The sequence below is a fragment of the Pristiophorus japonicus genome, chromosome 16 (genome assembly GCF_044704955.1).
Source record: "Pristiophorus japonicus isolate sPriJap1 chromosome 16, sPriJap1.hap1, whole genome shotgun sequence".
NCBI lineage: Eukaryota > Metazoa > Chordata > Chondrichthyes > Pristiophoridae > Pristiophorus > Pristiophorus japonicus.
In genome coordinates, this window is record NC_091992.1 from 4,165,085 (window position 1) to 4,309,263 (window position 144,179).

A 144,179-nucleotide genomic window follows, 5' to 3' on the forward strand; every position below is an offset into this window, starting at 1 on the left:
CTATCTTCATAATTCAACCCCTTTATCTCCAGAATCAACCGAGTGAACCTTCTCTGAACTATCTCCAATGCAAGTATATCCTTCCTTAAATACGGAGACCAAAACTGCACGCAGTACTCCAGGTGTGGTCTCACCAATACCCTGTACAGTTGTAGCAGGACTTCTCTGCTTTTATACTCCATCCCCCTTGCAATAAAGGCCAACATTCCATTTGCCTTCCTGATTACTTGCTGTACCTGCATACTAACTTGTGTTTTATGCACAAGGCCCCCCAGGTCCCTCTGTACTGCAGCACTTTGCAATTTTTCTCTATTTAAATTATAATTTGTCTTTCTATTTTTTCTGCCAAAGTGGATAACCTCACATTTTCCCATATTATACTCCATCTGCCAAATTTTTGCCCACTCACTTAGCCTGTCTATATTCCTTTGCAGATTTTTTGTGTCCTCACAATTTGCTTTCTCACCCATCTTTGTATCATCAGTAAACTTGGCTACATTACACTCGGTCCCTTCATCCAAGTCATTAATATAGATTGTAAATAGTTAAATAGGCCCCAGCACTGATCCCTGTGGCACCCCACTAGTTACTGTTTGCCAACCAAAAAAAATGACCCATTTATCCTGACTCTCTGTTTTCTGTTTGCTATCTGTGCTAATATATTACCCCCAACCCCATGAACTTTTATCTTGTGCAGTAACTTTTTATGTGGCACCTTATCGAATGCCTTCTGGAAATCCAAATACACCACATCCACTGGTTCCCCCTTATCCACCCTGCTCGTTACATCCTCCAAGAACTCCAGCAAATTTGTCAAACATGATTTCCCTTTCATAAAACCACGCTGACTCTGCTTGATTGAATTATGCTTTTCCAAATGTCTCGCTACTGCTTCCTTAATAATGGACTCCAGCATTGTCCCAATGGCAGATGTTAGGCTAACTGGTCGATAGTTTCCTGCTTTTTGTCTGCATCCTTTTTTAAATAGGGGTGTTACATTTGTGGTTTTCCAATCTGCTGGGACCTCCCCAGACTCCAGGGAATTTTGGTAGATTACAACCAATGCACCCACTATCTTTGCAGTCACTTCTTTTAAGACCCTAGGATGCAGGCCATCAGGTCCAGGGGACTTGTCCGCCTTTAGTCCCATTATTTTACCGAGTACTACTTCATTAGTGATAATGATTATATTAAGTTCCTCCCTCAGACCCTATAGCCCCTTGATTATCCACTATTGGGATGTTTTTAATGTTTTCTACCGTGAAGACCGATAGAAAATATTTGTTCAACGTCTCTGCCATTTCCCTGTTCCCCATTATTAATTTCCCATCCTCGAAGGGACCAACATTTACTTTAGCCACTCTTTCTTTTTATGTACCTGTAGAAACTCTTACTATCTGTTTTTATATTTCATGCTAGTTTACTTTCAAAATCTATCTTCCCTGTCAGGTTTACTTCCCTAAAAGAAGTCAATGAACCAGTTGGGTTTTTACGACAATCTGACGGATTCTGCTCACTTTTAATGATTTATTTTTTTTAGACTGAAATCAAATTTTCAAACGACCACAGTGGAATCTGAACTCACGTTCTCTGGATTTTTTGTCTACTAACAGAACCACAACAATCCCGTGCCCCAGAATATATTGGTCAACCCAAAGGTTTAGGAATCCTACTCAGCCAAGGCAACGCTCCCCATCAACAGGGCCCTCGTTACAGTCCCAGCAGGCCTCAGATAGGAATAGCACAATCGGGGCAATAGCACCATGACCCCCCACACCATTCCCCCCAAACGCACCCTGCCCTCTCCCCCACTCCCCCAACCCCACACTCTCCCTCCCCTCACCCCCCCCCACACTCACCCTCCCTCTCATCCCCTCCACTGCCCTGCCCATACCCTCCTTAGCCCGCTTGTCCCCAGGATTAAACACCAGCTCAGACTCTTCCCCGGGGTCAGACCCTCTCCTTCCCCCCCCCCCCCTCAGGGTCAGACCCTCTCTCCACCCTTCCCCCAGGGTCAGACCCTCTCCTTCCCCCCCCCCTCCCCCCTCAGGGTCAGACCCTCTCTCCACCCTTTCCCCGGGGTCAGACCCTCTCTTCCCCCCCCCCCCCTTTCTCTTGGGGTCAGACCCTCTCTTTCCCCTCCCTTCCCCCAGGGTCAGACCCTCTCTTTCCCCTCCCTCGGGGTCAGACCCTCTCTTTCCCCGCCCCCCTTTCCCTTGGGGTCAGACCCTCTCTCCCCCACCCCTTCCCTCAGGGTCAGACCCTCTCTTTCCCCTCCCTTCCCCAGGGGTCAGACCCTCTCTTTCCCCTCCCTTCCCCCAGGGTCAGACCCTCTCTTTCCCCCCCCCCCTTTCTCTTGGGGTCAGACCCTCTCTTTCCCCTCCCTTCTCCCAGGGTCAGACCCTCTCTTTCCCCTCCCTTCCCCCAGGGTCAGACCCTCTCTTTCCCCTCCCTTCCCCCAGGGTCAGACCGAGTGGATCCTCCTGGGGACCGGCTCCAGCTGCCCGCCTGCCCCAATCCCCCTGGTAACCTCCGGACCCCTTCTCTCAGTTTTCCTGGTGTTCCCCGCTGTCTCACACATCTGGTAAGCACTCTGTGGACAATCTCTCTTCCTCACATGTCTTGTAAACACTGCAGCCATGATCTCTGTCCATCCCCCTCCCATTACTTTTTCTCTGTCACTATCTCTCGCTCACCCTCTCCCCCCCATCTCCATCTCTCTTCCTTTCTCTCTCCCTCCTGCTCACTCCCCACTATATATCCATCCATCGCTCTCCCTCTATCCCCCTCCATCCATCTCTATCTCCCTCTCCCCCCTCCATCCTTGTCTCAGTCTCTGTAAACCGCACCCCCCCTCTCTCTCTCTCTCTCTCTCCCTCCTCCCCTGTCTCTCTCTCTCTCTCCCTCCCTCCTCCCCTGTCTCTCTCTCTCTCTCCCTCCCTCCCTCCCTCCTCTCCTCTCTCTCCCTCTCCCTCCCCCCCTGTGTGTCTCTCTCTCTCCCTCCCTCCTCCCCTGTCTCTCTCTCTCTCTCTCTCTCTCCCTCCCTCCTCCCCTGTCTCCCTGTCTCTCTCTCTCTCTCTCTCTCTCTCTCCCTCCCTCCTCCCCTGTCTCTCTCTCTCTCTCTCTCTCTCTCTCTCCCTCCCTCCCTCCTCCCCTGTCTCTCTCTCTCTCTCTCTCTCTGTCTGTCTCTCAGTCTCTCTATCCCTCCCTCTATCCCCCCATCCCTCTATCCCCGCAGTGCCGGACCCAGCCCCGGACCATGTCCCGTTCCGCACACACTCACCTGCGCCGCTCTCTCTCTCTCTCTCTCTCTCTCTCTCCGCGCTCTCTCCTTCCTTCTCTCTTTATTTTTTCTCTCCGTCCTTCTCGCTCTCCTTTTTCTGTTTTTCTCTTTCCCCCTATCCCCTGCTTTTTATTTATTTTCCTCTACAATTCTCCCCCCCTCCCATTGGCTGCCCCGCGCCTCGCCGGCCAATGGGAGGGACGTTAGCGACAAACCACAACCAATCAGGGAGCGAGCTTTGAGAGAGAACTGGAAAACAAGCAAAGGGGCGGGGCCTGGGGGAGAGGGGGAATGGGGGAATGGAGAGAGAGAGAGAGTGGGAATGGAGAAGGAGAATGGGGCATGGAGAGAGAGAAGGGGAAATGGAGAGAGAGAATGGGGAATGGAGAGAGAGAAGGGGGGATGGAGAGAGAGAGTGGGGCATGGAGAGAGGGAATGGGGGAATGGAGAGAGAAAATGGGGGAATGGGGAATGGAGAGAGAGAATGGGGGAATGGAGAGAGAAAATGGGGCATGGAGAGAGAGAATGGGGAATAGAGAGAGAGAATGGTGCATGGAGAGAGAGAATGCGCATTGGAGAGAGAGAGTGGGGCATGGAGAGAGGGAATGGGGAATGGAGCGAGAGAATGGGGCATGGAGAGAGGGAATGGGGAATGGAGTGAGAGAATGGGGCATGGAGAGAGGGAATGGGGAATGGAGAAAGGGAATGGGGGAATGGAGAGAGAGAATGGGTAATGTAGAGAGAGAATGGAGAATGGAGAGAGAGAATCGGGCATGGAGAGAGGGAATGGGGCATGGAGAGAGGGAATGGGGAACGGAGAGAGAGAATGGGGAACGGAGAGAGAGAGTGGGGCATGGAGAGAGGGAATGGGGAATGGAAAGAGAGAATGGGGAATGGAGAGAGAAAATGGGGGAATGGAGCGAGGGAATGGGGAATGGAGAGAGAGAATGGGGAACGGAGAGAGGGAATGGGGAACGGAGAGCAAATGGGGCATCGAGAGAGGGAATGGGGAATGGAGCGAGGGAATGGGGAATGGAGAGAGGGAATGGGGAATGGGGAATGGAACGAGGGAATGGGGAATGGAGAGAGAGAATGGGGAATGGAGCGAGGGAATGGGGAATGGAGAGAGAGAATGGGGAATGGAGAGAGGGAATAATAAACGATCTCCTAGTAAAAGATCCTCTCGGAATGAGTGATCACAGTATGGTTGAATTTGTAATACAGATTGAGGGTGAGGAAATAGTGTCTCAAATGAGCGTACTATGCTTAAACAAAGGGGACTACAGTGGGATGAGGGCAGAGTTGGCTAAAGTAGACTGGAAACACAGACTAAACGGTGGCACAATTGAGGAACAGTGGAGGACTTTTAAGGAGCTCTTTCATAGTGCTCAACAAAAATATATTCCAGTGAAAAAGAAGGGCGGTAAGAGAAGGGATAACCAGCCGTGGATAACCAAGGAAATAAAGGAGAGTATCAAATTAAAAACCAATGCGAATAAGGTGGCCAAGGTTAGTGGGAAACTAGAAGATTGGGAGAATTTTACACGACAGCAAAGAATGACTAAGAAAGCAATAAAGAAAGGAAAGATAGATTACGAAAGTAAACTTGCGCAAATCATAAAAACAGATAGTAAAAGCTTTTGCAGATATATAAAACGGAAAAGAGTGACTAAAGTAAATGTTGGTCCCTTAAAAGATGAGAAGGGGGATTTAATAATGGGAAATGTAGAAATGACTGAGACCTTAAACAATTATTTTGCTTCGGTCTTCACAGTGGAAGACACAAAAATCATGCCAAAAATTGCTGGTCACAGGAATGTGGGAAGGGAGGACCTTGAGACAATCACTATCGCTAGGGGGGTAGTGCTGGACAGGCTAATGGGACTCAAGGTAGACAAGTCCCCTGGTCCTGATGAAATGCATCCCAGGGTATTAAAAGAGATGGCGGAAGTTATAGCAGATGCATTCGTTATAATCTACCAAAATTCTCTGGACTCTGGGGAGGTACCAGCGGATTAGAAAGCAGCTAATGTAACGCCTCTGTTTAAAAAAGGGGGCAGACAAAAGGCAGGTAACTATAGGCCGGTTAGTTTAACATCTGTAGTGGGGAAAATGCTTGAAGCTATCATTAAGGAAGAAATAGCGGGACATCTAGATAGGAATAGTGCAATCAAGCAGACACAACATGGATTCATGAAGGGGAAATCATGTTTAACTAATTTACTGGAATTCTTTGAGGATATAACGAGCATGGTGGATAGAGGTGTACCGATGGATGTGGTGTATTTAGATTTCCAAAAGGCATTCGATAAGGTGCCACACAAAAGGTTACTGCAGAAGATAAAGGTACGCGGAGTCAGAGGAAATGTATTAGCATGGATCGAGAATTGGCTGGCTAACAGAAAGCAGGGAGTCGGGATAAATGGGTCCTTTTCGGGTTGGAAATCGGTGGTTAGTGGTGTGCCACAGGGATTGGTGCTGGGACCACAACTGTTTACAATATACATAGATGACCTGGAAGAGGGGACAGAGTGTAGTGTAACAAAATTTGCAGATGACACAAAGATTAGTGGGAAAGCGGGTTGTGTAGAGGACACAGAGAGGCTGCAAAGAGATTTAGATAGGTTAAGCGAATGGGCTAAGGTTTGGCAGATGGAATACAATGTCGGAAAGTGTGAGGTCATCCACCTTGGAAAAAAAAACAGTAAAAGGGAATATTATTTGAATGGGGAGAAATTACAACATGCTGCGGTGCAGAGGGACCTGGGGGTCCTTGTGCATGAATCCCAAAAAGTTAGTTTGCAGGTGCAGCAGGTAATCAGGAAGGTGAATGGAATGTTGGCCTTCATTGCGAGAGGGATGGAGTACAAAAGCAGTGAGGTTCTGTTGCAACTGTATAGGGTATTGGTGAGGCCGCACCTGGAGTACTGCGTGCAGTTTTGGTCACCTTACTTAAGGAAGGATATACTAGCTTTGGAGGGGGTACAGAGACAATTCACTAGGCTGATTCCAGAGATGAGGGGATTATCTTATGATGATACATTGAGTAGACTGGGTCTTTACTCATTGGAGTTCAGAAGGATGAGGGGTGATCTTATAGAAACATTTAAAATCATGAAAGGGATAGACAAGATAGAGGCAGAGAGGTTGTTTCCACTGGTAGGGGAGACTAGAACTAGGGGGCACAGCCTCAAAATACGGGGGAGCCAATTTAAAACCGAGTTGAGAAGGAATTTCTTCTCCCAGAGGGTTGTGAATCTGTGGAATTCTCTGCCCAAGGAAGCAGTTGAGGCTAGCTCATTGAATGTATTCAAATCACAGATAGATAAATTTTTAACCAATAAGGGAATTAAGGGTTATGGGGAGCGGGCGGGTAAGTGGAGCTGAGTCCACGGCCAGATCAGCCATGATCTTGTTGAATGGCGGAGCAGGCTCGAGGGGCTAGATGGCCTACTCCTGTTCCTAATTCTTATGTTCTTATGTTCTTATGAATGGGGAATGGAGAGAGGGAATGGGGCATGGAGAGAGGGAATGGGGCATGGAGAGAGAGAATGGGGAATGGAGCGAGGGAATGGGGCATGGAGAGAGAGAATGGGGGAATGGAGAGAGAGAATGGGGCATGGAGAGAGGGAATGGGGAATGGAGAGAGAGAGTGGGGCATGGAGAGAGAGAATGGGGGAATGGAGAGAGAGAATGGGGCATGGAGAGAGGGAATGGGGAATGGAGAGAGAGAGTGGGGCATGGAGAGAGGGAATGGGGGAATGGAGAAAGAGACTGTGGTGAAGGTACTCCCACGGTGCTGTTGGGTAGGATAGATGTGAGCTGTGGCTCAGCACTCATGCCTCTGAGTCAGAAGGCCATGGGTTCAAGTCCCACTCCACAGACTCAAACACATCACTGAGGGAGCGCCGCACCGTCGGAGGTGCTGTCTTTTAGATGAGAAGTTAAACCGAGGCCCCGTCTGCTCTCTGAGGTGGATGTAAAAGAGGGAATGGGTAATATTGGCCAGGACACCTAGAGGATATTTTGAAGAAGAGCAGGGGGTTTATCCCCCGGGTGTCCTGGCCAATATTTATCCCTCAATTAACATTGCTAGATTTCTACATTACAACAATGAATACTTCATTGGCTGTAAGCACTTTGGGATTCCCCGAGGTCATGAAATGTGCTATAGAAATGCAAGTCTTTCTACAGAACAGAAAATCTGGTTATTTTCCCATTGCTGCCTGTGGGAGCTTGCTGTGCACAAATTGGCTGCTGCATTTCCCACATTACAGCAGTGACTACGCTTCAAAAATACGTGCTGTGAAGCACTTTGGGACGACCTGAGGATGTGAAAGGCGCTATAGAAATCCAAGTTCTTTCTCTTTTTCTTTCTGGTGACCTTAGAGCAGCAGATCACAGAGTCTAAGCAAACCTTCAAAACTAATCACCGCGGCACTATCTCTGTGTTCTGTTTCTCTAGGCCATGATGGGGATGTGTTATTTTTAACAAGGACTGAAGATGTCATGGGAAGGTTCCAACTGGTTTGCCGTCCAGTTTCCAGCCTTCCTGTTATCTCAGGGCCTCTCCCAGAGACAGTGACCAGCCCTGGGCACCGTTCGATGGCCTTAGGCACCCTCCAGCCTCACGCCTCGTGTCCATGTTTCGTCATCCACAGGTGGCTATACAAGATGTACACAGACTCTCCCCATCAGGGCTCCCCAGATAGCATAAGTAGCAGGAACTCTGAAAGGCTTCACCCCCAGCCCCCAACTAACGTCCATTGACCTAATGGAGCTGTGGCTCAGGGGGCAGCACTCTGAGTCAGAAGATCGTGGGTTCCAGTCCCACTCCAGAGACTTGAGCACAAAATCCAGGCTGACCCCTCCCAGTGCCAGTACTGAGGGAGCGCCGCACTGTCGGAGGGGCAGTACTGAGGGAGCACCGCACTGTCGGAGGGGCGGTACTGAGGGAGCGCCGCACTGTCGGAGGGGCAGTACTGAGGGAGCGCCGCACTGTCGGAGGGGCGGTACTGAGGGAGCGCCGCACTGTCGGAGGGGCGGCACTGAGGGAGCGCCGCACTGTCGGAGGGGTGGTACTGAGGGAGCGCCGCACTGTCGGAGGGGTGGTACTGAGGGAGCGCCGCACTGTCGGAGGGGCGGTACTGAGGGAGCGCCGCACTGTCGGAGGGGCGGCACTGAGGGAGCGCCGCACTGTCGGAGGGGTGGTACTGAGGGAGCGCCGCACTGTCGGAGCTGCATGTTTCAGATGAGACGTTAAACCAAGGCCCCATCTGCCCTCTCAGGTGGATCTAAAAGATCCCATGGCAATATGGCAAAGAAGAGCAGGGGGGTTCTCCCCAGTGTCCTGGGGACAATATTTATTCCTCAAACAACATCACAAAAAAAACTGTTTATCCGGCCATTATCACATTGCTGCGTGTGGGAGCTTGCTGTGCACAAATTGGCTGCCGCGTTCCCCACATTACAACAGTGACTACACTTCACGAAATACTTCATTAGTTGTAAAGTGCTTTGGTTGTGAAAGGCGCTATAGTAATACAAGTAGAGGACATCGCCCGTCTCCACCCCTGCCTCAGTTCATCCGCTGCTGGAACCCTCATCCGTGCCTTTGTTACCTCCAGACTTGACTATTCCAACGCACTCCTGGCTGGCCTCCCGCATTCTACCCCACGTAAACTATAGAGGTGATCCAAAACTCGGCTGCCCTGTGTCCTAACTCGCACCGAGTCCCGCTCACCCATCACCCCCTGTGCTCGCTGACCTACATTGGTTCCCGGTTAAGCAACGCCTTGATTTCCGAATTCTCATCCTTATTTTCAAATCCCTCCATGGCCCTCGCCCCTCCCTATCTCTGTAATCTCCTCCAGCCCCACAACCCCCGAGATCTCTGCGCTCCTCTAATTCTACCCTCTTGAGCATCCTGATTATAATCACTCAATTATTGGTGGCCGTGCCTTCTGTTGCCTGGGCCCTAAGCTCTGAACTCCCTCCCTAAACCTCTCCCCCTCTCTATCTCTCTTTTCTCCTTCAAGACACTCCTTAAAACCTACCTCTTTGACCAAGATTTTGATCACCTGCCCTAATTTCTCCTTATGTGGCTCAGAGTCAAATTTCCTTGTGTTATAACACTCCTTTGGAGCGCCTGGGGGCGTTTCACAATGTTGAAGGCGCTATAGAAAAACAAGTTGTTGTTGAGAGAATGGAGAGAGGGGGTGGACAATGGACGAGAGAGAGACGAGAAAGGTTTGACAGAGAGAGCCAGGTTGGAGGTGAATGAGGGATCCCTTTCACAGGACAAGTCCTTTCTGTGTTCATTCCAGGAACCCAGCCAAGTATCAGAAGAGAAACATGAGATCAGGATTCAAATCTTAAAAAGATTTGGGATTTCTACAGCGTTAAAGGGAATTACAGCTGGAACCCGGCTTGTTTATGTGAACCTTCAGCAATTTGAATGATGATTAAACAGAACGTTCTGTATCATTAAGATTGAATCAGAGTGGGCTGTAAATACCTCGATAAGAGGAACCAAACACCCCTTAACACAAGACTTGTTACGCAATGGTGCTGTGTACCATCACGAGCACTGGATAAAATTACAGTGTGAACCTGTCACACCTTCAAACTCTGTGCTCACTCAAAAGGGCAGCTACCTCTTAATCCACACAGCTCGTCAATAATATACACAGGGCGCTATTCTCTATAATATACACAGGGGGCACTATTCTCTATAATATACACAGAGGCTGCTATTCTCTATAACATACACAGGGGGCGCTATTCTCTATAATATACACAGGGAGCTATTCTCTATAATATACACAGGGCTGCTATTCTCTATAATATACACAGGGGCTGCTATTCTCTATAATATACACAGGGGCTGCTATTCTCTATAATATACACAGGGGCTGCTATTCTCTATAAAATACACAGGGATTGCTATTCTCTATAATATACACATGGGCTGCTATTCTCTATAATATACACAGGAGCTGCTATTCTCTATAATATACACAGGAGCTGCTATTCTCTATAATATACACAGGGACTGCTATTCTCTATAATATACACAGGGACTGCTATTCTCTATAATATACACAGGGGACAGCTATTCTCTATAATATACACAGGGGACAGCTATTCTCTATAATATACACAGGGACTGCTATTCTCTATAATATACACAGGGACTGCTATTCTCTATAATATACACAGGGACTGCTATTCTCTATAATATACACAGGGGCTGCTATTCACTATAATATACACAGGGACTGCTATTCTCTATAATATACACAGGGACTTTGCTATTCTCTATAATATACACAGGGACTGCTATTCTCTATAATATACACAGAGACTGCTATTCTCTGTAATATACACAAGGACTACTATTCTCTATAATATACACAGGGGCTGCTATTCACTATAATATACACAGGGACTGCTATTCTCTATAATATACACAGGGACTTTGCTATTCTCTATAATATACACAGGGACTGCTATTCTCTATAATATACACAGAGACTGCTATTCTCTGTAATATACACAAGGACTACTATTCTCTATAATATACACAGGGGCTGCTATTCTCTATAATATACACAGGGACTTTGCTATTCTCTATAATATACACAGGGACTACTATTCTCTATAATATACACAGGGACTGCTATTCTCTATAATATACACAGGGGCTGCTATTCTCTATAATATACACAGGGGCTGCTATTCTCTATAATATACACATGGACTTTGCTATTCTCTATAATATACACAGGGACTGCTATTCTCTATAATATACACAGGGACTGCTATTCTCTATAATATACACAGGGACTGCTATTCTCTATAATATACAGCTATTCTCTATAACATGCACAAGGGCTGCTATTCTCTATAATATACACAGGGACTGCTATTCTCTATAATATACACAGGGGCTGCTGTTCTCTATAATATACACAGGGGCTGCTATTCTCTATAATTTCCAGCTATTTTCTATAATATACACAGGGGCTGCTGTTCTCTATAATATACACAGAGACTGCTATTCCCTATAATATACACAGGGGCTGCTGTTCTCTATAATATACACAGGACTGCTATTCTCTATAATATACACAGGGACTGCTATTCTCTATAATATACACAGGGACTGCTATTCTCTATAATATACACAGGGGCTGCTATTCACTATAATATACACAGGGACTGCTATTCTCTATAATATACACAGGGACTTTGCTATTCTCTATAATATACACAGGGACTGCTATTCTCTATAATATACACAGAGACTGCTATTCTCTGTAATATACACAAGGACTACTATTCTCTATAATATACACATGGGCTGCTATTCTCTATAATATACACAGGAGCTGCTATTCTCTATAATATACACAGGAGCTGCTATTCTCTATAATATACACAGGGACTGCTATTCTCTATAATATACACAGGGGCTGCTATTCACTATAATATACACAGGGACTGCTATTCTCTATAATATACACAGGGACTTTGCTATTCTCTATAATATACACAGGGACTGCTATTCTCTATAATATACACAGAGACTGCTATTCTCTGTAATATACACAAGGACTACTATTCTCTATAATATACACATGGGCTGCTATTCTCTATAATATACACAGGAGCTGCTATTCTCTATAATATACACAGGAGCTGCTATTCTCTATAATATACACAGGGACTGCTATTCTCTATAATATACACAGGGACTGCTATTCTCTATAATATACACAGGGGACAGCTATTCTCTATAATATACACAGGGGACAGCTATTCTCTATAATATACACAGGGACTTTGCTATTCTCTATAATATACACAGGGACTGCTATTCTCTATAATATACACAGAGACTGCTATTCTCTGTAATATACACAAGGACTACTATTCTCTATAATATACACAGGGGCTGCTATTCTCTATAATATACACAGGGACTTTGCTATTCTCTATAATATACACAGGGACTACTATTCTCTATAATATACACAGGGACTGCTATTCTCTATAATATACACAGGGGCTGCTATTCTCTATAATATACACAGGGGCTGCTATTCTCTATAATATACACATGGACTTTGCTATTCTCTATAATATACACAGGGACTGCTATTCTCTATAATATACACAGGGACTGCTATTCTCTATAATATACACAGGGACTGCTATTCTCTATAATATACAGCTATTCTCTATAACATGCACAAGGGCTGCTATTCTCTATAATATACACAGGGACTGCTATTCTCTATAATATACACAGGGGCTGCTGTTCTCTATAATATACACAGGGGCTGCTATTCTCTATAATTTCCAGCTATTTTCTATAATATACACAGGGGCTGCTGTTCTCTATAATATACACAGAGACTGCTATTCCCTATAATATACACAGGGGCTGATGTTCTCTATAATATACACAGGACTGCTATTCTCTATAATATACACAGGGACTGCTATTCTCTATAATATACACAGGGGCAGCTATTCACTATAATATACACAGGGACTGCTATTCTCTATAATATGCACAGGGGCTGCTGTTCTCTATAATATACACAGGGGCTGCTGTTCTCTATAATATACACAGGGACAGCTATTCTCTATAATATACACAGGGACTGCTATTCTCTATAATATACAGCTATTCCCTATAATATACACAGGGACTACTGTTGTCTATAATATACACAGGGACTGCTATTCTCTATAATATACACAGGGACTGCTATTCTCAATAATATACACAGGGGCTGCTATTCTCTATAATATACACAGGGACTGCTATTCTCTATAATATACACAGGGACTTCTATTCTCTATAATATACACAGGAGCTGCTATTCTCAATAATATACACAGGGGCTGCTATTCTCTATAATATACACAGGGACTGCTATTCTCTATAATATACACAGGGGCTGCTATTCTCTATAATATACACAGGGACTGCTATTCTCTATAATATACAGCTATTCTCTATAACATACACAGGGACTGCTATTCTCTATAATATACAGCTATTCTCTATAACATACACAGGGGCTGCTATTCTCTATAATATACACAGGGACTGCTATTCTCTATAATATACACAGGGACAGCTATTCTCTATAATATACACAGGGACTGCTATTCACTATAATATACACAGGGACTGCTATTCACTATAATATACACAGGGACTGCTATTCTCTATAATATACACAGGGACTGCTATTCTCTATAATATACACAGGGACTGCTATTCACTATAATATACACAGGGGTTGCTGTTCTCTATAATATACAGCTATTTTCTATAATATACACAAGGACTGCTGTTCTCTATAATATACACAGGGACTGCTATTCTCTATAATATACACAAGGACTGCTATTCTCTATAATATACACAGGCGCTGCTATTCTCTATAATGTACAGCTATTCTCTATAATATACACAGGGGCTGCTATTCTCTATAATATACACAGGGACTGCTATTTATAATATACACAGGGACTGCTATTTATAATATACACAGGGACTGCTATTCTCTATAATATACACAGGGACTGCTATTCTCTATAATATACACAGGGGCTGCTATTCTCTATAATATACACAGGGACTGCTATTCTCTATAATATACACAGGGACTGTTATTCTCTATAATATACACAAGGACTGCTATTCTCTGTAACATACACAGGGGCTGCTATTCTCTATAATATACACAGTGACTTTGCTATTCTCTATAATATACACAGGGACTGCTATTCTCTATAATATACACAGGGACTGCTATTCTCTATAATATACACAAGCACTGCTATTCTCTATAATATACACAGGGACTGCTATTCTCTATAATATACACAGGGGCTGCTATTCTCTATAATATACACAGGGACTGCTATTCACTATAATATACACAGGGGTTGCTGTTCTCTATAATATACAGCTATTTTCTATAATATACACAAGGACTGCTGTTCTCTATAATATACACAGGGACTGCTATTCTCTATAATATACACAAGGACTGCTATTCTCTATAATATACACAGGCGCTGCTATTCTCTATAATGTACAGCTATTCTCTATAATATACACAGGGGCTGCTATTCTCTATAATATACACAGGGACTGCTATTTATAATATACACAGGGACTGCTATTCTCTATAATATACACAGGGACTGCTATTCTCTATAATATACACAGGGGCTGCTATTCTCTATAATATACACAGGGGCTGCTATTCTCTATAATATACACAGGAGCTGCTATTCTCTATTACATACACAGGGACTTTGCTATTCTCTATAATATACACAGGGACTGCTATTCTCTATAATATACACAGGGACTGTTATTCTCTATAATATACACAAGGACTGCTATTCTCTGTAACATACACAGGGGCTGCTATTCTCTATAATATACACAGTGACTTTGCTATTCTCTATAATATACACAGGGACTGCTATTCTCTATAATATACACAGGGACTGCTATTCTCTATAATATACACAAGCACTGCTATTCTCTATAATATACACAAGGACTGCTATTCTCTATAATATACACAGGGGCTGCTATTCTCTATAATATACACAGGGACTTTGCTATTCTCTATAATATACACAGGGGCTGCTATTCTCTATAATATACACAGGGACTGCTATTTTCTATAATATACACTGGGACTGCTATTCTCTATAATATACACAGGGACTGCTATTCTCTATAATATACACAGGGACTGCTATTCTCTATAATATACACAGGGACTGCTATTCTCTATAATATACACAGGGGCTGCTATTCTCTATAATATACACAGGGACTGCTATTCTCTATAATATTCACAGGGACTGCTATTCTCTATAATATACACAGGGCTTATATTCTCTATAATATACACATTAGTTGCTATTCTCTATAATATACACAATAGCTTCTATTCTCTATAATATACACATGGCTACTATTCTCTATAATATACAAAGATTTTGCTATCCTCTATAATATACACAGTAGCTTCTATTCTCTATAATATACACAGGGGCTTCTATTCTCTATAATATACACAGGGCTACTATTCGCTATAATATACACAGGGGCTGCTATTCTCTATAATATACACAGGGGCTTCTATTCTCTATAATATACACAGGGGCTGCTATTCTCTATAATATACACAGGGGCTTCTATTCTCTATAATATACACAGGGCTACTATTCTCTATAATATACACAGGGGCTGCTATTCGATATAATATACACAGGGGCTTCTATTCTCTATAATATACACAGGGGCTTCTATTCTCTATAATATACACAGGGCTACTATTCGCTATAATATACACAGGGGTTGCTATTCTCTATAATATACACAGGGGCTTCTATTCTCTATAATATACACAGTGGCTGCTATTCTCTATGATATACACAGGGGCTGCTATTCTCTATAATATACAGCTATTCTCTATAACATACACAGGGGCTGCTATTCTCTATAATATACACAGGGGCTGCTATTCTCTATAACATACACAGGGGCTTCTATTCTCTATAATATACACAGGGACTGCTATTCTCTATAATATACACAAGGACTGCTATTCTCTATAATATACACAGGGACTGCTATTCTCTATAATATACACAGGGCTACTATTCTCTATAATATACACAGGGGCTGCTATTCTCTATAATATACACAAGGACTGCTATTCTCTATAATATACACAGGGCTACTATTCTCTATAATATACACAGGGGCTGCTATTCGATATAATATACACAAGGACTGCTATTCTCTATAATATACACAGGGACTGCTATTCTCTATAATATACACAGGGCTGCTATTCTCTCTAATATACACAGGGGCTTCTATTCTCTATAATATACACAGAGGCTGCTATTCTCTATAATATACACAGGGGCTACTATTCTCTATAATATACACAAGGACTGCTATTCTCTATAATATACACAGGTGCTACTATTCTCTATAATATACACAGAGGCTGCTATTCTCTATAATATACACAGGGCTACTATTCTCTATAATATACACAGGGGCTTCTATTCTCTATAACATACACAGGGGCTACTATTCTCTATAATATACACAGGGACTGCTATTCGATATAATATACACAGGGGCTGCTATTCGATATAATATACACAGGGGCTGCTATTCGATATAATATGCTACTTGTATAATATGAGGAGGCACAAGATGCCAGAATTGGACGAATGCAGCGGTCTCGGAGGGTTGTGGGGCTGGAGGAGGTTACAGAGATAGGGAGGGATGTAGGGGCGGGAGGAGGTTACAGAGATAGGGAGGGGTGTAGGGGCGGGAGGAGGTTACAGAGATAGGGAGGGATGTAGGGCGGGAGGAGGTTACAGAGATAGGGAGGGGTGTAGGGGCGGGAGGAGGTTACAGAGATAGGGAGGGGTGTAGGGGCGGGAGGAGTTTACAGAGATAGGGAGGGGTGTAGGGGCGGGAGGAGGTTACAGAGATAGGGAGGGATGTAGGGGCTGGAGGAGGTTACAGAGATAGGGAGGGATGAGGCCATGGAAGGATTGGAACGCAAGGACAAGAATTTTAACTGCAAGGCATTGATAGACTCTATGTCAGTGAGCACAGGGGTGGTGGGTGAACAGACTTGGTGAGGGTTCAGACGCAGGGCTGCAGGAGATTTGCGTCAGTTGAAGTGGATGGTGTGTGGTGGTGTGTCGATGATGCAGAGTGTTTGTGGGGCTGCAGGGTGCAGTGTTGCTTATTGTCTAATAAGCGGCAGTGAGGCACCTCACTGATTCAGTGTGTAAATGTACCGTCGCATATATTACTGAACCAGGGCTCACTTTGTGCTTGGTCAGATAGTGTCACTCGGGGTGCCAATACGGTATCTGCAGCTGGGTTCAGGATTTCTGGGCATGGAGGAGAGAAAGAATGACAACATCACCCTGCGTTTATATAGTGCCTTTAACGTAGTAAAACGCCCGCGGGCGCCTCACAGGACCGTAATCGGACAAAATTCAACACCAAGCCACAGAAAGAGATATTTGGACCGGTGACCAAAAGCTGGGTTGTAGGGGTAGGTTTTAAGGAGCGTCTTAAAGGAGCAGGGAGAGGCTGAGAGGTTTAGGGAGGGAGCTCCAGAGCTTGGGGCCCAGGCAACTGAAGGCACGGCCACCAATGGTGGAGCGATGGAAATCGGGGGATGGACAAGAGGCCAGAATTGGAGGAGCGCAGAGATCGCAACAACAACAACAACAACTACAACGTATATTTATATAGCGCCTTTAACATTGTAAAATGTCCCAAGGTGCTTCACAGGTGTGCTTTAAGACAAATCTCGGGGGGCTGTGGGACTGGAGGAGGTTACAGAGATAGGGAGGGGCGAGGGCCTGGAGGGATTTGAACAGGAGGATGAGGATTACATGTAATCTGAAGCGGTGACACAGGCCATTGGGCACAGCGGGCCTGTGCTGGGGTCTGTGTTCCACACCTGCCTCCTTCCATGGTGGGGCTCCAGCAGACCCTGTGCCCACCTGGGGGCCCCGGGGTGTGGGTCGCTACAGTCGAATGGATACGCTGCCTGGGGGGGGGTGTCTCGATAGGTGGGTCTGGCGGGTCTGAATGGGGCCGGGAACTTGATCGACCCCCAACAATCACCTCAAAATAAAACCCACTGCAAGCTCCACATGTGTGGATGTTGGGGAGGGAATTATTGGGAGTGGCCTCCCATGGCCCAATAGCCCACGGACATTCCTGGCCTGGGCTCACACTCAGAGAACGTTACCAGATCCAATGGGAGAGAGCATCTTTGATGGGGGAGGGGAAATTGGAAATAGAAAGCGCTTGTAAAGATGTCAGTGGCATAGCAACACAGTTATGAGCAGTAACCCATCAGAACTCAAACTAACTCACCCCTATCCACCAAACAATCACCGCCCCGAACGGCCTCTCTCCATCCGTCTGTCACCGAATGCCATCCAACGAGATAAGATAGGAATCCACTCGAACCCAAGGGTCAGACTCAGTGATCACCCTGCCACTTTGAATTTTGATGATGTCGTTATGTTCGTCTCCATGTCTGATAAGACCCACATCAGCCCATCAGTTCCAGGCCTCAGTGAATCATTGCAAAGTCAGTCTCGTAGATTATCATCCAAGGGGGCCTTCACAAAATGCAGCGCTCCCGGCGTGGCCCAGTCCACCATAAAGGGGATGGAATCAGCATCAAGTGAATGGCACAGTTACAGACTCACCATCATGGGCAGCTTTTCTGTAGTTCCTCAGTATCACCCCTCCGACAGTGCAGCACTCCCTCAGTATCACCCCTCCGACAGTGCGGCGCTCCCTCAGTACTGCCCCTCCGACAGTGCAGCACTCCCTCAGTATCACCCCTCCGACAGTGCGGCACTCCCTCAGTACTGCCCCTCCGACAGTTCAGCACTCCCTCAGTACTGCCCCTCCGACAGTGCAGCACTCCCTCAGTACTGCCCCTCCGACAGTGCGGCGCTCCCTCAGTACCGCCCCTCCGACAGTGCAGCACTCCCTCAGTACCGCCCCTCCGACAGTGCAGCGCTCCCTCAGTACCGCCCCTCCGACAGTGCGGCACTCCCTCAGTACTGCCCCTCCGACAGTGCGGCGCTCCCTCAGCACCGCCCCTCCGACAGTGCGGCGCTCCCTCAGTACCGCCCCTCCGACAGTGTGGCACTCCCTCAGTACTGCCCCTCCGACAGTGCGGCGCTCCCTCAGTACTGCCCCTCCGACAGTGCAGCACTCCCTCAGTACCGCCCCTCCGACAGTGCAGCGCTCCCTCAGTACTGCCCCTCCGTCAGTGCGGCGCTCCCTCAGCACCGCCCCTCCGACAGTGCGGCGCTCCCTCAGTACCGCCCCTCCGACAGTGCAGCGCTCCCTCAGTACTGCCCCTCCGTCAGTGCGGCGCTCCCTCAGTACTGCCCCTCCGACAGTACGGAGCTCTCTCAGTACTGCACTGGGAGTGTCAGCCTGGATTTGTGCTCAAACCTCTGGAGTATGACTTGCACCCATGACCTTCCGACTCCCAGACAGAGAGAGGGCTGGTCACTGATATATTCCAGGCCAGTGTGTTTGTGAAGTGAGACATTAAGGTGAGAGTTCTGGGCCATAACCCAAGAGGGGAGGCAGGAGGGAAGACAAGGTGACTCCAGAAGGAGTAAGAGGGTGGGACGGACCTCGGCCATTTGAAGTCAACTGACGGAGAGGACGAACAGGTCCCAGGACATCCTGGAAAAGTCCATCAGCCATCTACAAGATGCACTGCAGCAACTCGCCAAGGCTTCTTCGGCAGCACCTCCCAAACCCACGACCTCTACCACCTAGAAGGACAAGGGCAGCAGGTCCATGGGAACACCACCACCTCCACGTTCCCCTCCCAGTCACACACCATCCCGACTTGGGAATATATCGGCCGTTCCTTCATCGTCGCTGGGTCACAATCCTGGAACTCCCTCCCTAACAGCACGGTGGGAGCACCTTCACCACACGGACTGCAGCGGCTCAAGAAGGCGGCTCACCACCACCTTCTCAAGGGGCAATTAGGGACGGGCAATAAATGCTGGGCTTGTTAGCGACGCCCACATCCCAGGAATGAATAAAAGGGAGAGAGGAAGGGAGGGAGGATGGAAGGTCGCCCTCTCAGATGAACGTAGGAGATCCCAGGGCACTAATTTGAAGAAGAGCAGGGGAGTTCTCCCCGGTGTCCTGGGGCCAATATTTATCCCTCAGCCAACATCACTAAAACACATTATCTGGTCATTATCACATTGCTGTGTGTGGGAGCTTGCTGTGCGCAAATTGGCTGTCGCATTTCCCACATTACACCAGTGAGTACACTTCAAAAATACTTCATTGGCTGTAAAGCATTTGGGACATCTGGTGATGAAAGGCGCTATATAAATGCAAGTCTTTCTGTGCACAAATGCTGGGTGAGCAGCGGGCCGTGTGGGTGAAATGTTGTGGATGGAGCCCGAGTGATCCTCTCTCCTCACAGACTGTCGACTTTGGACACCATTTAAAGCGTCACTGGACAACGAGCCAATAGGGAACCAGTGTCTCATTCACCCCCTCCCCCTCCCCACTCCCCCTCCCCTCCCCACTCCCCCGCCCTCTCCCCCTTCCCCACTCCCCAGCCCCTCCCTCTCCCCCGGCCCTCCCCCGGCCCTCCCCCTCCCCCACCCCCTTCCCGAGGGGGAGGGGGAAGGGAGCGAGTGGGGGGGACTCGCTGAGGTGGTCCAGCAGAGAGCTGGCACGGACTCGATGGGCCGAATGGCCGTCTGTGCTGTAACCGTTCTCGGAGTCTATGGCTGTGAAATTGCGTTGCGCCCCGTTTGGGTGGGGCGGTAATGTCCGTGAGCGGGAGTTCCTGCGCCGGGCACACTATCGGGGTTACCGCCCGCGAGGGGAAGTGGGAGCGGACTGCTGCACCCCACGCTGGGCCGTGTAACGCTGCCTCATTAAAGGGGCGGGCCAAGCTGCCGACTGCGGGTCCCGCCCTGGCCCACCGGGGAGCGGGGTGCCAGGCTGCAATATCGCGGCTCGGACCCCGCCATCCACCGTGCCACAGGTGGAAGTCGGCCGATTGATTTATTTACGCGCCGCCTGCCCGTTAGCGAGCGCCCCGCGAGCGATCGACAGCCACGGTCCGTGCCCCCTCGATCTGTCGCTGCGTCGCCTCGCGCAGCTCGGGGCAGAAACGGCTCGGTGCGCACGGTGATGGCGATACCCGTTACCGCCGGGAGTCGTTAGCGACGCTGCACCCGGGCAAAATATCCTTTGCTTCCTGGAGCCGCTAACGGCCCCAATTTCTCAACCCCCCCCCCCCGTGATTCTTTACCCAGAGAGGGGTGAGAATGTGGAGCTCGCTGCCACAGGGAGGGGTTGAGGCGAATAGTATCGATGTATTTAAGGGGAGGCTGGATAAACACATGGGGGAGAAAGGAATAGAAGGATATGGTGATGGGGGGAGATGGAGAGGGTGGGAGGGGGCTGGTATGGAGCATAAACCCCGGCACGGAGCGGGGGGGGGGCCCGGACACTCGGCACGGAGCGGGGGGGGGCCGGACACTCGGCACGGAGCGGGGGGGCCCGGACACTCGGCACGGAGCGGGGGGGGGCCGGACACTCGGCACGGAGCGGGGGGGGCCGGACACTCGGCACGGAGCGGGGGGGTCCGGACACTCGGCACGGAGCGGGGGGGGCCGGACACTCGGCACGGAGCGGGGGGGCCGGACACTCGGCACGGAGCGGGGGGGGGGCCGGACACTCGGCACGGAGCGGGGGGGGGCCGGACACTCGGCACGGAGCGGGGGGGGCCAGACACTCAGCACGGAGCGAGGGGGGGCCGGACTCTCGGCACGGAGCGGGGGGGCCGGACTCTCGGCACGGAGCGGGGGGGCCGGACACTCGGCACGGAGCGGGGGGGGGGGGGCCGGACACTCGGCACGGAGCGGGGGGGCCGGACACTCGGCACGGAGCGGGGGGGCCGGACACTCGGCACGGAGCGGGGGGGGCCGGACACTCGGCACGGAGCGGGGGGGGGGCCGGACACTCGGCACGGAGCGGGGGGGGGCCGGACACTCGGCACGGAGCGGGGGGGGCCAGACACTCAGCACGGAGCGAGGGGGGGCCGGACTCTCGGCACGGAGCGGGGGGGCCGGACACTCAGCACGGAGCGAGGGGGGGCCGGACTCTCGGCACGGAGCGGGGGGGCCGGACTCTCGGCACGGAGCGGGGGGGCCCAATGGCCTGTGTCTGGGCTGTGATTCTGTGTGACTCTGTAATGTGGAGCCCAGGCTGGGCAGGGAGCTGCTGGCCACAGTCAGCGTGCACTGGGCTGCAACGGCCCAAGCATTGCTCGCACAGCCTCACAGCCCATTATAAACTCTGACTGGCGATGTTGTTTAATCCAGTGGCCATTTGCTGCCTGCTGCCCCGGGAACCAGGAGCACCATCGCCCCCCTGTGGTGAAGCAGAGCTGCTGCCAGCGTTACAGTCACTCACACTCACAGCTGACCGAGCTCGAGGAGCTGGGTTGTCTCCAGTGTGAAGCCATTGCAATACTACCTCAGCCCACCTCCTGCTCAAGCCCTCAGCCCTGCCTTTGTTACCTCCAGACCCGACTATCCCAACGCTCTCCTGGCCGGCATCCCACCATGCACCTTCCATAAGCTCATCCAAGACTCGTCTGCCCCGTGTCCTAACTCACACCAAGTCCCATTGTATTTATATAGCGCCTTTAATGTAGTGAAACAATCCAGGGCGCTTCACAGGAGTGTTATGAAATAAAAAATTTGACACTGAGCCGCATAAGGAGAAATTAGATAGGTTCTAAGGAGCGTCTTGAACGAGGAGAGATAGGTGGAGAGGTTTAGGGAGGGAGTTCCAGTGCTTGGGGCCCAGGCAACAGAAGGCACAGCCATCGATGGTGGAGCAATTTTAACCAGGGATGCTCAGGAGGGCAGAATTAGAGGAGCGCAGACATCTCAGGAGGGGGGCGGGTTGGGGGGGGAAGCTGGGAGGGGTGAGGGCCGTGGAGGGATTTGGAAACAGGGTGGAGAATTTTGCTTTGCTTGACCAGAAGCCAAAGTAGATCAGCGAGCACAGGGAAAGAGAGAAAGAGAGAGAGAAGGAGAGAGAGAGAGAGAGAGAGAGCAAGAGAAAGGGAAGAACAAAAGAAAGAAAGAGAGAGAGAGAGAAAGAGAGGAAGAAAAAGAGAGAGAGATAAAGAAAGGTAAAAAGAGAGAATGAAAGAGTGAGGGAGAGAGAGAAAAAGAATGAGAGAAAAAACGAAAGATAGAGAGAGAATGAGAGAAAGAGAGAGAGAGAAACAGAGAAAGACAAAGGGAGAGAAAGAGAATGAGAGAAAGGTGAGCGGTCTACAAAAAGATCCAAATCCATCTATAACTGCCCTTTGCCTGCGTCCTGCCAGCCAGTTCTGTGTCCAGCTCGATATATTTCACTAATACCAGAGGCTCCGATCTTATACAGCACATGTCCCATCTCCCGGAGGACCCTCACACAGCACATGTCTCATCTCCCGGAGGACCCTCACACAGCACATGTCCCATCTCCCGGAGGGGCTCACACAGCACATGTCCCATCTCCCGGAGGGGCTCACACAGCACATGTCCCATCTCCCGGAGGACCCTCACACAGCACATGTCCCATCTCCCGGAGGGGCTCACACAGCACATGTCCCATCTCCCGGAGGGGCTCACACAGCACATGTCCCATCTCCCGGAGGACCCTCACACAGCACATGTCCCATCTCCCGGAGGACCCTCACACAGCACATGTCTCATCTCCCGGAGGACCCTCACACAGCACATGTCCCATCTCCCGGAGGGGCTCACACAGCACATGTCCCATCTCCCGGAGGGGCTCACACAACACATGTCCCATCTCCCGGAGGACCCTCACACAGCACATGTCCCATCTCCCGGACCCTCACACAGCACATGTCCCACCTCCCGGAGGGGCTCACACAGCACATGTCCCATCTCCCGGAGGGGCTCACACAGCACATGTCCCATCTCCCGGAGGGGCTCACACAGCACATGTCCCATCTCCCGGAGGACCCTCACACAGCACATGTCCCATCTCCCGGAGGGGCTCACACAGCACATGTCCCATCTCCCGGAGGGGCTCACACAGCACATGTCCCATCTCCCGGAGGACCCTCACACAGCACATGTTCCATCTCCCGGAGGGGCTCACACAGCACATGTCCCATCTCCCGGAGGACCCTCACACAGCACATGTCCCATCTCCCAGAGGGGCTCACACAGCACATGTCCCATTTCCTGGAGGGGCTCACACAGCACATGTCCCATCTCCCAGAGGACCCTCACACAGCACATGTCCCATTTCCTGGAGGGGCTCACACAGCACATGTCCCATCTCCCGGAGGGGCTCACACAGCACATGTCCCATCTCCCAGAGGACCCTCACACAGCACATGTTCCATCTCCCGGAGGGGCTCACACAGCACATGTTCCATCTCCCGGAGGGGCTCACACAGCACATGTCCCATCTCCCGGAGGACCCTCACACAGCACATGTCCCATCTCCCAGAGGGGCTCACACAGCACATGTCCCATTTCCTGGAGGACCCTCACAGCACATGTCCCATCTCCCGGAGGTCCCTCACACAGCACATATCCCATCTCCCGGAGGACCCTCGGGTGGCTATTATCTGGCCCGGCTGCTCTGTCGATATTTAAGTTCTTAATTCTTTCTAAAACAATAACTTTATCTATATTAATGTTACTAGTAGTAAAACTAGTATTATTAAATTCTAATATTTGAGCATCATCGTCGAGGGTGAATACTGATGCAGAGTACTCGTTTAATATTTCCCGCATACTCAGTGAGTCCTGTGTAACCTGACCTTGATTCCCTTCAGTGGCCCAATACAGTCTTTGATCGTTCTCTGACTCTTCACATAACTGAAAGAAAGGGAGAAAAAGAGAGAGAAATGTCATGTATCTCACACTACTGTATATAACTGTATTTTACCATGCTACACATGACTGTAACTCGATATGACCTGTAACCACAAGCTTACCTTACCACCAGGGGTGCACTTGCAGGAGACACTGGATACCTGTTCCACACAGGTATATAAAGGCAGGTCTCAGGCAAGTGTGGCATTCGAGAGCTGTGTAATAAAGGTGCAGGTCCAGAGTGACCTTGACTTCAGCATGTGCCTCGTGTGAGTTTGTACTGCAGGGTCAGGACTTTACAGTGGCGACGAGTTACGGGATTACAGAATCCACAGAATGGCGACCAACGGCTCAGATGAAAAATACAATGCTGGAGATAATTGGGAGGACTTTATAGAAAGGCTCCAGCAAAGCTTTGTAACCAAAGACTGGTTGGGCGACGATAAGGCAGACAAGAGAAGAGCCCATCGCTTGACCAGCTGTGGCTCGTAAACATACGCCTTAATGAAGGACCTGCTGGCACCCGAGAAACCAGCAAGCAAGTCGTTTGAAGAGTTGAGCACACTGGTGAGAGACCACCTGAAGCCAGCGAGCACATGGCCAGATACAGGTTCTACAACTACAGACGCTGTGTGGGCCAGAGCATACCCGACTTCGTGGCGGCACTTTGGAGGTTGGCTAGTTTATATGAGTTCTCCAATGAACTGAGGAGAGAAGTACTGAGAGACTTTTTTATTGAAGGAATAGGCTACGCAGACATATTCCGAAAGATCATTGAGACCAAGAACTTGACCCTAGAGGCAGCAGCCCTGATCGCACAGACATTCTTGGCAGGAGAAGAAGAAACGAGGTTGATCTACACTGCGGGTACGACAACTAACGAAACATCGGAACACGGGTTCACAGCGTGAAACAAGCCGCTACCCCCACACACAGACAAACAGGAGAGCAGGCCCTCAACAGCAGGCAGTTGTGCCAGAAGCCATCAAGGGCCACATGAACGGCCGTTCACACCTCATCAACCCACAATGCGAGCAATCAATTACAAACTGAGAGAAGCTCAAGAGAGATCAGCCAGACGCAGCTCATTCTTTGGGAACAATGGAAGCGGTCTGTGCTGGAGATGTGGAGGAAGGCACTCATCAAGGGGGTGTCGATTTCAGCATGTTGTTTGCAGAAACTGCAACTATACAGGGCATCTGGTCCGCATGTGCAGAAAAATGGCAGCTCGGCTGGTATACGAATCGGAAGGGTCGGAAAGCGGACCAGAAGACGGTGGGGGCAGTGCCTGGGACACCGAGGTACAGCGGGTCAACATGATCAATGGCCACTGCTCCTACAACAAGATGCCTCCAATAATGATGAGGGTCCTACTCAACGGGAAACCCGTCAACATGGAGCTGGATACGGGAGCGAGTCAATCTCTCATGAGCGCTCAACAATTTGAACAACTGTGGCTGCACAAAAGCAACAGACCAAAACTCACAAGGGTCGACACCAAACTAAGGACCTATACTAAAGAAATCGTCCCAGTCCTCGGCAGCGCCATGCTCTCTGTCACACACAAAGGGACAGTGAACCGACTTCCCCTGTGGATTGTCCCCGGAGATCTCCCAGCACTGCTGGGGAGAAGCTGGCTGGCAAAACTAAACTGGAAATGGGATGATGTTCACTCCATGTCGTCAGAGGAACGGATCTCCTGCTCAACAGTTCTAAGTCGTTTTGAACATCTCTTTCAGCCAGGTGTGGGCACCTTCAAAGGGGCTAAAGTCAAAATCTACATCACACAGGATGCTAGACTGGTCCATCACAAGGCCAGAGCTGTGCCCTATGTGCTGAGGGAAAAGATTGAACATGAACTAGACAGGCTTCTGCGGGAAGGCATTATATCACCTGTGGAATTTAGCGACTGGGCAAGTCCCATCGTCTCAGTCATGAAGCCTGATGGATCCGTACGAATCTGTGGGGATTACAAATCTACTATAAACAGAGTCTCCCTCCAGGACCAGTACCCGCTGCCCAGAGCGGAGGACGTATTTGCCACATTGGCTGGAGGAAAACTTTTCTCAAAACTAGATCTCACATCTGCGTATATGACGCAAGAATTGACCGAGGAATCCAAGCTACTCACCACCATCAACACACATCGAGGCCTTTTCATGTACAATCGATGCCCATTCGGCATCAGGTCGGCAGCTGCCATATTCCAGCGCAACATGGAGAGTCTGCTCAAGTCCATCCCGGGGACGGTTGTATTTCAAGACGGCATACTTATCACGGGCAGGGACACCGACTCCCATCTCCGCAATCTGGAAGAAGTACTAAAGCGGTTGGATCGGGTAGGCCTAAGAGTTAAGAAATTCAAATCCCTGTTTCTCGCACCTGAGGTTGAATTTTTGGGCAGAAGGATTGCCGCTGATGGAATCCACCCAACAGAGTCCAAAATAGAAGCAATTTGCCTGGCACCCAGGCCCCGGAATGTCTTGGAACTGCGTGCCTTTCTCGGGCTACTCAATTACTTTGGAAACTTTATGCAGAACTTAAGCACGCTGCTGGAGCCTCTCAGGAAGGGGTGCGATTGGTTTTGGGGGGACGCCCAGGAACGCGCCTTCAATAAGGCACGCAACCTTCTATGTTCCAACAGTGTTTTGACTTTCTTTGATCCAGGTAAAAAGCTAGTTCTCACATACGAAGCGTCAGCGTATGGGGTCGGGTGCGTTTTGCAACATGTCAATAGTGCGGGTAAATTACAACCCATAGCTTATGCCTCCAGGTCACTTTCGCGGGCAGAGCGCAGGTACGGAATGGTGGAGAAGGAGGCGCTCGCGTGCGTGTACGGTGTCAAAAAGATGCACCAATACCTTTTCGGGGCCAAGTTCGCGTTAGAAACCGACCACAAGCCCCTCACGTCCCTCCTATACGAGAGCAAGGCAATAAACGCCAACGCCTCGCCGCTCATTCAATGGTGGGCACTCATGCTGGCGTCCTACGACTATACCATAAGGCACAGACCAGGAACAGACAACTGTGCCGACACGCTCAGCAGGCTACCCCTGGCAACCACGGAAGGGTCTGATGAACATGACTGTGAGGAACATTTTGCCCATGAATGGGCCCGCATAGTCTACGTGCACCCGTGACCACGGTTTGGTGGGCCAGGGGCTCAGGGGGGCCTCCCTGGGGGCATTACTGAGTTGGGCACAAATGGTGCACCGTTGGACGCAGAGCTCTGTGACTGTGAGACAGTCATGGCAATCAATGCCTTTGAGTCCACAGGTTCACCCATGACGGCTCGCCAAATCAGAGCCTGGACGACCAGCGACCCCACGTTATCCTTAGTAAAAAGATGTGTCCTAACCGGTGACTGGGCAGAGGCTCGCGATGCCTGCCCCGAGGAGATCAAACCTTTCCATAGGCGCATGCATGAGCTGTCACTACAAGCAGACTGCCTGATGTGGGGCAGCCGAGTAGTCATGCCTCTGCGAGGCAGAGAGGCATTTGTCCGGGAGCTCCACCGCGAGCACCCGAGGATCGTTCTAATGAAGGCCATAGCCAGATCCCACATCAGGTGGCCTGGTATTTACACGGACTTGGAGCTCTGCGTCCAACGGTGCACCATTTGTGCCCAACTCAGTAATGCCCCCAGGGAGGCCCCCCTGAGCCCCTGGCCCACCAAACCGTGGTCACGGGTGCACGTAGACTATGCGGGCCCATTCATGGGCAAAATGTTCCTCGTAGTTGTAGATGCATTTTCAAAGTGGATCGAATGCACCATTTTAAACTCGAGCACCACCTCCACCACTGTGGAGAGCCTTGGAACTATGTTTGCAACGCACAGAATTCCTGATATATTGGTCAGTGACAATGGTCCGTGCTTCACCAGTGCAGAATTCCAAGATTTCATAAGTGATCACGGCATAAATCACGTCAAGACGACACCATTCAAGCCGGCCTCCAACGGCCAGGCGGAGCGAGCAGTGCAAATCATTAAACAAGGCATGCTCAGAATTCAAGGTTCCATGTTGCAGGGCCACCTGTCGCGACTGCTGCTGGCATACAGATCTCGTCCGCACTCACTGATTGGGATCCCCCCCGCACAACTGTTGATGAAACGGACCTTAAAGACAAGGTTCTCATTAATCCTCCCAGACATGCATGAAATCGTTGAGGCAAAGCGCCGTAAGCTAACCGAGTACCATGACCGAAATTCGAGGGGGAGGTGGAATGAGATAGGGGACAAAGTGTTTGTGCTAAACTATGGCAGGGGTCCCAAATGGCTTGCAGGGACAGTAACAGGCAAGGAAGGAAACAGGCTACTGGTGGTACAAATGGACAATGGCCAAACCTGCCGGAGGCATGTAGACCAAGTCAAAAGCAGATTCACCAACAACACTGCGGAACCAGAGGCAGACTACAATGTGGAACTCACACCACACCTGGTGGACAGACAGAGGGAACAACCTGAGGAAAGGACAATCCCAACAGACAGCCCAGACGAGACACCAACAATCACACCGAAAGAAAAACAGGCATCAAGGCAAACAACTGAACCACAACTAAGACGCTCCACGCGAGAGTGTAGACCACCTGATAGACTGAATCTATAAAGGCAATAAGACCTTGGGGGAAGATGATGTCATGTATCTCACACTACTGTACATAACTGTATCTTACCATGCTATACATGACTGTAACTAGATATGACCTGTAACCACAAGCTTACCTTACCACCAGGGGTGCACTTGCAGGAGACACTGGATACCTGTCCCAGACAGGTCTATAAGGACAGGTCTCAGGCAAGTGTGGCATTCGAGAGCTGTGTAATAAAGGTGCCGGTCCTGAGTGACCTTGACTTCAGTACGTGTCTCGTGTGAGTCTATACTGCAGGGACAGGACTTTACAAGAAAGAAAGAGAGAAAGAGAGGAAAAGAGAGAGAGAGGAAGTGAAAAAGAAAGAGAAAAAGAGAGAAAGAGAGAATGAAAAATAAAGAAAAAAGAGGTACCGAAAGAGGGAGCGAAAGAGAGAAAGAATGAGCGAGAGAAAAGAAAGAACAAGAGAAAGAGATAGAAAGCAAAGAAAGAATTAAAGGAAAGGAAGAAAGAGAGAAAGAGAGAAAGATAGAGAGAAACGGTTAGGGAAAGAGAGACGACACTGAGAAAGAAAGAGAACGAGAGAAAGACAAAGGGAGAGAAAGAGAGAATAAAATATAAAGAGGTACCAAAAGAGGGAGCTAGAGAAAGAGAAAGAGAGTGAAAGTTAGGAAAGAAAGGGAGAAAGAAAGAGAGATAGAGAGAAAATAAAGAAAGAGAGATAGAGAGAAAATAAATAAAGAGAGAGAGCGAGAAAGAAAGAGAGAGGGAAAGAGAGAAAGAGAGAGAAACGGAAAAAGAGAGAAAGAGAGGGAAAAAGAGAGGAAGAAGAAAAGAGAGAAAAAGAGAGAAAGAAAGAAGGAAAGAAATGGAGAATGAAAAAGAAAGAGGTCGAAAGAGAGAAAGAATGAGCGAGAGACAGGAAAGAACGAGTGAAAGATAGACAGACTTGCATTTATATAGCACCTATCACGACCACCGGACATCCCAAAGCACTTCACAGCCAATGAAGTACTCTTGAAGTGCAGTCACTGTTGTAATGTGGGAAACGCGGCAGACAATTTGCGCACAGCAAGCTCCCACACACAGCAATGTGATAATGACAAGTTAAGCTGTTATAGCGCCGCACTGTCGGAGGGATAACTGATGGCCAGGACACCTCCGTAGCATCCGCTATCGCCCATTTTGAGGAGAGCTTTGGAGCATCATCCATTGGTGCTGAGGCTAACCAATCACCAAAGCCTGAGGGCGGAGTCTCTCACCAGTGAGGCTTCCTCCTGGTCATCCTGTAGTGCCATCTGGTGTTTGTGTAAGGAATTGTATGTACAAAGCGGCAGTGAAAAATATCCACTTTCTGATATATTATAGACTTTATCATACTTGTCAGGTGTCCGCTGTGGCTCAGTGGGCAGCACTCTCTCGCTCTCTGCCTCTCTCCCTCTCCCTCCCCCCTCTCTCTCTCTGCCTCTCTCACCGCGGAGTCAGTAGGTCGTGGGTTTGAGTCCCACTCCAGAGACTTGAGCAAATATTCCACGCTGACACACCCAGTGCAGTATTGAGGGAGCGCCGCACTGTCAGAGGGGCAGTACTGAGGGAGCACCGCACTGTCGGAGGGGCAGTATTGAGGGAGCGTCGCACTGTCAGAGGGGCAGTACTGAGGGAGTGCTGCACTGTTGGAGCGGCAGTACTGAGGGAGTGCTGCACTGTCAGAGGGGCAGTACTGAGGGAGCACCGCACTGTCGGAGGGGCAGTATTGAGGGAGCGCCACACTGTCAGAGGGGCAGTACTGAGGGAGTGCTGCACTGTTGGAGCGGCAGTACTGAGGGAGTGCTGCACTGTCGGAGGGGCAGTACTGAGGGAGCGCCGTGCTGTCGGAGGGGCAGTACTGAGAGAGTGCCGCACTGTCGGAGGAGCAGTACTGAGGGAGCACCACACTGTCGGAGGGGCAGTACTGAGGGAGTGCCGCACTGTCGGAGGGGCAGTACTGAGGGAGCGCCGCACTGTCGGAGGAGCAGTACTGAGGGAGCGCCGCACTGTCGGAGGGGCAGTACTGAGGGAACGCTGCACTGTCGGAGGGGCAGTACTGAGGAAGTGCCGCGCTGTCGGAGGGGCAGTACTGAGTGAGCGCCATGCTGTCGGAGGGGCAGGACTGAGGGAGCGCTGCACTGTCGGAGGGGCAGTGCTGAGGGAGTGCCGCACTGTCGGAGGGGCAGTACTGAGGGAGCGCTGCACTGTTGGAGGGGCAGGACTGAGGGAGCGCTGCATTGTCGGAGGGGCAGTACTGAGGGAGCAACGCACTGTCGGAGGAGCAGTACTGAGGGAGCACCGTGCTGTCGGAGGAGAAGTACTGAGGGAGCGCCGCGCTGTTGGAGGGGCAGTACTGAGTGAGCGCCGCACTGTTGGAGGGGCAGTACTGATGGCCTAGCTCACTGGCGTTACACTCAAAGCACTAAGCGCAATATCTGGTGCAGTCTAATTGCAAGTCATCATTGCCACAGGCTCTTTCCAGTTCTTAAAGGGGAGGTTCACTGACGCTATAGAACCTCATTCTAGTGCAGCACTTTCATATGGTGTGAGAATAAAAATGTCACTAATTTTTCATAACCAGAATATTCCGGAGACCAAACAGCTTTTAAATGACTGAATTGAACCGTTGCACAATGTCACACTAACCCGACAGCTGCCACTCATTCCCCATGATGCCTTTACGTAATGCCCTTGGAGCCGGTATCCATCTGTTTGATGCCTCCTCTCCCTCTCCCCCTCTCCCCCTCTCCCTCTCCCCCTCTCCCCCTCTCCCCCTCTCCCTCTCCCCCCTCTCCCTCTCTCTCTCCCCCTCTCTCTCCCTCTCTCCCCCTCCCCTTCCCCCTCTCCCCTCCCCCTCCCTCCCCCTCTCTCCTTCTCCCTCTCTCCCTCTCCCTCTCCCTCTCCCTCTTCCTCCTCTCCCTTCCCCTCCCTACCCCCTCGCCCTCTCTCTCCCTCTCCCTTCCTTTCCCTCTCCCTCTCCCTTTCCCTCTCTCTCCCTCTCGCTCTCCCTGTCCCTGTCGGGCCGAGGTGCTGAGGCAGGGGGCGATGATGGATGTTGCCGATCGGGCAGCCAGTGAGCGTTGCACACACACCGATGTCACGATGTGCGCTGTGCTGCAGTCCCCAGAGCGAATGCGTAGCTCCCGCGCTCCGGGGAGGGGGTGGTTTGGGGTACATCGCTGGACTGGCCTCGCTGCGTGACTGCCCCAGCACCCCATTAGCAAGGTGCTAACTGCAGGCACTAAGGTACCGAATTTTCCCCCAATGTTTCAATGAGGAACATGGAAAGCCTGCTCAAATCCATCCCCGGAACAATCGTATTTCAGGACGACATCCTTATCACGGGTCGAGACACCGAGGAACACCTCCACAACCTGGAGGAGGTGCTACGCCGACTGGACCGGGTAGGCCTGCGACTAAAGAAGTCCAAGTGTGTGTTTTTGGCCTCAGAGGTTGAGTTTTTGGGCAGGAGGGTTGCCGCAGACGGGATCCGGCCCACCGAATCCAAAACGGAGGCGATCCGTCGCCCGCCCAGGCCCGGCAACACATCGGAGTTGCGTTCATTTCTGGGACTATTGAACTATTTCAGGCACTTTCTGCCAAACTTAAGCACATTGTTGGAGCCGCTACACGTGCTCCTGCGTAAGGGTTGCGATTGGTTTTGGGGGGACTGTCAGGAACGGGCTTTCAATCGGGCACGGAACCTGCTTTGTTCTAACAAGCTGTTGACTCTGTACAACCCCTGTAAGAAATTGGTTTTGACGTGTGATGCATCGTCCTATGGGGTTGGGTGCGTGTTGCAGCAGAGTAATGATGAGGGCCAACTCCAACCTGTGGCTTAGGCTTCCAGGTCGCTCTCCCAAGCAGAACGGGGATATGGGATGGTTGAAAAGGAAGCACTCGCGTGTGTCTACGGGGTGAAAAAGATGCACCAGTACCTTTTTGGCAGAAGGTTCGAGTTAGAAACGGACCACAAGCCGTTAACATCCCTGTTGTCCGACAGCAAAGCCGTCAATGCCAATGCGTCAGCTCGCATACAGCGATGGGCTCTCACGCTGGCTGCGTATGACTACACCATACGACACCGGCCAGGCACCGAAAATTACGCTGACGCGCTCAGCAGGCTCCCACTGGCCACCACTGAGGGGGCAGCAGAGCAAAGCGCTGAGATGGTCATGGCTGTCAATGCTTTCGACAGCACAGGCTCCCCTATCACAGCCCGCCAGATCAAAATCTGGACCAAAAGAGATCCCCTCCTATCATTGATTAAGAAATGTGTCCTGACTGGGGATTGGTCGCCCGCACACGGAGCATGCCCTGAAGAGGTCAGACCGTTTCACAGACGGATGGATGAACTCTCCATCCAAGTCGACTGCCTACTATGGGGCAGCCGGATAGTCATGTCCCAGAAGGGAAGGGAAGCATTCATCAGTGATCTCCACAGCGAGCACCCAGACATTGTGCTGATGAAGGCCATTGCCCGGTCACATGTATGGTGGCCGGGAATTGATGGAGACCTGGAATACTGTGTTCGCAGGTGCACAGCGTGTGCCCAGCTGGGTAATGTCCCCAGGGAGGCCCCACTCAGCCCATGGCCCTGGCCCACCAGGTCATGGTCACGTATTCACGTAGACTACGCGGACCCGTTCATGGGCAAAATGTTCCTCATTGTTGTTGATGCGTACTCGAAATGGATCGAATGCATCATATTGAATTCGTGCACGACATCCAGCACTGTGGAGAGTCTGCGTGCGGTCTTTGCGACCCACGGCTTGCCGGACATCCTGGTTAGTGACAACGGCCTGTGTTTCACTAGCTATGAATTCCGGGAGTTCATGTCGGGTAATGGCATCAAACATGTCAGGACAGCGCCGTTCAAGCCGGCTTCCAATGGCCAGGTGGAACGTGCGGTCCAAATCATAAAACAGGGCATGCTCCGGATTCAAGGACCCTCCCTTCAATGCCGCCTATCGCGCCTCCTGCTGACCTACAGGTCCCGACCGCACTCGCTCACGGGAGTCCCGCCCGCGGAACTACTCATGAAATGTACACTTAAAACTCGGCTGTCCCTCATTCACCCAGTCCTGCCAGACATTGTTGAGGGCAAGCGCCAGTCCCAAAATGAGTGCCATGACCGTAACTCAAAGGGGAGATGTATAGAAATCGATGACCCTGTATTTGTTCTTAATCACGCTTTTGGGGCCCAAGTGGCTTGAGGGTACTGTAATTGCTAAAGAGGGGAATAGGGTCATAGTGGTCAGACTCAACAATGGACAGATATACCGCAAGCATCTGGACCAAGTAAAGAAAAGGTTCAGCATGTACACTGAGGAACCTGAGGAAGATCAGGAGATGTTGCCCACACCACTGCCAGTGAACGAGCAACAAGAACATTCAGCAGCATGCACAGTCCCTGCGGCCAGCCCGGACAGGCCGGAATCACCACAGTGACAGAGACGCATGCCAAGGCTCAACAACCAGAGCCCCAACTGCGGCGCTCCACGAGAGAGCGTCGACCGCCTGAAAGACTTAATCTTTGACCCAAAGACATTGGGGGGAGGTGATGTCATGTATGTAACCTTCATGTAACTGTAACCTTTATGTAACAACACTGTATATACCTGAGTAATGCACACCTTGACCACAGGGGGTGAACTTGTGGGAGACACTCCTCACCTGGTCATCCAGGTATATAAAGGGAGGTCCCACGCAGGGTCATCACTTCTTGGTCCTGTGAATAAAGGTTCGGGTCACAGGGTGACCTTGTCTGCAGTATGTGCCTGGTGTTGATTTGCTGTAGTGTGTAAGGACACAACAACCCCGACCTGCCGCTGATCTCAAGCAGGTCGGAGCCTCCACGCATGGGATCCAGGGCAAAGTGGAATACACAATAAAAGGTACAACACTGAGAAGTGTAGAGGAACAAAGGGGCCTTGGAGTACAGGTCCACAGATCCCTGAAGGTAGTAGGCCCGGTAGATAAGGTGGTGAAGAAGGCATATGGAACACTTGCCTTTATTAGCCGAGGCACAGAATACAAGAGCAGGGAGGTTATGCTTGAACTGTATAAAACACTGGTTAGGCCACAGCTGGAGTACTGCGTGCAGTTCTGGTCACCACATTACAGGAAAGATGTGACTGCACTGAAGAGGGTGCAGAGGAGATTTACGAGGATGTTGCCTGAACTGGAGAATTTTAGCTCTGAGGACAGATTGGATAGGCTGGGGTTGTTTTCTTTGGAACAGAGGAAGCTGAGGGGAGACCTTATTGAGGTGTATAAAATTATGAGGGGTCTGGATAGAGTGGATAGGAAGGACCTATTCCCCTTAGCAGAGGGGTCAACAACCAGGGGGCATAGATTTAAAGTAATTGGTAGGAGATTTGAGGGGAAATTTCTTCACCCAGAGGGTGGTGGGGGTCTGGAACTCACTGTCTGAAACCCTCACCACATTTAAAAAGTACCTGGATGTGCCCCTGAAGTGCCGTAACCTACAGGGCTACGGACCCAGAGCGGGAAAGTGGGATTAGGCTGGGTAGCTCTTGGTTGGCCGGCACGGATACGATGGGCCGAATGGCCTCCTTCCGTGCTGTAAATGTCTCTGATTCTGTGATGGAGTGGGTGTGGGGCCCACTCACTGTATGGATTGTGCGAGCCCATAAACCCCTCCTGCTGTATAGGACGAACCCCTGCTCCCCATTGGCTTGGGTAAAGCTGGTCACGGCCTATTCCTGGAGCTGTTCTCGGAATGAGGAGGGAACATGCTGTAGGTTCCCAGCACACAGCTTCCCTAAACCTAACAACTTACATCAGAACATCAGAAATAGGAGCAGGAGTAGGCCACCTGGCCCCTCGAGCCTGCTCTGCCATTCAATAAGATCATGGCTGATCTGATCATGGACTCAGCTCCACTTCCCTGCCCGCTCCCCATAACCCTTCATTCCCTGATCGCTCAAAAATCTGTCTATCTCCACCTTAAATATATTCAATGACCCAACCTCCACAGCTCTCTGGGGCAGAGAATTCCACAGATTTACAACCTTCAGAGAGAAGAAATTCCTCCTCATCTCAGTTTTAAATGGGCGGCCCCTTATTCTGAGACTATGTCCCCTAATTTTAGTTTCCCCTATGAGTGGAAATATCCTCTCTGCATCCACCTTGTCAAGCTCCCTCAGAATCTTATACGTTTCAATGTTGTGGCATGCTGATATTCAATAAGTCACGGTCCATACAAAAGCTAATTGAATGCTGTTTATTTAAATTAAATAAATTATCACAAATACATAAATAAAGGTCAGGTATTACAACAATATGTCAATTTATAAATTCTTCCCAGTGCCGTGTTGCTGTTCAACACTCCCTGCGCGGGACAAGTCCATAAATAGTGCACACAAGGTCTGACGTCCATTTGAGCCTGTTGGATTCCTCCTTCACTCCCGGAGTGAGCTCCCCTTCACTCCCGGAGTGAGCTCCCCTTCACTCCCGGTACTTGGTCTTTAGGAGTGTGAAGTCGTGCACCACTTTGTTCAGGTAGGTCTCCAGGTCCCGGAAGATGATGTAGCCTTGCAGCTTGCTGTGCCATTCGTAAGCTGGGTTGAGGACAGTGTGAGGCAGCGTCAGGTCCGGGGGGTCGGGTGAGGTGCTGTTCAGGGCTGAGAGCTGCAAACACACAAATAATACAGGGTGTGAGTGGGGTACAGAGCCGGAGGGGTCTGGGGTACAGGGCCGGGGGGTACAGAGCCGGGGGGTCTGGGGTACAGGGCCGGGGGGTACAGAGCCGGGGGGTCTGGGGACAGGGCCGGGGGGTACAGAGCCGGGGGGTCTGGGGATACAGAGCCGGGGGGTCTGGGGGTACAGGGCCAGGGGGCTCTGGGGGTACAGAGCCGGGGGATCTGGGGGTACAGAGCCAGTGGGAACAGAGCCGGGGGGTCTGGGGGTACAGGGCTGGGGGATCTGGGGATACAGAGCCGGTGGGAACAGAGCCGGGGGGTCTGGGGGTACAGGGTCGGGGGGTACAGAGCCGGGGGCTCTGGGGGTACAGGGCGGGGCGGTCTGGAGTACAGAGCCGGGAGTACAGAGCCGGGAGTATAGAGGTACAGATACACATGTCACTAAAAGTAGTGACGCAGGTTAATAAGGCCACAAACAGCAAACCCAGCACTGGGGTTCATTGTGAGAGAGATTTGAAAAGGAGAGAGGTTATGTTAAACCTGTTTCGAACCTCGGTTAGACTGCACGGCGCACTGTGCACAGTTTTGGTTTCTTATTATAAGATGGATATAAAGGCACAGGAGAAAGTGCAAAACACATATACATGGATGATACCAGAACTGAGAGGTTCTAACTATCAGCAAAGGCTGAACAGGCAGGGGCTCGTTTCTCTCGAGAAAATAAGGCCGAGGGGTGAGCTGATCAATGAGGTCCGTTTTAATGAGCGATTTAAAGGTGGAGAGAGAGGCGGGGAGGTTTAGTGAGGGAGTTCCAGAGCTTAGGGCCCAGGCAGCTGAAGGAACGGCCACCAATGGTGGAGTGAAGGGAGTGGGGGAGGCACAAGAGGCTGGATTTGGAGGAGCGCAGAGATCACGGAGGGTTGTAGGGCTGGAGGAGGTTACAGAGATAGGGAGGGGTGTAGGGCTGGAGAAGGTTACAGAGATAGGGAGGGGCGTAGGGGCTGGAGGGGGTTACAGAGAGAGGGAAGGGTGTAGGGGCTGGAGGAGGTTACAGAGATAGGGAGGAGTGTAGGGGCTGGAGGGGGTTACAGAGATAAGGAGGGGTAGGGTTGGTGAGGATTACAGAGATAGGGAGGGGTGTAGGGGCTGGAGGAGGTTACAGATAGGGAAGAGTGTAGAGGCTGGAGGAGGTTACAGAGATAGGGAGGGGTGTAGGGACTGGAGGAGGTTACAGAGATAGGGAGGGGTGTAGGGACTGGAGGAGGTTACAGAGATGGGGACGGGTAGGGTTGGTGGGGGTTACAGAGATAGGGAGGGGTGTAGGGGCTGGAGGAGGTTACAGAGAAAGGCAGGGGTGTAGGGGCTGGAGGAGGTTACAGAGATAGGGAGGGGTGTGGGGCTGAAGGAGGTTACAGAGATAGGGAGGGGCGAGGCTGTGGAAGGTTTTAAACACAAGGATGAGAATTTTAAATTTCAGGCATTAGGGAACCGAGAGCCAATATGGGGCAGCGAGCATAGAGGGTGATGGGTGAGCGGGACTCGGTGCGAGTTAGGACACGGGGCAGCGAGCACAGGGGGTGATGGGTGAGCGGGACTCGGTGCGAGTTAGGACACGGGGCAGTGAGCACAGGGGGTGATGGGTGAGGGTGACTCGGTGCGAGTTAGGACACGGGGCAGTGAGCACAGGGGGTGATGGGTGAGTGGGACTCGGTGCGAGTTAGGACACGGGGCAGCGAGCATAGAGGGTGATGGGTGAGCGGGACTCGGTGCGAGTTAGGACACGGGGCAGCGAGCACAGGGGGTGATGGGTGAGCGGGACTCGGTGCGAGTTAGGACACGGGGCAGTGAGCACAGGGGGTGATGGGTGAGTGGGACTCGGTGCGAGTTAGGACACGGGGCAGTGAGCACAGGGGGTGATGGGTGAGTGGGACTCGGTGCAAGTTAGGACACGGGGCAGTGAGCACAGGGGGTGATGGGTGAGTGGGACTCGGTGCGAGTTAGGACACGGGGCAGTGAGCACAGGGGGTGATGGGTGAGTGGGACTCGGTGCGAGTTAGGACACGGGGCAGTGAGCACTGAGGTGATGGGTGAGCGGGACTCGGTGCGAGTTAGGACACGGGGCAGTGAGCACTGAGGTGATGGGTGAGCGGGACTCGGTGCGAGTTAGGACACGGGGCAGTGAGCACAGGGGGTGATGGGTGAGCGGGACTCGGTGCGAGTTAGGACACGGGGCAGTGAGCACAGGGGGTGATGGGTGAGCGGGACTTGGTGTGAGTTAGGACACGGGGCAGTGAGCACAGGGGGTGATGGGTGAGCGGGACTCGGTGCAAGTTAGGACACGGGGCAGTGAGCACAGGGGGTGATGGGTGAGCGGGACTTGGTGTGAGTTAGGACACGGGGCAGTGAGCACAGGGGGTGATGGGTGAGCGGGACTCGGTGTGAGTTAGGACACGGGGCAGTGAGCACTGAGGTGATGGGTGAACGGGACTCGGTGCGAGTTAGGACACGGGGCAGTGAGCACAGGGGGTGATGGGTGAGCGGGACTCGGTGCGAGTTAGGACACGGGGCAGTGAGCACAGGGGGTGATGGGTGAGCGGGACTCGGTGCGAGTTAGGACACGGGGCAGTGAGCACAGGGGGTGATGGGTGAGTGGGACTGGGTGCGAGTTAGGACACGGGGCAGTGAGCACAGGGGGTGATGGGTGAGCGGGACTGGGTGCGAGTTAGGACACGGGGCAGTGAGCACAGGGGGTGATGGGTGAGCGGGACTCGGTGTGAGTTAGGACACGGGGCAGTGAGCACAGGGGGTGATGGGTGAGTGGGACTCGGTGCGAGTTAGGACACGGGGCAGTGAGCACAGGGGGTGATGGGTGAGTGGGACTCGGTGCGAGTTAGGACACGGGGCAGTGAGCACAGGGGGTGATGGGTGAGTGGGACTCGGTGCGAGTTAGGACACGGGGCAGTGAGCACAGGGGGTGATGGGTGAGTGGGACTCGGTGCGAGTTAGGACACGGGGCAGTGAGCACTGAGGTGATGGGTGAGCGGGACTCGGTGCGAGTTAGGACACGGGGCAGTGAGCACTGAGGTGATTTGTGAGCGGGACTCGGTGCGAGTTAGGACACGGGGCAGTGAGCACAGGGGGTGATGGGTGAGCGGGACTCGGTGCGAGTTAGGACACGGGGCAGTGAGCACAGGGGGTGATGGGTGAGCGGGACTTGGTGTGAGTTAGGACACGGGGCAGTGAGCACAGGGGGTGATGGGTGAGCGGGACTCGGTGCAAGTTAGGACACGGGGCAGTGAGCACAGGGGGTGATGGGTGAGCGGGACTTGGTGTGAGTTAGGACACGGGGCAGTGAGCACAGGGGGTGATGGGTGAGCGGGACTCGGTGTGAGTTAGGACACGGGGCAGTGAGCACTGAGGTGATGGGTGAACGGGACTCGGTGCGAGTTAGGACATGGGGCAGTGAGCACAGGGGGTGATGGGTGAGCGGGACTCGGTGCGAGTTAGGACACGGGGCAGTGAGCACAGGGGGTGATGGGTGAGCGGGACTCGGTGCGAGTTAGGACACGGGGCACTGAGCACAGGGGGTGATGGGTGAGCGGGACTCGGTGTGAGTTAGGACATGGGGCAGTGAGCACAGGGGGTGATGGGTGAGCGGGACTCGGTGTGAGTTAGGACACGGGGCAGTGAGCACAGGGGGTGATGGGTGAGCGGGACTCGGTGTGAGTTAGGACATGGGGCAGTGAGCACAGGGGGTGATGGGTGAGCGGGACTCGGTGTGAGTTAGGACACGGGGCAGTGAGCACAGGGGGTGATGGGTGAGCGGGACTCGGTGCGAGTTAGGACACGGGGCAGCGAGCACTGAGGTAATGGGTGAGTGGGACTCGGTGCGAGTTAGGACACGGGGCAGTGAGCACAGGGGGTGATGGGTGAGTGGGACTCGGTGCGAGTTAGGACACGGGGCAGTGAGCACAGGGGGTGATGGGTGAGCGGGACGGTGCGAGTTAGGACACGGGGCAGTGAGCACAGGGGGTGATGGGTGAGTGGGACTGGGTGCGAGTTAGGACACGGGGCAGTGAGCACAGGGGGTGATGGGTGAGCGGGACTGGGTGCGAGTTAGGACACGGGGCAGTGAGCACAGGGGGTGATGGGTGAGCGGGACTCGGTGTGAGTTAGGACACGGGGCAGTGAGCACAGGGGATGATGGGTGAGTGGGACTCGGTGCGAGTTAGGACACGGGGCAGTGAGCACAGGGGGTGATGGGTGAGCGGGACTCGGTGTGAGTTAGGACACGGGGCAGTGAGCACAGCGGGTGATGGGTGAGCGGGACTGGGTGCGAGTTAGGACACGGGGCAGTGAGCACAGGGGGTGATGGGTGAGTGGGACTGGGTGTGAGTTAGGACACGGGGCAGTGAGCACAGGGGGTGATGGGTGAGCGGGACTTGGTGCGAGTTAGGACACGGGGCAGTGAGCACAGGGGGTGATGGGTGAGTGGGACTCGGTGCGAGTTAGGACACGGGGCAGTGAGCACAGGGGGTGATGGGTGAGTGGGACTCGGTGCGAGTTAGGACACGGGGCAGTGAGCACAGGGGGTGATGGGTGAGTGGGACTCGGTGCGAGTTAGGACACGGGGCAGTGAGCACAGGGGGTGATGGGTGAGCGGGACTGGGTGCGAGTTAGGACACGGGGCAGTGAGCACAGGGGGTGATGAGTGAGCGGGACTCGGTGCGAGTTAGGACACGGGGCAGTGAGCACAGGGGGTGATGGGTGAGCGGGACTCGGTGCGAGTTAGGACACGGGGACAGCAGAGTTTTGGATGAGCTGATGGTTACGGAGGGGGGAAGATGGGAGGCCGGCCAGGAGAGCGTTGGAATAGTCGAGTCTGGTAACAAAGGCACGGATGAGGGTTTGTGCAGTGGATGGGCTGAGGCAGAGGCAGAGGCGGAGACGGGCGATGTTATGGAGGTGGAACTAGGCGGAGAGGATATAGGGTTGGGAGCTCAGCTCAAGATTGAATGGGATGTCAAGGTTGCGAACAATCTGGTTCAGCTTGAGTCAGTGGCCAGGGAGAGGGGGATGGAGTCGGTGATGAGGGAACCGAAGTCAGCGACTTTAGTCTTCCCAATGTTTAACTGGAGCAAAATATGGCTCATGCAGGACTGCACGGAGGTGGTGGACTGGCCGAGAGAGGTGGTGGGGAGGCAGAGCTGGGTGTTGGCAAACTAGTTGTGGAACGTAACCTCTATGTCCGCAGCTGATGTCCATGAAGGAGAGGAGGGGGCCAGATTGGGTCCTTTGGGGATTGCGGAGGTCGAGGTGTTGGGGCAGGAGGAGAAGCCATTGCCGGGAAAGTGCTCTGGCTACGATCGGACCGGTACGAGCGGAAGCAGGCGAGAGCTGGGCGACGGAGGAGAGGTGTTGGAGCAGGCACGGACACGTGACCTACGGTTGGAGAATGTTGTATCGCGCGGAGAATAACGCAGCGAATCAGGACAATACATCCAGGACCCGATCATTAGTTCAGTTTTAATAATCCCGTCCCAATTACCTGTCCATTGAGCTGGGAGATCAAGTCTCTGAGATCCAGTGAAATCCTTTCCATGGAATCGACCAGGACTGATGGTTGATTTTGGGAGAGTTCCTGCACATGTTTGTAGTCCATGTGCATCCAGAACACCTGGAGATCTTTACAGTTCAGCTGCAAGCGTTCTTCATCCTAAACAACAACAACTTGTATTTATATAGCGCCTTTAATATAGTGAAGGCGCTTCACAGGAGCGTTTTAAGACCAAACAAATAAATTTGACACTGAACCACACAGGAAGAAATTACGGCAAGTGACCAAAAGCTGGGTCAAAGAGGTGGGTTTTAAGGAGCGTCTTAAAGGAGGAGAGAGAGGGGGAGAGGTTTAGGGAGGGAGTTCCAGAGCTTGGGGCCCAGGCAGCTGAAGGTACGGCCACCGATGGTGGAGTGATTATAATCAGGGATGTTCAAGGCCAGAATTAGAGGAGCGCAGACACAAAGACACAAAGGGAGCTGTTCAAAAAAGTCTGGTCCCCAGGGAACAATTGAGCAGTGGGAGATAACTAGAAAGGAGGTGCCGTACCTGCATATCCACCCACTGTCCATAGCCCATCCTGCTGCTCGGGAGGCTTCTCAACAGCAGGCTGTAGTCTTCGAAAGATGGATTCCCAATTTTCACTTGTTTCTGAATAAAATAAAGTAACATGGTTTGACTGGGCAGAACTGAAGCCGCTGATGTCAGATTTCAGTTTGAGGGATTGTGGGGGAGCAACAGAAGGTGGAGGAAGCGATCCAGAGAATTACCCCAAGTGTCCCCCCCCCCCCGCTCCCTGCCGAGTGTCCCCCCCCCCGCTCCCTGCCGAGTGTCCGGCCCCCCCGCTCCGTGCCGAGTGTCCCCCCCCCCGCTCCCTGCCGAGTGTCCGGCCCCCCCGCTCCGTGCCGAGTGTCCGGCCCCCCCCGCTCCGTGCCGAGTGTCCGGCCCCCCCGCTACGTGCCGAGTGTCCGGCCCCCCCCCGCTCCGTGCCGAGTGTCCGGCCCCCCCCGCTCCGTGCCGAGTGTCCGGCCCCCCCGCTCCGTGCCGAGTGTCCGGCCCCCCCCGCTCCGTGCCGATTGTCCGGCCCCCCCCCGCTCCGTGCCGAGTGTCCGGCCCCCCCCGCTCCGTGCCGAGTGTCCGCCCCCCCCCGCTCCGTGCCAAGTGTCCGGCCCCCCCCCGCTCCGTGCCGAGTGTCCGGCCCCCCCGCTCCGTGCTGAGTGTCCCCCCCCCCAGCTCCGTGCCGAGTGTCCGCCCCCCCCGCTCCGTGCCGAGTGTCTGGCCCCCCCCGCTCCGTGCCGAGTGTCCGGCCCCCCCCGCTCCGTGCCGAGTGTCTGGCCCCCCCCCGCTCCGTGCCGAGTGTCCCCCCCCCCGCTCCGTGCCGAGTGTCCCCCCCCCCGCTCCGTGCCGAGTGTCCGGCCCCCCCGCTCCGTGCCGAGTGTCCGGCCCCCCCCCGCTCCGTGCCGAGTGTCCGGCCCCCCCCCCCCCGCTCCGTGCCGAGTGTCCGGCCCCCCCCGCTCCGTGTCGAGTGTCCGGCCCCCCCGCTCCGTGCCGAGTGTCCGGCCCCCCCGCTCCGTGCCGAGTGTCCGGCCCCCCCGCTCCGTGCCGAGTGTCCGGCCCCCCCGCTCCGTGCCGAGTGTCCGGCCCCCCCCACTCCGTGCCGAGTGTCTGGCCCCCCCCCCACGCTCCGTGCCGAGTGTCCGGCCCCCCCCGCTCCGTGCCGAGTGTCCGGCCCCCCCCCCCCGCTCCGTGCCGAGTGTCCGGCCCCCCCGCCCCGTGCCGAGTGTCCGGCCCCCCCCCCCGCTCCGTGCCGAGTGTCCGGCCCCCCCGCTCCGTGCCGAGTGTCCGGCCCCCCCGCCCCGTGCCGAGTGTCCGGCCCCCCCCCCCGCTCCGTGCCGAGTGTCCGGCCCCCCCGCTCCGTGCCGAGTGTCCGGCCCCCCCGCTCCGTGCCGGGGTTTATGCTCCACACCAGCACCCTCTCCATCTCCCCCCATCACCATATCCTTCTATCCCTTTCTCCCCCATGTGTTTATCCAGCCTCCCCTTAAATACATCGATACTATTCACCTCAACCCCTCCCTGTGGCAGCGAGCTCCACATTCTCACCCCGCTCTCTGAATTCCCCATTGGATTTATTAGTGACTGTCTGATATTGATGGCCCCGAGTTCTGGTCTCCCCACAAGTGGGAACATCGTCTCTATGTTTATCCGATCCAACCCTTTCATAATCTTAAAGCCCTCGATCAGCTCACCCTCAGCCTTCTCTCTTCTACATTTTCAGACTTTCCTGAGAGTTAATATCCCTCAGTTCTGGTATCATCCGTGTGAATCTTCCCTGCACTCTCCCCAGTGCCTCGATATACTTTTTGTAATATGGAGACCAGAACTGTGTGCAGTGCTCCAAGTGTAATGAAGAGATTAATTACTAGATGACCCAAATCAGACCCTTGCCCCTACATTTACAAATAGTTCATTGCATTTCCCTATTTAGATCGATCGGTTTTTATCGGGTAAGGGTATCGAGGGATCTGGAGCGAAGGTGGGTAAATGGAGTTAGGGTATAGATCAGCCGCGATCTGATTGAATGGCGGAACAGGCTCGAGGGACTGAATGGCCTCCTGTTCCTATTCTAATGCCCGTGATCTAACAACAACAGCAACACCAACAATTTATATTTATATAGCGCCTTTAACATAGTAAAGGTCCCGAGGCGCTTCACAGGAACATTATGAGATTAAAAATTTGACACCGAGCCGCATAAGTAGAAATTAGCGCAGGTGAGCAAAAGATTGGTCAAAGAGGTAGGTTTTAAGGAGCCTCTTGAAGGAGGGAAGAGAGGGGGGAGAGGTTCAGGGAGGGAGTTCCAGAGCTTGGGGCCCAGGCAACAGAAGGCACGGCCACCAATGGTGGATGCTCAGGAGGGCAGAATTAGAGGGGCGCAGACACCTCGGGGGGTTGTGGGGCTGGAGGAGTTTACAGAGATAGGGAGAGGGCGAGGGCCATGGAGAGATTTGAAAACAAGGATGAGAATTTTGAAATCGAGGCTTTGCTTAACCGGGAACCAATGTAGGTCAGCGAGCGCAGGGGGTGATGGGTGAACGGGACTTGGTGCGAGTTAGGACACAGGCAGCCGAGTTTTGGATCACCTCTAGTTGAGGTAGGGTAGAATGTGGAGTGCGTTGGAATAGTCGAATCAGAAGGTAACAAAGGCATGGATGAGGGCTTCAGCAGCGGATGAGCTGAGGCAGGGGGCGGAGAAGGGCGATGTTACGGAGGGGGAAATAGGCGGGCTTAGATATGCCGCAGATATGTGATCATTGCAGGGTCAGATACGAACATTGCAGTGAAATTGCCGTGCTTACATATTCCACAATCAGGGTACCAACATCCTGCAGGAGTTTCCTGGAGAGGCCTGCACTCTGGTGGAAGGCCCCGCTGAGTGTGGTGGGGCCGGTCGGAGCTGCCATCACTGAGGCCGCCACGAGGAAGAGGAGGGCGAACACGGCTGTCATTGTGCGATCTGTGAGGAAGAGGCAAGTGTCAGTGTGCCCCGTAATTCAAGGCAAATGCTTCACTCAGTGAGCTTTGTAAAGGCTTTCAACATCACCGTCATCATCATCATCAACATCAACCACTACAACCTGCATTTATATAGCGCCTTTAACATAGTAAAATGTCCCGAGCTTCACTGGAGCGTGATCAGACAAAAATTGACACGAGCCAAAAAAGGAGATATTGGGAGGAAAGAGGCAGGTTTTAAGGAGAGTCCTAAAGGAGGAGAGAGAGATAAAGAGGGGGAGAGGTTTAGGGAGGGAGTTCCAGAGCTTGAGGCCCAGGCAACAGAAGGCACGGCCACCGATGGTGGAGCGATTATAATCAGGGATGGTCAGGGGGGCAGAATTAGAGGAGCGCAGAGATCTCGGGGGGTTGTGGGGCTGGAGGAGATTACAGAGATAGGGAGAGACGAGGGCCATGGAGGGATTTGTAAACAAGGAGGAGAATTTTGAAATCGATGCGTTGCTGGACCGGGAGCAAATGTAGGTCAGTGAGCACAGGGGGTGATGGGTGAGTGGAACTCGGTGCGAGTTAGGACACGGGGCAGTGAGCACAGGGGGTGATGGGTGAGCGGGACTCGGTGCGAGTTAGGACACAGGGCACAGGGGGTGATGGGTGAGTGGGACTGGGTGCGAGTTAGGACACGGGGCACAGGGGGTAATGGGTGAGTGGGACTCGGTGCGAGCTAGGACACGGGGCACAGGGGGTGATGGGTGAGCGGGACTTGGTGCGAGTTAGGACACGGGCTGCCGAGTTTTTGGATGAGCTGATGTTTACGGAGGGTGGAAGATGGGAGGCCGGCCAGGAGAGCGTTGGAATAGTCGTGTCTGGAGGTAACAAAGGCACGGATGAGGGTTTCAGCAGCGGATGAGCTGAGGCAGGGGCGGAGATGGGCGATGTTACGGAGGGGAAAATAGGCGGGCTTGGTGATGGAGAGGATACGGGGTCGGTCGCTTGTCTCGGGGTCAAGGAGGACGCTGAAGATTCGAAGAAGGGAGTGGGATAGACCGGTGGTGAGAGTACAGAGCAGGAACTTCAGTCTTCTCAAAGTTTGACTGGAGAACATTGCAGATCACCCTGGACTGGAGGCTGGGCAAGAAGCGGAGGGCAGTTCGAGGAGGATGTCTTTGGGACTTTTGTTGGGGCCGTTGCAGTGCTGTGGTGGGGTGGAAACATGGATTTGCGGGAGGGATGGGCGCGGATTTTGGAGGCAGCAACACATTCAAGGATTTTGTGGTCTGTTCTTCCCTACAGATACCGTCCGTCCCACTTTGACCAAATTAATCGTCCTCAAAGTCTCCTCTCAACAAAACACCTTGCGTTTCAAATGGGGAGGAGCAAGACTGCAATATCGACAGAATGTCACTCCTGGCTCACTCCAGGAGCAGACCGTCACTCACCCTTCACTCCATGTGGCATCACTCACCAGTTGCCCCAGTTTCCTACCTGTGTGTTGTGTGGTAATCTTGGAGATTCGGCTCTGTCCTGGACACAGACCAGGAGCTCAGTTGGACCTTCTCACTGATCGATGGTCTGGGTGTGAAGGACTGAGGGGCCACCCTGCCCTTTTTGTAGTTTACTCAATGAAACATCCTCCCACACGCAAAAGGATTAATTTTTCTTAAATTTCCCAAACCTCAAGTAAATTCTTAAGTTTCATTTGTTGTCTTCTGCCTGACGTTGGGCCTTGGTTTCAGAATCCAGAATCCCCAAGTGCTGATGTGGGAGTTGGCAGAGCACCATCCCTGACTGTGCTGTGTGAGCGCTGTATAATTTCCTCCTCGGTGGCCCTTCATTCCTCCTGTGTCTGCCTCCCTCACTCCCCCAGGGTTTCCCCTACCTCATCAATCTTCTTCATCTGTGTCTGGTTCCAGCTCCATCGCCCCAGCGAGCTACCCCTTCCCCATTCCCGTTCACTCCCCCTGCCCTTCCCCACTCCGGCCCACACCCCCTCACTCACCCCACCTTCCCCTCACTCCCCCTGCCCTTCCTCACTCCCGCTCACCACTCACCCCACCCTTCCCCTCACTCCCCCTGCCCTTCCTCACTCCCGCTCACCACTCACCCCACCCTTCCCCTCACTCCCCCTGCCCTTCCTCATTCCCGCTCACTCCCCCTGCCCCTTCCTCACTCCCCCTCACTCCCCCTGCCCTTCCTCACTCCAGCTCACTCCCCCTCACTCCCCCTGCCCCTTCCCCACTCCCTCTCACTCCCCCTCACTCTCCCTCACTCCCCCTGCCCTTCCCCACTCCCCCTCACTCTCCCTCACTCCTCCTGTCCTTCCCCACTCCCTCTCACTCCCCCTCACTCCCCCTGCCCTTCCCCACTCCCTCTCACTCCCCCTCACTCTCCCTCACTCCCCCTGCCCTTCCCCACTCCCCCTCACTCTCCCTCACTCCTCCTGTCCTTCCCCACTCCCTCTCACTCCCCCTCACTCCCCCTGCCCTTCCCCACTCCCGCTCACTCCCCCTCATTCCCGCTCACTCCCCCTGCCCTTCCCCACTCCCGCTCACTCCCCCTCACTCCCTCCGCTCCTGCCCCACTCCCCCCGCCTCTCCTCCACTCCCCCACTACCCCTGCTCCTGCCCCACTCCCGCGCACTCCCACTCACTCCCTCCGCCTCTCCCCCACTCCCCCTCACTCCCTCTCACTCCCCCTGCCCTTCCCCACTCCCCCTCCCCTTCCCCACTCCCCCTCACTCCCCCTCACTCCCCCTGCCCCTTCCCCACTCCCGCCCACTCCTCCCGCTCCTGCCCCACCATTCTCGGCCCGTTTCTCTCCTTTCCTTCAAAAGCCTCCAACGCGTCGGTTGCCTCGACACGGACTTTGGTCCTTCCACACTGTGCCTTGTGTCCTTACACCCTCATAACATGGCCTGATTGGAAATAAAGAAGAAAATAAATATTTTGCATTTATATAGTGCCTTTCACAACCTCAGGATGTCCCAAAACGCTTTACAGCCAATGAAGTGCATTGGAAGTGTAGTCACTGTTGTAATGTGGGAAACGTGGCAGCCAATTTGTGCACAGCAAGCTCCCACACACAGCAATGTGATAATGACCAGATAAACTGTTTTAAGTGTAGTTGGTTGAGGGATAAATATTGGTCCCAGGACACGGGGGATAACTCTCCTGCTCTTCTTTGAAATAGTGCCGTGGGATCTTTTACGTCCACCTGAGAGAGCAGACGGGGCCTCGGTTTAACATTTCATCCGAAAAACAGCACCTCCGACAGTGCGGCACTCCCTCAGTACCGCCCCTCCGACAGTGCAGCACTCCCTCAGCACCGCCCCTCCGACAGTGCGGCGCTCCCTCAGTACTGTCCCTCCGACAGTGCGGCGCTCCCTCAGTACTGCCCCTCCGACAGTGCGGCGCTCCCTCAGTACTGTCCCTCCGACAGTGCGGCGCTCCCTCAGTACTGCCCCTCTAACAGAGCAGCTCTCCCTCAGTACCGCCCCTCCGACAGTGCGGCGCTCCCTCAGCACCGCCCCTCCGACAGTGCAGTGCTCCCTCAGTACTGCCCCTCCGACCGTGCGGCGCTCCCTCAGTACTGCCCCTCCAACAGTGCAGCACTCCCTCAGTACTGCCCCTCCGACAGTGCGGCACTCCCTCAGTACTGCCCCTCCGACAGTGCGGGGCTCCCTCAGTACTGCCCCTCCGACAGTGCGGCGCTCCCTCAGTACCGCCCCTCCGACAGTGCGGCACTCCCTCAGCACTGCCCCTCCGACAGTGCGGCTCTCCCTCAGTACCGCCCCTCCGACAGTGCGGCGCTCCCTCAGCACTGCCCCTCCGACAGTGCGGCGCTCCCTCAGTACCGCCCCTCCGACAGTGCGGCACTCCCTCAGTACTGCCCCTCCGACAGTGCGGCGCTCCCTCAGGACTGTACTGGGAGTGTCGGCCAGGATTATGGATTTAAGTTCCTGGAGTGAACTCACAACCTTCTGATTCAGAGGCGTGAGAGAGAGAGAGAGGTACCACTGATGAAAGGATCAGCAAAGGTAGTGCACACCTGAATCTCTGATACCTACTCCCAGTGGGTGCTTTCTCAGTGGGTGAGACACAAGAACACAAGGAGTCGGCCATTCGGCCCCTCGAGCCTGCTCCACCATTTAATAAGATAATTACTGATCTGATCATGGACTCAGCTCCACTTCCCCGCCCGCTCCCCATAACCCTTTATTCCCTTAGCGCTCAAAAATCTGTCTATCTCCAACTTAAATATATTCAATGTCCCAGCCCCCACAGCTCTCTGGGGCAGAGAATTCCACAGATTTACAACCCTCTGAGAGAAGGAATTCCTCCTCACCTCCGTCTTAAATGGGCGGCCCCTTATTCTGAAACTATGCCCCCTAGTTCTGGTCTCCCCCAGGAGGGGAAACATCCTCTGTGCACCCACCCTGTCGCGCCCCCTCAGTATCTCACACGTTGCAATAAGGTCGATGAGACGCAGAGCTCAGTGTGGTGTGTGGAGAGGGACAATCCCAGATAGTGCTGGGCTGTAATGAACTGAGCGATGGGATTAGCAGGGGTCAGACTGAGCCTGGTCACTGCCCAGAGTCCCCGGGGCTGAGGTTGATTTTGGGGGGGGGGGGGGTGGGGGGTAACGTAATGGGGCGAGAGCCAATCGTTAGCCCGGTTCATGTTGAAGTCCGTGCAACAGAACCTCGGACAGGGACCCGGTGTAAAACCAGCACTCGACTGGCTTTCGTCCACTTTGCATTTTTAACCAAAGACCAATTTTGCCCCAAAATGTTCCTGTTTCATGACGTTACAGTGAAATCTCGAAAGCTCAGTATTAGTGTGAGTCGAGGAATCTGATGACTTTCATTGGCTGTTTACTTTTGCTTCAGGATGTTAAATTCCAAGAAAACAGAAATCAAAGGGCCAGGCCTTTCAGCGAACCTTGCTCGCAGACTCTTGGCTCTGGGTGTGTGACCCGCAGTGACAGCGGGGACAGTCTGCACCACGGGACCCCCACACCCCCCTGCGGCAAAGGGCCCAACTGCATGGCTCGGGTGACTGGCCAGGAATGCACAGCGGGTAATCCTGGAATGTTCCGGATATTTAATTCCGCAGATCGGGCTTCAAGCTGGGAGTTTTCGACTTCGAAGCCCCACGCAGTGCGGATATTTGGTGCTTTCCCATTTACCACTGAGAACCTCGCAATACAGCTCGAGAGACTGGGGTTGTTTCCCTCAGTACTGCCCCTCCGACAGTGCGGCGCTCCCTCAGTACTGCCCCTCCGACAGTGCGGCGCTCCCTCAGTACTGCCCCTCCGACAGTCGGAACTCCCTCAGTACTGCCCCTCCGACAGTGCGACACTCCCTCAGTACTGCCCCTCCGACAGTGCGGCGCTCCCTCAGTACTGCCCCTCCGACAGCGCGGCACTCCCTCAGTACTGCCCCTCCGACAGTGCGGCGCTCCCTCAGTACTGCCCCTCCGACAGTGCGGCGCTCCCTCAGTACCGCCCCTCCGACAGTGCAGCGCTCCCTCAGTACTGCCCCCTCCTACAGTGCGGCGCTCCCTCAGTATTGCCGCCTGGGTCATGTGCTCAATCCCTGGAGCGGGGCTTGACCCCATGACCTCATGACTCAGAGATGCGAGCAATGCCCAGTGAGCGCAGGATGGCGATCGTGGCATAACTGCGCTTGCGAACACGTTTAAACGCGATGACTCCTGTGGTTTCCCAGGGGGTTGCCGATGATGCCACATCCAGCGAGCAGGAAGCTTAAAGTTCTCTCTCCAGTTACCCTGACAACCACATCGATTGACCGCCCTCTGTCTGTTAATAACTCCTCTGTGTATAACAGAATGTTTTGGGTTCACGTACTGCATGTTCCTCGGTTCTAACCCAACAGACCCTCAATACCAGGAGGCACTGCAGCATATGGTCGCCCCGTGACCCAGATCTCCGTCTGGCAAACATTGAATTCACGGCAAAGTGTATCAGGGCCCCACCGTGCAACGCCCCATCCCGTCCTGATATTGCATCGGCATCTTGTTGGAGCAAGTTTATTCACCACTAAAAGCAGTAGATTGACTAAAAGCAGTTTGCTGCCACAATGCAGTTCGAGAAACTCAGAGAATCCGCTGGATTCTACCAGCCCAACTCCAGCAGTTTGACGATCCCAATCACTTCTATCGTTAAAAATTCATTCATGGGATGTGAGCATCGCTGGAAAGGCCAGCATTTATTGCCTGTTGTGCCCTTACACACTACAGCAAATCAACACCAGGCACATACTGCAGACAAGGTCACTCTGTGACCCGAACCTTTATTCACAGGACCAAGAAGTGATGAACCTGCGTGGGACCTCCCTTTATATACCTGGATGACCAGGTGAGGAGTGTCTCCCACAAGTTCACCCCCTGTGGTCAAGGTGTGCATTACTCAGGTGTATACAGTGTTGTTACATGAAGGTTACAGTTACATGAAGGTTACATACATGACATCACCTCCCCCCAACGTCTTTGGATCAAAGATTGAGTCTTTCAGGGGGTCGACGCTCTCTCGTGGAGCGCCGCAGTTGGGGCTCTGGTTGTTGAGCCTTGGCATGCGTCTCTGTCACTGTGGTGATTCCGGCCTGTCCGGGCTGGCCGCAGGGACTGTGCATGCTGCTGGCGGTTCTTGTTGCTCGTTCACTGGCGGTGGTGTGGGCAACATCTCCTGATCTTCCTCAGGTTCCTCAGTGTCCATGCTGAACCTTTTTTTTACTTGGTCCAGATGCTTGCGGCATATCTGTCCATTGTTAAGTCTGACCACTATGACCCTATTCCCCTCTTTACCAATTACAGTACCCTCAAGCCACTTGGGCCCCACAGCGTGATTAAGAACAAATACAGGGTCATCGATTTCTATCCATCTCCCCTTTGAGTTACGGTCATGGCACTCATTTTGGGACTGGCGCTTGCCCTCAACAATGTCTGGCAGGACTGGGTGAATGAGGGACAGCCGAGTTTTAAGTGTACGTTTCATGAGTAGTTCCGCGGGCGGGACTCCCGTGAGCGAATGCGGCCGGGACCTGTAGGTCAGCAGGAGGCGCGATAGGCGGCATTGAAGGGAGGGTGTTTGAATCCTGAGCATGCCCTGTTTTATGATTTGGACCGCACGTTCCACCTGGCCATTGGAGGCCGGCTTGAACGCTGCTGTCCTGACATGTTTGATGTCATTACCCGACATGAACTCCCGGAATTCATAGCTAGTGAAACACAGGCCGTTGTCACTAACCAGGATGTCCAGTAAGCCGTGGATCGCAAAGACCGTACACAGACTCTCCACAGTGCTGGATATCGTGCACTAATTCAATATGATGCACTTGATCCATTTCGAGTACGCATCAACAACAATGAGGAACATTTTCCCCATGAACGGGTCCGCGTAGTCTACGTGAATACGTGACCTTGACTTGGTAGGCCAGGGCCATGGGCTGAGTGGGGCCTCCCTGGGGACATTACCCAGCTGGGCACACGTCGTGCACCTGCGAACACAGTGTTCCAGGTCTGCATCAATTCCTGGCCACCATACATGTGACCGGGCAATGGCCTTCATCAGCACAATGCCTGGGTGCTCGCTGTGGAGATCCCTGATGAATGCTTCCCTTCCCTTCTGGGGCATAACTACCCGGCTACCCCATAGTAGGCAGTCGACTTGGATGAAGAGCTCATCCAGCCGCCTGTGAAATGGTCTGACCTCTTCAGGGCATGCTCTGTGTGCGGGCGCCCAATCCCCAGTCAGGACACATTTCTTAATCAGGGATAGGAGGGGATCTCTTTTGGTCCAGATTTTGATCTGGTGGGCTGTGATGGGGGAGCCTGCGCTGTCGAAAGCATCGACAGCCATGACCATCTCAGCGCTTTGCTCCGCTGCCCCCTCAGTGGTGGCCAGTGGAAGCCTGCTGAGCGCGTCAGCGTAATTTTCGGTGCCTGGCCGGTGTCGTATGGTGTAGTCATACGCAGCCAGCGTGAGAGCCCATCGCTGTATACGAGCTGACGCATTGGCATTGACAGCTTTGCTGTCGGACAACAGGGATGTTAACGGCTTGTGGTCCGTTTCTAACTCGAACCTTCTGCCAAAAAGGTACTGGTGCATCTTTTTCACCCCGTAGACACACGCGAGTGCTTCCTTTTCAACCATCCCATATCCCCTTTCTGCTTGGGAGAACGACCTGGAAGCCTAAGCCACAGGTTGGATTTGGCCCTCATCATTACTCTGCTGCAACACGCACCCAACCCCATAGGATGATGCATCGCATGTCAAAACCAATTTCTTACGGGGGTCGTATAGGGTCAATAACTTATTAGAATAAAGTAGGTTCCGCGCCCGATTGAAAGCCCGTTTCTGACAGTCCCCCCAAAACCAATCGCAACCCTTACGCAGGAGCACGTGTAGTGGCTCCAGCAATGTGCTTAAGTTCGGTAGAAAGTTCCCGAAATAGTTCAATAGTCCCAGAAATGAACGCAACTCCGATGTGTTGCCGGGTCTGGGCACGTGACGGATCGCCTCCATTTTGGATTCGGTAGGTTGGATCCCGTCTGCGGCAACCCTCCTGCCCAAAAACTCGACCTCTGAGGCCAAAAACACACACTCGGACTTCTTTAGTCGCAGGCCTACCCGGTCCAGTCGGCGTAGCACCTCCTCCAGGTTGTGGAGGTGTTCCTCGGTGTCTCGACCCGTGATAAGGATGTCGTCCTGAAATACGATTGTTCCGGGGATGGATTTGAGCAGGCTTTCCATGTTCCTCTGAAAGATAACGGCTGCTGAACGAATGCCAAACAGACACCTGTTGTAGACAACCAGCCCCTTGTGTGTGGTGATGGTGGTCAGTAGCTTGGATTCTTCGGCCAGTTCCTGGTCATGTAGGCCGAGGTGAGGTCCAACTTAGTGACCAGCTTGCCGCCTGCCAGCGTGGCAAAAAGATCCTCCGCTCTCGGAAGCGGGTATTGGTCCTGAAGGGACACTCGTTTGATTCAACGGGCGAAATTATGCCCTCTCTTAGCAACCTGTCCAACTCATTCTCAATTTTCTCCCGCATCACATACGGCACAGCTCTGGCTTTGTGGTGCACTGGTCTGGTGTCCGGGGTGGTCCTTACTTTGGTGCCTTTGAAAGTCCTGACACCAGGTTGAAATAATGACTCGAACTTTAGTAGGACCTGTGAGCATGAACTTCACTCCACAGATGAAATGGCGTGCACATCCCCCCATTTCCCGATCATCTCGGCTAGCCACCTCCTCCCCAAAAGCGCAGGACCATTTCCCGGGACAATTCAGAGTGGCAGCCGGTTCTGAGATCCATTATGTATGACCACCAACATTGCACTGCCTAGCACTGGGATGATCTCTTTGGTGTACGTCCGTAATTGCATGTCAATGCGTTCTAGTTTGGGTCTGCTAGCTCTGAGTGGCCACAGTTTCTCGAATTGTTGGACACTCCTAAGTGACTGGCTGGCTCCTGTGTCCAGCTCCATGCGTACCGGGATGCCATTTAACAGTACTCTCATCATTATTGGTGGCGTTTTTGTGTATGAGCTGTGGATGTTTGCCACCTGGACCCGCTGAACTTCAGCATCCGTTGCTGTGTCCCAGGCATACCCCTGCCTTGCAGACCCCTCTTGTGGTTCATCCGCTTCGTAAACCAGCCTCGCTGCGGGCTTCCTGCACATCCTGGCTAAATGTCCACTCAAGTTACAATTTCTGCAGATGAATTGTTGAAACCGGCAGGTCTTCGCAGCATGTTTGCCCCCGCACCTCCAGCATGAGCTGAGATTGTTGTGAACAAAAGAACTGTTACCAGGCATTCCTCTCTGATTACTCTTGAGCACTCTGTTTGTGGGTGTCAATGGTCCCATCCCGGGACATATTGTCCCTTGTGATGGTGTAATTGTCCGTTCGACCTGCTATTGTCTCTGTTGCGGGCCCACCCTAGAGTCTGTTACTGCCTGGGTGGTGTTGAATTGCCCTTGCCTGCCTGCGGGGTTCTGAGTCGCGTTTACCATGCTAACTCCCTGCTCCATCGCCACGTTGGGAGCAGAGTTGCGCGCGTATATGATCTTGGTTTCCTCCTCCCCCGCCATGAAGGTCTGAGCCATCAACGCCGCTGCTTCCAAGGTCAAGTCCTTGGTCTCAATTAGCTTTCTGAAAACCCCGGCATGATCAATGCCCTCAATAAAGAAATCCCTTAACATCTCCCCCCTGCAGGCATCTGTGAACTTACAGAGGCTGGCCAAGCGCCGAAGGTCCGCAACGAAGTCCGGTATGCTCTGCCCTTCCCGACGTCGGTGCGTATAGAATCGGTGTTGGGCCATGTGTATACTACTCACCGGTTTGAGGTACTCACCGATCAGTTTGCTGAGCTCCTCAAAGGTTTTGTCTGCCGGCTTCTTGGGTGCGAGCAGGTCTTTCATCAGCGCATACGTCTTAGGTCCACAGCTGGTCAGTAGATGCGCCCTTCGCTTGTCAGCCACTGCATCTCCCAGCCAGTCCTTCGTGACAAAGCTCTGCTGGAGTCTCTCAACTAAATCGTCCCAGTCCTCACCAACGCAGTACCGTTCCTTCGTGCTACCGGTGGCCATTCTCTTGCGTCGTTGATTCCTGTTTCTCGTCGCCAAATGTTGTGTCCTTACACACTACAGCAAATCAGCACATACTGCAGACAAGGTCACTCTGTGACCCGAACCTTTATTCACAGGACCAAGAAGTGATGACCCTGCATGGGACCTCCCTTTATATACCTGGATGACCAGGTGAGGAGTGTCTCCCACAAGTTCACCCCCTGTGATCAAGGTGTGCATTTCTCAGGTGTATACAGTGTACAGTGTTGTTACATAAAAGTAACAGTTATGTGAGGTTACATACATGACATTGCCCATCCCTAATTGCCCCTTGAGAAGGTGGTGGTGAGCCCCCTTCTTGAACCGCTGCAGTCCGTGTGGTGAAGGTGCTCCCACAGTGCTGTTAGGGAGGGAGTTCCAGGATTGTGACCCAGCGACGATGAAGGAACGGCCGATATATTTCCCAGTCAGGATGGTGTGTGACTGGGAGGGGAACGTGGAGGTGGTGGTGTTCCCATGCGCCTGCTGCCCTTGTCCTTCTAGGTTGTAGAGGTCGCGGGTTTGGGAGGTGCTGCTGAAGAAGCCTTGGCGAGTTGCTGCAGTGCATCTTGTAGACGGTACACACTGCAGCCACGGTGCGCCGGTGGTGGAGGGAGTGAGTGTTGAAGGTGGTGGATGGGGGGCCGATCAAGCGGCTGCTTTGTCCTGGATGGTGTCGAGCTTCTCGAGTGTTGTTGGAGTGGGGAGTATTCCATCACACTCCTGACTTGTGCCTTGTAGATGGTGGACAGGCTTTGGTGAGTCAGGAGGTGAGACACTCGCCGCAGAATAATTCTTGTGAGTCCATTACAGGAGCCATTGAACAATTGGTAAGCATTGTCAACCAATCTCGTCAGAGGATAAGAATTAGGAGCCAGAGTCGGCCATTTGGCCCATCGAGCCTGCTCCGCCATTCAAAAAGATCATGGCTGATCTTCGATCTCAACTCCACTTTCCCGCCAGATCCCCATATCCCTGGATGGCCCTGGGGTCCATCTCCTTCTGCACCTTTGCCCGAGGTGTCTCTGGAACGTTCTGTGGCTCATCCTGTCCGGCCCAGTGATGGTCCAGTTTCTCACTCCCCAGCCCGTCTCCATTTCCCCTCCAGTTCTAATTCTGAAGATGTTGATGAACTGCCTCCCTCCCTCACTCCCGGCTGACCCAGCGCTGTGTCGTGGACTCTATCTCTCTGCAGACACCACCATGGCCCCTGGTCCTTGCAGGATCCACCCCATGTCCTTCCGTACACCAACTCACCAGACTCTCCTAGTCACGTCCAGCTCTTCCGCGCAGTGGAAACTTCCTTATGTTGATTCACCATCGAACAGGGATGACTTGCTTCCACATGGGTCCACAGACGTTTCAATGAAGGACCCGATGTTCCAGCCCTGAACTCCAATTGAGCAGGTGAAAGATGCCTGTGCGTGGAATTTTTTAACATGTGGTGATCGTTGCACACCAGCCGTTGTTGTAGATAGCCCATTCTACCCTTGCTACGCCTGAGTGCCCCTAAATCTAAGATGCTGTTAACCCTTCAGATTTGGTTATCACCCAATCCACTCAGTGTCTTTTCTGATTCTCTCCCCCGCCGTTGATTTCCTTGCCTCTGTTCTATAATATTTTATTTGTCGTCACTTTGCAACGCTACGTGGCTCCGTACCACCGCATGGTGAAAGTTACGTTTAACGTTATTTAATCTCTCTCATATCGCTGTGTTCGCTGGTTCATCCTCTGATCTGTCTTCCATTTAGGAGTCCCCGGGGCTCTGCCCCCTCTCCTGATTTCTTCCTTCCACCAATCAACAACCTTCTCCACCCATCATCCAACCCTGCCTGCTCTACCCCAGTGCTTCTCCCCCGGATTATCGGGCTTCCTGCCATCCCCTTGTGTTCAGCATACATTGTCTTCATTGTTGGATGGTGGACCCATTCCAGCTCGATCCTCTCTCCCATGTTAAATGGAGGCGTGCCCCCCCCCCCCCTCGGGAGGACATGAAAGACCCTCTCTGTCCCCAACAGAAGGAAAGCTGAGCTCTCTCTGTGTCCTGGCTCACAATCCCTCCTCAGCAGGCAGGAGCGACACAGAAACGAGAGATGAGGGGGTTGTCTTATGGGGATAGGTTGAGTAGGTTGGGCCTGTACTCATTGGAGTTTAGAAGAAGGAGAGGTTATAATTGAAACGTAAGATAATGAGGGAGTTTGCCAAGGTGGATGCAGAGAGGATATTTCCACTCAGGGGAAACTAAAACGAGGGGACATAGTCTCAGAATAAGGGGCCGCCCATTTAAAACTGAGATGAGGAGGAATTCCTTCTCTCAGAGGGTTGTAAATCTGTGGAATTCTCTGCCCCAGAGAGCTGTGGGGGCTGGGTCATTGAATATATTTAAGGTGGAGATAGACAGATATTTGAGCGATAAGGAAATAAAGGGTTATGGGGAGCGGGCGGGGAAGTGGAGCTGAGTCCATGATCAGATCAGCCATGATCTTATTAAATGGCGGAGCAGGCTCGAGGGGCCGAATGGCCGACTCCTGCACCTATTTCTTATGTTCTTGTGCAGAACCCCCCCCCCCCCGCCCCCCCGAGACGAACTGCTCCTCCATTTCACTGCTGGTTGTGGGATCTTGCTGTGTGCACCATGGCTGTGCTCTCGCTGTCACTGTTCTTCAAAGTAATTCCGAGTTGTTGGAGAGTCTCAGATCTCACTGAGCGATGGGAAGATGTAGATTTCACTTAAGACGGAGCGAGGTGTGCTGTGAAACACGGGCAGAGTCAGGGATGTGGGACGTGGTGACTGATTGAGTCAATCACATTGCCCAAAGCTCAGCCTGAGCAGTCCCCAGTCTTTGAATCTCTCGATTATTGCTCTGCGCCACAACCTCCCCTCCGCCCCGAGAGCGACTTGTAACTCCCCACGTGCAGAAAGCCCCAAAGAACCCAGGGGGAAAGAGTCTTTCTCAGAATTCGGGCGGTTTAGAGTAAAAGTCTGCGCGGTGAAATGTGGAGTGGGAGTCTCACTTGAATGAGTTGGTTTGATGAGGGGATTCTGCTCTCCTTTCTCAGTCGGACTTTCGTTTCTTCTCTCGGAAGAGGATTTTCCTGTCTAAGGGCTTCCCCAGCACCCTGCCAGGCAGCCCACGCAAGACATCCCCATTTCTGGTGGTTGCAATCTGAGCAGCTAGATCGACCACTTCCCTTTTATCCGAAGCTCTTCCTCCAAACTCAGGAAGGCTCCTCACAGAGGGTGTTTGACACCAATATTTCAGTTTCCTGTCAACCCGGCAGTGTATTTTTTAAATCAAATTATCACCATTAATCAATATCTGTATAAATGTCTTTTATTCATTCGCTGGCCAGGCCGGCATTTATTGCCCGTCATCTAACTGCCCCTTGAGAAGGTGGTGGTGAGCCGCCTTCTTGAACCGCTGCAGTCCGTGTGGTGAAGGTGCTCCCACAGTGCTGTTAGGGAGGGAGTTCCAGGATTGTGACCCAGCGACGATGAAGGAACGGCCGATATATTTCCCAGTCGGGACGGTGTGTGACTGGGAGGCCTTGCCAGCGACGCCCACATCCCATGAACGAATACATTAAAAAAAAATAATAAACATCTTCCTTTGTGCGAGGTATGACTCCAGCCAGTGGAGAGTGCCCCAGGATTCCCACTGACGTCAGTTTAACTCGGGCTCTTTGATGCTGCACCCGGTCAAATGCTGCCTTGATGACGAGAGCAGCCACTCTCATCTCACCTCTGGAATCAGCTCTTCTGTCCATGTTTGCACCATAGCTATAATTATGACAACGAATCAATATTCCTGTCCAATTATCACCATAAATTAATATTTATTTCCAATTATCAAAACAAATCAGCATTTATATATAGAAACGAACACCTACCTTCTATTACTAGTAACAATCTATTGCTGGTTTGCCTGTGCAGTTTCATTTCCACTCACGTTCTTTGTGTCTGTATCAGGTTTTGGGCTTTGGTGGTAAGCCTCAAAAACAAAAGCGACATCTGACTGTAGAAAAAACCCTGGCACCCAAAAAACCAAGTTGCATTTTTCATTTTAAAACATGTAGTTTTATAAACGATTGTACATTTAATAAAACTTGTGGTGGGTGGGTGGGGCCATCCAATACCCTATAAAACCCAGTAACAGGGTCAGTAAACTACACTGTACCATCTGCAACTCGATCAGAACCCCACCATCAAAATCACTGAGGCAAGTATGAATTTCTGTGTACGACTTATTCACTCTACGTGTGATGTTACTGTGGCCTGACCTCTGAAAGCACTTGCATTTCAACAGTTACTTGGATAAACGGAGCGAGTGTAATGTAGTCAAGTTTGCTGATGATACAAAGATGGGTGAGAAAGCAAATTGTGAGGAGGATGCAAAAAATCTGCAGAGGGATATAGACAGGTTAAGTGAGTGGGCAAATATTTGATGTGGAGTATAATGTGGGAAAGTGTGAGGTTATCCACTTTGGTAAGAAAAATAAAAAAGCAAGTTATTATTTCAATGGGGAAGATTACAAAATGCCGCAGTACAGCGGGACCTGGGGGTCCTTGTGCATGAAACACAAAAACTTAGTATGCAGGTACAGCAAGTGATCAGGAAGGCCAATGGAATGTTGGTCTTTATTGCAAGGGGGATAGAGTATAAAAGCAGAGAAGTCCTGCTACAACTGTACAGGGTATTGGTGAGGCCACACCTGGAGTACTGCGTGCATTTTGGTCTCCATATTTAGGAAGGATATACTTGCATTGGAGGCTGTTCAGAGAAGGTTCACTCGGTTGATTCTGGAGATGAGGGGGTTGTCTTATGAGGAAAGGTTGAGTAGGTTGGGCCTATACTCATTGGAGTTTAGAAGAATGAGAGGTGATCTTATCGAAACATATAAGATTCTGAGGGGGCTGGACAAGGTGGATGCAGAGAGGATATTTCCCTCATAGGGGAAACTAAAACTAGGGGACATAGTCTCAGAATAAGGGATCGCCCATTTAAAACTGAGATGAGGAGGAATTTCTTCTCTCAGAGGGTTGTAAATCTGTGGAATTCTCTGCCCCAGAGAGCTGTGAAGGCTGGGCCATTGAATATATTTAAGGTGGAGATAGACAGATTTTTGAGCAATAAGGGAATAAAGGGTTATGGGGAGCGGGCAGGGAAGTGGAGCTGAGTCCATGATCAGATCAGCCATGATCGTATTAAATGGTGGAGCAGGCTCGAGGGGCCGAATGGCTGACTCCTGCTCTTATTTCTGATGTTCTGATATATGTTCTTTCACCACCTCACGATGTCCCAAAGCACTTTACAGCCAATGAAGTACTTTTTGAAATGTAATATAGGAAACGTGGCAGAAAATTTGCACACAGCAAGCTCCCACAAACAGCAATGTGATTAATGGCCACATAATCTGTTTTAGTGATGTTGGTTGAGGGATAAACATTGGCTAGGACACCTGGGAGAAATTCCCTGCTCTTCGTCAAAATAAGAAAGACTGTGAGTTCTTTTATATACATCTGAGAGAGCAGACAGAGCCTCAGTTTAACACCTCATCTGAAAGACTGCCCCTCCGACAGTGCAGCGCTCCCTCAGCACTAACCCTCCAACAGTGCAGCACTCCCTCAGCACTACCCCTCCGACAGTGTGGTGCCCCCTCAGTACTGCCCCTCCGACAGTGCAGCACTCCCTCAGTACTGCCCCTCCGACAGTGCGGCACTCCCTCAGTACCGCCCCTCCGACAGTGCGGCGCTCCCTCAGTACTGCCCCTCCGACAGTGCGGCGCTCCCTCAGTACCGCCCCTCCGACAGTGCAGCGCTCCCTCAGTACTGCCCCTCCGACAGTGCGGCGCTCCCTCAGTACCGCCCCTCCGACAGTGCAGCGCTCCCTCAGTACTGCCCCTCCGACAGTGCAGCGCTCCCTCAGTACTAACCCTCCAACAGTGCAGCACTCCCTCAGCACTACCCCTCCGACAGTGTGGCGCCCCCTCAGTACTGCCCCTCCGACAGTGCAGCACTCCCTCAGTACTGCCCCTCCGACAGTGCGGCGCTCCCTCAGTACTGCCCCTCCGACAGTGCAGCGCTCCCTCAGTACCGCCCCTCCGACAGTGCGGCGCTCCCTCAGTACTGCCCCTCCGACAGTGCGGCGCTCCCTCAGTACCGCCCCTCCACTGTGCAGCACTCCACTGGAGTATCAGCCTAGATTTTTGTGCTCGAGTCTCTGGAGTGGGACTTGAACCCACGACCTTGTGACTCCGAGGCGAGAGAGAGAGCTGCCCACTGAATCCCGGCTGACACTGACTGGAAGATGATTGGTAGCATATAGGTTGCATGGCGATGTGTGAACTCTTTCGCTCACTCCTGAACAACCTTTGTCGATGTCTACAGATGGGTTTGATGGCCGGACTCTCGCTGTTCATTCTCTCAGTCACGCTCTTCGCTAATCCATCTTCAACCGATTCCAGCACCCTCAACATCACCTTTCAAAGGAGCCTGAACCTGTCCAGGAAAATCTTGCAGGATGTCCGAGATTTACTTCTAAAATATGTAAGGATCACAGTGACCCTGACATTGGGAGTGGGAGGGTCGTAGCCCAGGGCAACCGATGGTTGGCTGCAGATTTTGGGCCGCGGTCGCGTAGTGGATATGGGATTGGTCGATTGGTCTTAAGCTCAAAGCCCACCGTGGGAATTTGGGAAGTTCAATTCAATACATCTGGTAGTTTTTGGGTTGACAGCAGAAAAAGTGAGCATGAAATTGGTGGATCGTTGTTAAAACCCCATTGATGTCCTTCACCCCTGCCCAGTCTGGCCTACACGTGACTCCAGTCCACACCGGCCCACCAATGTCCTTCACCCCTGCCCAGTCTGGCCTGCACGTGACTCCAGTCCACACGGGCCCACCGATGTCCTTCACCCCTGCCCAGTCTGGCCTACACGTGACTCCAGTCCACACCGGCCCACCCATGTCCTTCACCCCTGCCCAGTCTGGCCTACACGTGACTCCAGTCCACACCGGCCCACCCATGTCCTTCACCCCTGCCCAGTCTGGCCTACACGTGACTCCAGTCCACACCAGCCCACCAATGTCCTTCACCCCTGCCCAGTCTGGCCTGCACGTGACTCCAGTCCACACGGGCAGTCTAATGCTCTACAGCAAGCCACCAGACGTAGAACAAATGCCACTGTTAAGTCCTGACTCTAATGTACTGACTTACACGAGACACAGGCTGAAGTCAGGGTCACTCAGGACCTGCACCTTTAATTCCAGCTCTCCAGTGCTGCACTTGCCTGAGACCTCCCTTTATATACCTCAGTGGGACAGGTATAGAGTGTCTCCTGCAAGTGCACCCCTGGTGGTAAGGTATGCTTATTGTTACAGGTCATATCCAGTTACAGTCATGTATAGCATGGTAAGATACAGTTATATACAGTAATGTGAGATACATGACATCACCCTCCCCCAAGGTCTTATTGCCTTTATAGATTCAGTCTCTCAGGTGGTCTACGCTCTCGCTTGGAGCGCCTTAGTTGTGGTTCAGTTGTTTGCCTTGGTGTCTGTGTTTCGCTCGGTGTGATTGCTGGTATCTCGCCTGGGCTGTCTGTTTCGCTCGGTGTGATTGCTGGTATCTCGCCTGGGCTGTCTATTGAGACTGCCCTTTCCTCAGGTTGTTCCACCTGTCTGTCCACCAGGTGTAGTGTGAGTTCCACATTGTAGTCTGCCTCTGGTTCTTCAGTGTTATCAGTGAATCTACTTTTTACTTGGTCTACATACCTCCGGCAGGTTTGGCCATTGTCTATTTGTACCACCAGTAGCATGTATCCCTCTTTGTCTGTTACTGTCCCTGCAAGCCATTTGGGACCCCAGCCATAGTTTAGCACAAACACTTTGTCCCCTATCTCATTCCACCTCCCCCTCGAATTTCCGTCATGGTACTCAGTTAGCTTTTGACGCCTAGCCTCAATAATTTCATGCATGTCTGGGAGGATTAACGAGAGCCTGGTCTTTAAGATTCGTTTCATCAATAGTTGCGCGGGGGGAACCCCAGTCAACGAATGCGGACGAGATCTGTATGGCAGCAGCAGTCGCGATAGGTGGCTCTGCAGCATGGGGCCTTGGATTCTGAGCATGCCTTGTTTAATGATCTGCACTGCTCGCTCCGCCTGGCCATTGGAGGCTGGCTTGAAAGGTGCCGGCTTAACGTGATTTACACCGTGGTCAACTATAAAATCGTGAAATTCTATGCTGGTGAAGCACGGACCATTATCACTGACCAATATGTCAGGAATGCTGTGCGTTGCAAACATGGTTCTGGGGCTCTCCACAGTGGTGGAGGTGGTGCTCGAGTTTAAAATGGTGCACTTGATCCATTTTGAAAATGCAACAACGACTACGAGGAACATTTTGCCCATGAATGGGCCCGCATAGTCTACATGCAACCGCGACCATGGTTTAGTGGGCCAGGGCCAGGGGCTTAGGGGGGCCTCCCTGGGGGCATTACTGAGTTGGGCACAAATGGTGCACCGACGGACGCAGAGCTCTAAGTCCGCGTCAATGCCAGGCCACCAGACGTGGGATCTGGCTATGGCCTTCATGAGAACGATCCCCGGGTGCTCGCAATGGAGCTCCCTGACAAACGCCTCCCTGCCTCGTAAGGGCATAACTACTCGGCTGCCCCACATCAGGCAGTCTGCCTGTCGTGAGAGTTCATGCATGCGCCTATGGAAGAGTTTGACCTCCTCGGGACAGGCATCGCGAGCCTCTGCCCAGTCACCGGTTAAAACGCATCTTTTAACTAGAGATAACGTGGGGTCGCTGGTCGTCCAGGCTCTGATTTGGCGAGCCGTCATGGGCGAACCTGTGGATTCAAAGTCATTGATTGTCATGACCATCTCACAGTCCTGTTCGTCGGACCCTTCTGTGGTCGCCAGGGGTAGCCTGCTGAGCGCGTCGGCACAGTTGTCTGTGCCTGGTCTGTGCCTTATCGTGTAGTCGTAGGACGCCAGCATGAGTGCCCACCGCTGAATGCGTGCCGAGGCGTTGCCGTTGATTGCCTTGCACTCGGATATTAGGGACGTGAGGGGTTTGTGGTCGGTTTCTAACGCAAACTTGGCCCCGAAAAGGTATAGGTGCATCTTTTTGACACTGTACACGCATGCAAGCGCCTACTTCTCAACCATACCGTACCCGCGTTCCGCACGCGAAAGTGACCTGGAAGCATAAGCAACGGGTTGCAATTTACCCGCATCATTGACGTGCTGTAAAACGTACCCGACCCCGTACGCTGACGCATCACACGTAAGGACTAACTTTTTACCTGGGTCAAAAAAGGCTAAAACACTCTTCGAACATAGAAGGTTGCGTGCCTTATTGAAGGCGCGTTCTTGGGCGTCCCCCCAAAACCAATCGCACCCCTTTCTGAGTAGCACATGGAAAGGCTCCAGCAGCGTGCTCAAGTTCTGCATAAAGTTCCCAAAGTAATTGAGTAGCCCGAGAAAGGGGCGCAGTTCCGAGACATTCCGGGGCCTGGGTGACAGGCGAATCGCTTCGGTTTTGGATTCGGTTGGGCGGATTCCATCAGCGGCAATCCTTCTGCCCAAAAATTCAACCGCAGGTGCGAGAAACAGACACTTGGATTTCTTAACTCTTAGGCCTACCCGATCCAATCGACTTAGTACTTCCTCAAGCTTGCGGAGATGAGAGTCGGTGTCCCTGCCCGTGACGAGTATGTCATCTTGAAACACAACCGTCCCCGGGATGGACTTGAGCAGACTCTCCATGTTGCGCTGGAATATAGCAGCTGCCGACCTGATGCTGAATGGGCATCGGTTGTACACAAAAAGGCCTCGATGTGTGTTGATGGTGGTGAGTAGCTTAGACTTTTCGGTCAGTTCTTGCATCATATACGCAGATGTGAGGTCAAGTTTCGAGAAAAGTTTTCCTCCAGCCAACGTGGCAAATAGGTCCTCCGCTCTGGGCAGCGGGTATTGGTCCTGTAGGGAGACTCTGTTTGTGGTAGACTTGTAATCCCCACAGATTCGCACGGATCCATCAGGCTTCATGACGGGGACGATGGGACTTGCCCAGTCGCTGAATTCCACGGGAGAAATTATGCCTTCCCGCAGAAGCTGGTCCAGTTCGTTTTCAATCTTTACCCTCATCACATAGGGCACAGCTCTGGCCTTGTGATGGACCGGTCTGGCATTCTGTGTGATGTAGATTCTAACTTTAGCCCCTTTGAAGGTGCCCACACCTGGCTGAAAGAGATGTTCAAAACGGCTTAGAACTGTTGAGCAGGAGGTCCGTTCCTCTGATGACATGGCGTGAACATCATCCCATTTCCAATTAAGTTCTGCTAGCCAGCTTCTCCCCAACAGGGCTGGGAGATCCCCGGGGACAATCCTCAGGGAAAGTCGGTTCACTGTCCCTTTGTGTGTGACTGAGAGCATGGCGCTGCCAAGGACTGGGACGATTTCTTTAGTATAGGTCCTTAGTTTGGTGTCGATCTTTGTGAGTTTTGGTCTGTTGCTTTTGTGCAGCCACAGCTGTTCAAATTGTTCAACGCTCATGAGGGATTGACTGGCCCCCGTGTCCAGTTCCATGTTGACGGGTATCCCATTGAGTAGAACCCTCATCATAATTGGAGGCGTCTTGGTGTAAGAACAGTGGACATTGATCGTGTTAACCCGCTGTGCCTCGGCGTCCCGTGCACTGTTCCAGCCGTCTTCTGGTCCGTTTTCTGACCCTTCCGATTCGTATACCAGCCGAGCTGCTGTTTTTCTGCACATGCGAGCCAGATGCCCTGTGTAGTTGCAGTTCCTGCAAATAGCATGCTGAAATTGACACACCCTGGTTGAGTGCCTTCCCCCACATCTCCAACACAGACCGTTTCCATTGTTTCCGAAGGATGAGCTGCGCCTGGCTGATCTCCCTTGAGCTTCTCTCAATCTGTTGTTGATTGCTCGCATTGTGGATTGATGAGGTGTGATCGGCCGTTCATGTGGCCCTTGATTTTGATGGCTTCTGGCGCCACTGTCTGCTGTTGAAGGCCTGCTCTCCTGCCTTTGTCTGTGTGTGGGGGTAGCGGTTTGTTTCACAATGTGAGCCCCTTGTTCCGATGCCTCGTTGGTTGTCGTACCCGAAGTATAGATCAGCCTCATTTCTTCTTCGCCTGCCAAGAACGTCTGTGCGACCAGTGCTGCTGCCTCTAGAGTCAAGTTCTTAGTCTCTATAAGCTTTTGGAATATGCCTGCGTGGCCTATTCCTTCAATAAAAAAGTCTCTCAGTACTTCTCTCCTTAGTTCATCGGGGAACTCACATGAACTAGCCAGCCTCCGAAATTCCGCCACGAAGTCGGGTATGCTCTGGCCCACACAGCGTCTGTAGTTGTAGAACCTGTGTCTGGCCATGTGTAGGCTGCTCGCTGGCTTCAGGTGGTCTCCCCCAGTGTGCTCAACTCCTCAAACGACTTGTTTGCTGGTTTCTCGGGTGCCAGCAGGTCTTTCATTAAAGCGTATGTTTTCGAGCCACAGCTGGTCAAGAGATGGGCTCTTCTCTTGTCTGCCTTATCGTCGCCCAGCCAGTCTTTGGTCACAAAGCTTTGCTGGCACCTTTCTATAAAATCATCCCAATTGTCTCCAGCATTGTATTTCTCATCTGAGCTGTTGGTAGCCATTCTGTGGATCCTGTAACTCGTCGCCACTGTTAAGTCCTGACTCTAATGTACTGACTTACACGAGACACATGCTGAAGTCAGGGTCACTCAGGACCTGCACCTTTAATTCCAGCTCTCCAGTGCTGCACTTGCCTGAGACCTCTCTTTATATACCACAGTGGGACAGGTATGGAGTGTCTCCTGCAAGTGCACCCCTGGTGGTAAGGTATGCTTATTGTTACAGGTCATATCCAGTTACAGTCATGTATAGCGTGGTAAGATACAGTTATATACAGTAATGTGAGATACATGACAGAAACAGAGCACGAAAAGGTCCATCACCACATCTCATGAGAGGATAGATAGATTTTTGAACGATAAGGGAGTCGAGGGTTATGGGGAGCGGGCGGGGAAGTGGAGCTGAGGCCAGGATCAGATCAGCCATGATCTTATTGAATGGTGGAGCAGGCTCGAGGGGCCGTATGGCCGACTCCTGCTCCTATTTCTTATGTTCTTATAGAGAGAAACTATTCCCTCTGGTGGAAGGAGTCCAGAGCAAGGGGCAGAACTTTAAAATTAGAGCCCGGCCGTTCAGGGTGATGTCAGGAAGCACTTCTTCACACAAAGGGCCGTGGGAATCGGGAACTCTCTCCCCCAAAAAAGCTGGGGGTCAATTGGAGCTTTCAAGACGGTGACCAATAGATTTTTGGTGGGTCAGGGGATCGAGGGATATGGAGCGAAGGCGGGTCGGTGGAGTTGAGGTAAAATCAGACATGATCGGATCAAATTATAGAACTGGCTCGAGGGGCTGAATGGCCTCCTCCTATTCCTATATTTCAGGTTTGGAGGAATAGCAAGAATTATTTTCTAACCAGATCTTGTTTTTTGATTGAAGAAACACGAGAAAATTGGAAGCTCTTCTTTTGAAGATTACAACATGATCTTGAGCAGCTTGCCACGTTGTAGTATCGTGTACCGCTATTGGCTGCACATGCAGGTAGGGACGGCTGCAGTTCTGTTCATTCATTGTTAATCCATTAACTGCCCCCCTCCCCAATCACCCCCCCCACACAATCACCCCCTCCCACCACCGCAATTGACCCCCCCATCCCCCACTCACCCCCCTAATTACCCCCATCCACCACTCACCACCAACCCCATCAGACTCCCCATCCCATAATCGCCCCCCCCACCCCACCAATCACCCCCTGAATCACCCCCTAGCCCCTCAATCCCCCCCGCCAATCACCCGTCACCCCCTCTTGCTGTTACCCTGCCCCCAATCATCCCCCATCCTCATCACCCCCAATCACCCTCCACCTCCCTCCCCAATCACCCCCCTAATCACCCTCCCTCCCCCTCCCCAATCACCTCCCAGTCACCCCCCATCCCCCAGTCACCCCCTATCCTCATCACCCCCAATCCCCCCATCACTCCTCCATCCCCCTCCCCAATCACCCCCCTAATCACCCTCCCACCCCCTCCCCAATCACCTCCCAGTCACCCCCCATCCCCCAGTCACCCCCTATCCTCATCACCCCCAATCACCCCTCCATCCCCCTCCCCAATCACCCCCCTAATCACCCTCCCACCCCCTCCCCAATCACCTCCCAGTCACTCCCCCATCCCCCAGTCACCCGCTATCCCCCCATCACCCCTCCATCCCCCTCCCCAATCACCCCCCACCCCCTAGCCCCCAATTACCCTCCCACCCCCTCCCCTATCCCCCCAATCACCCCCCATCTCCCCAATCACTCCTCTCTCTGGCTGTTTGCAGGATGTGGAGCGATTAATGTTGAACGCCAAGGATCTCTATGTCTTTTGGATACACGTGGATTTTAAACGCATCGATGAGCTTCGAGACTGTCAGGAATCGGCAGTGAGCAAGTCCATGGAAGGGGTTTCCCTCGACCTGCGAGATTTAATCTCACAGCTCAGCTCCCAGGTACAGGCGCGGGCGGGGCGGGGTGGGAGAGAGGGATGGAGTGTCTGATCTCCATCCGCAGGCCGCGATAGACGCAGAGTGTGACTTGGCGGGAGCGGGGGGCCGCCGGGGTAACGGGGCCGTGCTCCGCGACTCGCGAGTCTCCGCTCGGTGTGGTTTTCAGACGACCTGATACGTTATTCTCTGCACCGTTTACTAATTACTGGGGAGCGATTCTCTGGCTCGATGGGAGTGTTCCAGCCTTGGAGCCAGAAGGTTCAGGGTTTGATCCCCGCTCCCGACAGTTCCGGCGAGTGCAGACCGGAGCTCTGGCTCGGAATTCCGGGTTGACATCCAGCAGGATCCTGGTGTTCAGTGTGTGTGGGGCCCCGCTCACTGTTGAGGGGGTCCATAGACCCCTCCTGCCGTGTAGAGCTAACCACTGCCTCGGTTAAAGCTGGTCACAGAAGGAGCGTTCACTGTTAATCAGCCCGCCAATCCTCCCACTGTTTCACACGGTTCTCCAAGGGACCAGTGCGGGAAGAAACGAGAATGACAGACAGTAATAACGACTTCATTTTGTTAACTCGTTTATCGAGGCCGCTCTCACCCACCTGTACCTCGAAATTGCAATCGGGACACAAATAACAACAGTTTGCATTTATATAGTGCCTTTAATGTAGTAAATATCCCAGGGCGCTTCACAGGAGCGTAAATCAAACAAGATTTAACCCCGAGCCACAGGAGGAGATATTGGGCATGTGACCAAAAGCTCAGTGAAAGAGGTCGGTTTTAAAGAGAATCTTAAAGGTGGAGAGAGAGGCGGAGAGGTTTAGGGAGGGAGTTCCAGAGCTTGGGGCCCAGGCAGCTGAAGGCACGGCCACCGATGGTGGAACGATGGATACTGGCGGTGGACAAAAGGCCAAAATTGGCAGAGTGCGGAGATCTCGGAGGGTTCTCGGCAATGTTCCCTGTAATTTTTGGCACTGTAATGTATACACCCGTGAGTATACTTATGGGTCAGTAGAGCCGTTGCATTGTGAGTGGCTGAGCCAGTCATGTGATGTTCACAAGACTCAATAAAACCCCGGTCCGTTGGGTTCGGGGGACCCACGATGGGGCAGGTGGTTGTGAGCCTGGTGGATGAATCGGTAATGTGTAGTGTGATTGTTAAACCTTTGTTAATAAACCAACTTGTTCTTAATAGCAATGTGTTGCTATGGATTCTTAAGCAAAGAACCCATGAAGCAAATACATGACAGTGCGTGCGGCCCCCATTCACGGTTTTTCTCATTGAAATGTTGGCAAGTCGGCTGCATGGGATCCCTGGAGCGCTGTGCGGTCGGGCATCTTACAGGCATCATTGGTTGTGGGGCCAAAGGGGTTACAGAGATCGGGAAGGGTGTAGGGGCTGGAGGAGGTTACAGAGATAGGGAGGGATGTAGGGGCTGGAGGAGGTTACAGAGATAGGGAGGGGTGTAGGGCTGGAGGAAGTTACAGAGATAGGGAGGGATGCAGAGGCTGGAGGGGCTTACAGAGATAGGGAGGGGTGTAGGGGCTGGAGGAGGTTACAGAGATAGGGAGGGGTGTAGGGCTGGAGGAAGTTATAAAGATAGGGAGGGGTGTAGGGGCTGGAGGGGCTTACAGAGATAGAGAGGGATGTAGGGCTGGAGGAGGTTACAGAGATAGGGAGGGGTGTAGGGCTGGAGGAAGTTATAGAGATAGGGAGGGGTGTAGGGGCTGGAGGGGCTTACAGAGATAGGGAGGGGTGTAGGGCTGGAGGAGGTTACAGAGATAGGGAGGGGTATAGGGCTGGAGGAAGTTACAGAGATAGGGAGCGGTGTAGAGGCTGGAGGGGCTTACAGAGATAGGGAGGGGTGTAGGGGCTGGAAGGGGTTACAGAGATAAGGAGGGGTGTATGGGTTGGAGGGGGTTACAGAGCCAGGGAGGGTTGTAGGGGCTGGAGAGGTTTCAGAGATAGGGAGGGGTGTAGGGGCTGGAAGGGGTTACAGAGATAGGAAGGGGTGTAGGGGCTGGAGGAGGCTACAGAGCTAGGGAGGGGTGTAGGGGCTGGAGGGGGTTACAGAGATAGGGAGGTGTGTCGGGGCTGGAGGGGGTTACAGAGTTAGGGAGGGGTGTAGGGTTGGAGGAGGTTACAGAGATAGGGAGGGGTGTAGGGGCTGGAGGAGGTTACAGAGATAGGGAGGGGTGTAGGGTTGGAGGAGGTTTACAGAGATAGGGAGGTGTGTAGGGGCTGGAGGAGGTTACAGAGATAAGGAGGGGCGAGGGCCATGGAGGGATATATACATCATAGGACCCCAATCGGCTGCCCTTGTCCTTCTCGATGGTAGAGGTCGTGGGTTTGGGAGGTGCTACTGTGCATCTTGTGGATGGTACACACTGCAGCCACGGTGCGCCGGTGGTGGAGGGAGTGAATGTTGAAGGTGGGGGATGAGGGGCCAATGGAGCGGCTGCTTTGTCCTGGATGGTGTCGAGCTTCTCGAGTGTTGTTGAAGATTCATTCATCCAGGCAAGTGGAGAGTATTCCATCACACTCCTGACTTGTGTCTTGTAGATGGTGGAAAGGCTTTGGGGAGTCAGGAGGTGAGACACTCACCACAGAATAACCGGAAGAAGAGTGCAAAATAAAATATTCCTTATAGCTAAAGTCAGCAATGAGCAACAGCCCTGAGTTGTTGGAAAATGTAATGAATTGTATGGAATTACATAGAATGTACAGCAGAGGAATGGCCCCCTCCCACCCTCTCCATCTCCCCCCATCACCATATCCTTCTATTCCTTTCTCCCCCATGTGTTTATCCAGCCTCCCCTTAAATACATCGATACTATTCACCTCAACCCCTCCCTGTGGCAGCGAGTTCCACATTCTCACCCCGCTCTGGGTAAAGAAGTTTCTCCCGAATTCCCCATTGGATTTATTAGTGACTGTCTGATATTGATGGCCCCGAGTTCTGGTCTCCCCACAAGTGGGAACATCTTCTCTACGTTTACCCGATCCAACCCTTTCATAATCTTAAAGCCTTCTATCAGCTCACCCTCAGCCTTCTCTTTTCTAGAGAAAGCAGCACCAGCTTGTTCAGTCTTACCCGATAATTATAACCTCTCAGTTCTGGTACCATGCTTGTAAACCTGTCTTGCACTTTCTCCAGTGCTTCCATATCCCTGTTGTAATATGGAGACCGGAACTGTACACAGTGCGCCGTGTGGTCTAACCAAGGGTCGATACCGGTTTAACATAACCGCTCTGCTTTCCCATTCTATCCCTCTGGAAATGAACCCCAGTGCTGGGTTTGCTTATTTTATGGCCTTATTAACCTGCGTCATAAATCCCTCCGTGGCCTCCCTATCTCTGTAATCTCCTCCGGCCCCACATCCCCCGAGATCTCCGTGCTCCTCTAATTCTACCCTCTTGAGCATTCCCCGATTATAATCGCTCCACCATCGGTGGCCGTGCCTTCAGCTGCCTGGGCCCCAAGCTCTGGAACTCCCTTCCTAAACCTCTCCGCCTCTGACCAAGTTTTTGTCACCTGTCCTAATTTCTCCCTCTGTGGCTCGGTGTCCATTCGTTTTGTCTTATAACGCTCCTGTGATGCCCCATGGGAGGTTTCACTACATTAAAGGCACTATATAAATACAAGTTGTTGTTGCGTCGGTACTTTGTGATTTATGAATCTGTACCCCTTGACCCCCTGGCTCTGTACCCCACCTGGCCCTGTACCCCCAGAACCCCCCAGCCCTGTACCCCCCAGACCCCCTGGCCCTGTACCCCCAGACCCCCTGGCCCTGTACCCCCAGACCCCCTGGCCTTGTACCCCAGACCGCCCCCCCGGCCCTGTACCCCCAGGCCCCCAAGTCTCTGTACCCCCCCTGCTCTGTACCCCCAGACACTCCTGGCCCTGTACCCCAGACCCCCCTGGTCCTGTACCCCAGACCCCCCCGACTTTGTACCCCCAGACCCCCTGGCCCTGTACCCCAGACCCCCCCGGCCCTGTACCCCTAACCCCCACGTCTCTGTACTCACCCCCCGGCCCTGTACCCCAGACCCCCCGGCTCTGTACCCTCAGACCCCCCTGGCCCTGTACCCCAGACCCCCGTGGCTCTGTACCCCTAACCCCCCACGTCTCTGTACTCACCCCCCGACCCTGTACCCCAGACCCCCCGGCCCTGTACCCCATTCACACCCTGTATTATTTGTATGTTTGCAGCTCTCAGCCCTGAACAGCACCTCCCCCGACCCCCCGGACCTGATGCTGCCTCACACTGTCCTCAACCCAGCTTACGAATGGCACAGCAAGCTGCAAGGCTACATCATCTTCCGGGACCTGGAGACCTACCTGAACAAAGTGGTGCGCGACTTCACACTCCTAAAGACCAAGTACCGGGAGTGAAGGGGAGCTCACTCCGGGAGTGAAGGGGAGCTCACTCCTGCTCAAGCTTCAGTGTTTGAATGAGATTGAATTAAAACTTTTACAAAACTTACTGTGCTGAATCATCAATAAAGGTTTGCAGCCTCTCTGATATTGTCGGTGCTGTTTCAGTCTCTGAACTTGAGATGAAAATCTTCTGTAAATTCAAGTCTTGCACAAGATAGAAGATGCTTTTTGCTAATATATTCCTGGAAAATGAATATTTATTGCCCACCTGGAGTTGCCCTGAGGGCAGTTAAAGGTCAACCCCGCTGGTGTGAGACTGGAGTCACCTATAGGCCAGACCGGGTAAGGACATTTGGGAACCCGCTGGGTTTATGATAATTCAACAGCTTCATGATCACCTTTACTGATCGGAGAATTTTATTTCCAAATTTGTTTTCAAACCGAGGTCCGGGGGGAGATTTGAACTTAAGTTCAGACCTGAACAGGGAGCTGGGGGGGGCAGAACTGACTGCCCCCCCCCCCCCACTCCCTCCCTCGCCCATTGCCCCGAACCCCCTCCCAATGGTCTCGCCCCCGACGATACGCTGAAACTCCTCTCTCTCTGTCGGCCCAGTTCCCAGTGGCTGTCGACCCACAGGGCCAAAGTTCCCAGAGCTTTGCACCAATGCAGTGTCAGTGGGATAACTGCTGGCACACTCAGGCTGCACAACATCCAGGCTCACTCCTGGGCACAGAGAAAGGAACTTTACTCCCCATCTAATCAGAGGGTGTGTGAGAGTGTGTGTGTGAGTGTGAGAGTGTGTGAGAGAGAGTGAGTGAGAGAGTGTGTGAGAGAGAGTGAGTGTGAGTGTGAGAGTGTGCGTGTGAGAGAGAGAGTGTGAGTGTGAGAGAGAGAGTGTGAGTGTGAGAGAGAGGGTGTGTGAGAGGGAGTGCGTGTGTGTGTGTGGGAGTGAGAGTAAAAGTGTGAGAGAGAGTGTGTGAGAGAGAGAGTGAGAGTGAGTGTGTGTGTGAGAGAGAGTGAGTGTGAGAGTGAGTGTGTGTGAGTGAGTGAGAGAGTGAGTGTGTGTGAGAGTGAGAGAGACTGTGAGAGAGAGAGTGTGTGAGAGAGTGTGTGAGAGTGAGAGAGTGTGTGAGAGTGTGTGTGAATGAGAGTGAGTGTGTGTGAGAATGTGTGTGTGAGAGTGAGAGTGTGTGAGAGAGAGTGTGTGTGAGAGTGAGAGAGACTGTGAGAGTGAGAGAGTGAGTGAGAGAGTGTGTGAGAGAGTGAGTGTGTGTGTGAGAGTGAGTGAGAGTGAGTGTGTGTGTGAGTGAGAGAGTGAGTGTGTGAGAGTGAGAGAGTGTGTGTGTGAGAGTGAGTGTGTGTGTGAGTGAGAGTGTGTGAGAGTGAGTGTGTGTGAGAGAGTGAGTGTGTGTGAGAGTGTGTGAGAGAGTGAGAATGTGTGAGAGTGAGTGTGTGTGAATTAGAGTGAGAGTGAGTGTGTGTGAATGAGAGTGAGAGTGAGTGTGTGTGTGTGTGAGAGAGTGAGTGTGTGTGAGTGTGTGTGTGTGAGAGTGAGTGTGCGTGAGTGAGTGTGTGTGAGAGTGAGAGTGTGTGTGTGTGTGAGAGTGAGTGTGTGTGTGTGTGTGAGAGAGTGAGTGTGTGAGAGTGAGTGTGTGTGTGTGAGAGTGAGAGAGTGAGTGAATGTGTGTGAGAGTGAGTGTGTGTGTGTGAGTGAGTGAGAGTGTGTGAGAGTGAGAGAGTGTGAGAGAGAGTGTGTGAGAGTGAGTGAGTGTGTGTGAGAGTGAGAGTGAGTGAATGTGTGTGAGAGTGAGTGAGTGTGTGTGAGTGAGTGAGAGTGAGTGTGTGTGAGTGAGTGAGAGTGAGTGTGTGAGTGAGTGTGTGAGAGTGAGAGAGTGTGAGAGAGAGTGTGTGAGAGTGAGTGAGTGTGTGTGAGAGTGAGAGAGTGAGTGAATGTGTGTGAGAGTGAGTGTGTGTGTGTGAGTGAGTGAGAGTGAGAGTGAGTGAGAGAGTGTGTGTGAGAGTGAGTGTGTGTGTGTGTGAGAGAGAGTGAGTGTGTGTGAGTGAGTGAGTGAGAGTGAGAGTGAGTGTGTGTGTGTGAGTGACCCGTTGCTGTTGGGGACACTGTGCCATGCGGGATACTGACTCCACTTTAATACGTTCAGTTTGTCACCCGCTGGGAATTAAATCTCTGGAATGAGTCGAACCTTGCGTTGTGTGTTGTGTGAGTTTGCTCACAGAATGCGTTAGCGCGGCTCGGGGGGGATCACTCCGGCCCGGAAGCTCAGGCTGTTTCTGTCCGTTCTCCGCCAAGGGATCACTTTGCCCGAGTCCCCAGCGCTATATTGGTCCACTGGGCCCGAGCGCCCTCGGGTACGTGTATCGGGCCGGTGTTGGGAACGTGCCGAGTTTCCTGCTTTCGGGGACACAGGGATTGGGACCAGGATTCCTCGCATTCCCCTGTTACCATCCCGGTAATCACCTGGTGCAACAATGAGAGAGCCTGGGTACAGAGGGAGGCCATTCAGCCCCTCCAACATCCCGTCAGATCCTGGCTCACCCGCACCGCAACTCCACTTACCCACCTTCCACAGGTGGGGAGAGTGGGGTAAATGGGGGGAGGGGATAGTGGGGTAAATGGGGTGGTGGGGGAGGGGATAGTGGGGTAAATGGGGTGGTGGGGGATAGTGGGGTAAATGGGGGAGGGGATAGTGGGGTAAATGGAGTGGTGGGGAAGGGGATAGTGGGGTAAATAGGGGAGGGAATAGTGGGGTAAATGGGGTGGTGGGGGCGGGGTTAGTGGGGTAAATGGGGGAGGGATAGTGGGGTAAATGGGGGGAGGGGATAGTGGGGTAAATGGAGTGGTGGGGGCGGGGATAGTGGGGTAAATGGGGGAAGGGATAGTGGGGTAAATGGGGGGAGGGGATAGTGGGGTAAATGGGGAGGTGATAGTGGGGTAAATGGGGGAGGGGGAGTTGTGGTAGGGGGAGGGGAGGATGGATGGGAGAATGTGGGGGAGGGGAGGGAGTGGGAGAGGGGTAAATTGGGTTCTGGGGAGAGTGCGGGGACCGATGTGGGGTGGGCGTGAGTGGGGTAAATGGGGTGGTGGGTTTGGGGGCGAGGGGGAGAATGGGGTGGGGGTCCGATGGGCTTTGGGACCCTCTCCTGTCAATGATTGTTACAGGATGCTGCCCCAGTGAGGAGTGATTGTTGGGTGGGTGGGTTTCGGGGAGCTCCCTGATGGACTCACGGTGAATGTGAACTATCCGCCATCTGTTAAATAACCTGGAGCAGGGGATATTGTGCGAAGATATTTCTGGCCATTAATTGAGAGCAGGAGTTTAATAGTCTGCTTTAATTTCTACAGAAAAGCATCGTATTGATTCTGAAAGCGTGTGCACGGTTTATTGAGGAGAGCGTGGCAAACATGGTCAGAAACCAGAGCGGGAGAGGGATTGCATAAAGCGGCCGGGAACCAGCTGGGAGTGAGGGAGGACTGAGATAACAACAGGAAACTTCAACTGTGACTCTGGAACTCCCTCCCTAACCCTCCCGCCTCTCTCTCCTCCTTTCAGACGCTCCTTAAAACCTCCCTCTTCGATCCAGCTTTTGGTGACCTGTCGCAATATCTCCTTGTGTGGCTCGGTCGGTCAGCTTTTGTTTCCTGTGACGCGCCCTGGGACGTTTGATTTGTTTTTGTCGTCATTGCTGGCAAAGCTGGCATTTATTGGCTGTCCCTAATTGCCCCTTAGATGGTGAGCCAACTGAGCGGTTTACTGGGCCATTTCAGAGGGCAGCTACGCAGGGCCGAAATTGCCCCCCTCCATAACCGCGGGGAGGCGGGAATGGAACGGAGGGGCCTCACCGACCGGCGGTGACCCCATACCGATCGGCACCGACCGGCACCGACCGGCCGTGACCCCACACCGACCGGCACCGACCGGCCGTGACCCCTCACTGACTGGCGGTGACCCCACACCGACCGGCGGTGACCCCACACCGACCGGCACCAACCGGCGGTGACCCCACACCGACCGGCGGTGACCCCACACCGACCGGCGGTGACCCCATACCGATCGGCACCGACCGGCACCAACCGGCACCGACCGGCCGTGACCCCTCACTGACTGGCGGTGACCCCACACCGACCGGCGGTGACCCCACACCGACCGGCACCAACCGGCGGTGACCCCACACCGACCGGCGGTGACCCCACACCGACCGGCGGTGACCCCACACCGACCAGCACCAACCGGCGGTGACCCCACACCGACCGGCGGTGACCCCATACCGATCGGCACCGACCGGCACCGACCCCTCACTGACTGGCGGTGACCCCACACCGACCGGCACCAACCGGCGGTGACCCCATACCGATCGGCACCGACCCCTCACTGACTGGCGGTGACCCCACACCGACCGGCACCAACCGGCGGTGACCCCATACCGATCGGCACCGACCCCTCACTGACTGGCGGTGACCCCACACCGACCGGCGGTGACCCCTCACCGACCGGCGGTGACCCCTCACTGACTGGCGGTGACCCCACACCGACCGGCGGTGACCCCTCACTGACCGGCGGTGACCCCACACCGACCGGCGCCAACCGGCACCGACCCCACACCGACCGGCCGTGACCCCTCACTGACTGGCGGTGACCCCTCACCGACCGGCCGTGACCCCTCACTGACCGGCACCGACCCACACCGACCGGCACCGACCCACACTGACTGGCGGTGACCCCTCACTGACCGGCCGGCAGTCGATGCCCCCGACAGCTTTCCCCGGCAGGAAGCCGTGTGTGCCTGACCTGGCGCCCGCCCTTAAAGGGGAGGGCGCACTGCCGGCGCCTCCATTTTATTTTAATCGTCGGCCGACTCCGAGGTCGGCCCGACAATGGTGGCCACGGATTCGGCCAGGCCGCCCAACAGGCAACCCTCGGGTGCCAGGCCGCTGGCCGAAACCCTCCCTGGTGGCCCAGCGGACCGAACTACAATACCTGCAGAGTGCGCAGGGGCCCTCCCCTTTAACGCTGTGACGCTTCAGTACGCGCTGGTGACTGGAAGTGGCGGCTGACCCGACAGAACGGCATTTCCACCCCACAGCCGCACACAACACCAGCCCCCTGCAAAAATATATTAAAGTGCTCAAAATCGGTCGGGTCTCCGTGCGATGGAGAGGAGAAACACATTAAACATTGGTATGTGCCCCTTGGGGGCAGGGGGGCATTTCAGCCACAATATCTGGAGTCACCTATAGCCCAGACTGGGTAAGGGCGGCAGATTGCCTTCCGCAAAGGCCGTCAGTGAACCAGATGGGGTTTTACAATCCAGTAGTTCCATGGTCACCATTACTGAACACTGGCTTTTTATTCCAGGTTCATTAACTGAATTTAAATTCCCCAGCTGCCGTGGTGGGATTCGAACTTGTGTCTCCAGAAAAAAAAAACATACAAAAAAAAGGGCAGTTGAAAAGTATCTGGAGTGTCCCCCAGATCGGGAGGCACTTGATTTAATGTTTATTTATGTTTTACTCCAAAAGACTTGTGTCTCCAGATCATTAATCTGGGGCTCGGGATTACTGGCCCACGATGTTACCGTGGCGGATACTACATTAAAGGCGCTATATAAATATAGGTTGTTGTGTGATATATTGTGATTGCAACAATAGACCACTTAAAACACGGCAGCAATTTTAATGAAAATCATTTCCTCTAAACCGGCAGGATTACAAAACCCGAAATGTCGGATTGCCACACCTGTGACACAGAGGAAGAGATAATCCGGAGCCTCGGACAGCAAGCTCGCTTGTGACAATGGGACAACGGATGTTGTCAGCTGCCTGTGGTCCCTGTGCTGCAGGGAGTCCCGCTCACTGTCCTCCAGGAACAGGAGGTTGTTTGGTGGCCTCGAGTGGCCGGGGGGGAGACGGAGGGGCCGGGGGGGAGCCTCGCTACATCTAGCACCAAGAAAAGTTACTGCTTCCTCTCTCAGTGGTCTTGGGAAAAGCTCGGACAGAAACATTTATATCCAGCCCAGGATCCCAGACCGCGGAGAGCCTGAGAGACACTGTCAGCTGTGGCTCAGGGCACCATCCTCGCTTCTGAATCACAAGGTCGTGGGTTCAAGTCCCACCCCAGGAACTTGAGCACAAAAATCCAGGCTGACACTCCCAGTGCAGTACTGAGGGAGCGCTGCACTGTCGGAGGGGCAGTACTAAGGGAACATAAGAACATAAGAATTAGGAACAGGAGTAGGCCATCGAGCCCCTCGAGCCTGCTCCGCCATTCAACAAGATCATGGCTGATCTGGCCGTGGACTCAGCTCCACTTACCCGCCCGCTCCCCATAACCCTTAATTCCCTTATTGGTTAAAAGGGAGCGCCGCACTGTCGGAGGGGCAGTACTGAGGGAGTGCCGCACTGTCGGAGGGGCAGTGCTGAGGGAGCGCCGCACTGTCGGAGGGGCAGTACTGAGGGAGCGCCGCACTGTCGGAGGGGCAGTACTGAGGGAGCACCGCAGTGTCGGAGGGGCAGTACTGAGGGAGTGCCGCACTGTCGGAGGGGCAGTACTGAGGGAGCGCCGCACTGTCGGAGGGGCAGTGCTGAGGGAGCACCACACTGTCGGAGGGGCAGTACTGAGGGAGCGCCGCACTGTCGGAGGGGCAGTGCTGAGGGAGCGCCGCACTGTCGGAGGGGCAGTGCTGAGGGAGCGCCGCACTGTCGGAGGGGCAGTGCTGAGGGAGCACCACACTGTCGGAGGGGCAGTACTGAGGGAGTGCCGCACTGTAGGAGGGGCAGCACTGAGGGAGCACCGCACTGTCGGAGGGGCAGTACTGAGGGAGCACCGCACTGTCGGAGGGGCAGTACTGAGGGAGCACCGCACTGTCGGGGGGGCAGTACTGAGGGAGCGCCGCACTGTCGGGGGGGCAGTACTGAGGGAACGCCGCACTGTCGGAGGGGCAGTACTGAGGGAACGCCGCACTGTCGGGGGGGCAGTACTGAGGGAACGCTGCACTGTCGGAGGTGCCATCTTTCGGATGAGACGTTAAACCGAGGCCCTGTCTGCCCTCTCAGGTGGATGTAAAAGATCCCGTGGCACTATTTCGAAGAAGAGCAGGGGAGTTCTCCCCGGTATCCTGGGGCCAATATTTATCCCTCGACCGACATCACCAAAAAACAGATTATCTGGTCATTATCACAGTGCTGTGTGTGGGAGCTTGCTGTGCACAAATTGGCTGTCACGTTTCCCACATTACAACAGTGACTACACTCCCAAAAGTACTTCATTGGCTATAAAGCGCTTTGGGACGACCTGAGGTGGTAAACGGTAAGGCTTTCTGTTTTCAGTATGGCCCTCAGTACCTTTGTTAATATTTGGCCGTGTTTGCCAGCAGATATAACGCAGTTTTATTAAATTATGACAACACAGTGGAATGCTTTGAACCTCAGCACAAACACTCGGGGTGCTGCTGGTTGGAGGGATTGCAATGTGAAGCAGCGCCTCCTGTGGGCAGCTGGGAGATTGCCAAGCATTGTTTTCCAATGGTCAGTATTGCAGGCGCACCCAGCCAGGAAAACTGGTCCTGCGGCAAAGGTTCAAACCCACGGGACACAGAAAGTCGGGGAAAGGTTTGTCACCCAATGAGGAATCGCTCCCTTGACCCTATTCCCACCAAACTGATGACCACCCAACTTCCTTTTCTGGCTCCCATGTTAGCCGACATTGTTAACGGTTCTCTCTCCTCGGGTACTGCCCCCCTCTCCCTCAAATCTGCCGTCACCACCCCTCTCAAAAAAACAACCCTAGACCCCACTGTGCTTGCAAACCACCGCCCCATCTCCCACCTCCCTTTCTTCTCCAAAGTCCTTGAACGTGTTGTCACCTCTCAAATCCGTGCCCATCTTTCCCCAAACTCCATCTTTGAATCCCTTCAATCCGGTTTCCGCCCCTGCCACAGGACCGAAACGGCTCTCACCAGAGTCACAAATGACATCCTTGGGGCCCAGGCAGCTGAAGGCACGGCCACCAATGGTTGAGTGATTATAATCAGGGATGCTCAAGAGAACAGAATTAGAGGAACACTGACATCTCGGGTGGGGGGAGGTGGGGGGGGGCGTTGTGGGGCTGGAGGAGATTACAGAGATAGGGAGGGGCGAGGGCCATGGAGGGATTTCAAATCAAGGCTCGAGTATTTTGAAATCGTGGCGCAGCTTAAGCGGGAGCCAATGTAGGTCAGCGAGCACAGGGGGTGATGGGTGAGCGGGACTTGGTGCGAGTTAGGACACGGGCAGCTGAGTTTTGGATCACCTCTAATTTACGTAAGGTAGAATGTGGGAGCAGCCTGGAGTGCGTTGAAATGGTCAAGTCTAGAGGTAACAAAGGCATGGACGAGGGTTTCAGCAGCGGATGAGCTGAGGCAGGGGCGGAGACGGGCGATGTTACGGAGGGGGAAATAGGTGGTCTTAGTCATGCTGCGGATATGTGATCGAAAGTTCATTTCAGGGTCAAAGATGACACCAGGGTTGCGAACAGTCTGGTTCAGCCTCAGACAGGAGTTGGGGAGAGGGATGGAGTCAGTGTCTGGGGAACGGAGTTTAGGGTGGGGACCGAAAACAATGGTTTCGGTCTTCCCAATATTTAATTGGAGAAAATTTCTGCTTCCAGTACAGGATGTGGGACAAGCAGTCTGACAATTTAGAGACCGAGGAGGGGTCGAGAGAAGTGGGGGTGAGGTAGAGCTGGGTGTCGTCAGCGTACATGTGGAAACTGATGTTTTCGAATGATGTCACCAAGGGGCAACATGTAGATGAGAAATAGGAGGGGCCAAGGATAGATCCTTGGGGGACACCAGAGGTAACGATGTGGGGGTGGGAAGGGAAGCCGATGCAGGTGATGTTCTGGCTACGATGAGATGGATAAGAATGGAACCAGGCGAGTGCAGTCCCACCCAGCTGGCCCATGGTGGAGAGGCGTTGGAGGAGGATGGAATGGTCAACTGTGTCAAAGGCTGCAGACAGGTCGAGAAGGACGAGGAGGGATAGGTTACCTTTGTCATAGCCTAGGCATGAACTCCCTCCCTAAACCTCTCTTTCCTCCTTTAAGACGCCCTTTAAAACCTACTTCTTTGACCAAGCTTTTGGTCACCTGCCGTAATTTCTACATATGCAGCTCGGTGTCAAAGTTTTTGTCTCATAACACTGCTGTGAAGCGCCTTGGAGCGTTTCACTACGTTAAAGGTGCTATATAAATACAAGTTGTTGTTGTTGACTTGTGGAATCAGTCATCAGGGTCAAGGGTCAATTGGATGTGTTTCTGCCAAGATAAAGAACTGAGGGCTATGGGGTGATGGTGGGTGGGTGGGGTCGGGGGAGCGAGGAGAGGGGTCGGGGGTGCGAGGAGAGGGGTCGGGGGGCGCGGAGAGGGGTCGGGGGGGCGCGGAGAGGGGTCGGGGGGGCGAGGAGAGGGGTCGGAGGGGGCGAGGAGAGGGCTCGGGGGGCGAGGAGAGGGGTCAGGGGGCGCGAAGAGGCGTCGGGGGGGCGCGGAGAGGGGTCGGGGGGACGAGGAGAGGGGTCGGGGGGGCGAGGAGAGGGGTCGGGGGGCGCAGAGAGGGGCCGGGGGGGGCGCGGAGAGGGGTCGGGGGGGCGAGGAGAGGGGTCGGGGAGGAGAGGGGTCGGGGGGCGCGGAGAGGGGTAGGGGGGCGCGGAGAGGGGCGGGATGGGGGGGGTGGGGAGTTGGGACCCCATTCATTCAGCAACTGGTGCTGTAACGAGCCCCGGTGAACTGCCCATTCCCACCCCGCCCCCCCTCGCACTGAGACCCCGCCCCCTCTCGCACCAAAACCCCGCCCCCTCGCACCGAGACCCCGCCCCCTCTCACACCGAGACCCCGCCCCCTCTCATAGTGCTGCCTTAACGTGACAATACGACTAAAAGGGATGGAAGGGGTCCTCAATGTAAATGGGCGAGTATTTAACACCATGTCTGAAATTCCTCCCCTCACTGTTTAACACGGGCTTGAATTCGGCCCCTCCCCTCAGACACAGAGCGGACTCTCAGGCAAGTCATAGACCCCCAAAGGCTGGGCTCCCAGTGCCAAGTGTCAGGGTCACTGTCCCACTGATGGAACGACCCAGGTTTAACCGATCAGGGGCAGACTGCCTCGGACCCGCTCCCCTCCTCAACAAGGCCGCAGAGAGCTGCCAGCCGAGGAATGGAAAGTTAATTAACGACGACATACAGCACTGGCTCAATGAGTCATTCTCAAACACTGCCATTGGGCGCTACTCTCGCCAGCACAGCCAATCGGCTAGATTCAGAGTGTGTGCAATAATGGGGGATAGCGAATCAGAGCCCGGTTTGCATACATCTCTCCACATTTTTATTTCCAGTCCCTCCACCCTCCCAGTCCCTCCACCCTCCCAATCCCAGTCCCTCCCAGTCCCTCCACCCTCCCAATCCCAGTCCCTCCAATCTCCCAGTCCCTCCACCCTCCCAGCCCCTCCACCCTCCCTCCACCCTCCCAATCCCAGTCCCTCCAATCTCCCAGTCCCTCCACCCTCCCAGTCCCTCCACCCTCCCTCCACCCTCCCAATCCCAGTCCCTCCAATCTCCGTCCCTCCACCCTCCCAGTCCCTCCACCCTCCCAATCCCAGTCCCTCCAATCTCCCAGTCCCTCCACCCTCCCAGTCCCTCCACCCTCCCTCCACCCTCCCTCCACCCTCCCAATCCCAGTCCCTCCAATCTCCGTCCCTCCACCCTCCCAGTCCCTCCACCCTCCCAATCCCAGTCCCTCCAATCTCCCAGTCCCTCCACTCTCCCAGTCCCTCCACCCTCCCAGTCCCTCCACCCTCCCAATCCCAGTCCCTCCACCCTCCCAATCCAAGTCCCTCCACCCTCCCAATCCCTCCAATCTGCCCCATGTTTGAAGATTCTTATCCTGAAGAACTCCCAACAATCCCACTGCCAAGGGATTGTGATGACCATGTCAGGTTCAGGGCTGAGTCCATTTCATTGCCGTGTCGGATCCCCTGAGCTCCCTCTGTGTGTGTGTCGCCTCTCACAGCTCACGGCCAGTTTCTCGCTAGTTGCCATGGCTCGGTGCCTCGGCAGGGATCTCCTCGCGGTGCAGGTGTCCGTCCCCAGGGTCTCCCCGGTCCCGTTCCGGGGGGGTGTCCCGTGGGCTGGGACCGGGCACCATATCCAGCCTGTTCTCTGTGTCCTCGGCCACGTTGGCCACCAGCTTGCGAAGGACAGGTGTGGTCGGGATCAGGGGTTTCTTGGTCAGGGTGACATTGCCTGCTGCTTGACCCTGTTGGGTGGCCTGGGCTGGTGTGGCGGGGGATCTGGGGAGGGAGGTCTCCTTGGGTCTCTGCAGCCCACCCGGGGAGGCTGCCGCTACCTCCAGTGACCGGCGCTTGAAGTTCCGGTCCAGCGCGGCGAGCTTGCGATGAGCTTTGGAGACATTCTCTCCCCTGGACCTGGGTCTCAGCTCCTCCCTGGGACTTGCCCGCTGCTTCTGGAAACCAGTGAATCTTTTTAGCATTGCCTGGACGGTGCCGGCTCCAATTCCTTCCGCCGAGCTGCCCCAGATCCTGGAGGTCCGCTTCGCCTCGCCCGCCATTACGTAGAGCGTTGTCATCGTCTGATCGCCGGTGGCGGCTTCGGGGTCAGCAAAGGTCGCCGCCACAGCCCCGTCCTCCGGGGCCGTTGTGGGGGCGCGCTTGGCGCTGGACAAGGTCCGCCGGCGGTCTGCGGCTCGGGGCCTGGCCGAGGGTTTGCCGAGGCGAGGGGAGACCTCGGGCTCCAGGCCAATGCCAGGCGAGTCAGTGCACCCGTAGGGCTGGGGGGCGACGGGGAGGAGGTCCCGGGGCCCGGGGTCCGACTGGATGGGCGACAGTTTGCTCAGAGTCCACGACAGCTTCCTCTTCCTCTGGGGGTTGGTGGCCGGCTCGGCCCGACACTCTGGCACCGAGCCCCGCCGAGCCTCCGGCCCAAACTTGGTCCCTTCGGCAAACGAGACGGAGGGCCGCTTGGCCTTGGCGATGCTGGAGGTCCTGGGGATGGACAAGGGCTGGAGGCCGTCCTCACTGCTCAACTCCGAGGGCTCCGCTGGGAAGTAGTTGCACCTGGAGCTCAGCTCCTCAAATCCACCCGCCACAACCACGACACCGTTTCCTGACACAAAGGGAGGAAAACATATTCAAATAAACAGCTTAGGTTCTTAATTCTTTGCTAGTTTATTCCCCCAACCATGAAGGTGCTGACTCTCCCTGGGGTACAGTCCCTGAAGGTGCTGACTCTCCCCGGGGTACAGTCCCTGAAGGTGCTGACTCTCCCTGGGGTACAGTCCCTGAAGGTGCTGACTCTCCCCGGGGTTCAGTCCCTGAAGGTGCTGACTCTCCGTGGGGTACAGTCCCTGAAGGTGCTGACTCTCCCTGAGGTACAGTCCCTGAAGGTGCTGACTCTCCCCGGGGTACAGTCCCTGAAGGTGCTGACTCTCCCCGGGGTACAGTCCCTGAAGGTGCTGACTCTCCCTGGGGTACAGTCCCTGAAGGTGCTGACTCTCCCTGGGGTACAGTCCCTGAAGGTGCTGACTCTCCCCGGGGTACAGTCCCTGAAGGTGCTGACTCTCCCCGGGGTACAGTCCCTGAAGGTGCTGACTCTCCCTGGGGTACAGTCCCTGAAGGTGCTGACTCTCCCCGGGGTACAGTCCCTGAAGGTGCTGACTCTCCCTGGGGTACAGTTCCTGAAGGTGCTAACTCTCCCTGGGGTACAGTCCCTGAAGGTGCTGACTCTCCCCGGGGTACAGTCCCTGAAGGTGCTGACTCTCCCCGGGGTACAGTCCCTGAAGGTGCTGACTCTCCCTGGGGTACAGTCCCTGAAGGTGCTGACTCTCCCTGGGGTACAGTCCCTGAAGGTGCTGACTCTCCCTGGGGTACAGTCCCTGAAGGTGCTGACTCTCCCTGGGGTACAGTTCCCCTCGATGTTTAATTTGTGCCACTGGGATTTCAATCCTTCAGCACAGGGAACAACTTGCCTCAATTATCTTTCACAAACCCTTGTAAAATCTCAACCTTCAACTTGCAATCTCCTTTTCACAGGAAACAAATACAATTTCCTTACTCATGCTTCATAATTGTAATGCTTAATTCCCGGGATTCTTTTCACTGCCCGCGGACCCTGTCGAGGGGGTCCCCGTGATTGGGGTCTCGAGCTGTCTGGGAGGGCCGCCCAGTGCTACCATTACAATGCAGGGTTTGACTTCATAACAACATTAGAGTTAGGATCAGGAGCCGGCCATTCGGCCCCTCGAGCCTGCTCCACCATTCAATACAATCATGGCTGGTCATCGACCTGGAACTCCACTTTCCCGCCCGATCCCCATATCCCTCAATCCACCGAGACTCCAAGGGGCCGAAATGACCCTCCGCCCCAAATGGGCGCACAACTTGAATTTAGTTACTATTCTCCCCCCAGTCCGTGGGGTGCAGCACTGAGGAGGGGTCGCCCTCTTTGACTCTGAATTATTCGGACCGGTGCGTCGGGCGGCTGCGGGGCGGGAGGCGGGCAGTGTCGTCAGCGCCACGCTGATGTCAGCGTGATGTGGACGTGTCGTGCCGCGCTGACATGTAGCAATGTCCCTCCCCTTCAATTAAAGGGGAGGGCCGCTGTGAACTCTGCAGCCAGTTTAATGGCACCCCACTGACCCAGCAGTGGGCCGGTACCCAAGAGGGGGAGTCGAGCTGCCTGTTGGGTGGTCCGGCCGAAACCGTGGCCCCCATTGTCGGGCCAACTTCAGAATCGTCCCACAATTAAAATAAAATGGCGGCCACGGCGGAGCGACCTCCCCTTTAAGGGCGGATACACCGCCCAATCACACACCGCTTCCCGCCGTGAAAGGCTGTCGGGGGCACTGAGCGGACGCTCCGCTCCCACGGGGCAACGTCCCTCGCGGGGCAGAAAGCCTTGAATATATTCAGAGACTGAGCCTCCACAGCTCTCTGGGCCGACCCCTTATCCTGAGACTGTGCCCCCTGGTTCTAGACTCTCCAGCCCGGGGGAAACAACCTCTCAGCATCTACCCTGTCAATCCCCCTCAGAATCTTGTATTTTTCAATGAGGTCACCTCTCATTCTTCTAAACTCCAGAGAGTATCGGCCCATTCTACTCAATCTCTCATCATAAGACAGCCCTATCCCAGGAATCAATCTAGTGAACCTTCGTTGTACGCCTCCAAGGCAAGTATATCCTTCCTTAGATACGGAGACCGAGACTGTGCACAGTACTCCAGGTGTGGTCTCACCAGGGCCCTGTACAGCTGTAGCAAGACTTCCTTGCTCTTATACTCCAACCCCCTTGCAATAAAGGCCAACATGCCATTTGCCTCCCTTATTGCTTGCTGTACCTGCATGCTAACTTTCTGTGTTTTTTACACAAGGGACACCCAGATCTCTCTGAACACCAACATTTAAGTTTCTCAACATTTAAAAAATATTGTTTTTCTATTCTTCCTACCAAAGTGACTAACCTCACATTTCCCCACATTATACTCCATCTGCCACCTCACTGCCCACTCACTCAGTCTCTCTATATCCCCTTGCTGATGCTTTGTGTTCTCCTCACAGCTTACTATCCCACCTAGCTTTGTATTGTCAGCAAACTTACATTACACTCGGTCCCTTCATCTCGATCATTAATATAGATTGTAAATAGCGGCGGCCCCAGCACTGATCCCTGTGGCACCCTACTAGTTACAGCCTGCCAACCTGAAAAAGACCTGTTTATCCCTACACTCTATTTTCTGTCTGTTAACCAATTCTCTATCCGTGCTAATACATTACCTCCGATCCCATGAGCCTTTATCTTGTGTAATAATCTTTTATGCGGCACTTTATCAAATACCTTTTGGAAATCCAAATATACTACATCCACTGGTTCCCCTTTATCTACCCTGCCAGTTACATCCTCAAAAAACTCTAATTAATTTGTCAAACATGATTTCCCCTTTCATAAAACCATGTTGACTCTGTCTAATCACGTTATGATTATCTAAGTGCCCTGATACCACTTCCTTAACAATGGATTCCAGCATTTCCCGGCGACTGATGTCAGGCTAACAAGCCTGCAGTTCCCTGTTTTCTCCCTCCCTCCTTTCTTGAATAGCGGGGTTACATTTGCTACCTTCCAATCCGCTGGGACCATTCCAGAATCTAGAGAATTTTGGAAGATCAAAACCAACGCATCCATTATTTCTGCCGCCATCTCTTTTAGAACCCGAGGATCTAGGCCGTCAGGTCCAGGGGATTTGTCGGCTTATGGTCCCATTAGTTACTCTGGTACTTTTTCTCTACTTGTATTAATTACATTAAGCTCCTCACCCTCATTAGACCCTTGGTTCCCCAACATTTTTGGTAAGCTTTCTGCGTCTTCCATTGTGACAGATACAAAATATTTGTTGAACGTTTCTGCCATTTCTTTATTCGCCATAATAATTTCTCCTGTCTCAGTCTCTAAGGGACCAACGTTTACTTTTGTTACTCTCTTCCTTTTTATATACTTGTAGACGCTCTTACAATCGGTTTTTATATTTCTTGCTGTGTGTTGCGGGGTTTGCTGCCACTACGCCCACACCCCCGTCTCCGCCCCCTCTCCTGGCCCCGCCCACACCCCCGCCCCCGCCCCTCCTGGCCCCGCCCACCCACATCCCCGGCCCCGCCCCCTCCTGGCCCCACCCAGACCCCTGCCCCCTCCTGGTCCCGCCCACCACCGTCCCTGACCCTCCTGGCCCCGCCCACCATCGTCCCCGACCCTCCTGGCCTCGCCCACCCCCGTCCCCGTCCCTCCCACCCCCCCCACACCCCCGTCCCCGCCCACCTCCTGGCCCCGCCCTGCCTGCCCCCACCGCCCCTCCCACACCCCCGTCCCCGCCAGGCCCCACCCACACCCCCGCCCCCCCTGGCCCCGCCCACCCACATCCCTGGCCCCGCCCACCACCATCCCTGACCCTCCTGGCCCCGCCCACCCCCTCCTGGCCCCACCCAGATCCCCGCCCCCTCCTGGTCCTGTCCACCACCGTCCCCGACCCTCCTGGCCCCGCCCACCACCGTCCCCGCTCCCTCCCACCCCCCCCACACCCCCGTCCCCGCCCACCTCCTGGCCCCGCCCTGTCTGCCCTCACCGCCCCACCCACACCCCCGTCCCCGCCCCCTCCAGGCCCCACCCACACCCCCGTCCCCCCTCCTGGCCCCGCCCACACCCCGTCCCGCCCCTCCTGGCCCCGCCCACCATCACCCCCACCCCTAAACTGCCTGCCCCCACCTCCCCACCCACCCCCCTCCTCACCTTCCCGGGGGGGTACACAGTACACGGGTTCCTCATCATCTGTCTCGAAGGAGGAGAAGGACACGGAGTCCCATCCTGCGGAGGGGGAGTCGATGAAGCTGCAGTTAAAACTGACATCGGCGTCGTGATGAGAAACTGCAAGGGAAGGAGAGCCAGAGTTACCGTCGCCTCACTCGGGCTGGCCCACAACACTCGCTCAGCAGCAGTGCCTATACACCCCCCCCGCGCTGCTTTTAGTGAATGGGTCGCACTTTCCCCAGCAACTCCCTCATGCGCTGCTGTACCAAAGACACAAAGCCATAGGAGGTGTGTGGGGGGCCTGACCCATCCACCTCCATGGCACGAACCTGGTATTGCAGTACTTCCAGGGACGGTGCAGTGGCTCTAGGCCTTTTGGCTAAGAGCATTGGCGCAGAGAGATCCTTGATGTGTGCAAGGTGACCTCTGGCGTTTGTGATTTGACAAAGAATTGGAAAGAATGGCAACGAATAAAAAAAAAACAAAGACACAAAGCCGTTTCAAGTTTTGATCCTGTGTGTGTGAGCGGATCCAGAGCAGATCACTGTGAAACAATCCATCCCGCTTCACACCGGGGCTTTGTTGCAGCTCAGACAGGCAGAAGGTGCAGACAAAGGAAGACATTAGACAGCACTTTACCAAATGCTTTACAGCCCATGAAGTACATTGAAAGTGTAGTCACTGTTGTAATGTGAGAAACACGGCAGCCAATTTGCGCACAGCAAGCTCCCACAAAAACAATGTGATAATGATCAGATAATCTGTTTTGTGACGTTGATTGAGGGATAAATATTGGCCCAGGACACCGGGGAGAACTCCCTGCTGTTCCTTGAAATAGTGCCATGGGATCTTTTAGCTGGCCGTTGGAGAGTCTGGGGGAAAGTGCAGAGAGCAGGGACACGTCAATCCTCTCAGAGCTCCGCCCCCGCTCTCCCACCATTGGTCGCCTGACACGTCGATCCTCACAGAGCCCCATCCCCCGCTCTCTCACCATTGGTCGCCTGACACGCCAATCCTCTCAGAGCCCCGCCCCTGCTCTCCCACTATTGGTCGCCGGACACGTCAATCCTCTCAGAGCCCCACCCCTGCTCTCCCTCCATTGGTCGCCCGACACGCCAATCCTCACAGAGTCCCGCCCCTGCTCTCCCACTATTGGTTGCCTGACAGGCCAATCCTCTCAGAGCCCCGCCCCCGCTCTCCCACCATTGGTCGCCGGACACGTCGATCCTCACAGAGCCCCACCCCCCGCTCTCTCACCATTGGTCGCCTGACACGCCAATCCTCACAGAGCCCCGTCCCCGCTCTCCCACCATTGGTCGCCTGACACATGCATCCTTGTGGGGCCCCGCCTTCCCACAGCCATTGGACAATGAATAGACTCTTGATCACCTGATTGGATGACTCGTGACTGTCTTTTCGCCGTCTCCAATATTTTTATAAAAGTGTTCAAAAAAGTTCTGTGGCGCATTTAGGTGGGAGAAATAAGGAGGCCACATACTGCTTGAGAAATAAAAGTCTCACTGGGGGACAGGGCCGGGGGGTCTGGGGGTACAGAGCCGGTGGGGTTACAGAGCCGGGGGGTCTCGGGGTACAGGGCCAGGGGGGTTATAAAGCCGGAGGGTCTAGGGGTACAGGACCGGGGGGTACAGAGCCAGGGGTTCTGGGGGTACAGAGCCGGGGGTCTGGGGGTACAGAGCTGGGGGTTACAGAGCCGGGGGTCTGGGGGTACAGAGCCGGGGTTACAGAGCCGGGGGTCTGGGGGTACAGAGCTGGGGGGTTACAGAGCCGGGGGTCTGGGGGTACAGAGCCGGGGGGTCCGGGGGTACAGAGCCAGGGGGTTACAGAGCCGGGGGTCTGGGGGTACAGAGCCGGGGGGTCTGGGGGTACAGAGCCGGGGGTTACAGAGCCGGGGGTCTGGGGGTACAGAGTGGGGGGATCTGGGGGTACAGAGCCGGGGGTCTGGGGGTACAGAGCCGGGGGGGTCTGGGGGTACAGAGCCGGGGGGTTACAGAGCCGGGGGTCTGGGGGTACAGAGCGGGGGGGTCTGGGGGTACAGAGTCGGGGGGGTTACAGAGCCGGAGGGTCTGGGGGTACAGAGCCGGGGGGTTATAAAGCCGGAGGGTCTAGGGGTACAGGGCCGGGGGTACAGAGCCGGGGGTTCTGGGGGTACAGAGCTGGGGGTCTGGGAGTACAGAGCCCGGGGTTACAGAGCCGGGGGTCTGGGGGTACAGAGCCGGGGGATCTGGGGGTACAGAGCCTGGGGGGTTACAGAGCCAGGGGTCTGGGGGTACAGAGCCGGGAGGGTTACAGAGCCGTGGTCTGGGGGTACAGAGCCGGGGGTCTGGGGTTACAGAGCCGGGGGTCTGGTGTTACAGAGCCGGGGGGTTTTCAAGCCGGAGGGTCTAGGTGTACAGGGCCGGGGGGTACAGAGCCGTTGGTTCTGGGGGTACAGAGCCGGGGGTTCTGGGGGTACAGAGCCGGGGGTTCTGGGGGTACAGAGCCGGGTGGTTACAGAGCCGGGGGTCTGGGGGTACAGATACATCACTAAAAGTAGCGACGCTAAGGCCACAAACAACAAACCCAGCACTGGGGTTCATTGCCAGAGGGACTGAATTTGAAAGCAGAGAAGTTATGTTAAACCTGTATCGACCCTCGGTCAGACCGCACGGCGCACTGTGAACTGTTCCGGTCTCCGTATTATAAAAAGGATATCGAGGCACAGGAGAGGGTGCAGAGAAGATTTACACGGAGAATACCAGAACTGAGAGGTTATACCCATCAGGAAAGATTGTATATGTAGTAAAGAGAAGGCTGAGGGTGAGCTGATCGAGGGCTTTAAGATTATGAAGGGGTTGGATCGGGTAAACATGGAGACGATGTTCCCACTTGTGGGGAGACCAGAACTCGGGGCCATCAATATCAGACAGTCACTAATAAATCCAATGGGAAATTCAGAGAGAGAGGTGAGAATGTGGAACTCGCTGCCACAGGGAGGGGTTGAGGTGAATAGTATCGATGTATTTAAGGGGAGGCTGGATAAACACATGGGGGAGAAAGGAATAGAAGGATATGGTGATGGGGGGAGATGGAGAGGGTGGGAGGGGGCTGGTGTGGAGCATAAACCCCGGCACGGAGCGGGGGGGGGACACTCGGCACGGAGCGGGGGGGCCGGACACTCGGCACGGAGCGGGGGGGCCGGACACTCGGCACGGAGCGGGGGGGCCGGACACTCGGCACGGAGCGGGGGGGCCGGACACTCGGCACGGAGCGGGGGGGGGGGCCGGACACTCGGCACGGAGCGGGGGGGGGCCCAATGGCCTGTTCCTGGGCCGGACATTCTGTGGAATGGAATTCTCCTCTGGGTGTTGGCCCGGCCGTGTCCTGGAGATTCAAGCTTCAATTCCTGGAGACTCCAGGACAACCCTGGAGTGTTGGCAACCAGTCTAGTGGGAACCGAACAGGTGGGCGGTTACAATCTCCCCGGTTCCTGACCCGCCTGAAACCGCAAAATCCCCCCGCCCCAATGCCCCTCCCCCAATCCCCCACTCCCCCAATCACCCCCCCTCCCCCAATACCCTGCCCCCAATCCCCCTCCCCCCCCGCTCTCCCAATCCCCCTGCCTGGCCCCCAATCCCCCTCCCACAATCTCCCCTCCCCAATCCCCCACCCCTCCCCCAATCTCCCCTCCCCCAATCCCCCCACCCAGCCCCCAATCCCTCGCCCCTCCCCCAATCTCCCCTCCCCCAATCCCCCCACCCAGCCCCCAATCCCCCGCCCCTCCCCCAATCTCCCCTCCCCCAATCCCCCCACCCAGCCCCCAATCCCCCGCCCCCTCCCCCAATCCCCCCGTCTTTCCCCCAATCCCCCCGCCCCTCACCCAAAGGTTGATCGGGACCTGACTCTGAGTTTAACTCCAGCCTGACCGGGGGGAGCCAGGCCGACCCAGGGCTGGAGACGGTCAGGAGCAGGACAGGCTGAGATAAGGGAGTGTCCAGGGTAAAGTAGGCCTAAGGCCCACTGCACCCACCAAGCCGGACCGACGGAGCAGCACGGACTGCGATCCCGTTACACAGCACTGCCAGGAGTGCCATGATGGACAACCAATGCGTAGCATCTGTCCATGACCTCTCCAAGGTCGTGACCCGTGGCAGTGTCTGTCCGTGACCTCTCCATGGGTGTGACCCGGGACAGTATCTGTCCGTGACCTCTCCAGGGTCATGACCCGGGACAGTATCTGTCCATGACCTCCCCAGGGTCGTGACCTGTGACAGTATCTGTCTGTGACCTCCCCAGGGTCGTGACCCGGGACAGTGTGTGCCCGTCACTCCGGTCACCAGTTATTGGCACAATTCCGATCTGGGATTTTGATCGAGACCCAGAACTAATGGTTTGGTCTTACCTGTGATTTTTGGGAGCTTTTGATTTCCAAACGAGAAGCAGGGCACGGCGGAGCCAAGATTGGCCAGAACTCCATGCACATGATGTTTCATCCTCGCCATCGGACCACTGTCTTCGTCCACCATCCTGCACACAACACACAGGAACAAGACAGTGCTGTCAGTAACACAGGCTCAGGACCAGCAACACAGCACCCACAGGGTCAATACACGACCCACAGGGTCAACACACGACCCACAGGGTCACTACACGACCCACAGGGTCAACACACGACCCACAGGGTCACTACACGACCCACAGGGTCAACACAGCACCCACAGGGTCAACACACGACCCACAGGGTCACGACACGACCCACAGGGTCAACACACGACCCACAGGGTCAACACACGACCCACAGGGTCAGCACACGACCCACAGGGTCACGACACGACCCACAGGGTCAACACACGACCCACAGGGTCACTACACGACCCACAGGGTCAACACAGCACCCACAGGGTCAACACACGACCCACAGGGTCACGACACGACCCACAGGATCAACACACGACCCACAGGGTCAACACAGCACCCACAGGGTCAGCACACGACCCACAGGGTCACTACACGACCCACAGGATTAACACACGACCCACAGGGTCACTACACGACCCACAGGATCAACACACGACCCACAGGGTCAACACAGCACCCACAGGGTCAGCACACGACCCACAGGGTCACTACACGACCCACATGGTCAACACATGACCCACAGGGTCAACACAGTACCCACAGGGTCAACACACAACCCACAGGGTCACTACACGACCCACAGGATCAACACACAACCCACAGGATCAACACAGCACCCACAGGGTCAACACACGACCCACAGGGTCAACACAATACCCACAGGGTCAGCACACGACCCACAGGGTCACTACACGACCCACAGGGTCAACACAGTACCCACAGGGTCAACACACGACCCACAGGGTTAACACACGACCCACAGGGTCAACACAGTACCCACAGGGTCAACACATGACCCACAGGGTCAACACACGATCCACAGGGTCAACACACGACCCACAGGGTCAACACAGCACCCACAGGGTCAACACACGACCCACAGGGTCAACACACGACCCACAGGGTCAGCACACGACCCACAGGGTCAACACAGCACCCACAGGGTCAGCACACGACCCACAGGGTCAACACAGCACCCACAGGGTCAACACACGACCCACAGGGTCACTACACGACCCACAGGGTTAACACACCACCCACAGGAGTAACGCGGAGGAGATTGACCAGAACGGTCCCAGGGATGAGGGACTTCAGTTACGTGGATAGACTGGAGAAGCTGGGGTTGTTCTCCTTAGAGCAGAAGGTTAAGGGAAGATTTGATCGAGGTGTTCAAAATCAGGAAGGGTTTTGATCGAGTAAATCAGGAGAGATTGTTCCCTGGGGCAGCGGGGTCAGTAACCAGAGGGACACAGATTGAAGGCAATCGGCAAAAGAACCAGAGGGGAGGGGAGGAGAATGTGTTTACGCAGCGAGTTGTGATCGGGAACGCGCTGCCTGAAAGGCTGGTGGGAGCAGATTCAACAATAACTTTCGAACCAGGAATTGGTTAAATACTAGAAACGGAGAAATGTGCGGGGCTGTGGGGAAAGGCAGGGGAGTGGGACTGATTGGATCGCTCTGTCACAGAGCCGGCACAGCACGGGCTCGATGGGCCCAATGGCCTCCTCCTGTTCCTATTTCTTGTGTTCTTTCCTTGTCTCCGCCTGACCTGTTGCCGGCAATCCCTGCTCTTAATCCCGTGTGAGACGGGACTTGGGAACGTTTCCCGCCTTCCCCTGGGTGAAGGGCAGTGCACCTTCCCCCCCCGGCCCCCCGACCCCCCCACTCCACGGCACGGTACGGCCATCTTCGCTCATTTCCCACCTGTTCTTGGGATCATTCTTATCGTTTCCACAGCAACAGCAGCAGAAAATACAGAGCAGGACGAGGAGAGACACCATGACAGCAGCAATCACAACCCCGGCCTTACCTGGGAAAACAGAAAGAGAGTCACGGTCACCTGCCGACTCTGACCGGGATACCAAGCAAGATCCCAACACGCTCCCGAGGCATCGGGTTCTGGAGTGGCACAGGTTCACTCGCCCAGTCGGATTATTCGTGACCACCAGCGGGACCCCAGCACCTGGACCCCAGCCCACGGACCACCAGCCCCTGGACCCCCAGCTTCTGGACCCCCAGCCCCTGGACCCCCAGCCCCTGGACCCCCAGCCCACGGACCACCAGCCCCTGGACCCCCAGCCTCTGGATCCCCAGCCCCTGGACCCCCAGCCCCTGGACCACCAGCCCCTGGACCCCAGCCCACAGACCACCAGCCCCTGGACCCCCAGCCCCTGGACCCCAGCCCCTGCACCCCCAGCCCCTGCACCCCAGCCCACGGACCCCCAGCCCCTGGACCCCCAGCCCCTGCACCCCCAGCCCATGGACCCCCAGCCCACGGACCACCAGCCCACAGACCCCCAGCCCACGGACCCCAATCCCCCTACCCCCAGCACACAGACCCCCAGCCTACAGATCCCCCAATCTCACAAACCCAGCCCCTGGACCCCAAGCCCCTGGACCCTCAGCCCCTGGACCCCAGTCCACAGACCCCCAGCCTACAGATCCCCCAGCCTCTGTACCCCAGCCCACGGACCCCCCAGCCCCTGGACCCCAACTCACGGACCCCAGCCCACGAAGCCCCAACCCGTGGACCCCAGCCCACGGACCCCGGCCCCCCCCGACCAACCCTGCTCCCCAATCTCAATGTTCCCGTTTCCTCCAGCTACCTATTCTGACAAGGGGACCAGTGTTAAACCTTCCCGCCCTACAGTAAACTGGGTAAGAGCACAGGTCAAAGGTTAAGGGGTCAGAGAAATCTAATGCAACCTTACTCCCCATTAATATCCCACCCAGTCTAATCCCACTCTCCCCCTCACTCCCCGGACCCTTGGAAGACTGGGCAATGAGCAGGATCTCGGTCTGATTCCTCCCCTGGGTGTTGGGGGGCGGGGAGATTGAGATGAGGGGCAGAGTCCCTCACACTCACCGAGCTGAGCTGTGCTGATTCAGCACCGAGCCTGTCAGTGGGGCTCAGTACCATGCCCGGGGGCCTATTCATTCACCGAGCTCCGGGAGGATCACAAATACAATGGTTAATGATGACCAAACCGGAACATTGAGACCCAGTGACTGTGGGAGTGAGATGCAGCCCGATCGCAGGTCGGGAGTGGCGGGGAGAGAGGGGAGCGAGGGATTACTCACTGAAGTGACAGGCCCCGGTCACAGCATCACAGGAAGCTCCGAGGCAGCGGCAGGAGGTCGAACAGTTCAATCCGTGAGATCCCTCCAGGCAGCTGGAATTACAGCTGTAAAACCAACCAGAAACACCACTGAGGGCAAAGCAGAAACCAACCCTGAAATTCTGCTGTGCCAAGTAATAATGGGACTTCGGTAATTCATTAACCCCTGAGAATGCTGATCGCACAGTGACCCTGTACAGTTAGTGAGTGACCCTTACCCTGAATAAACAGTGACTCTGTACAGTTAGTGAGTGACCCTTACACTGAATAAACAGTGACTCTGTACAGTTAGTGAGTGACCCTTACCCTGAATAAACAGTGACTCTGTACAGTTAGTGAGTGACCCTTACCCTGAATAAACAGTGACTCTGTACAGTTAGTGAGTGACCCTTACCCTGAATAAACAGTGACTCTGTACAGTTAGTGAGTGACCCTTACCCTGAATAAACAGTGACTCTGTACAGTTACATAGTGAGTGACCCTTACCCTGAATAAACAGTGACTCTGTACAGTTAGTGAGTGACCCTTACCCTGAATAAACAGTGACTCTGTGCAGTTACATAGTGAGTGACCCTTACCCTGAATAAACAGTGACTCTGTACAGTTACATAGTGAGTGACCCTTACCCTGAATAAACAGTGACTCTGTACAGTTAGTGAGTGACCCTTACCCTGAATAAACAGTGACTCTGTGCAGTTACATAGTGAGTGACCCTTACCCTGAATAAACAGTGACTCTGTACAGTTAGTGAGTGACCCTTACCCTGAATAAACAGTGACTCTGTACAGTTAGTGAGTGACCCTTACCCTGAATAAACAGTGACTGTACAGTTAGTGAGTGACCCTTACCCTGAATAAACAGTGACTCTGTACAGTTACATAGTGAGTGACCCTTACCCTGAATAAACAGTGACTCTGTACAGTTAGTGAGTGACCCTTACCCTGAATAAACAGTGACTCTGTGCAGTTACATAGTGAGTGACCCTTACCCTGAATAAACAGTGACTCTGTACAGTTAGTGAGTGACCCTTACCCTGAATAAACAGTGACCCTGTACAGTTACAGTGAGTGACCCTTACCCTGAATAAACAGTGACTGTACAGTTAGTGAGTGACCCTTACCCTGAATAAACAGTGACTCTGTACAGTTACATAGTGAGTGACCCTTACCCTGAATAAACAGTGACTCTGTACAGTTAGTGAGTGTCCCTTACCCTGAATAAACAGTGACTCTGTGCAGTTACATAGTGAGTGACCCTTACCCTGAATAAACAGTGACTCTGTACAGTTAGTGAGTGACCCTTACCCTGAATAAACAGTGACCCTGTACAGTTACAGTGAGTGACCCTTACCCTGAATAAACAGTGACTCTGTACAGTTACACAGTGAGTGACCCTTACCCTGAATAAACTCTGTATAATTCTGGCTGTGTATGTAAGAGCGTGTTGTACCTGTCTCTGTATATGCAAGTGTCCATAGATCTCCCACTGACTGCTTACCTGTTTCCAGTATATCCCACGTTACAGAGGCACTCCCCTGTGATGTGATGGCACTCTCCATGGTAACAGTGTGGACAGGTCGAGTCACAGCCGACACCAAAGGTTCCAGGTACACAGGGGGAGTCACACCTAGGCACCGACACAAACATTAGATGATGTGTACCCACAGAGTGTACAACACATCCCAACATCAACAACAGCAAACATCCATGCTAGGTGGAGCAGTCCGGGGCTGGTCATGGGTTCCAGCCTCATTCCAGAGACCTGAGCACATAATCTAGGCTGACCCAGGGAGCGCCGCACTGTCAGAGGGGCAGTACTGAGGGAGCGCCGCACTGTCGGAGGGGCAGTACTGAGGGAGACCCGCACTGTCGGAGGGGCGGTACTGAGGGAGACCCGCACTGTCGGAGGGGCAGTACTGAGGGAGCCCCGCACTGTCGGAGGGGCAGTACTGAGGGAGACCCGCACTGTCGGAGGGGCAGTACTGAGGGAGCGCCGCACTGTCGGAGGGGCAGTACTGAGGGAGCGCCGCACTGTCGGAGGGGCAGTACTGAGGGAGAGCCGCACTGTCGGAGGGGCAGTACTGAGGGAGTGCCGCACTGTCAGAGGGGCAGTACTGAGGGAGTGCCGCACTGTCGGAGGGGCAGTACTGAGGGAGTGCCGCACTGTCGGAGGGGCAGTACTGAGGGAGCGCCGCACTGTCGGAGGGGCAGTACTGAGGGAGCGCCGCACTGTCGGAGGGGCAGTACTGAGGGAGGGGCAGTACTGAGGGAGCGCCGCACTGTCGGAGGGGCAGTACTGAGGGAGTGCCGCACTGTCGGAGGGGCAGTACTGAGGGAACGCCGCACTGTCGGAGGGGCAGTACTGAGGGAGCGCCGCACTGTCGGAGGGGCAGTACTGAGGGAGCGCCGCACTGTCGGAGGGGCAGTACTGAGGGAGCGCCGCACTGTCGGAGGGGCAGTGCTGAGGGAGCGCCGCACTGTCGGAGGAGCAGTGCTGAGAGAGCGCTGCACTGTCGGAGGGGCAGTACTGAGGGAGTGCCGCACTGTCGGAGGAGCAGTACTGAGGGAGCGCTGCACTGACGGAGGGACAGTACTGAGGGAGTGCCGCACTGATGGAGGGACAGTACTGAGGGAGTGCCGCACTGTCGGAGGGGCAGTACTGAGGGAGCGCCGCACTGTCGGAGGGGCAGTACTGAGGGAGCACCGCACTGTCGGAGGGGCAGTACTGAGGGAGCACTGCACTGTCGGAGGGGCAGTACTGAGGGAGCACCGCACTGTCGGAGGGGCAGTACTGAGGGAGCACCGCACTGTCGGAGCTGCTGTCTTTGGAATAAGACATTAAACTGAGGTCCTGGTCTGCCCCCTCAAGTGGATATTAAAAATGTCGGGGCCACTTTTAGAAGAGATGGGGAGTTCTTCCGGATATCCTGCCCAATATTTATCCCTGAACCCACATCGGAAAGAGATAAACATGTCATTTATCACATTGCTGTTTGTGGGAGCTTGCTGTGCGCAAATTAGCTGCGGCATTTCTCTACAAACAAAGCTAACCGTGAGGCACTTTGGGACATGCGATGGATGTGGAAGGTGCTTTGCAAATGCAAGTTCTCTCTGTCTCTCTGGGCGGAATGGCTTCAGTTGCCCGAATGAACCCGCTTGATGAAGCTGAACGAGGTGAGGAGGGTCTCCAGCCTCGGTTCCCGTACCTGGGCCCGCTCCACCCTGGATTGCAGGCGCGGCAAATCCCGGTCTGGGCGTGGCAGGGCTCCCCGCCCCGGCACCGGGGACATATGTCGGCGCAGCGGTGTCCGTGGAACCCCGGGGGGCAAGGCTGGTCACAGCGGCTCCCGGCCCAGCCAGTCTCGCAGGGCTGGCACGCTCCGTCCACGGGCGAGCAGGGCTGGGCTCCCTTACAGTGGCCGCACCTGTGGGGACAACACGCATCAGATCCAATGGAACAGGGGTCACGGGGTCGCGGAGCATTATCGCGGTCTGGCCGTGCCCCCCGTCCAACCCCCCCCCCCGGGACACATGGCCGCACATAGTCTTCAGGTGAAGGGGGGTTAGACACGGGGGCAAGAACGTCACTGCAAACCCAGTCAGACATTCTGATCCCTATTCTCACGTTTCCATTCTAACTCCCAACGTCCACTTTTATAATGGAAATATCCTATGTAAACCGTCACGCTGCAATTACAACAAAAACTTGCAATTATATAGTAAAACATCCCAAGGTGCTTCACAGGAGTGTTATCAGACAAAATTTGACACATATGGAGAACAAAAGCTTGGTCAATGAGGTAGGTTTTAAGGAGCGTCTTATATAAAGGAGAAAGAGGTAGAGAGATTTGGGGAAGGAATTCCAGAGCCTAGGGTGCTGCACTGTCGGAGAGGCAGTACTGAGGGAGCGCCGTACTGTTGGAGAGGCAGTACTGAGGGAACGCCGTACTGTCGGAGGGGTAGTACTGAGGGAGCGCCGTACTGTCGGAGGGGCAGTACTGAGGGAGCGCCGCACTGTCGGAGGGGCAGTACTGAGGGAGCGCCGCACTGTCGGAGGGGCAGTACTGAGGGAGCGCCGCACTGTCGGAGGGGCAGTACTGAGGGAGCGCCGCACTGTCGGAGGATTTCCCCCCAGTGCCCTGGCGAATCTCTCAACGGACACACCCAGAAACAGATTAACTGGGCATTTATGCCACTGCTGTTTGTGGGGTCTTGTTGTGTTTGCGTATCTAACAGCAGTGTCTGCAATTCTACAAGTACTTCATCCTCTGTGAAGCGTTTAGTGCGGCCTTGAGGATGTGAATGGCACTATATAAATGCAAGTTCTTTCTAATATACAATACACTATATTAGCATTCACATGGAATCACACAGCGCAGGAGGCCATTGGGCCCATCGAGCCTGTGCTGGCTCTGTGACAGAGTGACCCAATCAGTCCCACTCCCCTGCCTTTCCCCACAGCCCCGCACATTCGTCCTGTTCAGGTATTTATCCAAATGCCTTTTGAAAGTTCCCGTGAAATGTGATCTCACCCCTCAGGCAGTGCGTTCCAGATCATAACAATCGCCTGTGTGAAAAAATGTCTGCTCTTCTCCCGCCTGGTACTTTGCCAATTATTTTAAATCTGTGTCCTCTGGTTACCAACCCTCTGGCCAGTGGAAACAGCTTGTGCTTATCTACCTATCAAAGCACGTCATCATTATGAACACCTCTATTAAATCTGCCCTTGCTCCAAGGAGAACAACCCCGGCTTCTCCAGTCTATCCACGTCACTGAAGTCCCGAATCCCTGGGACCGTTCTGGTCCACCTCCTCTGCATCCTCTCCATTTCTATTGGACGTACACTGGGCTAATACATACATAACTATATCATCATATCAAACACTACACAGTCCATGACGATTGCACGGGGAGTATATTCGGTATTGCACTGATACAATGCTGATAAAGTTACAGAAGCAAAATATCGCGGAAGCTGGAATCTGAAATAAAAACAGAGAATGCAGGAAATACTCAGCGGGTCGGGCAGCGTCTGTGGAGAGAGAAACAGAGTTAATGTTTCGGGTCGGTGACTCTTCGTCAGAAGAGGAAAAGTTTGAGGTGGAACAGATCCTTGAGCAAGTGCTGGGGGCACTGAAAGGGGGAGGGGGAAAGAACAAAAGGGAAGGTCAGTGATTGGGTGGACAGCAGGAGAGATTCGAGACAAAAGGGATGACGGGCCGCCCTGTGATGGTGATGGCAGGAGTTAGATGAGTCTAGAGAGGGTGCGAATGGCGGGATAATTACCAGCTGCCATTGGAGATATCGGGAAAAACAAAAATAAAAAGGGGGAGGTTTGTAAAATATAAAGGGAGAATAGAGAACAAAAGGTTGGCAGCGTTTACACTCTGAAATTGTTGAACTCGATGTTGAATCCAGTTGTAAAGTGTCTGATCGAAAGGTGAGGCGCTGCTCCTTGAGCTTGCGTTGAGCTTTGTTGGAACAGTGTGGGAGGCCGAGGATGGAGAGGTCAGAGTGGGAGTGCAGCGGGGAATTAAAGTGACAGGCCACCGGAAGCTTATGGACTGAACGGCGGTGTTCCCCAAAGCGCTGACCCAATCTCACCCAATGTAGAGGAGACTGCATCGTGAGCAGTGGCTACAACACACTGCATTGCAGGAAGTAGAAGTGAGATAAAGCAGTAATGCTGATCAAGTTGCAATGGTTCTACCTGGTGCTGCAGCCTTTGCCGTAGAGCCCCGCGGTGCACGGCTCGCTGCAGGTCCGGCCCTGGTAGCCAGCGTGGCAAGCACACAGCCCGTTACCGGGGTCACACGTCCCCTGCACGCAGTCACATCGTCGGTCGCACAGCGGACCCCACCAGCCCTGGCTGCACTCACACACCCCCGTGTCCTGCGCGCACGAGGACTGGCCGCAGAAACACCGAATGTTGCAGCGCCGGCCCCAGAACCCCACGGGGCAGTCACACCTGCCGGTCAGCGGGTGGCAGGCGGAGTGCGACGGGTGGCACTGGCACGCCCTGGCGCAGTCGTCTCCCCACCAGCCGGGCTGGCACCGGCACCGCCCCGTGCCCCGGTCACAGTGCCCGCGCTGGCATCGGCATCTCCGGCCACAGTCCGGCCCCCAGCGGTCCCGGCTACAGGTGCACTCCCCCGACACTGCGTCACACTTCCCGTTAGGGTGGCAGGAGCAGACAGCCCGGCAATCCGGGCCCCAGAACTGGCCCGGGCATCCTGCAGAGATAAAAACAAAAAGACTTGCATTTATATAGCGCCTTTCACAATCTCAGGGCGTCCCAAAGCGCTTTACAGCCAATGAAGTACTTTTTGTTGAAGTGTAGTCACTGTTGTGATGTAGGAAACGCATCAACCAATTTGCGCACAGCAAGCTCCCACAAACAACACTATGATAATGATCGGATCATCTGTTTTCGTGATATTGATTGAGGGATAAATATTGGCCCCAGGACACCGGGGAGAACTCCCCTGCTCTTCTTCGCAATAGTGCCCTGGGATCTTTTACATCTGCCCGAGAGGGAAGATGAGGATTGGGGGGGGCGAGGGTTGGCTTACTGGGCAAGGGGAAGGGTGTGTAGGGGAGGTCGGGAGCAGCAGAGGCAGCTGAATGGATAGGCCCAGTTGTGGAGCTGCAGAGGTCCCTATCCCGAGAACAAATCGGAAAATAATGCCAAACTGTTCCAGCACTGGTGGCCAAGCTTTCAGCCGTTGGGACCCTTACTCCCGCTCCAGGGGAGATGGGCTGAGGGAGCAGAGATTGGGGATCGAGTCAACCCCCCACCTCCCCCCACCTCCCCCCCACTCAGTCTGGGAGGGGAGCATGTTTCATCAGAGAACGATAAAGCACAGGCCATTCGGCCCATTGAGCCTGTGCTGTGCTGGCTCTGTGACAGAACGATCCAATCAGTCCCACTCCCCACCCCCCGCTCTTTCCCCAATTTTCCCTCTTCAAGTATTTATCCAATTCCCGGTTTGAAAGTCACTATTGAATCTGCTCCCACCGCCCTTTCAGGCAGCGCGTTCCCGATCACAATAACTCGCTGCGTAAACACATTCCCCCCCGCCTTCCCTCTGGCTCTTTTGCCCATTATCGTCAATCTGTGTCCCTCTGGTTACTGACTCTCCTGTCCCGGAGAACAGTGTCTCCTGATTTACTCGGTCAAACCTTTCCTGATTTTGAACCCCTCTGTTAAACCTCCCCTTAGTCGTCCCTGCTGTGAGGAGAGCGATGAGCTCGAACTGTGTGTGTGTGTTTTGTTCAGTGATGTTTCGAGGGGTGTGGAGACTGGGCTGTTTGCTGCACTTCCTCCCTCTGGATAACACCGAGGGGAAGGAGCAGAAATACGATCCCGGCACTGGAGCAACAGGTCAAGCGGGACAGGAAGGGAGTGCTGGGAACCAATCACAGACCCGCCCTCTCTGCCTGCACGGCACTACAACAACAACTTGCATCTATATAGCATCCTCAACCTAGTAAAACGTCCCAGGGTGCTTCCCACAAGCGTTATCAAACAATATTTGACACCGAGCCACATATGGAGAAGTTAGGGCAGGTGACCAAAAGCTGGGTTAAGGAGCGTCTTAAAGGAGGAGAGAGAGGCAGAGAGGTTTAGGGAGGGTGTTCCAGAGCTTGGGGCCCAGGCAACAGAGGGCACGGCCACCGATGGTGGAACGATGGAAATCGGGGGATGCTCAAGAGGCCAGAATTGGAGGAGGACAGAGATCTTGGGGGTTGTGGGGCTGGAGGGGATTACAGAGATAGGGAGGGGTGAAGGCCATGGAGGGATTTGAGAATAAGGATGGGAATTTTAAAATCGAGGCATTGCCGGACCGGCACCCAATGTCGGTCAGTGAGCACAGGGGGTGATGGGTGAGTGGGACTGGGTGCGAGTTAGGACACAGGGCAGTGAGCACAGGGGGTGATGGGTGAGCGGGACTCGGTGTGAGTTAGGACACGGGGCAGTGAGCACAGGGGGTGATGGGTGAGTGGGACTCGGTGTGAGTTAGGACACGGGGCAGTGAGCACAGGGGGTGATGGGTGAGTGGGACTCGGTGCGAGTTAGGACACGGGGCAGTGAGCACAGGGGGTGATGGGTGAGCGGGACTTGGTGCGAGTTAGGACACGGGGTACAGGGAGTGATGGGGAAACGGGGCTCGGTGCGAGTTAGGACACGGGACAGTGAGCACAGGGGGTGATGGGTGAGTGGGACTGGGTGTGAGTTAGGACACGGGGCAGTGAGCACAGGGGGTGATGGGTGAGTGGGACTTGGTGCGAGTTAGGACACGGGCACAGGGGGTGATGGGTGAGCGGGACTCGGTGTGAGTTAGGACACAGGGCAGTGAGCACAGGGGGTGATGGGTGAGCGGGACTCGGTGCGAGTTAGGACACGGGGCAGTGAGCACAGGGGGTGATGGGTGAGCGGGACTTGGTGCGAGTTAGGACACGGGGTACAGGGAGTGATGGGGAAACGGGGCTCGGTGCGAGTTAGGACACGGGACAGTGAGCACAGGGGGTGATGGGTGAGTGGGACTGGGTGTGAGTTAGGACACGGGGCAGTGAGCACAGGGGGTGATGGGTGAGTGGGACTTGGTGCGAGTTAGGACACGGGGCAGTGAGCACAGGGGGTGATGGGTGAGTGGGACTTGGTGCGAGTTAGGACACGGGGCAGTGAGCACAGGAGGTGATGGGTGCGCGGGACTCGGTGTGAGTTAGGACACAGGGCAGTGAGCACAGGGGGTGATGGGTGAGCGGGACTCGGTGCGAGTTAGGACACGGGACAGTGAGCACAGGAGGTGATGGGTGAGCGGGACTCGGTGTGAGTTAGGACACAGGGCAGTGAGCACAGGGGGTGATGGGTGAGCGGGACTCGGTGCGAGTTAGGACACGGGACAGTGAGCACAGGGGGTGATGGGTGAGCGGGACGGTGCGAGTTAGGACACGGGGCAGTGAGCACAGGGGGTGATGGGTGAGTGGGACTCAGTGCGAGTTAGGACACGGGGTACAGGGAGTGATGGGGAAACGGGGCTCGGTGCGAGTTAGGACACGGGACAGTGAGCACAGGGGGTGATGGGTGAGTGGACTGGGTGTGAGTTAGGACACGGGGCAGTGAGCACAGGGGGTGATGGGTGAGTGGGACTTGGTGCGAGTTAGGACACGGGGCAGTGAGCACAGGGGGTGATGGGTGAGTGGGACTTGGTGCGAGTTAGGACACGGGGCAGTGAGCACAGGGGGTGATGGGTGAGTGGGACTTGGTGCGAGTTAGGACACAGGGCAGTGAGCACAGGGGGTGATGGGTGAGTGGGACACGGGGCAGTGAGCACAGGGGGTGATGGGTGAGTGGGACACGGGGCAGTGAGCACAGGGGGTGATGGGTGAGTTGGACTCGGTGTGAGTTAGGACACGGGGCAGTGAGCACAGGGGGTGATGGGTGAGCGGGACTCGGTGCGAGTTAGGACACGGGCTGCCGAGGGTTGGGATGTGTCCGAGTTTGCAGAGGGTGAAAGGTGTGTCCCTGACACTCACTGGTCACACAGTTGGCGCCGAAGAATCCGTGGGGACAGCGACACACACCGGGTCTGATGCACATCTCCTCCGGGCTGCAGGAGTTTGGCCACTCGCAGATTGCTGCAAAGAAAAGAAAGACTTGCATTTATATAGCGCCCTTCCTGACCTCAGGACGTCCCAAAGCGCTTTACAGACAATGAAGTACTTTTGGAGTGTAGTCACTGTTGTAATGTGGGAAACACAGCAGCCAATTTGCACACAGCAAGCTCCCACACACAGCAATGTGATAATGACCAGATAATCTGTTTTTAATATGTTGACTGAGGGATAAATATTGGCCCTAGGACACAGGGGAGAACTCCCCTGCTCTTCTTCGAAATAGTGCCGTGCGATCTTTTAGATCCACCTGAGAGGGCAGACGGGGCCTCGGTTTAATATCTCATCTGAAATATGGCACCTCTGACAGTGCGGCACTCCCTCAGTACTGCCCCTCCGACAGTGCGGGGCTCCCTCAGTACTGCCCCTCCGACAGTGCGGCGCTCCTTCAGTACTGCCCCTCCGACAGTGCGGCGCTCCTTCAGTACTGCCCCTCCGACAGTGCGGCGCTCCCTCAGTACTGCCCCTCCGACAGTGCGGCACTCCCTCAGTACTGCCCCTCCGTCAGTGCGGCACTCCCTCAGTACTGCCCCTCCGACAGTGCGGCGCTCCCTCAGTACTGCGCTCCCTCAGTACTGTTCCTCCGACAGTGTGGCGCTCCCTCAGTACTGCCCCTCCGACAGTGCGGCGCTCCCTCAGTACTGCCCCTCCGACAGTGCGGCGCTCCCTCAGTACTGCCCCTCCCTCAGTACTGCCCTTCCGACAGTGCGGCGCTCCCTCAGTACTGCCCCTCCGACAGTGCGGCGCTCCCTCAGTACTGCCCCTCCGACAGTGCGGCGCTCCCTCAGTACTGCCCCTCCGACAGTACGGCGCTCCCTCAGTACTGCCCCTCCGACAGTGCGGCGCTCCCTCAGTACTGCACTGGGAATGTCATCCTGGATTTTATGCTTAGGTCTCTGGTGCGGGACTTGAACCCACGACCTTCTGATGCTGAGGCGAGAGAGAGAGAGAGATCATGCTGCACACTGAGCCCGTGCTGACATCTACGAATGTGATGACATAAGATTAGCATACCACAAAACTCGTTTACCCAGCCAATCACATCTCACATCCCATTGGCACCAGGTGCCCGGCAAACAAAGTCATTTAACCGTTGGTGAGCAGTATGGCACGGCACCCCCTGAGAATCTCGCCCACCCCCACACCAGCTCCCAGTAACTATCCAGGCCCTTAACACGGGCCCTGCAGCCAACCTGTTAGCAGGGCAATGGTTTGGCGAGTCGTGATGTCCCACCTTTGCTGCCCGCGGGATGTAATTCGGTGTCTTCAAGTCCCAAGGAGCAACGGCGCTGGTTTGCTGAGTAGACCGGAGCGGTAAACCACACCGCCACAAACTGCTCCCCATCACCATCAACCGTGGGCACCGAGCTTCCCACCGGGCCTTCACTCTATCGCCCCACCCCCCACCATCGCCCCCACCCTCCACCATCGCCCCACCCCTCACTATCGCCCCACCCCCCACCATCGCCCCACCCCCACCATCGCCCCACCCCCCACCATCACCCCACCCCTCACCATCGCCCCACCCCCCACCATCGCCCCCACCCTCCACCATCGCCCCACCCCTCACCATCGCCCCACCCCCCACCATCGCCCCACCCCTCACTATCGCCCCACCCCCCACCATCGCCCCACCCCCCACCATCGGCCCACCCCTCACTATCGCCCCACCCCCCACCATCGCCCCACCCCTCACCATCGCCCCACCCCTCACCATCGCCCCACCCCCCACCATCGTCCCCACCATCGCCCCACCCCCCACCATCGCCCCACCCCTCACCATCGCCCCACCCCCCACCATCGCCCCACCCCCCACCATCGCCCCACCCCCCACCATCGCCCCACCCCTCACTATCGCCCCACCCCTCACCATCGCCCCACCCCTCACTATCGCCCCACCCCCCACCATCGCCCCCACCCCCCACCATCGCCCCACCCCCCACCATCGCCCCACCCCCCACCATCGCCCCACCCCCCACCATCGCCCCACCCCTCACTATCGCCCCACCCCTCACCATCGCCCCACCCCCCACCATCGCCCCACCCCTCACCATCGCCCCACCCCCCACCATCGCCCCACCCCCCACCATCGCCCCACCCCCCACCATCGCCCCACCCCCCACCATCGTCCCACCCCTCACCATCGCCCCACCCCCCACCATCGCCCCACCCCTCACCATCGCCCCACCCCCCACCATCGCCCCACCCCTCACCATCGCACCACCCCTCACTATTGCCCCACCCCTCACAATCGCCCCACCCCTCACCATCGCCCCACCCCTCACCATCGTCCCCACCATCGCCCCACCCCCCACCATCGCCCCACCCCCCACCATCGCCCCACCCCTCACCATCGCACCACCCCTCACTATTGCCCCACCCCTCACAATCGCCCCACCCCTCACCATCGCCCCACCCCTCACCATCATCCCCACCATCGCCCCACCCCCCACCATCGCCCCAACCCCCACCATCGCCCCACCCCCCACCATCGCCCCACCCCCCACCATCGCCCCACCCCTCACCATCGCCCCACCCCCCACCATCGCCCCACCCCCCACCATCGCCCCACCCCCCACCATCGTCCCCACCATCGCCCCACCCCCCACCATCGCCCCACCCCCCACCATCGCCCCACCCCCCACCATCGCCCCACCCCTCACCATCGCCCCACCCCCCACCATCGCCCCACCCCTCACTATCGCCCCACCCCCCACCATCGCCCCACCCCTCACCATCGCCCCACCCCCCACCATCACCCCACCCCTCACCATCGCCCCACCCCCCACCATCGCCCCACCCCTCACTATCGCCCCACCCCCCACCATCGCCCCACCCCCCACCATCGCCCCCACCCCTCACCATCGCCCCACCCCCCCACCATCACCCCACCCCTCACCATCGCCCCACCCCCCACCATCACCCCACCCCTCACCATCGCCCCACCCCCCACCATCGCCCCACCCCTCACTATCGCCCCACCCCCCACCATCGCCCCACCCCCCACCATCGCCCCCACCCCCCACCATCGCCCCACCCCCCACCGTCGCCCCACCCCTCACCATCGCCCCACCCCTCACCATCGTCCCCACCATCGCCCCACCCCCCACCATCGCCCCAACCCCCACCATCGCCCCACCCCCCACCATCGCCCCACCCCCCACCATCGCCCCACCCCTCACCATCGCCCCACCCCCCACCATCGCCCCACCCCCCACCATCGCCCCACCCCCCACCATCGTCCCCACCATCGCCCCACCCCCCACCATCGCCCCACCCCCCACCATCGCCCCACCCCCCACCATCGCCCCACCCCTCACCATCGCCCCACCCCCCACCATCGCCCCACCCCTCACTATCGCCCCACCCCCCACCATCGCCCCACCCCTCACCATCGCCCCACCCCCCACCATCACCCCACCCCTCACCATCGCCCCACCCCCCACCATCGCCCCACCCCTCACTATCGCCCCACCCCCCACCATCGCCCCACCCCCCACCATCGCCCCCACCCCTCACCATCGCCCCACCCCCCACCATCGCCCCACCCCCCACCATCGCCCCACCCCTCACCATCGCCCCACCCCCCACCATCGCCCCACCCCCCACCATCGCCCCACCCCTCACTATCGCCCCACCCCCCACCATCGCCCCACCCCCCACCATCGCCCCCACCCCTCACCATCGCCCCACCCCTCACCATCGCCCCACCCCCCACCATCACCCCACCCCTCACCATCGCCCCACCCCCCACCAATGCCCCACCCCTCACTATCGCCCCACCCCCCACCATCGCCCCACCCCCCACCATCGCCCCCACCCCCCACCATCGCCCCACCCCCCACCGTCGCCCCACCCCTCACTATCGCCCCACCCCTCACCATCGCCCCACCCCTCACCATCGCCCCCAGTTTCTCCACATGGTGCTTCAAGGAGACGGCTCAAGGGCTTCTCAGGTGGGGCAATAAACGCCGGTCTCGCCACAATGCCACATCCTCAGAATGAACTTTAAAAACTGAGATGAGGAGGGAGTTAGCCATCGATGATAAGAAACCAGAACCATAAGAATATATGGAACAGGAGCAGGAGTCGGCCATACGGCCCCTCGAGCCTGCTCCCCCATTTAATAAGATCATGGCTGATCTGATCATGGACTCAGCTCCACTTCCCTGCCCGCTCCCCATAACCCTTTATTCCCTTATTGCTCAAAAATCTGTCTATCTCCGCCTTAAATATATTCAATGACCCAGCCTTCACAGCTCTCTGGGGCAGAGAATTCCACAGATCCACGACCCTCTGAGAAGAAATTCCTCCTCATCTCAGTCTTAAATGGGCGGCCCCTTATTCTGAAACCATGCCCCCTAGTTCCCGATTTCCCTATGAGGGGAAACATCCTCTCTGCATCCACCCTGTCGAGCCCCCTCAGAATCTTGTGTTTCAATAAGATCCCCTCTCACCAATGGCTGGCGAGGTGGATAATGGGCAGTGCCGACTCGCTGGGAGCAATGGCCTGTTTCCTCGTTGTCACTAACCAATGATCCAACGACTGCTACCATCACTTCCGCCAATCTTATTAACTCACCGATCAACCAATAAAACCCCGCCCAGGGTCCTTCCTCAACCAATCACATCACACAACTCCACGCACCATCTTTACTCAACCAATCACATCACAACATCCTATCCAAATAACGCGGTCAGTAAGTCACATCAAAGGTCACCGGTCAGACTCCGAGTGCCAGCATCAGATCGTGGTCAGTACAAGACAGATGCTTTATTACAGTTGTAAATGTTTTCAGCGAGTTGTAATAGACACTTACCGATACTGCACTCGGTGCCCCGCTGCCTCCAGCCCGGGCAGCAAGTGTGTGAGGGAGGGTCCCTAGGAGGCAAGGAGAGCAAGAGTTACTGACAAACCCTTGGGGTGCTGTTAATGTGTGAGGGCCGTAAGCAGCTCGGGCCCATCGCCCACACGCTGGTTTACCCGCAGTCAACCCTGGGGCGCTGGAGGTTTGGGGAGGGCTGTCCCCAACGCTGTCGCTCCATTGGTGGAGGGCTATCCCCAACGCTGTCGCTCCATTGGTGGGGGGCTGTCCCTAACGCTGTCGCTCCATTGGTGGAGGGCTGTCCCCAACGCTGTCGCTCCATTGGTGGGGGGCTGTCCCCAACGCTGTCACTCCATTGGTGGAGGGCTATCCCCAACGCTGTCGCTCCATTGGTGGGGGGCTGTCCCTAACGCTGTCGCTCCATTGGTGGAGGGCTGTCCCCAACGCTGTCGCTCCATTGGTGGGGGGCTGTCCCCAACGCTGTCGCTCCATTGGTGGGGGGCTGTCCCCAACGCTGTCGCTCCATTGGTGGGGGGCTGTCCCCAACGCTGTCGCTCCATTGGTGGGGGGCTGTCCCCAACGCTGTCGCTCCATTGGTGGGGGGCTGTCCCCAACGCTGTCGCTCCATTGGTGGAGGGCTGTCCCTAACGCTGTCGCTCCATTGGTGGAGGGCTGTCCCTAATGCTGTCGCTCCAGTGGTGGAGGGCTGTCCCTAACGCTGTCGCTCCATTGGTGGAGGGCCGTCCCTAACGCTGTCGCTTCATTGGTGGATGGACCCTGGATCAGAACACCCGACGGGATCTGTGCGTTTCAGCAACTGGAGATATCTGGGAATATGGAACGGAGACTGAACCTTTCTGAAGATACAAGGATTGGCCAACTGCACCTCGTCCTAATGCAGGGTGTTACTGTCGGCACTGACCACACCCTGCCCAGGGAATCAGGACATTCTCTCCCCAAGTGAGAGATCCACTCCGAGCACAGGCCGGGGCAGGAGCCTGGGCCTTTCCTGCTCTGTGTGGAGCTCAGTGCCACACAGGGTGGGGGGCAGTTTACAATCGAGCCACGGGGGGTGGGGGCGCGGGGGAGTGTTCAATCCAATTGTGTAACGGTAACAGCCAATCAGGAGACAGGAGATGGAGGCTTGGGCCTCACCCAACTCCTGGAGTGAGCACCCCCCCCCCACCTCGTCCCACCCTCTCTCCTCCCCCTCCCTGCCCCTTCCCTCCCCTTCCTCCCCCTCCCCATCCCACTCCCTTAAACTCCGCCCTCCCCTTCCTCCTCCCCCTCCCCTCCCCGTCCCTGTCCGCTTCCCTCTTCCCCTTCCCCTCCTCCTCCCGCTCCCCCACCCCCTCCCCCTCTCTCCTCCCCCTCCCCTCCTCCTTCCTCTTCCCACCCGCACTCTCCCCCACACAGACCGAGAGAGACGGAGTGAGAGAGACGGAGTGAGAGACAGACTGAGAGAGACGGACCGAGAGAGTTGGAGTGAGAGAGACGGACTAAGAGAGACGGAGTGAGAGAGACGGACTAAGAGAGACGGAGTGAGAGAGACGGAGTGAGAGAGATGGACCGAGAGACGGACCGAGAGAGACGGATTGAGAGAGACGGAGTGAGAGAGACGGACTGAGAGACGGAGTGAGAGAGACGGAGTGAGAGACGGAGTGAGAGGCGGAGTGAGAGAGACGGACTGAGAGAGACGGAGTGAGAGAGACGGAGTGAGAGAGACGGATTGAGAGAGATGGACCGAGAGACAGAGTGAGAGAGACGGACCGAGAGAGACGGAGTGAGAGAGACGGAGTGAGAGAGACGGAGTGAGAGAGACGGACCGAGAGAGACAGACCGAGAGAGACGGACCGAGAGAGACGGACCGAGAGAGACGGAGTGAGAGAGACGGAGTGAGAGAGACGGACTGAGAGGCGGAGTGAGAGAGACGGACTGAGAGAGACGGAGTGAGAGAGACGGAGTGAGAGAGACGGATTGAGAGAGATGGACCGAGAGACAGAGTGAGAGAGACGGACCGAGAGAGACGGAGTGAGAGAGACGGAGTGAGAGAGACGGAGTGAGAGAGACGGACCGAGAGAGACAGACCGAGAGAGACGGACCGAGAGAGACGGACCGAGAGAGACGGAGTGAGAGAGACGGAGTGAGAGAGATGGAGTGAGAGAGACGGACTGAGAGACGGAGTGAGAGAGACGGAGTGAGAGACGGAGTGAGAGACGGAGTGAGAGAGACGGGAGTGAGAGAGACGGACTGAGAGAAGGAGTGAGAGAGACGGACCGAGAGAGACGGACCGAGAGAGACGGAGTGAGAGAGACGGAGTGAGAGAGACGGGCCGAGAGAGACGGAGTGAGAGAGACGGGCCGAGAGAGACGGAGTGAGAGAGACAGGCCGAGAGAGACGGGGTGAGAGAGACGGACCGAAAGGGATGGACCGAGAGAGACGGAGTGAGAGAGACGGACCGAGAGAAACGAAGTGAGAGAGACGGAGTGAGAGAGACGGAGTGAGAGAGATGGACCGAGAGAGACGGAGTGAGAGAGACGGAGTGAGAGAGACGGATTGAGAGAGACGGATTGAGAGACGGAGTGAGAGAGATGGAGTGAGAGAGATGGAGTGAGAGAGACGGAGTGAGAGAGACGGACCGAGACGGAGTGAGAGAGACGGAGTGAGAGAGACGGAGTGAGAGAGATGGTCCGAGAGAGATGGAGTGAGAGAGATGGAGTGAGAGAGACATACCGAGACGGAGTGAGAGAGGTGGTCCGAGAGAGATGGAGTGAGAGAGACGGAGTGAGAGAGACGGACCGAAAGGGACAGACCGAGAGAGATGGAGCAAGAGAGACGGAGTGAGAGAGACGGAGTGAGAGAGACAGAGTGAGAGACGGACTGAGAGAGATGGAGTGAGAGAGATGGACTGAGAGAGACGGATTGAGAGAGACGGACCGAGAGAGACGAACCGAGAGAGACGGAGTGAGAGAGACGGAGTGAGAGAGACGGAGTGAGAGAGACGGATTGAGAGAGACGGACCGAGAGAGACGGAGTGAGAGAGATGGACGGATAGGGAGATGAGAGAAAGATATAGAGGGGAAGAGGCAGAGAGTGAGGCCAATAAAGGAGGGCTGGAGAGAGCTGCAGACAGAGAGACAGAGACAGAGACAGGAAGGCGGAGATACAAAGGGAGCCCGACAGAGAGGGAGACAGAGACAGGCAAACACCGAGTGACTGAGACTCACGGCAACCTTGGAGAGGGAAACTCCAGTTGTGGCGTCAAAGTGAAGAAAGCAGAAACATCTGCCGGAGTTACCTTGCTGCGGGACACACGTTGGTGCCATTTGGATTGAGTTGGATGTGGGAAGCCCAGGTCAGAGGGCAGAGACTGACCAGGAGAAGCAGGGGTCCCATGGTAGGTGGGAGAGTGAGCTCGGTGTGTCACCCAGGGGCCGGGTTTGTCGGACCTGCGTGGACTTGTGCCCCCTCTCCCCCCTCGCCCCAGAGAGAGGCCTCCTGTCCCCGGTCCCAGCTGGAGCTTCCCAGATCCTGAGCTCAGTCTGGCTTCCTCGTGGGGAAATGCTGCTCCTTCCTGGGGAAGTGAGGGGCGGCAGTGACCAGTTCCTCCCATTCAACAGGCAGCGGCTCAGGAGAAACAATAAAAGGGACAGAAACGATCAGATTGCCGTGTCACGGGACCAGAACTGCTAATTCACAACAAGAATCAAAGGCAGCTGACTCACTAGATCATCACCATTGGTGTCACAGAATCACAGCACAGGAGGCCACTCGAGTCTGTTACACAGGAACAGGAGTGCATTCAGCCCCTCGAGCCTGTTATACAGGAACAGGAGGAGGCCCATTCAGCCCCTCGAGCCTGTTACACAGGAACAGGAGGAGGCCATTCAGCCCCTCGAGCCTGTTACACAGGAACAGGAGGAGGCCATTCAGCCCCTCGAGCCTGTTACACAGGAACAGGAGGAGGCCATTCAGCCCCTCGAGCCTGCTACACAGGAACAGGAGGAGGCCATTCAGCCCCTCGAGCCTGTTACACAGGAACAGGAGGAGGCCATTCAGCCCCTCGAGCCTGTTACACAGGAACAGGAGGAGGCCATTCAGCCCCTCGAGCCTGTTACATGTGCCTGTGCCGGCTCTATGACAGAGCGATCCAATCAGTCCCACTCCCCCTGCCCTTTCCCCACAGCCCCGCACATTTCTCCGTCTCGGGTATTGATCCAATTCCCGGTTTGAAAGTTACAATTGAATCTGCTCCCACCGCCCTTTCGGGCAGAGCGTTCCCGATCACAACAACATCATCATAGGCAGTCCCTCGGAATCGAGGAAGACTTGCTTCCACTCTAAAAGTGAGTTCTCAGGTGACTGAACAGTCCAATACAGGAATTACAGTCTCTGTCACAGGTGGGACAGACAGTGGTTGAAGGAAAGGGTGGGTGGGGAGTCTGGTTTGCCGCACGCTCATTCTGCTGCCTGCGCTTGGTTTCTGCATGCTCTCGGCGACAAGACTCGAGGTGCTCAGTGATCACAACAACGCGCTGCGTAAAAAACAAACATTCTCCTCATCTCCCCTTCTGGTTCTTCTTGCACTGGAGGCGATGTTGAATCTCCATCAATGTCCGCCTTTGTTGATAAGAGGCTCCCGAGGTATGGGAAATGGTCCACGCTGTTGAGGGCCGCGCCGTGGATCTTGATGACTGGGGAGGCTGAGGGACAAGTACAAGGCATCGTGGCAACACCCTCGCTCCAAACACTGGCACCTGCTTGACTGTGTCATCGTCCGAGCCAGGGATCGCAAGGATGTGCGCATCACCCGCACCATGACAGGAGCCGACGACTGCTGGACGGACCACCGTCTAATCCGATCCATCATCAACATTAACATTGCCCCAAAGCAGAGGGGACAGCAGAAGCAGTGCCGCAAAAAAGTTAATGTCGGGGCACTGAGAGACCCAGCTAAGAGAACCCTATACAGCCAGCGCCTCACAGCCAATCTGGCATGCCTTGATGACCCTGAGATGCTAATGCCCACAGCACTTGGTCTGCCCTCCAGGCCTCTATAACCAGGGCCTGTGAAGAGACACTTGGTCACTCAACCAGAAAACACCAGGACTGGTTTGATGAAAATGATCAGGAGATCGAAGAACTAATAGATCGCAAGCGCAAAGGATTCCTGAGCCTCAGCCTTCCCTCTCGATCCCCGGGCCCGCGTTCTCTGATTTTAACCAGTCACTGACTCTTCGATCCTGTAATTACTCGAATCACTTTCAGTCCTGTTAATCGCTCAGCTCCTTTTCAAAGATATTCATCGATGAGCCAGGATGCTTTCCGTGTCTCGCTATGTATGGGCCTCTCCGTCAGAGAGTGTGTTAATGTCTCGTCTCTCTCACTGTCCCTTTGTCTCTGTTCTCCATCTCTCTCTCTCTCACTATCTATCTCTCTGTCTCTCTCACACTCTCCCTGGCTCTCTCTCTCTCTCTCTCTCTCTGTCTCTCTCACTCTCTCTCTCTCTGCCTCTCCCTCTGTCTCTCTCTCTCTCACACTCTCCCTGGCTCTCTCTCTCTGCCTCTCTCTTTCTCTCTCTCACTCTGTCTCTCTCTCACTCTCTCCCCCCTCTCTCTCTCTCTCTCTCCCCTCTCTCTCTCTCTCTCTCTCTCCCCTCTCTCTCTCTCTCTCCCCTCTCTCTCTCTCTCTCTGCCTCTCACCTCTCTCTCTCTCCTCTCTCCCTCCCCTTTCTCTCTTTGCGCTTTCTCTCTCTCCCCTCTCTCTATATCTCCCCTTTCTCTCTCTCTCACCTCTCTCTCCCCTCTGTCTCTTCTTGACTCTCTTTCCGTCTCTCTCCCTCTCCCCTCTTTCTGTGTCTCTCCCCTCTCTCTCTCTCTCTCTCCCCCTCTCTCACTCCCCTCTCTCTCTGTCTCTCTCTTCTCCCTCTCTCTCTCTCTCCTCTTTCTCTCTCCCCTCTCTCTCTCTCTCCCCCCTCTCTCTCTCTCTCTCTCCCCCCCTATCTCTCCCCCCCCTCTCGCTCTCTCTCCTCCCTCTCTCTGTCTCTCCTCTCTCCCGCCCCTTTCTCTCTCTCTTTGCCCACTCTCTCTCTCTGCATCTCTCCCCTCTCTCTCTCCCCTCGTTCTCTCTCTCCCTCTCTACCCTCTTGTCATGTATTTAACTGTCATTGTAACCCATATATAAGCTGACCTAAGTTGTACACTGTGAGAACATTGACCACAAGGTGATGAACTTGTGGGAGACACTCCTAACCTGGACTTTCAGGTATAAAAGGGGAAGCTCCACCCACCTTCATCACTTGCGGTCTTGGTAATAAAGGTAACTGGTCACAGAGTGACCTTCTCTCAAGTATGGGCCTCGTGTGCATTTATACTGTATAGTAAGGACATATTACCTCTCTCTACCCTCTCTCTCCCTGCCCTCTCTCTCTCTCTCTCTCTCTCTCTCTCTCTCTCCCCCCTCTCTCTCTCTACCCCCTCCCCTCCCTCTCTCTCTGTCTCTCTCTCTCTCCGTCTCTCCTCTCTCTCCCCCCTCCCCCCCTCGCTCTCTCCCCCTCTCCCCCCCCTCTCTCCTCTTTCACTCCCCCCCCTCTCCTCTTTCTCTCACCCCTTCCCTCTCTCCCCCCCTTTCTCTCCCCCCTCTTTCTCTCTCTCTCTCCCTCCCCTCTCCCCCCTCCCCTCTCTCTCTCTCTCCCCCCTCTCTCTCTCTCTCTCTCTCTCTCTCTCCCCTCCCCCCCCCCCCCCGCTCCCTGTCAGTGAGTGTTAATGCACAGCACCATCCAGTCGAGGATGCCCCCCCCCCTCCACACACTCCTGTTCCTACAATGGACGGCAGTCTGGCCCACTGGTCTTGCCCAGCCCGGCGTTATTGCAATGGTTGCAGTTCAATAAATGAATGGGACCCAACTACTGCAAGGTTAGTCCCGTCAGATAAAGAAAAACCGCTCTGGGGGAGAGGCGATTCTCTGGGGGGAGCTCCCTGCTATTCAGATGCGGGTTACCAACCCTCCAGGGCTGCCCTGGAGCTTCCGGGATTTGAAGCTTGGTCTCCCGGACAAAGCCGGGAGCAACCGGGGGAGAAAGCATCGGGGGATTCAAGATTTGTGTATTTTGTTCATTTAATTTAAACCCCTTTTTTTTATTAGTTATAAAAATATTGGAGACGGGAAAAGGGCTGTTAGACTGAAACTCGGGAATCGTTCAATTCATTCACGGGCAGGACGTGTATAACAGGGGCCGGGATCCGGGGATGGGATCAGGGGCCGGGATCGGGGGCCAGGGGATGGGATCGGGGATGGGGGTTGGGGGATGGGGGCTGGTAATGGGGATGGGATCAGGGGATGGGATTGGGGGATGGGGGGCTGGGAGCATGGGATGGGATCAGGGATCGGGGGCCTGGATAACCTCACATGTACTGCCCTCCACAGTTGAATAGCCTACGAACAGTCATTACGTAGTGTTTCGAAGAAATTCAATGATACTATTTTGAAGAAGAGCGGGGGAGTTCTCCCCGGTGTCCTGGGGCCAATATTTATCCCTCAATCAACATCACTGAAACAGATTATCTGGTCATTATCACATTGCTGTTCGTGGGAGCTTGCTGTGCGCAAATTGACTGCTGCATTTCCCACATTACAACAGTGACTACACTCCAAAAAACACATCATTGGCTGTAAAGCGCTTCACTATGTCCTAAGGGGGTGAAAGGCGCTATATAAATGCTGGTTTGTCCTCCCCGGTGTTCAATGCCCCCCCGCTCGCTGCCTGAGCTGTGACACACCTGGGGGTCCGAGCCACTCCCAGTTACAGTCAGGGGCTGCGCTGAGCCGAGTGACTCCCGCCAAGCACAGTGAGCCCGGACTCTTATTGTGAACCGCCCAGTGAGGAGCAGTTAGACATTGACCCGAGGCTCCGACAGACCGGGAGGGAGAGACTGAACGGCCCAGGGACGGAGCCGGCGAGCGGCCCAGGGACGGTGGCGGGGAGCGGCTCAGTGACGGAGCCGGCGTGCGGCCCAGTGACAGAGCCGGTGAGAGGCCCAGGGACGGTGGCGGTGAGCGGCTCAGTGACGGAGCCGGGGAGCGGCCCAGTGACGGAGCCGGGGAACGGCCCAGTGACGGAGCCGGTGAGAGGCCCAGGGACGGTGGCCGTGAGCGGCTCAGTGACGGAGCCGGGGAGCGGCCCAGTGACGGAGCCGGGGAGCGGCCCAGGGACGGAGCCGGCGTGCGGCCCAGGGACGGAGCCGGCGAGCGGCCCAGTTACAGAGCTGGCGAGCGGCCCAGTGACGGAGCTGGCGAGCGGCCTGGCGATGGAGCCGGTGACTGAGTGGATCCGGCACCGGTTTCCCATGGTGGACAGCCTGGGTTCGGATGCGGTGGAGCAGCGAGTGAAGGAGGATCGGGAGCGGGTGCTGCTGGTGGTGAGTGACGCCCGGCCGACTCTCCCATTCGGGGGGGAGCTGTTCGACTGGGGGTGGAATCGCTGAAGGAGCTGGGCAGAGCTCGGTGCTGACTGTGAGGGCGGCCCTGCACTTGGAGGGAGACGGGAGGAGATGGGGACGGACGGCCTGCCCGGGGAGTGGGCCCAGACATTGTCCCCAGTGTAACTTTACAGTCGGCACATGGGAGGAGGGGCAGGGGGTGAACTTTGCCCTTCCAATGGGACATTCTGCAATGTAATTGGGAAACACTGAAGCCTTGTCATTGCTGTTAGTGATAAACATTTGCTGGATGTCGGCCGTCCTGCACTCACTGACCTACATCGGCTCCCGGTCTATCAACCCCTCCATCCTAAAATTCTCATCCTTGTTTACAAATCCCTCCATGGCCTCGCCCCTCCCTATCTCTGTAAACTCCTCCAGCCCCACAACCCCCCGAGATCTCTGCACTCCTCCAATTCTGCCCTCTTGAGCATCCCCCGATTTTAATCGTTCCACCATCAGCGGCTGTGCCTCCAGCTGCCTGGGCCCCAAGCTCTGGCACTCCCTCCCTAAACCTCTCTACCTCTCTCTCCTTTAAGACACTCCTTAAAACCTCCCTCATTGACCAAGCTTTTGGTCATCTGTCCCAATATCTCCTTATGTAGCTTGGTGTCAAAGTTTGTTTGATAATGCTCCTGTGAAGCAGCTTGGGACGTTCCAATCGCTTGCGGAATGCGGGGCGAGTGTGGGTTCCTGTGTTACAGACAATGAAACATCAGGACAAATGTCTCCCTGTTTCTCCAGGACACTCGGAGTCCGGCCGAATACGAGGTCAGTCACTTGGAAGGAGCGGTTCGCATTGACCCTGAGACCACCGACATGGAGCATGTGGTCAAGGAGCTGGGCCTGACAAAGATGGGAGGAAAAGCAATGTGTGAGGAGGACACAAGATCTGCAATCCTACATATCGATTGGTCAAATCAAATCGCACGGGGTAGCCTTGAGGAGGAATTCATAGAATGCATACGGGATTGTTTCTTAGAACAGTATGTTACAGAACCTACAAGGGAGCAAGCTATCTTAGATCTGGTCCTGTGTAATGAGACAGGAATAATAAACGATCTCCTAGTAAAAGATCCTCTCGGAATAAGTGATCACAATATGGTTGAATTTGTAATACAGATTGAGGGTGAGGAAGTAGTGTCTCAAACGAGCGTACTATGCTTAAACAAAGGGGACTACAGTGGGATGAGGGCAGAGTTGGCTAAAGTAGACTGGAAACATAGACTAAACGGTGGCACAATTGAGGAACAGTGGAGGACTTTTAAGGAGCTCTTTCATAGTGCTCAACAAAAATATATTCCAGTGAAAAAGATGGGCGGTAAGAGAAGGGATAACCAGCCGTGGATAACCAAGGAAATAAAGGAGAGTATCAAATTAAAAACCAATGTGTTTAAGGTGGCCAGGGTTAGTGGGAAACTAGAAGATTGGGAAAATTTTAAACGACAGCAAAGAATGACTAAGAAAGCAATAAAGAAAGGAAAGATAGATTACGAAAGTAAACTTGCGCAAAACATAAAAACAGATAGTAAAAGCTTTTACCGATTATATAAAACGGAAAAGAGTGACTAAAGTAAATGTTGGTCCCTTAGAAGATGAGAAGGGGAATTTAATAATGGGAAATGTGGAAATGGCTGAGACCTTAAACAATTATTTTGCTTCGGTCTTCACAGTGGAAGACACAAAAACCATGCCAAAAATTGCTGGTCACGGGAATGTGGGAAGGGAGGACCTTGAGATAATCACTATCACTAGGGGGATAGTGCTGGACAGGCTAATGGGACTCAAGGTAGACAAGTCCCCTGATCCTAATGAAATGCATCCCAGGGTATTAAAAGAGATGGCGGAAGTTATAGCAGATGCATTCGTTATAATCTACCAAAATTCTCTGGACTCTCGGGAGGTACCAATGGATTGGAAAGCAGCTAATGTAACGCCTCTGTTTAAAAAAGGGGGCAGCCAAAAGGCAGGTAACTATAGGCCGGTTAGTTTAACATCTGTAGTGGGGAAAATGCTTGAAACTATCATTAAGGAAGAAATAGCGGGACATCTAGATAGGAATAGTGCAATCAAGCAGACGCAACATAAATTCATGAAGGGGAAATCATGTTTAACTAATTTACTGGAATTCTTTGAGGTTATAACGAGCATGGTGGATAGAGGTGTACCGATGGATGTGGGTGTATTTAGATTTCCAAAAGGCATTCGATAAGGTGCCACACAAAAGGTTACTGCAGAAGATAAAGATACGCGGAGTCAGAGGAAATGTATTAGCATGGATAGAGAATTGGCTGGCTAACAGAAAGCAGAGAGTCGGGATAAATGGGTCCTTTTCAGGTTGGAAATCGGTGGTTAGTGGTGTGCCACAGGGATCGGTGCTGGGACCACAACTGTTTACAATATACATAGATGACCTGGAAGAGGGGACAGAGTGTAGTGTAACAAAATTTGCAGATGACACAAAGATTAGTGGGAAAGCGGATTGTGTAGAGGACACAGAGAGGCTGCAAAGAGATTTAGATCGTTTAAGCGAATGGGCTAAGGTTTGGCAGATGGAATACAATGTCGGAAAATGTGAGGTCATCCACCTTGGAAAAAAAAACAGTAAAAGGGAATATTATTTGAATGGGGAGAAATTACAACATGCTGAGATGCAGAGGGACCTGGGGGTCCTTGTGCATGAATCCCAAAAAGTTAGTTTGCAGGTGCAGCAGGTAATCAGGAAGGCGAATGGAATGTTGGCCTTCATTGCGAGAGGGATGGAGTACAAAAGCAGGGAGGTCCTGCTGCAACTGTATAGGGTATTGGTGAGGCCGCACCTGGAGTACTGCGTGCAGTTTTGGTCACCTTACTTAAGGAAGGATATACTGGCTTTGGAGGGGATACAGAGACGATTCACTAGGCTGATTCCGGAGATGAGAGGGTTACCTTATGATGATAGATTGAGTAGACTGGGTCTTTACTCGTTGGAGTTCAGAAGGATGAGGGGTGATCTTATAGAAACATTTAAAATAATGAAAGGGATAGACAAGATAGAGGCAGAGAGGTTGTTTCCACTGGTCGGGGAGACTAGAACTAGGGGGCACAGCCTCAAAATACGGGGGAGCCAATTTAAAACCGAGTTGAGAAGGAATTTCTTCTCCCAGAGGGTTGTGACTCTGTGGAATTCTCTGACCAGGGAAGCAGTTGAGGCTAGCTCATCGAATATATTCAAATCACAGATAGATAGATTTTTAACCAATAAGGGAATTAAGGGTTACGGGGAGCGGGCGGGTAAGTGGAGCTGAGTCCACGGCCAGATCAGCCATGATCTTGTTGAATGGCAGAGCAGGCTCGAGGGGTAGATGGCCTACTCCTGTTTCTAATTCTTATGTTCATATAAAAGGACATAGACAGGCTAAGTGAGTGGGCAAAAATTTGGCAGATGGAGTATAATGTTGGAAAGTGTGAGGTCATGCACTTTGGCAGAAAAATGTCAAAGAGCAAGTTATTATTTAAATGGAGAAAGATTGCAAAGTGCTGCAGTCCAGCGGGACCTGGGGGTACTTGTACATGAAACACAAAAGGATAGTATGCAGGTACAGCAAGTGATCAGGAAGGCCAATGGTATCTTGGCCTTTATTGCAAAGGGGATGGAGTATAAAAGCAGGGAAGTCTTGCTACAGTTATACAGGATATTGGTGAGGCCACACCTGGAATACTGCGTGCAGTTTTGGTTTCCATAGTTACAAAAGGATATACTTGCATTGGAGGCAGTTCAGAGAAGGTTCACTCGGTTGATTCTGGAGATGAGGGGGTTGACTTATGAGGAAAGGTTGAGTATGTTGGGCCTCTACTCATTGGAGTTCAGAAGAATGAGGTGATCTTATCGAAATGTATAAGATTATGAGAGGGCTCGACAAGGTGGATGCAGAGAGGATGTTTCCATTGATGGGGGAGACTAGAACTAGGGGGCATGGTCTTAGAATAAGAGGCCACCCATTTAAAACAGAAATGAGGAGGAATTTCTTTTCTCGGAGGGTTGTAAATCTGTGGAATTTGCTGCCTCAGAGAGCTGTGGAAGCTGGGACATTGAATAAATTTAAGGCAGAGATAGATAATTACTTAACCAATAAGGGAATAAGGGGTTATGAGGAGCAGGCAGGGAAGTGGACCTGAGTCCATGATCGGATCAGCCAAGATCGTATTAGGCAGTGACTAGTGGGGTGTCGCAGGGCTCAGTGCTGGGACCCCAGCTATTTACAATATACATTAATGATTTAGACAAAGGAATTGAATGTAATATCTCCAAGTTTGCAGATGACACTAAGCTGGGTGGCGATGTGAGCTGTGAGGAGGATGCTAGGAGGCTGCAGGGTGACTTGGACAGGTTAGGTGAGTGGGCAAATGCATGGCAGATGCAGTATAATGTGGATAAGTGTGAGGTTATCCACTTTAGTGACAAAAACAGGAAGGCAGATTATTATCTGAATGGTGACAGATTATTAATAGGGGAGGTGCAACGAGACCTGGGTGTCATGGTACATCAGTCATTGAAGGTAGGCATGCAGGTACAGCAGGCGGTGAAGAAAGCTAATGGCATGTTGGCCTTCATAGTGAGAGGAGCAGCGAGGTCTTACTGGAGTTGTTCAGGGCCTTGGTGAGACCTCACCTTGTGTATTGTGTACAGTTTTGGTCTCCTAACCTGAGGAAGGACATTCTTGCTATTGAGGGAGTGCAGCGAAGGTTCACCAGACTGATTCCCGGGATGGCAGGACTGACATATGAAGAAAGACTGGATCGACTAGGCTTATATTCACTGGAATTTAGAAGAATGAGAGAAGATCTCATAGAAACATATAAAATTCTGACAGGATTGGACAGGTTAGAGGCAGGAAGAATGTTCCCGGTGTTGGGGAAGTCCAGAACTAGGGGTCACAGTCTAAGGATAAGGGGTAAGCCATTTAGGACCGAGATGAGGAGAAACTTCTTCACTCCGAGAATTGTGAACCTGTGGAATTCTCTATCGCAGAGAGTTGTTGAGGCCAGTTCGTTAGATATATTCAAAGGGGAGTTAGATATGGCCCTTACGGCTAAAGGGATCAAGGGATATGGAGAGAAAGCAGGAATGGGGTACTGAAGTTGAATGATCAGCCATGATCATATTGAATGGTGGTGCAGGCTCGAAGGGCCGAAAGGCCTACTCCTGCACCTATTTTCTATATTCTTATGTGTCCTTGTTCATCGCTGGACCCTGTGCTGTCTGGGCAGGATGTCATCATCCAGGACCCACCCTGGGAGACGGGCACAGTGTCTACAACACCCAGACCAGACGGCCCGCAGACAGCGCACTCTGGGTGGGACGTCCAGTCAGATTGGGACAGAGACAGTGAAGCTGTGAGTGACGCGAGCTATGTCCAGGGTCTGTCTAGACCCAGACAACGGGTCCCAGCAGAGGCCCAGAACTCCATGGCTCTCCGTCTGTGCTGAACATGTTAATAATCTTACGTCTGCACGCAATTCCTGTCACCGTTTCTCCATTATAAATTCCTATACCCACATTTATAATGGAAAGTGTAATTACACCCTGCTACCAGTTGGAGCACTGCAGCACTGCCAATGGTGGGAGGTTGGAACTCATTCTTTATTCGTTCCTGGGATGTGGGCGTCGCTGGCCAGGCTGGCATTTATTGCCCATCCCTAATTGCCCCTTGAGAAGGTGGTGGTGAGCCGCCGCCTTGAACCGCTGCAGTCCGTGTGGTGAAGGTGCTCCCACAGTGCTGTTAGGGAGGGAGTTCCAGGATTGTGACCCAGCGACGATGAAGGAACGGCCGATATATTTCCAAGTCAGGATGGTGTGTGACTGGGAGGGGAACGTGGAGGTGATGGTGTTCCCATGGACCTGCTGCCCTCGTCCTTCTAGGTGGTAGAGGTGGTGGGTTTGGGAGTTGCTGCAGTGCATCTTGTAGATGGTGCACACTGCAGCCAGGGGGCGCCGGTGGTGGAGGGAGTGAGTGTTGAAGGTGGGGGATGGGGGGTCGATCAAGCGGCTGCTTTTTCCTGGATGGTGTCGAGCCTCTTGAGTGTTGTTGGAGCTGCACCCAACCAGGCAAGTGGAGAGTATTCCAGCACACTCCTGACTTGTGCCTTGTAGATGGTGGAAAGGCTTTGGGAAGTCAGGAGGTGAGACACTCGCCGCAGAATACCCAGTTTCTGGTCAATGGTGACCCCCAGGATGTTGATGGTGGGGGATTCGGCGAAGGTAATGCCGTTGAATGTCAAGGGGAGGTGGTTAGACTCTCGCTTGTTGGAGATGGTCATTGCCTGGCACTTGTGTGGAGCGAATGTTATTTGCCACTTATCAGCCCAAACCTGAATGTTGTCCAGGTCTTGCTGTAGGCGGGCACGGACTGTTTCATTATCTGAGGAGTTACGAATGGCACTGAACATCAGCGAACATCCCCACTTCTGACCTTATGATAGAGGAATGGTCATTGATGACCTGCAGTGTAACAGTTTACATAGACTTTTTCCATTATAAATACAAGCTGAGGGATTTAAACTGGGAACATATAAGGCATGAATGTTTGACTTTGATAAAGATGGGATTACATCGCCCATCCTGGTACAATTATCGGCGTGACCTTTAACCCCACTTCAGTTGTTTCTCCCGCACCTTGTGCAACATCCTGGGTATTTTAATCTTATTGGAGTCCTGCTTCCCTGCTCTAATGATGGTTTTTGTTCCAGATGGTTTGGAGGATAAAGAGGTCGTCTGCTATTGTACCGCTGGATATCACGGCTCGCAAATGGCGCAGAAGCTGCACGACTTTCTGACGCGGGAATCCGGGGAGGGTCTGTGTGGTTCGCCGAAGGTTTACAACCTGGAGGGGGGGCTGGTGAAATGGGCCAACGAGAGGAAGGCGATCGTGGACAGCCAGAACCAGCCCACGAGCCTCGTCCACCCCTACAACGCAGTGTGGGCTCAGCTCCTAGAGCCCGAGTTCAGGGCCCGGATCTGAGCGGACTCGGCAAACTGCTGGTGATCTGTGGGACGTTCACATCTCGGGATCAGGGATCAAAGGGGAAATGATAACTCTGCAATTCTACGGGTAAACAGGGACTGATCCTGATACATCGTGAAAGAGCTCGACAATATTCTGGTGGTGATACTCAGTGTAAAATAAATGACTCTGGGAACAGGAGCCTGTGGAGTGCGGGGTCTGTACCTGTCTTGTGTCCTTGATTACAATTCACCACTGGGGTACGGGTCCCACACACACTGACTCTCACTGGGGTACGGGTCCCACACACTGACTCTCACTGGGGTACGGGTCCCACACACACTGACTCTCACTGGGGTACGGGTCCCACACACACTGACTCTCACTGGGGTACAGTCCCACACACACTGACTCTCACTGGGGTACAGGTCCCACACACACTGACTCTCACTGGGGTACGGGTCCCACACACACTGACTCTCACTGGGGTACAGTCCCACACACACTGACTCTCACTGGGGTACGGGTCCCACACACACTGACTCTCACTGGGGTACGGGTCCCACACACACTGACTCTCACTGGGGTACAGTCCCACACACACTGATTCTCACTGGGGTACGGGTCCCACACACACTGACTCTCACTGGGGTACAGGTCCCACACACACTGACTCTCACTGGGGTACAGTCCCACACACACTGACTCTCACTGGGGTACGGGTCCCACACACACTGACTCTCACTGGGGTACGGGTCCCACACACACTGACTCTCACTGGGGTACGGGTCCCACACACACTGACTCTCACTGGGGTACGGGTCCCACACACACTGACTCTCACTGGGGTACGGGTCCCACACACACTGACTCTCACTGAGGTACGGGTCCCACACACACTGACTCTCACTGGGGTACGGGTCCCACACACACTGACTCTCACTGGGGTACGGGTCCCACACACACTGACTCTCACTGGGGTACAGTCCCACACACACTGACTCTCACTGGGGTACGGGTCCCACACACACTGACTCTCACTGGGGTACAGTCCCACACACACTGACTCTCACTGGGGTACAGTCCCACACACACTGACTCTCACTGGGGTACGGGTCCCACACACACTGACTCTCACTGGGGTACGGGTCCCACACACACCGACTCTCACTGGGGTACGGGGCCCACACACACTGACTCTCACTGGGGTACGGGTCCCACACACACTGACTCTACTGGGGTACGGGTCATAGAAACATAGAAAATAGGTGCAGGAGTAGGCCATTCAGCCCTTCGAGCCTGCACCGCCATTCAATGAGTTCATGGCAACTTCAGTACCCCATTCCTGCTTTCTCGTCATACCCCTTGATCCCCCTAGTAGTAAGGACTTCATCTAACTCCTCTTTGAATATATTTAGTGAATTGGCCTCAACAACTTTCTGTGGTAGAGAATTCCACAGGTTCACCACTCTCTGGGTGAAGAAGTTTCTCCTCATCTCGGTCCTAAATGGCTTACCCCTTATCCTTAGACTGTGTCCCCTGGTTCTGGACTTCCTCACCATTGGGAACATTCTTCCTGCATCTAACCTGTCTAAACCCGTCAGAATTTTAAACGTTTCTATGAGATCCCCTCTCATTCTTCTGAACTCCAGTGAATACAAGCCCAGTTGATCCAGTCTTTCTTGATAGGTCAGTCCCGCCATCCCGGGAATCAGTCTGGTGAACCTTCGCTGCACTCCCTCAATAGCAAGAATGTCCTTCCTCAGGTTAGGAGACCAAAACTCCAGGTGTGGCCTCACCAAGGCCCTGTACAACTGTAGTAACACCTCCCTGCCCCTGTACTCAAATCCCCTCGCTATGAAGGCCAACATGCCATTTGCTTTCTTAATCGCCTGCTGTACCTGCATGCCAACCTTCAATGACTGATGTACCATGACACCCAGGTCTCGTTGCACCTCCCCTTTTCCTAATCTGTCACCATTCAGATAATAGTCTGTCTCTCTGTTTTTACCACCAAAGTGGATAACCTCACATTTATCCACATTATACTTCATCTGCCATGCATTTGCCCACTCACCTAACCTATCTAAGTCGCTCTGCAGCCTCATAGCATTCTCCTCGCAGCTCACACTGCCACCCAACTTAGTGTCATCCGCAAATTTGGAGATACTACATTTAATCCCCTCGTCTAAATCATTAATGTACAGTGTAAACAGCTGGGGCCCCAGCACAGAACCTTGTGGTACCCCACTAGTCACTGCCTGCCATTCTGAAAAGTCCCCATTTACTCCTACTCTTTGCTTCCTGTCGGACAACCAGTTCTCAATCCATGTCAGCACACTACCCCCAATCCCATGTGCTTGAACTTTGCACATTAATCTCTTGTGTGGGATCTTGTCGAAAGCCTTCTGAAAGTCCAAATATACCACATCAACTGTCCACTCTACTGGGTCCCACACACACTGACTCTCACTGGGGTACGGGTCCCACACACACTGACTCTCACTGGGGTACGGGTCCCACACACACTGACTCTCACTGGGGTACGGGTCCCACACACACTGACTCTCACTGGGGTACGGGTCCCACACACACTGACTCTCACTGGGGTACGGGTCCCACACACACTGACTCTCATTGGGGTACTTCCTCCTTCACTGCCGTGTGTCCTTGTCTCTCCATACCTTGTCAAGGTTCCGGTCGGTCTCCACAATAAGGTGGACTGGACAGTTGGGCCTGTGTCCAAAGGCTGTGAAAGCAAGACTGCTTGGAAGCCGATCCCTCCCCGTAATAATCACGCTCCGCCTTGTACTGTTACCTCTTGCACCCCTGTGCTCGCTGGCCTACATTGGCTCCCGGTTAAGCAACGTCTCAATTTAAAAATTCTTATCCTCACTTTCAAATCCCTCCATGGCCATCGCCCCTCCCTATCTCTGTCATCTCCTCCAGCCCCCCCCCCCACCCCTGAGATGTCTACGCTCCTCTAATTCTGCCCATTTGAGTATCCCTGATTATAATCGCTCCACCATTGGTAGCCGTGCCTTCTGTTGCCTGGGCCCCAAGCTCTGGAACTCCCTCCCTAAACCTCTCCGCCTCTCTACCTCTCTTTCCTCCTTCAAGACGCTCCTTAAATCCCATCTCTTTGACCAAGCTTTTAGTCACCTGCGCTAATTTCTACTTATGTGGCTCGGTCTCAAATTTTAATTGCATAATACTCCTGTGAAACGCCTTGGAATGTTTAACTACGTTAATGGCGCTATATAAATACAAGTTGTTGTTGTTGTCATGGCGATTCACCGCCTAAATACAAGTCAGCAACAAGTCACCCACAGTTGCTGGATGTGAGTTTGTGCCACCGATCGCGGTGCTCTGTCAGCACCGCAAGTCCCAAAGCTCACCCCAGCCAATGAAGCACGCTTGAACTATAATCACTGTTGTAATGTAAGTCATGCCAATGTGTGCACAGCAAGCTCCCACACAGCACTGTGATAATGACCAGATAATCTGTTTTAATGATGTTGGTTGTATGATAAATATAACTCCCCGGTGTCTTCTTCGAAATAGTGCCATGGGATGCCATGAGAGAGCAGACGGGGCTTCAGTTTAATGTCTCATGCGAAAAATGGCCCCTCCGACAGTGCTGCACTCCCTCAGTACTGCCCCTCCGACAGTGCGGCACTCCCTCAGTACTGCCCCTCCGACAGTGCGGCGCTCCCTCAGTACTGCATTGGGAGTGTCAGCCGAGATTATGTGCTTAAGTCTCTGCAGTGGGACTGGAACCCACAACCTTCTCCTTACCCAAGGAAGGATATACTTGCCGAAGAGGGACTGCAGTGAAGGGTCACCAGACTGATTCCTGGGATGGCAGGACTGTCATATGAAGAGAGATTGGGTCGACTCGGCCTGTATTCACTAGAGTTTAGAAGAACGAGAGGGGATCTCATTGAAATGTATAAAATTCTGACGGGGTTGGATAGACTGGATGCGGGGAGGATATTTCCCCGGGGGCTGGGAAGTCTAGAACAAGGGGACACAGTCTCAGGATACGTGGCAGGAAATTTAGGACCGGGATGAGGAGAAATTTCTTCACTCAGAGGGTGGTGAACCTGTGGAATTCTCTGCCCCAGAAGGCTGTGGAGGCCAAGTCACTGAGTATATTTAAGAGGGAGATAGATAGATTTCTAGACACAAAAGACAACAAGGGGTATGGGGAGAAAGCGGGAATATGGTGTTGAGATAGAGGATCAGCCATGATCATATTGAATGGCGGTGCAGGCTCGAAGGGCCGAATGGCCGACTCCTGCTCCTATTTTCTATGTTTCTGACAATCTACAGATTTTGAAAACCCAAGCTGGACTGCGAACCATTCCCACCTCCGTCACCCTTGCAGCCTCAGTGCTTCCTGTTTGCTGACCCCTGACCCGCTCGGCTGGGAGATCAATCAAGTGCATCGAGTAAATGAGGTTTAATAAATCAACAATGGACACAAGTTCTCAATTACATTTCAAAATCTTTTTCTCTTCAAATTGCCAATGAGCAGCGGAAGGTTTCACACAGGGTGGGGTGGTGTCGCGGTTCCTGCATTACCCAATTAACCCAGGGATCGATCTTTCAAACCCCAGCACGGTACCGAGCGAGACTCAAACCCAATATATCTGCGGGTTTGCCTCGTGCCGTGAGTGGATTACCAGTAAAAATTGTGCCCTGATGTCCTTCAGGGAAGGGAGTCTGGCCTACACGTGACTCCAGTCCCAAGCCTCTAAACTGCCCTCAGGGGCAACTAGAGATGGGCAATAAATGTGGACCCGCCGGTGTTACCCAAACCCCAAATATATATATATTAGATTTTAAAATTCCCATTCCCAGACAAGTCTACGACGGTCAGAGCCCAAGAATCAGTCCATCAGTGCAGACATCGCAACTGTAGAGAGGTCCATGCAGTGAGGTTAAGATGTATCGGAACTTGGTTAGACCACACTGGGAGCACTGTGCACAGTTCTGCTCTCCATATACCTTGGTTAGACCACACTGGGAGCTCCGTGCATAGTTCTGGTCTCTGTATACCTGGGTTAGACCACACTGGGAGCTCTGCGCACAGTTCTGGTCTCCATATACCTGGGTTAGACCACACTGGGAGCTCTGCGCACAGTTCTGGTCTCCATATACCTGGGTTAGGCCACACTGGGAGCTCTGCGCACAGTTCTGGTCTCCATATACCTGAGTTAGACCACACTCGGAGCTCCGTGCATAGTTCTGGTCTCCATATACCTGGGTTAGACCACACTGGGAGCTCCGTGCATAGTTCTGGTCTCCATATACCTGGGTTAGACCACACTGGGACTGTGCACAGTTCTGGTCTCCATATACCTGGGTTAGACCACACTGGGAGCACTGTGCACGGTTCTGGTCTCCATATACCTGGGTTAGACCACACTGGGAGCTCCGTGCACAGTTCTGGTCTCCATATTAAAGAAAGGATTTGGAGGCACTGAAGAAGGTGCAAAACAAATTTACAAGAACCGAGAGATTATAACTATCAGGAAAGACTGAACAGCTGGGGCTGTTTTCTCCAGAAGAGAGAAGGCTGAGGGTGAGCTGATCGAGGGCTTTAAGATTATGAAGGGGTTGGATCGGGTAAACATGGAGACGATGTTCCCACTTGTGGGGAGACCAGAACTCGGGGCCATCAATATCAGACAGTCATTAATAAATCCAATGGGGAATTCGGGAGAAACTTCTTTACCCAGAGAGGGCTGAGAATGTGGAACTCGCTGCCACAGGGAGGGGTTGAGGTGAATAGTATTGATGTATTTAAGGGGAGGCTGGATAAACACATGGGGGAGAAAGGAATAGAAGGATATGGTGATGGGGGGAGATGGAGAGGGTGGGAGGAGGCTGGTGTGGAGCATAAACCCCGGCACGGAGCGGGGGGGCCGGACACTCGGCACGGAGCGGGGGGGCCGGACACTCGGCACGGAGCGGGGGGAGCCGGACACTGATGTCCAGTTAAGCCTCGGGCTCTGTGCAGACCCACTGACCCCCGGGTTACAACTTCCCAGCAACCCAGGGACTGGAGCCTCCGGGAATTGTAGCTTGGTCTCCCGGACCCGACCGGGAGCAACACCCGGGGGAGAAAGCATCGAGGGATCCAACTAATGGCGCCCCATTTTATTTCAACACGTTTGTTGATCGGTTGTAACAACAGGGCAGGCGGGGAAGAAAGGCTGTCTGACTGACAGGCAACAATCAGCCAATCGGCCAGTGAAGGAAGGGTTTATTTTCCCGATTGGCTGGGAAGGCGGTCCGTCGCGAGGATGGACGTGTCGGGCAACCAATGGCAGGAGCAGGGGCGGGGCACAGGGAGGATGGACGAGTCTGATGACCAATAGTGGGAGAGTAGAGGCGGGGCACAGGGAGGATGGACGAGCCTGGCGACGAATGGCAGGAGTAGGGGCGGGGCACAGGGAGGATAGACGAGTCTGATGACCAATAGTGGGAGAGTAGAGGCGGGGCACAGGGAGGATGGACGAGTCTGATGACCAATAGTGAGAGAGTAGAGGTGGGGCACAGGGAGGATGGAGGAGCCTGGCGACCAATGGCAGGAGTAGGGGCGGGGCACAGGGAGGATAGACGAGTCTGATGACCAATAGTGGGAGAGTAGAGGCGGGGCACAGGGAGGATGGACGAGTCTGATGACCAATAGTGGGAGAGTAGGGACGGGGCACAGGGAGGATAGACGAGTCTGATGACCAATAGTGGGAGAGTAGAGGCGGGGCACAGGGAGGATGGACGAGCCTGGCGACCAATGGCAGGAGTCGGGGCGGGGCACAGGGAGGATGGACAAGTCTGATGACCAATAGTGGGAGAGTAGGGGCGGGGCACAGGGAGGATGGACAGGTCGGATGCCCAATGGTGTGAGAGTGGGGAGCGGGACGGCTAGCAGCGGAAGGTCATGTGACGGAACTGTCCAATGAGAGCTGGCGAAGCTGGTGAAGGCGGGCGCTCTTACACCGGGGCTTTGAAGTCGGCGCCCAGAGCTGGCTGTAGGGATGTACGAGGCTCGTCGGCTGATTGCTGCCGTCCACCATGGCCTTCCCCTCCTGGGCCCATCGCAGGAACCCGCCCTCCAGGTTGTAAACTTTCAGCGGGGCGTGGGGACTGTGCCCGGAATCTCGGCCTGTGAAGCCGCGTAGTGTGTGTGCGGGCCGCGAGGCGTGGAATCCCACCGTGCAGTAACACACCGCCGGGTCAGCACCAGCTCCTGCAACACAGGCCAGGGTGAGAGACACAGAGAGACCCTGACACAACCCCCACCCTCCCGACACACACCCGGACACAACCCCCACCCTCCCGACACACACTGACACAACCCCCACCCTCCCGACACACACTGACACAACCCCCACCCTCCCGACACACACTGACACAACCCCCACCCTCCCGACACACACTGACACAACCCCCACCCTCCCGACACACACTGACACAACCCCCACCCTCCCGACACACACTGACACAACCCCCACCCTCCCGACACACACTGACACAACCCCCACCCTCCCGACACACACTGACACAACCCCCACCCCCACCCTCCCCGACACACACTGACACAACCCCCACCCTCCCGACACACACTGACACAACCCCCACCCCCACCCTCCCCGACACACACTGACACAACCCCCACCCTCCCGACACACACTGACACAACCCCCACCCTCCCGACACACACTGACACAACCCCCACCCTCCCGACACACACTGACACAACCCCCCACCCTCCCCGACACACACTGACAGAGACACTGACACAACCCCCACCCTCCCGACACACACCCGGACACAAGCCCCACCCTCCCGACACACACTGACACAACCCCCACCCTCCCGACACACACTGACACAACCCCCACCCTCCCTGACACACACTGACACAACCCCCACCCTCCCGACACACACTGACACAACCCCACCCCCACCCTCCCGACACACACTGACAGAGACACTGACACAACCCCCACCCTCCCCGACACACACTGACACAACCCCACCCCCACCCTCCCGACACACACTGACAGAGACACTGACACAACCCCCACCCTCCCCAACACACACTGACACAACCCCCACCCCCACCCTCCCCGACACACACTGACACAACCCCCACCCTCCCGACACACACTGACACAACCCCCACCCTCCCGACACACACTGACACAACCCCCACCCTCCCGACACACTGACACAACCCCCACCCCCACCCTCCCCGACACACACTGACACAACCCCCACCCTCCCGACACACACCCGGACACAACCCCCACCCTCCCGACACACACTGACACAACCCCCACCCCCACCCTCCCCGACACACACTGACACAACCCCCACCCTCCCGACACACACCCGGACACAACCCCCACCCTCCCGACACACACTGACACAACCCCCACCCTCCCCGACACACACTGACACAACCCCCACCCTCCCGACACACACCCGGACACAACCCCCACCCTCCCGACACACACTGACACAACCCCCACCCCCACCCTCCCCGACACACACTGACACAACCCCCACCCTCCCGACACACACCCGGACACAACCCCCACCCTCCCGACATACACCCGGACACAACCCCCACCCTCCCGACACACACTGACACAACCCCCACCCCCACCCTCCCCGACACACACTGACACAACCCCCACCCTCCCCGACACACACACTGACACAACCCCCACCCTCCCCGACACACACACTGACACAACCCCCACCCTCCCCGACACACACCCTGACACAACCCCCACCCTCCCCGACACACACACTGACACAACCCCCACCTCCACCCTCCCGACACACACTGACACAACCCCCACCCTCCCGACACACACTGACACAACCCCCACCCTCCCGACACACACTGACACAACCCCCACCCTCCCGACACACAGACACAACCCCCACCCTCCCGACACACACTGACACAACCCCCACCCTCCCGACACACACACTGACACAACCCCCACCCTCCCGACACACACTGACACAACCCCCACCCACCCGACACACACTGACACAACCCCCACCCTCCCGACACACACCCTGACACAACCCCCACCCTCCCCGACACACACTGACACAACCCCCACCCTCCCCGACACACACACTGACACAATCCCCACCCTCCCCGACACACCCTGACACAACCCCCACCCTCCCCGACACACCCTGACAGAGACACTGACACAACCCCCACCCTCCCGACACACACTCTGACACAACCCCCACCCTCCCCGACACACACTGACACAACCCCCACCCTCCCCGACACACACTGACAGAGACACTGACACAACCCCCACCCTCCCCGACACACACTGACAGAGACACTGACACAACCCCCACCCTCCCCGACACACACTGACAGAGACACTGACACAACCCCCACCCTCCCGACACACACACTGACACAACCCCCACCCTCCCGACACACACTGACACAACCCCCACCCACCCGACACACACTGACACAACCCCCACCCTCCCGACACACACCCTGACACAACCCCCACCCTCCCCGACACACACTGACACAACCCCCACCCTCCCGACACACACTGACACAACCCCCACCCTCCCGACACACACTGACACAACCCCCACCCTCCCGACACACTGACACAACCCCCACCCCCACCCTCCCCGACACACACTGACACAACCCCCACCCTCCCGACACACACCCGGACACAACCCCCACCCTCCCGACACACACTGACACAACCCCCACCCCCACCCTCCCCGACACACACTGACACAACCCCCACCCTCCCGACACACACCCGGACACAACCCCCACCCTCCCGACACACACTGACACAACCCCCACCCTCCCCGACACACACTGACACAACCCCCACCCTCCCGACACACACCCGGACACAACCCCCACCCTCCCGACACACACTGACACAACCCCCACCCCCACCCTCCCCGACACACACTGACACAACCCCCACCCTCCCGACACACACCCGGACACAACCCCCACCCTCCCGACATACACCCGGACACAACCCCCACCCTCCCGACACACACTGACACAACCCCCACCCCCACCCTCCCCGACACACACTGACACAACCCCCACCCTCCCCGACACACACACTGACACAACCCCCACCCTCCCCGACACACACACTGACACAACCCCCACCCTCCCCGACACACACCCTGACACAACCCCCACCCTCCCCGACACACACACTGACACAACCCCCACCTCCACCCTCCCGACACACACTGACACAACCCCCACCCTCCCGACACACACTGACACAACCCCCACCCTCCCGACACACACTGACACAACCCCCACCCTCCCGACACACAGACACAACCCCCACCCTCCCGACACACACTGACACAACCCCCACCCTCCCGACACACACACTGACACAACCCCCACCCTCCCGACACACACTGACACAACCCCCACCCACCCGACACACACTGACACAACCCCCACCCTCCCGACACACACCCTGACACAACCCCCACCCTCCCCGACACACACTGACACAACCCCCACCCTCCCCGACACACCCTGACACAACCCCCACCCTCCCCGACACACCCTGACAGAGACACTGACACAACCCCCACCCTCCCGACACACACTCTGACACAACCCCCACCCTCCCCGACACACACTGACACAACCCCCACCCTCCCCGACACACACTGACAGAGACACTGACACAACCCCCACCCTCCCCGACACACACTGACAAAGACACTGACACAATCCCCCCATCCTCCCCGACACACACTGACAAAGACACTGACACAATCCCCCCACCCTCCCCGACACACACACTGACACAATCCCCCACCCTCCCCGACACACACAGACAGAGACACTGACACAATCCCCCCACCCTCCCCGACACACACACTGACACAACCCCCCCCACCCTCCCCGACACACACTGACACAACCCCCCCCACCCTCCCCGACACACACTGACACAATTCCCCCCACCCTCCCCGACACACACACTGACACAATTCCCCCCACCCTCGAAACACACACTGACATAATTCCCCCCACCCTCCCCGACACACACACTGACAGAGACACTGACACAATCCCCCCACCCTCCCCGACACACACACTGACACAATCCCCCCACCCTCCCCGACACACACTGACAAAGACACTGAGACAATCCCCCCACCCTCCCCGACACACACTGACAGAGACACTGACACAATTTCCGCCCCCCCCCCAACCCTGACACACACTGACACAACCCCCCCCTCCCTGACACACACTGACAGATAACCCCACACACACTCAAACCGACGCACCCAGACACACCCCCAACAAAGAAACACACCGACATTGCTCAGCCGCCCGTAAACACACACACAATGCCCGATACACGAACTCTTTCTTTGTAACAATATAAACCTGCATGTTTACTATCAAATTCAATTTATTAAGATTTCCACAGCTCCCACTATTCCTGATTGAACCATGGGGTGAGTAGGAGAATGAGGGGCTCTCTCGCTCTGACCGCTTCTCCTTTCACTTTTGATACCCCAGTGAGAGTCAGTGTGTGTGGGACCCGTACCCCAGTGAGAGTCAGTGTGTGTGGGACCCGTACCCCAGTGAGAGTCAGTGTGTGTGGGACCCGTACCCCAGTGAGAGTCAGTGTGTGTGGGACCCGTACCCCAGTGAGAGTCAGTGTATGTGGGACCCGTACCCCAGTGAGAGTCAGTGTGTGTGGGACCCGTACCCCAGTGAGAGTCAGTGTGTGTGGGACTGTACCCCAGTGAGAGTCAGTGTGTGTGGGACCCGTACCCCAGTGAGAGTCAGTGTGTGTGGGACCCGTACCCCAGTGAGAGTCAGTGTGTGTGGGACCCGTACCCCAGTGAGAGTCAGTGTGTGTGGGACCCGTACCCCAGTGAGAGTCAGTGTGTGTGGGACCCGTACCCCAGTGAGAGTCAGTGTGTGTGGGACCCGTACCCCAGTGAGAGTCAGTGTGTGTGGGACCCGTACCCCAGTGAGAGTCAGTGTGTGTGGGACTGTACCCCAGTGAGAGTCAGTGTGTGTGGGACCTGTACCCCAGTGAGAGTCAGTGTGTGTGTGGGACTGTACCCCAGTGAGAGTCAGTGTGTGTGGGACTGTACCCCAGTGAGTCAGTGTGTGTGGGACCCGTACCCCAGTGAGAGTCAGTGTGTGTGGGACCCGTACCCTAGTGAGAGTCAGTGTGTGTGGGACCCGTACCCCAGTGAGAGTCAGTGTGTGTGGGACCCGTACCCCAGTGAGAGTCAGTGTGTGTGGGACCCGTACCCCAGTGAGAGTCAGTGTGTGTGGGACCTGTACCCCAGTGAGAGTCAGTGTGTGTGGGACCCGTACCCCAGTGAGAGTCAGTGTGTGTGGGACCTGTACCCCAGTGAGAGTCAGTGTGTGTGGGACTGTACCCCAGTGAGAGTCAGTGTGTGTGGGACTGTACCCCAGTGAGAGTCAGTGTGTGTGGGACCCGTACCCCAATCCGACTGGGCGTCCCACCTAGAGTGCGCTGTCTGCGGACCGTCTGGTCTGGGTGTTGCAGACACTGTGCCCGTCTCCCAGGGCGGGTCCTGGATGGTGACGTCCTGCCCAGACAGCACAGGGTGCGGTGATGAACAAAGACACGGGGGTCCGACTGCCCCTACCTGTCAGGCCCAGCTCCTTGACCACATGCTCCATGTCGGTGGTCTCGGGGTCAATGCGAACCGCTCCTTCCAAGTGACTGACCTCGTATTCAGCCGCACTCCGAGTGTCCTGGAGAAACAGGGAGACATTTGTCCTGATGTCTCATTGTCTGTACACAGGAACCCACACTCGCCCCACATTCCGTAACCAATTGGAACGTCTTCCCTGCGGGAGAATAACTGGAACTTGAGCAGTGACTGCTGGAGAGTTGCGTGAGCTGACCGGAGGCGGAGAGGTGGGCCTGGGGAGAGGGAAGTGACAGAGAAAAGGAGAGTTTTGGATTGTGGGGGGGGGGGGGGCGACTGTAGATCGCGCCAGCAATGTTGGGTTTGGGGTGGGGGTGTTTGATGAGCCAAAGCCGGCCCACGGTTGGGTGTACGAGTAGGAGACTGAAGAGGTACAGAGGGCAGAGGTCACAAAGGAATCTGTGGATGTGGAGAGAATGTGACCTCCTGGACTACTTTCATAAGAGCATAAGAACCAGGAGTCGGCCATTCGGCCCCTCGAGCATCCTCCGCCATTCAATAAGATCATGGCTGATCTTCGACCTCAGCTCCACTTTCCCGCCCGATCCCCATATCCCTCGATTCCCTGAATATCAAAAAATCTATCGATCCCAGCCTTGAATATACTCAACGACTGAGCCTCCACAGCCCTCTGGGGCAGAGAATTCCAAAGATTCACCCCCCTCTGAGTGAAGAAATTCCTCCTCATCTCAGTCCTAAATGGCCGACCCCTTATCCTGAGACGGTGAGCCCTGAGGGGGTGGGAGAGGAAGTTTATTGGCCCTGGGTTGTTTGCTTCTCCCAGACTGTGGGCAGTGGGAATTGTTTAGTGACGATACTGCGGCCATCCTGGTGCGGGGGCTGGGCTTATGGGTCAGTTGGTCTCTTCCTGCCCATCATTTTCATATGTTCCTATTTTCACCGAGTAGATCGTGCAACGATCTTCTAAACTTGTGGGAACACAAGCCAAGGATCTGTCAGCGAACCCCCCCGGGCCCTGCCTTAACGAGTGACTCTGGGGACCTTCAGTTAATTCAATAAGAGACCTTATTGAGGTGTATAAAATGATCAGGGGGCTGGATAGAGCAGAGGGTCAACAACCAGGGGGCATAGATTTAAAGTAATTGGTAGGTGGTTTAGAGGGAATTTGAGGGGAAATGTCTTCACCCAGAGGGTGGTGGGGTCTGGAACCCAGAGGGTGGTGGGGTCTGGAACCCAGAGGGTGGTGGGGTCTGGAACCCAGAGGGTGGTGGGGTCTGGAACCCAGAGGGTGGTGGGGTCTGGAACCCAGAGGGTGGTGGGGTCTGGAACCCAGAGGGTGGTGGGGTCTGGAACCCAGAGGGTGGTGGGGTCTGGAACCCAGAGGGTGGTGGGGTCTGGAACCCAGAGGGTGGTGGGGTCTGGAACCCAGAGGGTGGTGGGGTCTGGAACCCAGAGGGTGGTGGGGTCTGGAACCCTCACCACATTTAAAAAGTACTTGGGTGTGCACTGAAAGTGCCGTAACCTACAGGGCTTCGGACCCAGAGCGGGAAAGTGGGATTAGGCCGGGTAGCTCTTGGTTGGCTGGCTGGCGCGGACATGATGGGCCGAATGGCCTCCTTCCATGCTGTAAATTTCTGATTCTATGGTCAGCAGGGGCCTTTCCTGACTGTGTTGTTCGGTGAAAGGTTCACAATGTTGGGGGCAGAGGCCAGCACTGATTGGAGGCAGCTGAAGCCTGGATTTGTCCGGCTGAGGATCCCATGGGAAACAAAAAAAGGGCCTTGTGAAATGTTTGGAGTGTCCCCCAGATCGGGGGTCACTTGACCTAATGTTTATTTGTCGTCTCTAAAAGAGTTGAGGATCCCATGGGACGTGTTTGGACATAAACTGGTTACCCCAGTGCTCGATCAGCAGGTGGGACGGCCGACACCCAGCGAATGCTTATCACTAACAGCAACATCAAGGCTTCAGTGTTTCCCAATTACATTGCAGAATGTCCCATTGGAAGGGCAATGTTCACCCCCTGTCCCTCCTCCCATGTGCCGGCGGTAAAGTTACACTGGGGACAATGTCTGGGCCCACTCCCCGTCTCCCCCCGGAGAGCCGGGCCGCCCTCACAGTCAGCACCGAGCTCCGCCCCGCTCCCTCAGCGATTCCACCCCCAGTCGAACAGCTCCCCCCCGAATGGGAGAGTCGGCCGGGCATCACTCACCAGCAGCAGCACCCGCTCCCGATCCTCCTTCACCCGCTGCTCCACCGCATCCGAACCCAGGCTGTCCACCGTGGGGAACCGTTGCCGGATCCAGTCACCGGCTCCATCGCCGGGCCGCTCGCCAGCTCCGTCACTGGGCAGCTCCGTCACTGGGCCGCTCGGCAGCTCCGTCACTGGGCCGCTCCCCGGCTCCCTCCCGGTCTGTCGGAGCTGGGTCAATGTCTAACTGCTCCTCACTGGGCGTTTCACAATAAGAGTCCGGGCTCACTGTGCTTGGAAGGAAAGAACTGGCATTTATCTAGCGCCTTACACCATCCCAGGACGTCCCAAAACACTTCACACGT

General features: G+C 54.7%; 2 protein-coding genes across 3 annotated transcripts; one reads left to right on the forward strand and one right to left on the reverse strand.

The window, feature by feature from the left end:
• Positions 1-63,201: 63,201 nt before the first annotated feature.
• Positions 63,202-74,800, forward strand: LOC139226903 (cardiotrophin-2). The gene is made up of 4 exons (XM_070857997.1): positions 63,202-63,360; positions 69,363-69,464; positions 70,245-70,412; positions 74,618-74,800. The coding sequence occupies exons 1-4, from the start codon at positions 63,202-63,204 to the stop codon at positions 74,798-74,800; spliced, it is 612 nt and encodes a 203-aa protein (XP_070714098.1).
• A 10,893-nt stretch (positions 74,801-85,693) lies between these two features.
• Positions 85,694-116,935, reverse strand: scarf1 (scavenger receptor class F, member 1). 2 transcript variants are annotated; one of them, XM_070856906.1, is made up of 11 exons: positions 116,699-116,935; positions 113,395-113,456; positions 108,437-108,538; positions 104,607-105,129; positions 102,103-102,321; positions 100,395-100,523; positions 98,860-98,963; positions 97,483-97,588; positions 95,543-95,667; positions 91,126-91,260; positions 85,694-86,958 (listed from the first exon to the last, which is right to left on the reverse strand). In XM_070856906.1, exons 1-11 carry the CDS (start codon positions 116,794-116,796, stop codon positions 85,865-85,867), a joined length of 2,697 nt encoding a protein of 898 aa, XP_070713007.1. In that variant the 5' UTR covers positions 116,797-116,935; the 3' UTR covers positions 85,694-85,864. The 2 variants fall into 2 exon arrangements, with proteins under 2 accessions (XP_070713007.1, XP_070713006.1); XM_070856905.1 differs by having other exon boundaries at positions 98,860-98,987.
• Positions 116,936-144,179: the final 27,244 nt, after the last annotated feature.

Bases quoted from the DNA above. Each gene is read 5' to 3' on its own strand.
- LOC139226903 (XM_070857997.1), top strand. From the start codon at position 63,202: ATGGGTTTGATGGCCGGACTCTCGCTGTTCATTCTCTCAGTCACGCTC. The intron at 69,465-70,244 runs GTAGGGACGGCT...GGCTGTTTGCAG, and splicing joins GCTATTGGCTGCACATGCAG to GATGTGGAGCGATTAATGTT. The intron at 70,413-74,617 runs GTACAGGCGCGG...GTATGTTTGCAG, and splicing joins TCTCACAGCTCAGCTCCCAG to CTCTCAGCCCTGAACAGCAC.
- scarf1 (XM_070856905.1), bottom strand. From the start codon at position 116,796: ATGGGACCCCTGCTTCTCCTGGTCAGTCTCTGCCCTCTGACCTGGGCT. The intron at 100,524-102,102 runs GTACGGGAACCG...GTCGGTGCCTAG, and splicing joins CCAGGGTGGAGCGGGCCCAG to GTGTGACTCCCCCTGTGTAC. The intron at 95,668-97,482 runs GTGGGAAATGAG...TGTTGTGTGCAG, and splicing joins AAGAATGATCCCAAGAACAG to GATGGTGGACGAAGACAGTG.